The sequence below is a fragment of the Macaca nemestrina genome, chromosome 5, assembly GCF_043159975.1.
Source record: "Macaca nemestrina isolate mMacNem1 chromosome 5, mMacNem.hap1, whole genome shotgun sequence".
Taxonomy (NCBI): domain Eukaryota; kingdom Metazoa; phylum Chordata; class Mammalia; order Primates; family Cercopithecidae; genus Macaca; species Macaca nemestrina.
In genome coordinates this window covers 68,719,395-68,861,585 of record NC_092129.1, presented here as the reverse complement: position 1 = coordinate 68,861,585, position 142,191 = coordinate 68,719,395, and the positions used below count along the sequence as shown (strand labels likewise).

The 142,191-nt window shown below is 46.2% G+C and overlaps 5 protein-coding genes, 1 long non-coding RNA gene and 1 pseudogene across 9 annotated transcripts in view; 4 read left to right on the top strand and 3 right to left on the bottom strand.

Moving 5' to 3' along the window:
* The window catches only part of LOC105489019 (UL16-binding protein 1-like), an 11,805-nt gene extending 10,930 nt beyond the window's left edge, over nt 1-875 (bottom strand). The window contains exon 1 of the mRNA XM_011753583.3: nt 194-875. Coding sequence (XP_011751885.2) covers nt 194-278 — 85 coding nt within the window. The 5' untranslated portion in view covers nt 279-875. The remainder of the gene's footprint in view (nt 1-193) is intronic.
* Nucleotides 876-14,040: 13,165 nt separating this feature from the next.
* On the bottom strand, nt 14,041-21,387 carry LOC105489021 (UL16-binding protein 2). Its single transcript, XM_071096577.1, has 5 exons — nt 20,463-21,387; nt 17,074-17,337; nt 16,258-16,539; nt 15,461-15,592; nt 14,041-14,199 (listed from the first exon to the last, which is right to left on the bottom strand). Exons 1-4 carry the CDS (start codon nt 20,545-20,547, stop codon nt 15,483-15,485), a joined length of 741 nt encoding a protein of 246 aa, XP_070952678.1. The 5' UTR covers nt 20,548-21,387; the 3' UTR covers nt 14,041-14,199; nt 15,461-15,482.
* LOC105489020 (uncharacterized) lies at nt 14,519-19,572 on the top strand. 2 transcript variants are annotated; one of them, XR_011623443.1, is made up of 5 exons: nt 14,519-14,654; nt 15,458-15,582; nt 16,402-16,529; nt 17,195-17,289; nt 19,449-19,572. It is a non-coding gene; the product is annotated as an uncharacterized lncRNA (long non-coding RNA). The 2 variants fall into 2 exon arrangements; XR_011623444.1 differs by lacking the exon at nt 17,195-17,289.
* Nucleotides 21,388-34,228: 12,841 nt separating the features above from the next.
* On the top strand, nt 34,229-77,684 carry LOC105489022 (retinoic acid early transcript 1E). Of its 2 annotated transcripts, none has more exons than XM_071096598.1 (6): nt 34,229-34,416; nt 71,583-71,843; nt 72,104-72,379; nt 73,041-73,168; nt 73,281-73,419; nt 77,241-77,684. In XM_071096598.1, the coding sequence occupies exons 1-5, from the start codon at nt 34,332-34,334 to the stop codon at nt 73,416-73,418; spliced, it is 888 nt and encodes a 295-aa protein (XP_070952699.1). In that variant the 5' UTR covers nt 34,229-34,331; the 3' UTR covers nt 73,419; nt 77,241-77,684. The 2 variants fall into 2 exon arrangements, with proteins under 2 accessions (XP_070952699.1, XP_011751886.3); XM_011753584.3 differs by lacking the exon at nt 34,229-34,416 and adding an exon at nt 70,625-70,908 and having other exon boundaries at nt 77,241-77,683.
* LOC105489163 (UL16-binding protein 6-like) lies at nt 45,169-46,817 on the top strand. Its single transcript, XM_071096049.1, has 3 exons — nt 45,169-45,244; nt 45,560-46,213; nt 46,442-46,817. Exons 1-3 carry the CDS (start codon nt 45,169-45,171, stop codon nt 46,783-46,785), a joined length of 1,074 nt encoding a protein of 357 aa, XP_070952150.1. The 3' UTR covers nt 46,786-46,817.
* Nucleotides 77,685-81,368: 3,684 nt separating the features above from the next.
* On the bottom strand, nt 81,369-83,343 carry LOC105489162 (T-complex protein 1 subunit eta pseudogene; annotated as a pseudogene).
* A 17,177-nt stretch (nt 83,344-100,520) lies between these two features.
* On the top strand, nt 100,521-141,261 carry LOC105489010 (LDL receptor related protein 11). Of its 2 annotated transcripts, XM_011753576.3 has the most exons (7): nt 100,521-101,463; nt 106,174-106,331; nt 116,439-116,580; nt 122,147-122,272; nt 123,326-123,538; nt 133,678-133,773; nt 139,343-141,261. In XM_011753576.3, exons 1-7 carry the CDS (start codon nt 100,851-100,853, stop codon nt 139,495-139,497), a joined length of 1,503 nt encoding a protein of 500 aa, XP_011751878.2. In that variant the 5' UTR covers nt 100,521-100,850; the 3' UTR covers nt 139,498-141,261. The 2 variants fall into 2 exon arrangements, with proteins under 2 accessions (XP_011751878.2, XP_070952689.1); XM_071096588.1 differs by lacking the exon at nt 123,326-123,538 and having other exon boundaries at nt 100,836-101,463.
* The last annotated feature ends 930 nt before the right edge of the window (nt 141,262-142,191 follow it).

Here is a 142,191-nt window from a genome sequence, read left to right as displayed (position 1 = left end):
GGAGATGTTCCGGGAGACCGCGATATTCGGGGAGACCGCGATATTCGGGAAGACCACGATGTTCGGGGAGACCGCGATGTTCCGGGAGATCGCGCCAGTCCTTCCAGAAGCCTCCCCTCCTCTGAAACCCGCTGCAGTCCACAGCCCACCAGGTTTGGACCCCGCCCCGCTTAGGCTCCATCCCCGAACTCACCGGCCCGCCCTGCCCTGGACCAGCCGGACAGCAGGTGCAGAAAGGAGAGGCACAGAAGGAACGCAGGGCTGGCGGCCGCTGCCATTGCAGACCTGGAGCGGAGGGGCAGGAGGCGCGGTCCACGTGGAGTCTTGCTGATGAATCGCTTCCGGGCTCCCAGGCCTGCTAATTATAGAGGCTGCCTAGCCCCGCCCCTCTTCGCGGCACCCCGCCCCGGGGCGGGCTGGATCCACTGGGCGGGATCCTAGCCTGCCCTTGTTAGGAATGCTCCACCCCGTCACGCTGTCATCTGGCAGCGGCCTGGCTGATGAAACTTTCCCCTCCAACCCGCCCCCGCGGCTTGGTGGCGGCTTGCACAGGCCCCGAGCGGGCCAGGACGCGATTCATTCCATGGCCCCATCACCTAAGTTTTCAACACAGCATTTATCATTACCACAATGTAAACACGCACAGGAAGGTGAAGAAACTTGCACAGGCATACTCAGTGGCGGCGGTGTCTCCCCGTCACCGCCTGCGCCAGCGACACCCGCCCTCCCTCTGCCGATGTCGCGGAGTCCCCGCCCCTCTCCGTTCAGGGCGCAGCCGCTTCCCCAGTCCGGAGCGGACCTTCTTTGCCTCTCCACTAAAAGCATGAGGTCTTTGAGTATATTCTATATCCCTTCATGAATTCTGGAAAAAAAAAAAAGAAAAAAAAAAGAAAGCCCTGGAGGCCTACAGTGATCAATCATCATGTGATCAATTGTGTTTCCATGGAGAGCAGAAGCCGAGGGAGGGGTCTACGCATGCGTGGGGCTCACTTTGCCACACACCTTCTCGGTCCAACCACACCCAAATCCATGGCTGCATCGGCACCTCGGCTCAGTCTCTGGATGGTCACTGCAGCCATCCTCAAAGGGGCAACCCGAGTGCATCCTTGTCTCAGTCATCATGAAACCATCTAGATCTGTGGGCAGAAGCCAGAGGGAGGTGGGGAGCCCAGTGGCCCTTGGCCTCAAGGGAGGGCTTAGCCTGGGGTGAAGACTGGGCAGAGCCCCTGAGTCCCACTCTGTCCCCAGCCACTCAGCCGGTTCCACTATTGAATGAGAAGAATAGGCACAGACCTCCCACTCGCACAGTCTTCATGTGGGGAGACCTTCACCTGGTGACCATCAGTCCCCAGGGTCCTGAGGATGTGGGAAAGGGGAGGAGGCCTGGACCAAGTCCAGGACCTGTCTATGCTTCAGGACAGGGACATGGGATGGCAGTCATCTCTGTGATTGAGCAGGGACACAGGAGCCAAAAGGTTCTGGCCTGAAGCACTAGAGCCTCTGTCCGGGAGGGGCCATGTGAAGGATAGTCTAGAGGACAACAGACACAGGGGGGTGGGCAGTTCTCAGATTTGGGAGGGGCATAGCTTGGTGGGTCCAGGGATCTGTGTGTGAGAAGAGCCTCCCATGTACAGGGCTGAGGGCAGGAGCCCAGGTTACTCCTGGGAGGAGGCCACTGGGAAGGCCCTGGCAGCCCCACCCCTGAGGCTGGGTGACCTGGGTCAGTGACTGAGGGAACAGGAAGAAAGCAGGAGGAGGCTGGCAGGAGAGCCCCAAGCAGGACAGCCAGATGACAGGAGGAGGGGCCTCTCTGCACACCTGGGCCCTGGTGCCTCACCCCTGCTGCAGGCATCTGGCCACCAGACTCAGGTCTGCCCATGATGGGGATAGAAGTGGCTCAAAAGTGACTGTAATGGCTGTGATCTAGAGATCTTGCATTCAGACGTGGAAGTCAGCTGATACGGTGGCTGAATATTCCTGTGCAAGGTTCTTCAGCTTTCTGGGCATGAATGTCCACATGTGGAAAAATGACGAATGCTACAAACACAGATGAAATGAGCAGATTCTACAAGGAACCTTGTCCTTGCACATGCTAAGCACCCAGGGCAGGTCTCCTATTTCAGTTGTGAGCCCTGTTGCCCTCCCTAAAGTCAGCAAATGCCAGGCCCACCCTGAGGAGAGCTGGAGCTCTGAGCCCAGGCCGTGGCCTCTTCATGGCCCTGGGGGTGCTGTGAGGGGGTAGAAATGAAAGCAAGACCCACCATCAGGACTCAGGCGTGTTTTTCAGACCCACAGAGGATGATTTTTCTCTCCATCACCTGGTGAGCCTGACATGATTTAAGGGTGGTTGGAGGCTGAGTGAACCAGAGAATGAATGAGACATTTGTGGGAGTGAATGGGGCTCAGAGGAATAGCACAGGTGCAGAGGGGAGTTTGAGCCCCCCAGGGGCCTGAAGGTGGCAGCATCGAGGTTGGAGATCTCATGATTGACACAAGTTGGTAATACTTTTTTGCCTTTTTTTTTTTTTTTTTTTTTTTTTTGAGACAGTCTCGCTCTGTCGCCCAGGCTGGAGTGCAGTGGGATGATCTCAGTTCAGTGCAACTACTGCCTCCCAGGTTGAAGCGATTCTTTTGACTCAGCCTTCCGAGTAGCTGGGATTACAGGCATCTGCCATTGTGCCCAACTAATTTTTGCAATTTTAGTAGAGACAAGGTCTCACCATGTTGGCCAGGCTAGTCTCGAACTCCTGGCCTCAGGTGATCCACCTGCCTCGGCCTCCCAAAGTGCTGGGATTCTAGGCCCCTGCATTACAGCCACTGCAACTGGCCACAACGTGGAAATTTGAATGCCCACCTAGGTGTCCACAAAGATTTTCCAAGGAAGAGTAACTTTGGTTTTCAACCAGTCTGGGGGTGCTTCATCAGGATAGAATCTTCTAGAAAACATAGTGTGATGATGGACAGCAAACTGCTGTCTTCATCTGGTTTGATTGAGCCTAGAGTGCACCAGGGCCAAAAGAATCTTGCCTTTTTTTGTTTGTTTGTTTTGTTTTGTTTTTTTTTGAGATGGAGTCTCACACTGTTGCAGGGGCTGGTGTACAGTTGCACAATGTCAAGTTGCTATACTCTCCACTTCCCAGGTTCAAGTGATTCTCCTGCCTCAGCCTCCCAAGTAGCTAGGATTACAGGTGCCTGCCAACACACCTAGGTAATTTTTTTGTATTTTTAGTAGAGACAGGGTTTCACTATATTGGCCAGGCTGGTCTTGAACTCCTGACCTCGTGATCCACTCGCCTTGGACTTCCAAAGTGCTGGGATTACAGGCATGAGCCACAGTGCCCAGCCAAAAATCTGTGTTTTAAACAAAGAAGGAACGAGTCTGAAAGCGGAAATGGAAATGGGAAAAGATAAGGGGGCCAGGAGGAAAGAGAAGGAGAAAAGAAGGGTTGGGGTCTGAGAGGGAGCAAGAATCCAAGCATTTCCAGATCCATGGCCTGGAGTTGCAAGTGGGCAGGGCGGGGCCACTGGAGCTGTGACAGCCTTGAGGGCTGGGGTGACTCATGCAGGGGCCCTGTGCTTCCTCCAGGCATGTCACACCCTGGGCTCCAGGTCCCCAGTGGCACAGTTGCTGGTGCAGAGTTGGGTGTCTGCCTCCAGCTCTATTCCTGCTACCAGGCTGGTCCGGAGTGGGTCGGGTTGGCGAGTTCCAGGCTGGACCCTAAGCAGGGGTCCTGGGCCAACATAGGAAGTCTTGGACTGTAGGGGTGCGGGGGGTCAGGAGAAGGGGGGGCTTCTGGAAGTTTCTGAAGGTCTCCCTGGGATTTAATGCGGCATTGCCAGCTGGAGCCAGCTTGGCATGGGGAGAGAGATGTGAGACTGATGAAAAGTGTGCAGCCTGATTTAAACCAAATCCTGAGCCCTTTCCAAGAACAATAAAGCATATTGTAGTGGCTAAAACAAACAAACAAACAAAGTAGCCTTTCTTGAGAGATACAGCACCTATCATTTTTAAACTTTACATTTAACATTGTCTTTTGAAAATAGTGTATATTATTTGATATTTTAAAATCCAGCCTGGGAGTTTCAGTGATTTATGTGATGAGTTTAGTAATTCACCTTTATTGTAATTATTACTGTTTAGGATTTAGCTATGCCATCTTTTTTGTTTGTTTATTTTAAGATACGGGGTCTTCCTCTGTTGTCCAGGCTGGAGTGCAGCGGCGTGGTCATAGCTAGCTGCAGCCTCTAACTCCTGGGCTCAGGCCATCTTACTGCCTCAGCCTCCAAGTAGCCAGGACTACAAGCATGCGCCACCCACTGGGCTAGTTTTCTATATTTGTTTGTAGAGATGGGGTCTGCCTATATTGCTCAGGCTGGACTTGAACTCCCGAGCTCAAGCGATCCTCCCACCTCGGCCTCCCAAAGTGCAGGGATTACAGGCATGAGCCACTGTGCCCGGTCCACGTGTATTTATTGTGTTTTTTATTGCTGGTATTTCCCCCTCCATACCTGTGCTCCATTTAGTATACCGAGGTTTTCTTTGGTTGGTTAAAAGTTATATATTCTAGTTTTCTTCTCAGGGTGGCCACCCTTAACCTATGACTCATACCAATAGGTATCACATTTATTGGTATTAACGGTTTCATTTTATTCCTAATTTTAGAAGTATCAGCACATTTTCCTATTCCTTTCCCATGCCACCTCCAGCCCCATTTTCCTGATATCTTTCCTAGCTGTAATTCTCGGTTACTCTTAGCTACACTTCCTTGTTTCTGTGATCCTAACTTCACATTTCCCTTGTTGTGAGATAACAGTAATCTGGAACAGATTCTTTGGTCACTTGTCCTCCTCGGTTCTCTTTTGGCATCTCCTGTGTTTCTCTTGCTATTGAGGTACCTTCCTCTAGACTATTTCCAACTTGGATCTTCAGGAGGCAAATATTCTTCAGGTTTTCTGTTTTGAATAATTCTGATACATGATGGGCAGGATTCAGCAACTGCCCCCTCAAGTTTCCTGTACCTTTTCTAGAATGATATGTTCTAGAAAACACTGATAATAGGACAACTAGCTGCTGTCTTAGCCTGTTTGTTTGAGCCTGGAGCGTACCAGCAGCAGGAAAATCCAGTATTTTAAGCAAAGAAGGAATGTGTATGAAAGTGGGAATGGAAATGGGAAAGGAAAGGGGGCCAGGAAGAAGGGGATGGAGAGAATAAGGGCTGAGGACCTAGAGAAACCAGCTACTAGTCTAGGCACCGCTAGTCTAGGTACTGTGAGTCTAGGCACCGCTAGTCTAGGCTCTGCACAGTCATAAATAGAGAGATTTTCCTGGATTCTCTGAGTGGGCCCAGTGCCATCACATGAGCTCTAAAAAGCAGAGAATTTTCTCAGGCTGGAGCCAAGACAGATGCGTCCGATGTCAGAGAGATTCTAAGCATGAGAAGGATTCCATGCACTGTTGCTGGCTGTGAGCTGTGGGGGCCGTGAGCAAGACTGCAGAGGGGCCTCTAGGAGTTAGGGAAGGGCTGCAGCTGACAGCCAGCAGGGAAGCTGGGACCTCAGTCCCACAGGTCCAAGGACTGGATTCTGCCAGCAACCTGAATGCACTTGGAAGCAGATGTGTCCCAGAATCTCCCAATCAGAGCCCAGCAGGTGGATACCTTGATTTTGACCTTGAGGACTGGGAGGAGAGAAACCAATCAAGCCATCTCAGGCTTGTGACCTAGAGGATTGTGAAATAATAAAGATGTACTGATTTAAGCAGGTAAGTATGTGGCAATTTGTTATCACTGCAACAGAAAAGATGCCTTCCTATTTAAATGAGAATTTGACTGGATATAAAATTCTAGGCTCAAGTTCTTTTCCTTCATATTTTAGAAATAATACTCCGTTGTTATCTTGCAACCAGGGTTGCTGTTGTGTAGTCTGTTTGCCAAGTGTTTCCTTCTTCCTTCCATTGTTTCCCTGGGGTAATTTGGGAAAGGGAGCCAGAAGCCTGAGCTTATTTCCTGTCTTCATCCAGTGAATTTGTACCATTCCAGGCTGTTAATCACAGTCTCAAGGAGGTAGAGAATAGTTTCTACTTTAACCTACCCATTCACAGATGCACTTGTAGATCAGACAAGCTTACTGTTTTTCTCTTATTCGACTAGTGCTAGTCTTCTCTCCTCCTATTTTATAAATATTAAACTTATTGAGATGTAATTTACAGACAATACTTCTTTGTGAACATAGGAGCTTAAAGTCTCTTATATTTAGGAGTATATTGAAACATGTAGGCATTTGCTCATATTATAAGGCATGTTCCCAGGTTATAAACATTAAATAGATGAATGATATTACTTCAGTCATATATCATCTTACCAACCTGTCAATTCTGTAGAAAATCACGTTTCTAGCATTACTTGCTTCAGGTTTTCAGAAGAGAAAAACAACAATGTTTTCACCGAACATTGGCTTTTAAACAAAATGAATGCTAGAACTATGTTAAATTCATTTACTTCCTATCATTTCTATATTTCATAGATTTCATAAAATTGGCCCACAGTCTTAAATTTATTATAATTATAACAGAAATCTTAGTAAAATACTCCATCCCTTTCAGTTATTGGAAACACTAATGAATTCTAGACTTAAACAATAAATAGCACATTGTAGAACAGCAGTACTGTTTATAAACTGAATTCAGTTGAGTTAATCAGACATGACAAGATATTTTTATGATTTTAACAAGCTTAATGAACAATGTTGAATAGATTTAAACACTTTTTAAATAATATATCTAAATGGTGTGAATTATGGTAACACTGCCTTTGAGAAGAAATCATGAATTTTGGATTTAACATATAGGATGGCACCCTAGGAAAATGTTAAAAACTCAGGAGAATTGTACCTTTAAGAGTGGAATTGACTAATGAAAATATACATTACCACAGTCACCTCCTGGGATGCCTAGACATTTACTTATGATGCGAGCATTTTCCTGCCTAGAAACAGCAAAACTGACTGTTTAGCTCTAACTGGCAGGCCCCACAGGCCATAGCAACAACAGAGTAAGAAAACCAGGAAAATTTTTTGCTCAATGGTTTTTTTTTTTTTCGTTTTTTTAAAAGCCATTGAAACATAGTAAGCATAGTTATTTTTAAATCCCTCCCTGATAATTCTAATTTTTTGTTGTTTTTTCTTTCTTTCTTTCTTTCTTCCCCCCTTTTGTTTTTTTTTTTTTTTCTTTTTTCAAACAGAGTCTCACCCGATGGCCAGGACTGAAATGCAGTGGCATGATCTTGGCTCACTGCAACTTCCATTCCCTGGGTTCAATCGATTCTCGTGCCTCAGCCTCCTGAGTAACTGGGACTATAGGCGTGAACCACCAGACCCAGCTAATTTTCATATTTTTAGTACAGAAGGGGTTTCACCATGTTGGTTAGGACGGTCTCAAACTCCCGACCTCAGGCGATCCACCCACCTGGGGCTCCCAAAGTGCTGGGATTACAGGGGTGAGCCACCGCACCCGGCAAGATAATTCTAAAATCTAAAGCTGCAAAGTCTAACCCAGCAGTTACTAGCTACGTGAGGCTATTGAGAGCTAGCCTTAACAACTAGTTTAAACTGAGAAGTACTGTCAGTATACGGTGCACACCAGATTTCAAAGGTTTAGTATAAAAATGTCAAATGTCTCATTATTCATTTTTCCATTGATGACATGTTGAAATAATAATTTTGGTTAAAAAAATTTAGTTAAAGCATATTGAGAAAAATGTTGTAAAAACGTATTTTACCTGTTTCTTTTTATTTTTTCAATGTGTTCACTAGAATATTTAAAATTCCCTGTGTGGCTCACACTTGTGGCTTGCATTATATTTCTATCAGAGTGCTGATCTAGAGGTTCCATGTGTTTTCTGTCTCTGTTGCACATTTCAGCTGGTTCTTGTTGTTGCTATCTTACCTCCCTATGTGGTTAGTTATCTTCTTCTACCTTCTGGATACAGTGTTTTAAAAATTGCTGTTGACAGAATATAAAGTGTAGGATGGGCTGGGCATAGTGGCAACCGGGGCGAGTCATTCTGCCAGGCTTGGGAACTCTGCTACTCAGGAAACTTTTCTCATCACCGACCCAAATCCTGTCCCAGATGGGAGAAGCAGTGAGTGCTGTGCCTAGGCTCCCTGCCTTCCCAGTGCTCCCAGCATCACACCAGCTCCTCCCCAGTTGCTATGGGGTCCCGACTCTCCATGTTCACCATACTCCCAAAATTGACTTCCCATCTTCACTGCCCACCAAGCATCATCCCAGCCCCTCCAGGGTCACTGCCTGACCAGGTGGGGGTTGGGTGAAGAGGCAGAGATCAAGACAAGACACCTGGTCCAGTTTGACTTTAGGTTCCTCTCTGAAACGTGACTGCATTCCACATCCTCTTCCTCTGGCATCCTCAGCTGGGAGGATGTGTAGGACTGTGTAGAATCTTGGCGGGTGATGACCAGTTCCTGCAACCGTGGCTTTTCAGCTACATTGATTTTTCCTAAAACGGACAAACAGACTGGCAACAAGTTATGGAAATACTGTCTTCCTTACTAACAATAGAGATGTGTACATGTATCAATGATGGTTTTTAAAACAAATATAAGCCCATAGGCACTCTACTGAAAGCAGATTCTATCTCAAAATAACACACGTTCAAGATCTTCCAATACCCACACATATAGATTGTTTTCCTTTTTATCTCTGCACGACATTACACAGAATGACTGCAGCACAACAAATGTAACCAGTGTCTGTGTGTGAAGATCCAGATGGTCTCCAGTCAGTTACTTTTACAGAAACGAAATGCTGCAGAAACTGTGTTTCCATGAATCTCAATTTAATTGTGTAGAATAAATTTCCAGACACAGAATTTCTGTGCAAATTAATGCACTTTTAAAGCGTCTCATGTCACGGGATGGTAATGTTGGCAACACTCTTGTCTGTGATTGTGAAGACCCAGCTTGGGCAAAGGAGGGTGAAACAACCACTATAAAGGGAGGGGAAACTGAAGGACAGGGTGACAGGTTTCATCAAGAGTAAAAAATATCCAAGTCTGAATTAAGAATATCTATACATATGCATTTGAAATGGCATAAAGACTCCCTGGAAAGATTCAAAGAATCCAATATTGTCTTATTCCAGGCTGTGGCCAACGAGAGTGGACCCAAACAGGGGCGGGGGAGCCTTTCACACATGACTTTTCATGGTTTCGATCCTGAAACAGGTGAAAATATGTAGGTGAAGTAAGAAAGAGTGGGGCCAGGAGGCCCAGGGAGGGTCACCGGATGGGCTCGCCTGATCTGTTGTGGGCCCCGAGGGTCCTGGGACGGAGAACACGAGCAGAGGCGTGCGGGGCTGCCTCAGTGAGGAGGCACTGGTTCTAGATATCTACCAAACGGTGTTGTCACGGGGGGATATTATAGGCGATTGCTGATTTCAACCACAGATGACTTTGGGGGAAAGTTCCGCTCCTGGGAGTTTCAGTTTCCACCCCTCCGCGTCCTCTCTGGCTTCTGCGAGCTCCGCCCAGGGCGTCTGCTTCGCGGGAGCTCCGGACCCAGGTCCCGCCCTGTGGAGACCCCGGAGTGGGTGCCCCGCTGCCGGCCGATACCCCCGGGCCTCCGGGTCCACAGTGTCCGGAAAAAAACGGCCTTTCGAAGACCTGGGATGACTCGCTGATCGCGACAACGGACCCGCGGTTCCCGTGTCAGAAGAATCAAGGAAATGCGGGGCCTGGTGGGGAGAGGAGCACGAGGTTCCTGCTTCATCCTCGCCGGGACTTTATGTTTTTAAATAATATATCTAAATGGTGTGAATTATGGTAACACTGCCTTTGAGAAGAAATCATGAATTTTGGATTTAACATATAGGATGGCACCCTAGGAAAATGTTAAAAACTCAGGAGAATTGTACCCTTAAGAGTGGAATTGACTAATGAAAATATACATTACCGGCTCAGTGTGTAGACCTCACCGTCCCGCTCGAATCCATGGGGCTCCGACAGTGTGAGCCCCGCGAGGACCCCCATCCTCCTTGCCCTGGGGCCGCTACTAGGTCCTGAATGTCCAGGGTCCGGAAGGGGCGTCAAGTTGTCGCCTCCTGGATCCCGCCGCTCGCAGTCCAGGGCTCCTGGTTTATAAGCTGGGCTGGGGGCCCGGAGCATGGATGTCATGGGGCAGAGAAAACCTTGGGTTGGTTGGAAATGAAGGATGGGAGGGAGAACCAGAGAAAGGGAGAGGAAGGAAGCAGGTAGGGCCAGAGAATAAAGAGAAACCTCCGCCAGGAAAATGGGAAGACGATGACATAGGCATAGCCCCACACTCCACCAACTCTCCCTCTCCTGCTCTCTGCCTTGTAAGGAGCGCAGGCCCCACCCCCTCCAGCCTCACTGTGTTTGGGGTCACCCGTTCCAGCGGGGTGAGGCGTCCCCTTGTGGGTGCGGTTGGCATTTCCCTGAGGGCTGTGGATACTGAGCACCTTTTCCTGGGTTCACTGCCATTTGCATTCTTCTAATGCCAGTGGGCAAGGGAGGTCCCCAAACGCTGGTGGGACTGCGACCCCAGCCGGTGCGGGGCTCTTGGCAGCGCATGGGGAAGTGAATTCGAAGACCAGTAGGAAAATAGAGAAAGGATGGAGATTTATTGTAAAAGGAAAAGTAAATACTCAAGTAAAGGGAGTGCAGGGGAGCTCAAGAGAGAGGCAGGGGCAAGGGGGCTTGGGGCTGCCACCTTTCTGGGTTTCTTCAACCAAGGGGTGGAATATTCATGAAAATTCCTGGAAGGACAGGTTTTCTCAGAACTCTGGTGCCTCGAATTTTTATACCAAATATGAGTATTCTCAGAACTGCTAGGGAGCTGACTAGTATGTTAATCAGCATGTAATGAGGTCCTACGTGAAATCTGGGTCAAATCCAGGGGCATGTTGAGTCCACTCATTCTTAGCTTGGTCCACACGCTGTTTTTCAGCATCTTATCAGCCCACAGCCGCTGCAGATATTTCAACAGATTCCTTTTGCTCGTCACCTGAAACTGCTGCCTAAAATTTTCTGTTCTTTTGAGACCACCGTGTAGTTTACCTGTCTCACATTGGAGAAATGTCTATTCAAATTCCTTGCATATATTTAAATTGGCTTACTTCACTTTATAATATTGAGTTGCAAGAGTTCTTTATATATTCAGAATAACAATCCCTTACCAGATACATGATTTTCAATTATTTTCTCTCATTCTGGAAGGTTTTTTTTTTTAACCTTCTAAATGGAGTCCTTTTTGAAGCACAAAAGTTTTACATTTGCATGAAATGAAAGTAAACTACCTTTTATTGTGCTATTTGTGCTACTGGCTTCAGGGAAGGAGGGGTGGGCAGGAAGCCCCCTAGAGTCCCTGTCTCCCTCCACAGCAACTCAACCAGAAAACCCATTCACCATTCATACAGGCATGTTATCACACACACACACGCACACACACAGAGACATGCAGGGACAGTCTCTCACACACACTCACACCACGCAGGCACACACACTCACACAAACACACACACACACACACACACACACACAAATGCATGCAGAAATACAGACACAGCCATGCACATACATGGACACACACAAAGACACACAGAAACACACGGGAGAAACACGCGTATCATCTTGAGAGTTGTCATGTTGGGCCCATCCTGCCCACGCACCTTTCGCCTCGCCAGCTGTCTCCCAATTCATGAAGGAGTTCTGAAGCCCTCAAGCAGGCAGTCACTGTGTGATCTGAAACACTCAGACAGTTCTTCACTCTGACCTATCTTCCTGGTCCCCCCGGGATGAAGCAGCGTCCTGTTGGTTTTCACTGTAGCAGAAGAGAATTCTCCCCGGGGCAGAACTGCTGGGCCACCAGAGAGTACCCCTCTGCTCTTTGCCCTCAGGGCATCTTGATCTGCAGGGCAGAAGGAACTGCCCCAATCCTCAAAAATGAACTCTTTAGGGATTCCTCTTCCACCATGATGCCAATGTCTCTTTTGTCTTCTCTGTAGCCCTTGGCTGTGGATCCCAAGCTGTGTGCCAAGGAGCTCAGGGCACAAACTGGCTGTGAGCAAACCTTCTGGGCTTACTGAACTATTTGTAAGATGAGCACTGCCATCTGCTGGAAAACACTACAAAGTACCAGTCTAAGGTATTTTATAGTTTCAACATCAGACTATGCACCATTACAAGTTACAGGTGTGCGCCATCATGCCTGGCTAATTTTTGTATTTTTAGTAGAGATGGAGTTTCACCATGTTGGTCAGGCTGGTCTCAAACTCCTGACCTCATGATCTACCCACCGCGGCTTCCTAAAGAGCATTTGTTCATGTTTGCTGGCCACTTGCAAGTCTTCTTTTGAAAAGTGTCTGTTCACATTCTTTACTTGGGATTTTGTTCTTGCTAGTTAAGTTCCGTGTAGATTCTGGATATTAGAGCTTTGTCAGACACACAGATTTCAGATAGTTCTCCCATCCTATAGGCTGTTTACTGTGTTGCTAATTTTTTTTTTTTTTTACTGTGGAGAAACTCTTCAGTTTAATGAGGTCCCATTTGTGAATTTTTGTTGTTGTTGTTGTTGCAAATGCTTTTGGTGTCTTCTTCATGATATCTTTGTCAGGTACTATGTCCAAAGTGGCACTTCCTAGCTTATCTTCCAGGATTTTTATAGTTTTAGGACTTACATTTAAATCTTTAATGTCGAGTTATTTTGCATATATGGTGAAACGTAGAGGTTCAGTTTCATTCTTCTGCACACGGCTAGCCAGTTATCCCGGCACCATTTGTTGAATTAGGACTCTTTCCCCATTGCTTGTTTTTGCTGATTTTGTTGAAGGTTAGAAGGTGTGAAGGTTTCTTTCTGAGCTCTATTCTGTTCCACTGATCTAAGTGTTTATTTTTGTACCAGTACCATTCTGTTTTGATCACCGCAGCCTTATATTATAGTTTGAAGTCAGGCAATGTGATGCCTCTGGCTTTGCTCCTTTTGCTTTATCATTATTTTGGCTATTTGGGCTCTTTCTTAATTCCAAATAACTTTTAGATTAGATTTTTCTAATTCTGTGAAAAATGACATTGGTATTGATAGAGATAGTGTTGCATCTATAAATTGCTTTTGGAAGTATGGCCATTTTAACTATATTGATTCTCCAACCCATCAGCATGAAATATTTTCCCATGTATTTGTGTTGTATCTGATTTTTTTCACCCATGTTTTGTAGATTCTCTTTTTCCATACAAAATCTGGTAGAATCACTTATTTATTACTCCAGATCATGGAGGAAAAATGAAATAACATTAATTCTCTACTGAGTAATACAACAAAATTCTAAACTCAGTAGCTTTTAGGGAAATATAACTTTTTATTTAAATAACAGTACAGAGCAATAAATTACTAAAGGATACAATCATTAATATACATTTTTTGTTATTAAATAATTAAACAATTCTCTTTCAGGGTATGGAAAGAATCCCTGGAGGTCTGAAGTCTAACCTGATTGTTTTCTTGACAATATCATTTGCAAGAAAGAGATCGTCTTTCAAAGAAGTACTTGATTTTCCAAACAAAAACAGAAGAAAGAAAATGCTGACATATCTTGTTTAGTCAGCCAGAAGTTTAAGTGCAAAAATTCCATCAGGTAGCACCAAGAGAAAATTGCATAATATGTTAGGAATAACTCCTGGTAAATTTGTTGGCAAAAAGAATCAAGGCAGTGAATGAGCTGTTGGGTCCATGGTGTCATCACGATCTGCTAGAGGCCTCTGGACATACACAGTAGGTAGTGGGCAAGTCGCCAGCCAGAAGGATGAGTTTGATCGAGACCCTGCTCACAGGGGCTTTTTGGTATCATCTTTTTTTTCTTTTTTTTTTTTTTTGAGACGGAGTCTCGCTCTGTCACCCAGGCTGGAGTGCAATGGCGGGATCTCAGCTCACTGCAAGCTCTGCCTCCCGGGTTCAGGCCATTCTCCTGCCTCAGCCTCCCGAGTAGCTGGGACTACAGGCGCCTGCCACCTCGCCCGGCTAGTTTTTTTGTATTTTTTAGTAGAGACGGGGTTTCACCGTGTTGGCCAGGAGGGTCTTGATCTCCTGACCTCGTGATCCGCCCGTCTCGGCCTCCCAAAGTGCTGGGATTACAGGCTTGAGCCACCGCGCCCGGCTGGTATCATCTTTAACCTTCAGAAGGGACACAAATGTTGGTTTAATAGGCAGAGAACCCGGATCACTTTTCCAGGGTAATCTTTCCCTAGTCACTCCATGTCTCAGATCCCCCTGCACTAAGGGACCTATTTTTCCCTTGAGGCCCAACCCTGGCGACTGCAGCTTGGACCAACCTCTTTCCTCCTTTGTCACATCACAGAGTCAGTCCAGGCCCTGCACCTGACCAGGGCATGGAGTGGAGGGGCCCACAGGTCTGAAGCTGGTAGTGATGGGTCCGCGCCCTCACTCAAGGTCCTCTCTATGATCTGATGAGAGGGCCTAAAACATGGCAAGGAGTGGGGCAGACATCCAAAGACAGGGTTCTGTATTCCTGTGCCCTTGGCCTTGGGTCGGCCTGCAGGCAAACATCCTTCTTTCTCCTTCTTCTTGAGCCTTTCCTCACACTGGGAGCAGCACCCATAGCTCTGAAGGTATCTGTCCCTGTTCCACCTTATCCATTCCTGGTGCAGCCCAGTGGTGCCCGTGGAACCCCAGCAGCACCTCAGACCCCCCTTCCCCTGAATCCACTCTGCTCCTGGCAGGGCTATCAGCGGGCTCAAGATCTGGGGTGTGCAGGAGGGTGATGGCAGGGGAGCTGCCTCAGGGCCCAGACTCAAACCCCACGGGTCCATGTAACTGACTTTTTAAATATCCTTCTCTTGAGCAGCCTCTACTCTTTATCTTCCACCTTAATTCCTGGAACCCAAGCCACTTTCTGTAGGAAGGCAGCCCTGTACTCCCACTTTTTTCATTAGGTGTACCAAGGCTCTCCCAGCCCCCTCCTCCTGGGATTACACCCAGATCTCTCTCTTAGCCTCAGAGATGGAATCCCCCTTCCCTTTCACATCTCATGTAAAACTACCATGATGCACCTAACTCAATTAAGAGGACTGCCCATAACTGAATTCCTGCTGCCTGCAGGCCACACACCCTTCCTGAATAGGAATCTGCTCTGAATCATGCCCGAACTTGTTAAACCTCAAGCTCAACAGACTCTGAGCCTTGGTATGGGCCCCTCCTTTTCCCTCTGGACTCTGAAGGTGAGAATCCATCAGTAATCAGGAATGAGCTGCCCAGGTCATTGCCAACAGGTGACACAAGGTCTCATTCACCTGTCTCATGTCAGGATGAAAAGGTCCCAGCCACAGGGAGGGGTGGGACTCTGGGAATTCTCTTTTCCCGTCCTGCCTCCTCACCCACCTGCTCCTTGTTCAACTTGCAATTCTGCCCACAGTACCTGTCACTCTAAACGACTCTCCTCAGATGCCAGCTAGGATGAAGCAGCAGAGGATGATGAGGAGGCAGCAAAGGATGAGGGTGGTGGCCATGGCCCTGAGTTGGGTTGTGCCTGAGGACATGGTGAGTGATGCTGAAATGGAAACACAAAAGTGACAACCCTTGTCCAGGCCCCAAATCTGAGGAGACACCTCCTCAGTTCCAGCCACCCTAGGTCATCCTGGAAGGCAGAAGTTTTGTCCCCTCCCCGCTGGCGTGGGGCGGCCGGTGTGACAGGTCCTGGGTTGGGAAGGGAGAGGGGGTGTCCCCTGTCCTCAGGGAGCTCACACAGCTGCTGAGGGAAGCAAGGTGACAGCACAGCCCACCCTCCTGCTGTGGTGGAAAAGGAGGTGATGCTCCAGAGTTGGGGAGGGGAGGGTCTCTGGGCTGGCGTTGGAGGTGGTTTTGATGGATTTCCAGAACCAGACGAGGGAAAGGAAAGGAAAAGTGATTCTCAAAAGAGGAAACACTAAGGAGAAAAGTCTGAAAACACAGTGACACCTGCAGTTTCAAGGTTGGTGAAAATCCACAGTGCGGGGAATAGAAGCAAGTGCAATGAAGAATAGGAGTCAGGAGGGAGAAGGGAGAGGAGGATGGGAGAGCACAGGCACGCCAGCACCCCCAGGAGGAGCGCCCCATGAGGGGGTCATTTTAACATAAACGTGTACACTGGGATGACTGAAGCTGAACTCAAGAACTAGTTTCTCGAGATCACCATTTCTGATCTCATTCCAGATCCCCGTTTCTTTCTGCTGTTACCTCCTGCACTTGGCTCCAGGGTGCTGTCCATGCCCGTCAAGAAGTCCTTAAGCCATTTTGTGCAGTCTCCCATTGAGATGTAATGGAAGGACATGGTCACATCCTTGTCATTCTGCCACTTTTCTTTCATCTTTCTGGCTCCAGGATGAACCATTGTCCACATTCTGTTCTCTGAGTCAAAGAGGAGGAAGACCTGTCCATCGAAACTGAACTGCCAAGATCCACTGCTGTGTCCTTCGGCTTTCTGCTCACAAGACACTCGGGCCTGCAGGGTGAGGGGTTCTGCCCCCATCAGAGAGAGATCAGCTCTGGTCTTGACACATGTTGAGCCCCCATCCTGCTCTGCTTACAATTTCCCGGCCTTACTCTCTCTGCCACACCTTGCCTTGCCTCTAGACCTCTTAAGGGGTTAGATGACCTTCCATTTGTTTTTTGTTTTTTTTTTTTTGAGACAAAGTCTCACTCTGTTGCCCAGGCTGGAGTGCAGTGGCACAACCTCGGCTCACTGCAGCCTCTGCTTCCTGGGTTCAAACGATCCTCCTGCCTCAGCCTCCCAAGTGGCTGGGATTACAGGTGTGCACCACTATGCCCAGCTAACTTTTGCATTTTTAGTAGCGACAGGGTTTCACCATGTTTGTCAGGCTGGTCTCAAATTCCTGACCTTTTGATCAGCCCACCTCAGCCTCCCAAAGTGCTGGGATTGTAGTCATGAGCCACCGCGCCCAGCCCCCATTTGTATTTTTACGTGAAAACTATAAATGCCTCTAACCTACCACTGTATCTGCTCCCTCCTGTCCTGGGCCATCTGAAACTTACCTCTGGGTGTGTAATTCTCCAGCTGAATGTCAAGCAGTTGCTCTGTGAGCATGTCCACCACCTCTCTCAGTACTGGGTTCTGTGCTTTCCAGGCCTTTGTGACACTTAGTTTCTTCCCCAGGGTACTGACGGGTGTGACTGTCTTGTTGCCACAGTCATAGTGAAGAAAAGTCTTTTTATCCACCTGGCCTTGAACCGCACACCACCGTGGTCCAGGTCTGAACTTAGGGATGATGGTGATGTCATAGCAAAGAGAGTGAGGGTCTGTGGAGAAAGGCAGGTGAGGGGTGTGTGGGGAGAGAAAGACCCCTAGTTAGCCCCTCCTCCACACTGTGACAATAAGAGGACACCTCTGGCAGGCTGGGCTGGCCCAGGAAGGAGTGCCCCCTCCAGAACTGTGGTGTCCACAATACTAAGGCGAGTGCTCGCCCCTTGCATGAGGACAAGGAGGAGGTGGAGGAGGAACAGGAGGAGGTCTCTGCCTGCTGAGAAACCACATGTCCCCAGACATGTCCCACTGCCCCTCTGTCCACATCAGTCAACATACGACCTTGCTAGAGAGGTGCCAGGGCTGCTAGAGGAAGAAGGGCCTGGATGCCAGAGGATCTTCAGCAGCAGCCTGCGTTGACTGTGGGAGGTGGGAGAGGGTGTGAGGGATGCCCCTGAGGGTGCTGGTACATGGTGCAATAGAGTGAGGATGGGACCCCATTGGATAAAGAAGAATTGATTATCATGGTCACAGGATTTAACATGTTGGCAAAGTCCCCAGTGATGGTGCACATCTGCTATGAGGATGCCTTCCTGAAACCCTGGACAAAGGGATGGTCCACGCAGCAAGAAAGGGAAAATCTGAAAGTCTAAGGCAGGTAGTAGAGGGAGGGATCACAGGATCAGAGAAGCGCCCATGCCAGAGGGGTCTGAGTGTGAAAATCCAGAACAATGTCCATCCACTGTGCTCATGGGAAACCTGGAGGACTCCTGTTTACCCAGCATATAAAGAAGGTCCCATGAGAAGACACCAAAATGGAATGAAGCTTAGGGATGCCTATTGCTGAAGGCCAGGGTTGGGGGTAGGAGATGCTCTTCCTGAAATGGGCTCCCAGTAGTAATGGGATGAAAAATTCTGAAATTACAGATTCCAGCTGGAGGCTGTCAACTGTCAGGAGCAAGGAGGGTGCAATGATGGAAATGATTAGAGAAGTCACAATGCCAGCTGGGAACCTCAGTCATACAAAGCTATGCCCATGACTCATAGAACAAAGGGGTCCAAAATCTAAAAGAGCTAGAAACTCAACCTGGATACTGCTGGATTTAAATAATTACAGGAAACAGAGATAAAACAAATGATGGATGACCAGGAGGCTGAAAGTAGCCAGTCCTTCAAAAACAAGGATAGTTTGTCCAATTTGCAGAATAAAGCCACTTCTCAGACCATGAACCCATGACTAGAAGAAGACACCAGTTTCCACTGAGGAAGGACCCTTTAACCCCGCAGCAAGTACAATGGGTCCTTGTGGCCTTCTACAAAGATATTTTGGCCACTAAAGTTTTCTGTGAAAGGCAATTTTATAAATATGCAAAGGTGTGCAGGGAATATATTCTCCATTGTAACTACTCAACTCTGCTGTTGTAGTTCAAAAGCAGCCATAGACAATCCATGAATGATGAGCGAGGCTGGACGTGCCTTAAGTGCCCGATGACCCAAGGCCCCCTAAGATCCTAGAGGTACATGTGGTTGCAATATCTAATTGGAGAATCACAACAAAGATTCCATGTGAATGTTCAGAGGCAAGGCAATGCCACTCACAGCAAGGAAATCTCAACATTAAACAGTGGCTCCTGTAGAGTACTGTGCCTTGGCAAAGATGGGGCCTTCGGCAATGCGAGGGCAGTGACCATCCAGCCTCAGAGCTGCCCATTATGGATAGACTCCTCACCCTCTAGGTCATTAGGAAGATAGGCCTGGCAGTGAGAAGACACAGGTGGGTCTCCTGGGATGGGCAGGAGCAGGGCCACAGAGAACCAAAAAGCTGCACAAGCAGTTGGCCACGATCTGCAGGACACCACGTGGCTGTACCCCCTCACCCTCAGCTCATACCTGAGGCTTTAGGGAGGGTCCCTGATGGCCCCTGTAGACCATAGATGCCACTCAGCAGCAAAGGAGGGAAAAATAAGCCCCCAACCGTGGCACCCCCACTCCCATCACATCCACACCACCCAGAAGCCACAGACAAGGTAGGACCACCTTCTACTCTCCAACTGACACCCGAGACATTACTTGGAGATGACACCCTAAGGGATGGGACACTGTAATCCCCTCATCTGGGATCAGCAACCTAGGACAGGGTCTGAATCTCGTCCCCCCTCATTTGCAGGTTGCCGTTTCCTGCTGCTGCTCTACAAAGGGACAGGACTGGACACAGAGAGCAGAACCCAAGGACGGCAAAGATCACAGGGCATCCTTCCTCCCTTTCTAAAAAGGCTTTGCTGGCCCCTGTCTACACAGTGACTATTCTCTACCAGGCTGGCTCCCCAGTAGGAAGAACAGGCTTCATGAGGAAGAACAGGCGGGTCTGGGCCCCAAGGGCAGAATGGGGCGCCTCTAATCACCAGAGTTCCCAGGGTCATTATGGAGGGAATGGTGCTTCCCATGCCCTCTGCACAGGTTCCGAGGGGAGTTTGGGGTGTGTTTGCTGGGGTGTGTCCTCAGCCAAGAGGCAGAAGGTGCCACGTGGTGTAGGAGGTGGTGAGGGCCCCTTCATGGATGGGGAGACCAGCTGGGGTGACCAGCTGGGCTGAGGTGGGGAGTAAGAGGATGTGACCTGGGTGGTGGCAGTGGATGGTGAGGGGAGGGGTGGGGGGTGTCTGCTGAGCCCCTGGGTGCAGGTGAATGTCTGCAAGAAAAGTGCAGGGGAAAATTCAAGGGCAAGGAGCCCTGGGGGTGCTGGAGGGTTTGAGTGGGTGAGAGCAGAGCAGGTCTGTGGCTGGTGGGTGTGTCTGTGATCGCGTCCCTGTGGAACCGCCTTCACCCCTGTCCTGTCCCCAGCTCGGGTTCCAGGGGCTCTGATTTTTCCTTCCCGAGGGCGGGTGGGACTGCCAGGCTGCACCAGGGATCCCCACCCCACCTCGCTCTCTGCAGCCCTCTGGCCCCTCCACCCTCCTGTCAGCCTCCTTTCCTCCCCCTGCTCCTTTTTGCTTCTCCCCTGTCAAGAAGCAGCCTCGGGGAGTGGACCCGGCAGGGAGGAGCCGCCGACCGGAACTGAACGGGGGCGCAGTTCGGGGAGATCTCCTCCGTCCTTCCCGAAGCCTCCCCTCCTCTAAAAACCGCTGCAGTTCACAGCCCCTCAGGTTTGGCCCCCGCCTGGCTTAGGCTCCATCCACGAACTCACCAGCTCGCCCAGCCCGGGACCAGAGCGACGGCAGGAGCAAAAGCAGGAGGCACAGAAGGATCTTGGTAGTGGCGGCCGCTGCCATTGGGGACCCAGAGCGCTGGGGATGAGAGACTTGATGGAAGGGGAGCCTGGAAGATGAATCCTGTCAAGAGTGCAAAGCTGGCTTAAGGCGGCTTAAGGCGGCGCGTTCCATGTTTCCCGCCGTCGTCACAGCGGCTAGAAATATGGTTGGCTGCCCTGCCGGCGTCCCTCCCCTTTGCCCTAGCCTTCGGGTTGGAGTTTGGATGTTGCCCCGGCCCCTGCGAGGACACGGTTCCTTCCACAACAGACTCATTTAATCATCACAGCATTTTTTTGAAGGTGAAGAAACTTGCAGAGGAATACTCAGCGGCGGCGGCGTCTCCCTGTCCCCGACTGGGCCCGCGACACTCTCCCTTCCTCCGCTGGCGCCGCGGTGTCCCTGAGTCACCCCGCTCTGGGCGCAGCCATGGGCCTGATCGCGTTCCCTCCACTACTTCCTCAGTTCCCAGTGGACGTGGTTACAGTCTGGGCTAGGTTTTATTATTTATTTATTTAGAGACAGAGTTTCGCTCTTGTTGACCAGGCTGGAATGCAGTGGCGTGATCTTGGCTCATCGCAACCGCCGCCCCCAGGGTTCAAGGGATTCTCTGGCCTCAGCTTCCGGAGTAGCTGGGATTACAGGTGCCCTCCGCCACGCCCGCCGGGCGAATTGTTTGTATTTTTGGTAGACATGCGATTTCACCGTGTTGGCCAAGCTGGTCTCAAATTCCTGACTTCAGGTGATCCACCCGCCTGGGCCTCCTAAAGTGCTGGGATTACAGGCGTGAACCACCGCGCCTGGCCCGGGCTAGGTTTTATTACAGGAACAGCAGGCAAGGTTTCAGAGGTTTAAAACAACATATTGTACACTAAACAATTGGTCAAGATGGTAAATTTTATCTTCTATGTTTTCACCAAAATTAAACAGCTTAAAAAATTTCTTAAATATTTATGTCTTGCTCCTGCTCTGCCCAATGCAGATTGGTCAAAAGAGTCTACTCATTGAAATCGAGGACAGCATTGAGGACCTCGTCCCTAAAATCTCAACCTGTGACACACTTGCCGATTTAGAAAGCTCCTCAGAGAGATGGGCCCTGAGCTCCCAGTTCAGCAGCTTCCCTTGCCCAAGTCCAGGGATGGCGCAGGGGGCTCAGCAGAGCAGGTTGTAGAGAAAGTTCCTGGGGGTTCCCCACTGTCAGCGCATTCTGCTGGCCTGTTCCCCCCAGGCAAAGGGCCAGCCACCCTTCAAAGCTGGACACAAATACCCCTTCCCACGTGTGTCCCCCATCTCCCCACAATACAGAACACCCTCCTGCTCCCTGAGACCTGGATCCACAGTGAGCGCATCTGCATCTCCCTGTGTGACAATTGCTCACACAATTTATGTGTGTGAGCATGTGTGTGACAGAGTCATGATCTGTCACCAGTCTGGAGTGCAGTGGCACGATCATAATTCACTGAATCTTCAACCTCCTGGGCTCAAGGCTTTCTCCCCACTCAGTATCGGAGAGTGTGGGGCAAGGTAGTCTGAGCCACTAGCAGAGCCATCCTCTAGTTACTGTTTCCTATGCCCTGGCAGATGCTTCAGTAGTGTTCACTAGTGAATTTACCATGCCCTGTGTTAGATTGGTCTGGGGGCCAAGTGAGTCTTGGCTATAGTGCAACTGGGGCGAGTCATTCTGCCAGGATTAGGAACTGTGTTACTCGGGAAACTTTTCTCATCACCCACCCCAATCCTGTCCCAGATGGGAGGAGCAGTGAGTGCTGTGTCCAGGCTCCCTGCCTTTCCAGTGCCCCCAGCATCACACCCAGCTCCTCCCCAGATGGTGTGGGGTCTGAGCTCTGCATGTTCACCATGCTCCCACCATTAGCTCCCCATCTTCACTGCCCTCCCAGTATTTTCCCAGCCCCTTCAGGGTCACTGCCTGACCAGGTGGGGGTTGGGTGAAGAGGCAGAGGTCAGGACAAACCCCTGGTCCAGTCTGACTTTAGGTTCCTCTCTGAAATGCGACTGCACACCATCCTGCTCCTCTGGCAACCTCAGTTAGGATCATCTGTAGGACAGTGTAGAATCTGGGCCAGTGATTACTAATTCCTGGCACCATGGCTTTTCAAGTATATTGATTTTTCCTAAAACGGATAAACAGACTAGCAATAAGTTATGGAAACACTGTTTTCCTTACTAACAATAGAGATGTGATTATGTATCAATTCTGGTTTTTAAAACAAATATAAGCCCATAGGCACTCTATTGAACGCAGATTCTATCTCAACATAGCACACGTTGAAGATCTTCCAATACCCTCACATACAGATTCTTTTCCTTTTTATTTTTGCACAACATTACATAGAATGACTGCATCACAACAAAAGTAACCAGAGTCTGTGTCTGAAGATCCAGATGGTCTCCAGTCAGTTACTTTTACAGACACGAAATGCTGCAGAAACTGTGTTTGTATGAATTTCAATTCAATTGTGTAGAATAGATTTCCAGACACGGAATTGCTGTGCAAACTAATGCACCTTTAAAGCATCTCATGTCACGGGATGGCAATGCTGGTGACACTCTTGTCTGTGATTGTGAAGACCTAGCTTGGACAGAGGAGGGTGAAACATTCACTGTAGAAGGAGGGGAAGCTGTTACAGGCTTCCTGAGGGACAGGGTGACAGGGTTCATAGAGTCAAAACTATCCAAGTCTGCATTAAGAATATGTATGTATATGCGTTTGAAATGGTATAAACACTCCCTGGAAAGATGAGAAGAATCAAAAAAACTTTCCTCCCAGACATGTGGCCAATGAGAGTGGAGGCAGGCAGGGGCTGGGGAGCTTTTCACACATGACTTTTCATGGTTTCGATTCTGAAACACGTGAAAATGTGGAGGCGAAGTAGTACGGAAGAGTGGGGCCGGGAGTCCCAGCGACGGTCACAAGGTGGGCTCGCCTGATCTGTTTGGGGCCCCAAGGGTCCGGGGATGCAGAACCCGGGCAGCGGCGTGCGGGTCTGCTACAGAGATGAGACATTTTTTCTAGATATTTACGCAACGGTGTTGTCACAGGGGGGATATTATAGGGGATTTTTTATTTCAACCACAGATGACTTTCGGGGAAAGTTCGCACATAGGGTTTCAATTTCCATCCTTCTGCGTGCTCTCCGGGTTCTGCGCGCTCCTCCCAGGACGCTCGCTCCGCCCGAGCTCCGGACCCGGGTCCTGCCCGATGGAGACTGCGGAGTGGGTGCCACGCTGCCAGTCGATGCTCCCAGGCCTCCGAGTCCACAGCCTCCGAACAAAACGGCCTGGGAGGACTCGCCAGTCGCGGCAAGGAACCGTGGGAGGACTCGCGGTCGCGGCAAGGAACCGTGGCAGGAGGACACAGGAAATGCGAGCCCGGGTGGGGTGAAGAGCACGAGGTTCCTCCTATATCCTCGCGGGGACTTTGCCACCGGCTCAGTGTGGAGACGTCCCCGTCCCGCTCGGATCCCTGGGGATCCGACAGTGTGGCCGCCGCGAGGACCCGCATCCTCCTTGCCCTGGGGCTGCTGCGGGAGGGCGCCCGGGGCGCACTAGGTCCTGAGTGCCCAGGGTCCAACAGGGTCTTCCCGTTGACGCCTCCCCGACCCCGCCGCTCGCGGTCCAGGGCTCCTGGTTTCTCCACTGGGCTGGGGGCTCGGAGCAAGGACGTCGTGAAGCAGAAAAAACCTTGGGATGGTTGGAAATGAACGATGGGAGGGTAAACCAGAGAAAGGGAGAGGAAGGAAGCAGGTAGAGCCAGAAAACAAAGAGAAACCTACGCCAGGAAAATGGAAAGATGACACAAGCACAGCGCCTACACTCTATCTACTCTCCATCTCCTCCTCTCCACCTTGCAAGGAACGCAGGCCCCACCGCATCCACCCTCACTGTGTTTGGAGTCACCCACTCTAGCGGGGTAAGGCATCCCCTTGTAGATGCTGTTGGCATTGCCCTGAGGGCTGTGGACACTGAGCACCTCTTCCTGGGCTCACTGACATTTGCATTCTTCTTCTGATGTCAGTGGGCAATGGATGGTCCCCAAACTCTGATGATAACTCGACCCAGCCGGTGTCGGGCTCTTGACACTGCCTGGGGAAATGAATTCTAGGACCAGTGGGAAAATAGAGACACGACAGAGATGTTTTTGTAAAAGGAAAAGTACACACTCATGTAAAGGGAGTGCAGATGAACTCAAGAGAGAGGCAGGTGCAAGGGGGTTTGGGGTTGCCACCTTTCTGGATTTCTTTAACCAAGAGATAGAGTATTCATGAAAATTCCTGAAAGAAGGTGGAGATTTCTCAGAACTGTGGCGCCACCCATTTTTACGCCAAATATCGGTGTTCTCAGAATTGCCAGGACACTGGTGGGTGTGTGTTTAGTATGTTAATGAGTGTATAATAGGGTCCTAGGTGAAACCGAGGTCAAACCCAGGGCCACGCTGGGTCCACTCATTCTTAGCCAGCTTGGTCCATACTCTGTCTTTTTGGATTTTATCAGCCCACAGCCTCTGCAGATATTTCATCAGATTCCTTTTCCTAGTCACCTGAAACTGCTGCCTAAAATTTTCTCTTCTTTTGTGAGCACACTGATTTATACCTGTCTCACTTTGGAGAAACATCTTTTTGAATTCTTTGCATATATTTAATTGGGTTATTTTGCTTTATAATGTTGAATCTTTATATATTCAGGATACCAGTCCCTTCCTAGATACACGATTTTCAAATACTTTCTCTCATTCTAAGTTTTTTTTAACCTTATGAATGGAGTCCTTTTTGAAGCACAAAAGTTTTACATTTTCATGAAATGAAATTAAACTACCTTTTATTTTGCTATTTGTGCTATTGACATATACAGTACTTAAGAAGCATTTGCCAAATCCGAGATCACAACAATTTACTGCTCTGTTTTCTTCTGAGACTTTCATTGTTTCATGTCTTAGGTGGACATCTGCCATTCATCTAGAGCTAGTTTTTGTGTGTGCTGTAATTCTTCCGCCTCATTCTTCTGCATGCACCATCCAGTTGTCCCAGCACCATTCACTGTAGCGTAGGATGCATTTGCCCAACCTCCTGTCCCTCCCTCCTGCACTCGCGGTCAGAACTGCCTCCTGCTAATGGTTCTCCCAGGATTTCCACCAATGAAATCCCCTCATGTGAATCCCATGTAGGCACCTGCTTCTCAGAGGACCTGGTCTGGTCTAAGGAGTGGATTCACCAGAGGAAATGGTATTTCATGAGATGGAACATTCTGGGAATCCTGACACTCAGCAGACCCTTTAATTCATCAAAAGTGAAAAATCGCATTCTTTGGTCATTTTGGGTCCCATAATTCTTCCACCAATTTAGTTTATTGGGGTTAAATTTTGTTATTTCTGCTGCAGTTGTTGTTGTTTTCTTTGAGACGGGCTCTCACACTGTCGCCCAGGCTCAAGAGATCCTCCTACCTTAGCCTCCTGAGGAGCTGGTACTACAGTCACATGCTACTACACTTGGTTAATTTTTAAAATAATCTGTAGAGACAGGGTCTCACCATGTTGCTTGCTGTGGCTGATCTCCAACTCCTAGCCTCAAGCAATCCTCCAACATTGGCCTCCCAAAGTTCTGGGATTACAGGAATGAGCCACCACTCCTGGCCCAAAAAGTCATTGCTTTTTAGTTTTTACTTTTCACATGGTTGTATGACATTATGTAGATTAAAATTCCATATAAGTAATTCGGGGAATGCTATACAATAAAATGCTTTCTTCAGCCACAGCTTCCTAAAAATAGATGTGGCATTCAAATGTTGTGTATTTGTCAAATCTTGAAGAAGTTTCAAACCTTTAGAGTGATTCTGCACTCTTGTTTTGGTTGACACAATAATCCATAAAAACAAGTAAAGCGCACACTCTGTTCTGGAAGCTGTAAGGAAGTGAAAGTATTGATAAGCCAAAGTGACAGTCTCTTTTGTAGACATGATCCTGCCTAAATTTCTCATGCTTCACAAAAGAGGGCCCTGAACTCCCCGCTTCTCGAGAGCTCCATGCAGTCCTTGAAGCACTCTCTGGCAGTCTCCGCAAGTGGTTGAACAGCTTCTCCTGGTCTCTGTGGGGCTTCGGAGGCTCCAGGTCCCCTATGCCCAGGGGCTGTCATGCTCACCAGGTCCCACCAAGGGTGCACCCCACCGTGAGTGGTGGAGGAGACCGGGTGTAGCTGCTCCTGCCCCTACCCCTCTCCTGACCTGCCAATCTTAATAGGAGGAAGGAGTAGAGATGAGTAGAGCCATGGAGGTTGGTGCTGGAAAGAAGAGAAAGGAAGACCTGTGTTCAATTCCCCAAATTATGGGGATCCCTTTCTGAGTTCTAGCAGTCCTTTGGTAGTCTGATGATTGGATTCCTGCCATGTATCTTAAATCCTATCATATGGCAGGCACTATGCTAGGTGCTGGGTTTACACGTGGGTGATGGATGTGTCCAGTCCTCCAGGAACTTAGAATCCAGGGACAGAAACAAACATCCACGTGGGTGCTGCTACTGATGTGATGTCCTGGAGGTGGTTGGGGGTATGAGAGGACAGAAGAGGGGGTGACTCATTCTGCCTGGGGAGTTGCATGGAGGCTTCTTGGGAGGTGACATTTCAGATTGTTCTTGTAGGAATTGGAAGAATATAGCATAGCCAGATGGGAGAAGACAGGGCACCCGACAGAGGGACAAGCATGAGGAGGAGGCCTGGGGGTGCAAAATCATAGAACTTTGGGGAGCTATGAGAAGTCTGCAGTAATGAACCCTCAGTTACTGGGTAAACTGTTTCCACAGGGAAGAGGGAATGTCTGGAGGGACAATAGGGGAGAAAGGGTAGGCAGGAACCTGCCTTGGGGTCCCTGTCTCCCTTCACAGTAAATCAACCAGGAAATCAATTCACTATTCATACATATACATATAGCATATGCTTCCACACACACAGACACAGAGATATGCACATACAGTCTCACACATACAGAGACATGCATGCACAGTCTCACACACACACACTACACAGGCACACACACATATGCACACACAGACATACAAAAACACATGGGAGAAACTGGGTGTCATCTCGAGAGTTGTTGTGTCTGTCCCATCCTGCCCACTCACCTATCACCTCGGGGGCTGTCTCCCAGCTCATGGAGGATTTCTGAAGCCATCAAGCAGGATGTCACTGTGTGATGTCACTGTGTGATCTGAAAGACTCAGACACCTCCTCACTCTGACCTTCCTTCCTGGTATCCTTGGTTCTGGGATGAAGCAGAGTCCTGTGGGTTTTTGCTGTAGTAGAAGAGAAACCTCTCCCCTGGGGCAGAACTGCTGGGCCACCAGAGAGCACCCCTCTGCTCTTTGCCCTCAAGGCATCTTGATCTGCAGGATGGGAGGAACTGCCCCAACCCTCTAAAATAAACTCTGTATCGACCCATCATCCACCATGATGTCACAAGCTGTGTGCCAAGGAGCTCAGGGCACAAACTCACCATGAGCACACACTCTGGGCGTATTGAAATATTTGAGGCCGGGCGCGGTGGCTCAAGCCTGTAATCCCAGCACTTTGGGAGGCCGAGGCGGGCGGATCACAAGGTCAGGAGATCGAGACCACAGTGAAACCCCGTCTCTACTAAAAATACAAAAAATTAGCCGGGCGCGGTGGCGGGCGCCTGTAGTCCCAGCTACTCAGGAGGCTGAGGCAGGAGAATGGCGGGAACCCGGGAGGCGGAGCTTGCAGTGAGCCGAGATCGCGCCACTGCACTCCAGCCTGGGCGACAGAGCGAGACTCCGTCTCAAAAAAAAAAAAAAAAAAAAAAAAAAAAAAAATATATATTTGAAAGATTAGTGGTGCCATCTGCTGGACAACACAGGAAGCACTGGTCCAAAGTATTTTAGAGTTTCAACATTAGACTGACTATGCACCATTGCTTTAGATGACATTGTAGTTTTACAATCTGTGATTTCAACAGTTGATGTGATAAAAACAAAAACAGAAACAAGAATCCCTGAAAAAATAGATATGAAATAGGAAATGAGGGTGGCTGTGTCCAATCTGCTTCCAAGGTTTGAGAAGTTGTTCAGTGCCCAGTAGGTACTCATGTCCATTAGTAAACATTTGTGCTTATTTAAGAATAAAATAAGAGCCTGCATTGCCAGGACAATCCTAAGTCAAAAGAACAAAGCTGGAGGCATCACGCTACCTGACTTCAAACTATACTGCAAGGCTACAGTAACCAAAACAGCATGGTACTGGTACCAAAACAGAGATATAGACCAATGGAACAGAACAGAGGCCTCAGAAATAACACTACACAACTACAACCATCTGATCTTTGATCTGACAAAAACAAGCAATGGGGAAAGGATTCCCTATCTAATAAATGATGCTGGGAAAACTGGCTAGACATATGTAGAAAGTTGAAACTGGATCCCTTCCTTACACCATACACAAAAATTGACTCAAGATGGATGAAAGACTTAAATGTTAGACCTAACACCATAAAAACCCTAGAAGAAAGTCTAGGCAATACCATTCAGGACATAGGCATGGGCAAAGACTTCATGACTAAAACACTAAAAGCAATGGCAATAAAAGCCAAAATAGACAAACGTGATCTAACTAAACTAAAGAGCTTCTGCACAGCAAAAGAAACTATCAGCAGAGTGAACAGGCAACCTACAGAATGGGAGAAAATCTTTGCAATCTAACCATCTGACAAAGGGCTAATATCCAGAATCTACAAAGAACTTAAACAAATTTACAAGAAAAAAAAAAGAACCCCATCAAAAAGTGGGCAAAGGATATGAACAGACACTTCTCAAAAGAAGACATTTATGCAGCCAACAGACATACGAAAAAATGCTCATCATCACTGGTCATCAGAGAAATGCAAATGAAAACCATAATGAGATACCATCTCACACCAGTTAGAATGGCAATCATTAAAAGGTCAGGAAATAACAGATGCTGGAGAGGATATGGAGAAAGAGGAATGCTTTCACACTGTTGGTGGGAGTGTAAATTCGTTCAACCATTGTGAAAGACAGTGTGGCGATTCCTCAAGGATCTAGAACTAGAAATACCATTTGATCCAGCAATCCCATTACTGGGTATATACCCAAAGGATTATAACTCATGCTACTGTAAAGACACATGCACACGTATGTTTATTGTGACACTATTCACAATAGCAAAAAGTTGTCCATCAATGATAGACTGGATTAAGAAAACGTGGCACATATACAACACAGAATACTACACAGCCATAAAAAAAGGATGCACGGACATGGATGAAGCTGGAAATGATCATTCTAAGCAAACTGTCAAAGGACAGAAAACCAAACACTGCATGTTCTCACTCGTAGGTGGGAGTTGAACAACGAGGACACATGAACACAGGGCGGGGACCATCACACACTGGGGCCTGTTGTGGGGTGAGGGGCTGGGGGAGGGATAGCATTAGGAGAAATACCTAATGTAAATGATGAGTTGATGGGTGCAGCAAACAAACATGGCACATGTATACTTATGTAACAGACCTGCACGTTGTGCACATGTACCCTAGAACTTAAAGTATAATTTTAAAAAATTATTTAAAAATTAAAAATAAACAAATTTTTAAAAATAAAATAAAAATCATATATCGGTAAGGAACTGGTATTCTGAATATATAATATTGCAATGCAATATAATTGCAATTATATATATTATATATATAATATATAATGTTGCAACTCAACATTATAAAGTGAAATGACCCAATTTAAATATATGCAATGAATTTGAATAGACATTTCTCCAAAGTAAGACAGGTATACTACACGGTGGTCACAAAAGTAGAAAATTTTAGGGAGCAGTTTCAGGTGACTAGCACAAGAAATCTGTTGAAATATCTACAGAGGCTCTGGGCTGATAAGATGCTGAAAAACAGCGTGTGGATAAAGCTGGCTAAGAGTGAGTGGACCCAACGTGGCCCTGAATTTGACCCAGATTTCACCCAGGACCTCATTACATGCTGATTAAACACACACCAGCCAGCTCCCGAGCAGTTCTGAGAACACTTATATTTGGTGTAAAAATGCGGGCACCACAGTTCTGAGAAATCTCAACCTTCTTCCAGGAATTTTCATGAATATTCCATTCCTTGGTTAAAGAAACCGAGAAACGTGGCAGCCCCAAACCCCCTTGCACCTGCCTGTCTCTTGGGTCCTCCCGCACTCCCTTTACTTGAGTGTGTACTTTTCCTTTTACAATAAATCTCTGTCCTTTCTCTATTTCCTACTGGTTCTTGAATTCATTTCCCCGGCAGTGTCAACGGTCTGGACACTGGCTGGAGTGGAGGTCCCACTTGCGTTTGGGGACCTCCCCTTGCCCACTGGCATCAGAAGAAGAATGCAAATGGCAGTGAGCCCAGGAAAAGGTGTTCAGTGTTCACAGCCCTCAGGGAAATGCCAATCGCACCCACAAGGGGACGCCTCATCCGGTTGAAGTGGCTGACCCAAAATATGGTGAGGGTGGAGTGGTTGGGGCCTGTGTTCCTTACAGGACAGAGAGCAGGAGAAAGAGAGTCGGTGGAGTGTGGGGACTGTGCGCGTGTTACCCTCTCTCCATTTTCGTGGTGGAGGTTTCTCATTACTCTCCAGCCCTACCTGCTTCCTTCCTCTCCCTTTCTCCCGCCCTCCCTCCAATCCTTCTTTTCCACCCATCCTAAGGTTTTCTCCGCCTCACGACGTCATACTAGGGCCCCCCAGCCCAGTGGAGAAACCAGCAGCCCTGGACCGCGAGCAGCGAGGTCGGGGAGGCGACCACGGGAAGCCCCTGCCCGACCCTGGACACTCAGGACCTAGTGCGTCCCGGGCGCCCTCCTGCAGCAGCCCCAGGGCAAGGAGGATGGGGGAGTCCTCACAGGGGCCACACTGTCGGAGCCCCCACGGATCCGAGCGGGACGGTGACGTCTCCACACTGAGCCGGTGGCAAAGTCCCCGCGAGGATGAAGGAGGAATCTCATGCTCTTCACCCCACCAGGCCCCGCATTTCCTGGCTCCTCCTGCCTCAGGTACCGCCTGTCCCTTTTCCGCCACCGGCAAGTCCTTCTGGGTCTTCCTAAAACAGTTTCGTCCCGAGGCTCTGGACCTGGAAGCCGAGGGGCATCGTCCGGCAGCGGGGCACTGCGCGATCTCCGACAGCCAGGAGTCAGGCCCGGAGCTCGGGGACAGCGGGCGCCCTGAGAGGAGCGCACAGAACCTTACCAAGGCTGAGGTCCTGTCGAGTTCTAGAGGGTTCAGCAAATTCAGGTCTGTTTCAGACTGTGTCTCTGGTCATAAGGAAACCCCACGGTGCTTGGTGTGCTGACGGCAGGAGCTCAGACATGTGCGGTCCTGACATTTGAATGAGGCAGCAGATTGGTGGCTCCAGATGCTGTGTGTCAAGGAGAAGGAGATTCCATCTACTGGAGAAGAGCAAAGGAACTGGGTGTAGCCCAGGAAGGAGAGACTGCCAAGGACTGTGACTACTCAGGGGAAAATGCTGGAGTTAATTCCCAGGAACGGTGCCTGGGTCACAGCCTTTAAGGCAGAGGCTGACTGAAGAGACTCTCTACCAGTAGGAGGACAGGTCTTTGGGAACCCTCTGAGAATACAGCTTAATCCTAGGACAATGCCCCTGCCATCCGGCCTCCTCCACACTCCAGATCTTGGCCCTGCCTGGAGCAGAGCTGACTCAGAGACAGGGGTGCAGAGCTGCTCCTGCAGTTCCAAGGTCACTGCTGAACTGGACCAGGAGTGGATGGGGTGGGGCAGGGACAGGCCCATTCAGAACTGTGGGTGCAGCTCCCAGGGTGAGAAGAGGCTGAGAGAGAAGGGGAAAGGAGAATGTTGCCTGAGTGGCTGGGGGCAGAGTGGCACTCAGGGGCTCTGTCCAGTCGTCACCCTAAGCTAAGCCCTCTCCAGCTGCCAGGGGCCACTGGGCCCTCACCTCTCTCTGGCTTCTACCACCACTTCCAGATGCCCTCATGATGATTAAGACAAGGATACAATTGGGGTTTCTTTTTGAGGATGGCTGCAGGGACCAGCCAGGCACTGAGCAGAGGTGTGGGTGCAGCCATGGATTTGAGTGTGGTTGACCACAGATGGGTGTGCTGCATAGTGAGCCCCAGGCATGCACAGACCCTTCCTTCACCTCCTGCTTCCAAGGGAAACACAATTGATCACATTCCGATTGAGCAACAGTGGGCCACTAGGGCTTTTTTCCCTCAAAAGTTGTAAACGAATCTAGTATATTCTCAAAGACTTCATGCTTCTAGCAGAGATGCAAAGAAATGTGTGAGCAATTGTCACACGGGGAGATCCGGATACACTCCGTCACTGTGGATCCAGGCCTCAGGGAGCAGGAGGGTGTTCTTTCTTGTGAGAAGATGAGGGACACACCTCGGAGGGGGTATTTGTGCCCAGCTTTGAAGGATGGCTGGTCCTTGCCCAGGGGGAACAGGCCCAAAGCAAGCGCTGGCAGTTGGGAGCCATGGGGAGCTTTCACTTGAAGCTGCTCTGCTGAGTCTCCTGGGCCATCCCCACACCTGGTGGGGCGCTGTTCTAAGGGGGAGCTGAGGGCCCATCTCTCTGATGTGCTTTCTAAATCAGCAAGGTGTCTCACAGGTTGTGATTTTAGAGACAAGGTTTTCAATGCTGTCCTCGATTTTAATGAGCAGAGTCTTTTTGCCAACCCGCATTGGGCAGATCCCAGCAAGACATTCACTTTTAAGATAATTTTTAAAGCTGTTTAAGTTTGGTAAAAACGTAGAACATAAAATTTACTATCTTAACCAATTGTTTAGTGTACAATACGTCCTTTGAAGCCTCTGAAAACCTGGTGCTTCTGTAACATAATCTAGACCTGGGCCAGGCGCGGTGGCTGTAATCCCAGCACTTTGAGAGGCGGAGTCGGGCTGATCACATGAGCCCAGGAGTCCAAAACCAGCCTGGGCAACACAGTGAAACCCCGTCTCCACTAAAATACAAAACTTAACCGGGCTTGGTGGCGCGCGCCTGTGGTCCCAGCTACTTGCAAGGCTGAAGCAGGAGAATCGTTTGAATTCGCGAGGCGGAGGTTGCAGTGAACCGAGATCGCGCCGCTGCACTCCAGCTTGGGCGGCAGAGTGAGACTGTCACGAAGAAAAAAAAGAAAAGAAAAGAAAAGAAAAGAAAAGAAAAGAAAAGAAAGAAAAACCAACCAAACAAACCAACCTAGCCCAGGCTATAACGACGTCCACTCGGGATTTGGGATGGGGCCGCGGGGATGGGACTGAGCTTGGGTCTGCGCATAGGACGGGGAGGGGGGCATTCTGCAACGCAGGGAGAGGGAAAGCGGGTGTCGCAGGTCCAGGCGAGGACAGGGAGACCCTGTCGCGGCTGAACACTTCTGTGCGTTTTCTTCACCTTTCTGTGCATCGGTATCCACATTGGGTTAATACAAAATGAAGTGACGATTACATGAGGGTGTCATGGAAAGAAGCCTTTGACGGGACTGGTCCCGGACTGGCAGACCTGAGTCTGACTGGCCGGCGCAGGGGTAAGAGCGCAAGTGCTGCAGTAGGAAGTGGCGTAGGCTTAGTGGAGCGACTTGGCTGAGCGACACCTGATTGGCTAGACACGCGACGATGGGGCGTGTTTCCTCCGAGGGGCGGGTCAGAACGCTTATTAGACGGGCGAGTGTCTTTAACGCTGCCTTCAGACAGCCTGAGAGCCGCCAGGTGATCCAAGGGCTGGGCTCCGAGTCTGCAGTCCTCTGCGATCCAATTTCCCAATGGCAGCGGCCGCCAGCCCCGCGTTCCTTCTACGCCTCCCGCTTCTGTTCCTGCTGTCCGTCTGGTGCCGAACGGGGCGGGCCGGTGAGCTCCGGGATGGAGTCCAAGCGGGGCGGGGGCCAAATGTAGGGGGCTGTGGGCTGCGGGCTTCAGAGCAGGGGAGGTTTCTGGAAGGACCCGTGCGATCTCCCCGGACTGCGCCCCCACTCAGTTCCCCTTCGCGTTTCCTTCCCGCCGGATCCGCTCCCGGAGGCTACTTATCCTCGGAGGGGAGGAGCCGGTCAGAGAGGAGGCTGGAATCCTTTTCCCGCCCCGGAGAGTGGAGGGGCCAGAGGGCTGCAGAGGGCGAGGTGGGGCGGGGATCCCTAGTGCAGCCTGGCAGTCCCACCCGCCCTCGGGAAGGAGAAACCAGAGCCCCCGGAACTCGAGCTGGGGTCAGGACAGGGTTAATAGGTGTTCCACAGGGACACAATCACAGGCACCCCCACCGGCCACCAGCCCGCTCTGCTCTCACCCGCTCTCCACCACACAAAACCTCCAGCACCCCCAGGTATCCCGGCCCGCGGGATCGTGGAAGCAGGCCCTGGAGGAGGGAGTGGGAATTTGGGGGACAAGAGACAGGAGAAATGGAGACAAGATAGTGCTCTGATCAAGTCTCGTTTAATGGCGGTAATGCAGTGCCTTATATACACTTGGAGAGGAAGGGGTTGGGCCAGAGGCGGAGATGATCTCATGGCAGAGGGCGTGACCAAGTAGGTATTGGTTTCTCTGGTCCAATGTCATGTTGCACCTGCGCTATCAGTTGGTAATTTTCCCGGGCACGGGATGGTGCCTGTGCTACAAAGTAACAATTTTCGCGGCTGGGGGGGGGGGAACAAGTGAAGAAGAAGCAGGAAGAGCGCCATCTATTATGAGGTATTGATACAAAAGAGAAACAACAAATCTAGGGAGGAGGTAGAAGGTGGAAAGGAATAGAGCTCGGGCGTTTAATCATTAATTATTATTTGCTATGGCCGGGGCACGCAGCTCCGGACAGGTCCCCCTTTTTATTATTTTATGATAAGAAATGACCCCTCGGGAACTGCGCCTGTCTTAGGTTGGGTCAACTCATCCCCATCTTCTAGGCCCGTCATGGGATAAGGCAGCAGCAAGGGCGGCCCTCCTGTCTTAGGCTCCGATGGGGATAGTGTCCTCTTACCCGTCATTGACTGTCCAGTTCAGCACACAGGGGAGGTGGTCTTATTAAGGTAAATAAGACTCACCATTTTCAGTCATCTCAAGGCGATGATAATGGACCTGTATAGGTTTGGCCTGGAAGGCCTCGATTTGTTGTCTGACAAATGCCATAAGCTTATTAAGGATTATAGGCCCGAGAGTGAGGAAGAGTAGAAGAGTAAGTAAAGGACCAAGAAATGGCAGGAGATAGGGGAGAAGTCCATCGAGTCCAGTCCACAAGGGATTGGCGGCCAGGCCTTTTCTGCGCTTTTCTAGTTCTTCTTGTAACGTTTTTATCTTATCTCTGACGATTCCGGATTTGTTGGCGTAAATACAGCACTTTTCCTGTAAAGCCAAACAGATCCCTCCCTGTTCTGCCGTTAACAAATCTAGACCTCTTCTATTCTGGAGAACTACTTCTGCTAATGAATCTACTTGATCTTGTAAATCTTGTATAGTACTGGATAAGGTCTGTACATCTGAAATTAATTGATTGGATAATTTGGTATATTGGGTTAGTGAGACTCCTAGGCCTGTGGCTCCTGTAGTAAAAGCAGTGGTGATTCCTAGTCCAGCCAACAAGGGAATAAATTGTACGGCTCGTTTCGGTCTATAAATAAAATGTTCAATAGCGGGGATGGGGATAGGTTCATCTCCAGGGATGATATCAATGTCGGGGAGAAGAGTGGCCAGAACACAAAGCCCTGTCCAATGTGTAGGTAGATATGTATATGCCATGTTGTTTCCACAAACGAAAACTGAGCCATTTACAGCACACAAAGGGTTGGTGGCATTGATTATGGAGGTACAGTTGTCAAACACAACATAGCCTAAATCAATTTCTTTAGTGTTATTATATGATGGTGAAAAGAGGCAAGAGGAATTAGAAAACGTCATCGGTTGAACTAAGGGGGGGGGGGGTAATAGGACAGGAATTATTTACTAAGGATTCATTTGAGTAATTGACAAAGGACAGTGAAAGGTTAGGTATAGCTAGAGGAATAGGGGGGCCCATCTTAAGGCAAAGCCAACAATCATGGGCCAGACTTGTATTGGACATTTGAAGTAAATTGTAAGTAGCATTGAGGATATCGAAGGTTTGGGCATCGAGCCTAAAATTATCTCTAAGCTCAGGCAAGGCTAAGGGGTGATATTGAAGTTCCGGATATAGAGCTTTATGAATTTCTTCTAATTTTTTCTGGACGGTTTTAATTCTTGTAATATCTAATGGGCCTCCTCCATCAGAAATGTGAATGGGGGCGGTAGTGCTCCAACAAACAGGCTTTCCTTTTTGGCCGTTACAAGGCGATTGTACAAGTTTATTAGTGGATCCTAATACTTGTACACTATTGGTACCTCCAGTTTGTGTTTTTAGTAACGTGGCCGTATAATATGTTCTATTGCCTGATTTGCATTGTTGATAGGATGTATAACAGGAACTATGTACAGAAGATTGGAAAGAGCTACAAGGGCATTCTAGGAGCGGCCCGCTAGGTGAGGTATCTCTTGGGGTAGACTTACATTTCCATAACTGGTTTGGCATTAGGTAAGCTGTCTTGCCCGTGCAGGTCACCTGGGTGATTCTGTCTGACGGAGGTTCAGATATTTGTCCCCCTCTGCAGTCACAAGGCTGGCCGTATTGTTTTCGTAATAATTCTCTTGCCTTACGAGGGTCACCAAAACCTGCATAGACTGTCACTATGTTATATAGAGCGATTATTCCCCAAAGGAATCTCATGTTAGGCTTCATTTTCTGAAAAACAAGAAGGAAAGAACTTCTCAGGGAGATTTATCTTCCCTGGACTGACAATGGTTATGATTTATTTGTCTTACCAATCTTTCAGGCAGCCATCTGGCTGCATCATTTTTTTGTGAGAAGATGCATACTGAGCCTCTTCCCCAAATTAAAACTGGATCGGGGCCATGCCATGAACTATCAAGTGGATCTTTCCATTTTACCATTGCAAACTGTTTTTGAGATTCAGGATGCCAGAAATGGTCGGCAGCCGATTTTCCATGACTGTCCAAATTTTAAAAATTAAGGATAAACAGGGCATGATTGAGTATGTTTCTGGGGGTACCCTTCACGGGGTACCAGCTCCCCCCTTTTAATTTTGTGATAACAGTTTTTAATGACAGATGAGCTCTTTCTACTATACCTTGTCCTTGGGGATTATAGGGAATGCCTGTGGTATGTTTAATTTGTAGGGTATTACAAAATTGTAAGAAGGCTTTGGCTGTATAACCGGGGCCATTGTCTGTTTTGATTTGTTTGGGTATTCCTAAGATGGAAAAGCAGTGTAATAAATGAGCTATGACATGTTTGGTGGCCTCTCCTGTTTGGAGAGTTGCACTGATGAATCCACTATAGGTGTCTATGCATACATGGATATATTTTAGTTGACCGAATTCTAAGTGGTGAGTAACGTCCATTTGCCAAATTTCGTTGGGGATGAGTCCTCGGGGGTTAACTCCTAGATGGGGAACAGGTAAATATGTTATGCAGTTGGCGCATTGTTTAACTATTTGTCGAGCTTGTTCTCTGGTAAGTTTAAACATAAGTCTTAAGGTTTGGGCGTTTAAATGATGTAAGGCATGTGCTTTTTGCGCTTGTTGCAAATTGTCTGTAGTGACTGTGGCTATGGTTTTTGTTGCCGTGTCGGCTGTTGCGTTACCTTGAGTTAAAGGTCCCGGTAATCCTGAATGTGCTCTAATATGCCCAAGAAAAAAGGGAGTGGTCCTTTTTCGAATAAGTTGTTGACATTGTAAAAATAGGTTAGCTGTGTCTGAAATATGTTTAATTTGAGACACGGTCTCTAAGAGGGGTATTGAATGAGCCAGGTAGGCGCTGTCTGTATAAATGTTAAGTGGCTGACAAGGAAAAGCTGATAGTGCTGCAATTATAGCTTGCAATTCGACCAGCTGAGCTGATGTATAAGCGGTCTGGAATTTAACGATTATATTATTGTAGGTGTAAGCGGCAAGTCCTGTGGAAGATCCATCAGTGAAAATTAGTAATGCGTCATTGAGAGGTTCTTTACTGGTAATATGGGGAAATACAAACGCATGAAGTTTGCAAAATTGAATGAGTTTGTTAGGTGGGTAATGGTTGTCAATCACGCCAGTATAAGAAGCGCAAGCAATTGGCCAGGCTTCCGTATTTTGTAACAGCCAATGGATGCGTGATTGAGTGTAGGGCTGTATAATAGTAGAGGGTTCTATTCCAAAGTATTTTCTACTGTTTTCTCTTCCCAAGATAATTAGATCAGCTATTGCATCATAATAAGGCAACAAAACCTTTTTGGGGGAGGAGGGCAGGTACACCCACATAATGGGATTATTTTGCCAGAATAAGCCAGTAGGGGTTATTGTTGTGTTAAAAATAATGAATATTAATGGCTGAGAATAATCAATACTGGTAACAAATTGTGTTGCAATGGCATGTTCTACCTGTTGGAGTGTTATTAATGCTTCTTTAGTAATGGACGTGGGGGATTTTGGATTAGAGTCTCCTTTTAATATATCGAAAAGAGGTTTTAACTCTCCTGTGGTGAGCTTTAAGTACGGCCGAAGCCAATTTATGTCTCCCAGTAATTTTTGGAAATCATTTAAAGTTTTTAAATGATCACGACGTATAACGGCCTTTTGATTAATGATTTTGGGTCCATTAATTTGGAAACCAAGATAAGTGTATGGATCTTGTAATTGTACTTTTTCTGGGGCTATCTGTAGTCCGGCTGCTGTTAACTCTTGTTTGAGTTGGGCAAAACACTGTAAGACTTGTTTGCCAATTTCTCCTGCTATTAAAATATCATCCATATAATGTATAATATACATCTGTGCCCATGTTTTTCTGACTGGCTCTATAGCAGCAGCTACATATTTTTGACACAAGGTAGGACTATTAGCCATACCCTGAGGTAAGACTTTCCATTGATAGCGCTTCATTGGTTGTTTAAATTTTGTGGATGGAAGACTAAAGGCAAATCTTTTTTGGTCAGCAGGGTGAAGGGGAATTGTAAAAAAGCAATCTTTAAGGTCAATAACGATTTTAAAATATTTTTGAGGAATCGCAACTGGTGAAGGCAATCCTGGTTGTAAGGCACCCATAAGGATCATAGTGATATTTACTGCTCTTAAATCTTGTAAGAGTCTCCATTTACCAGACTTCTTTTTAATAACAAAAATAGGTGTATTCCAAGGGGAATTACTTTCCACAATATGCCCTGCTGCTAGTTGTTCCTGCACTAACTGTTGGGCAGCATTTAGTTTATCATTGAGTAAAGGCCACTGATCAACCCAAACGGGCTCATCTGACTTTCAAGTAATGGGGTCAGCGCACCTTTGGGGTGCAGGTATGTCAGTGGCCTGAGCTAAAAATTTCCAAACCCCTTTTTATCAAGTTGTCCTGAAACCTGTATAGGCTGTGGGATACCGTTGTCTCCTTTTCCAAGACCTTTACCAGGGGTGTATCCTTGAGTTAACATTTGTGCAGTAACTATATCATTTGGACTACACATTATAATTTTCATTTGAGAGAGCAGATCTCGCCCCCAAAGGTTAACAGGTAGGTGAGGAATGACAAATGGCTTAATGAGGCCTGAATTGTTTTCTTTATCTGTCCATGTTAGATATTTAGAACTTTGTTTAGGATTACTGCTTTGTCCAATTCCTCTCAAGTGAGTTAAAGTTTCTGTAGTAGGCCAATGAGAGGGCCAATCTTCCTGTTTAATGATCGTTACATCAGCCCCTGTGTCTATTAGTCCAGTGAATGCCTTCCCGTCTAACCATAAGGTTAGAGAGGGTTTTTGATTTGTAATTGGTTGCACCCAATATATATCTAATGATCCGAAACCTTTTATATTTCTATTAGAGTACTGGATATTATTATCTGTTTTAACCAAAGGTAGCAGGAGTAACTGAGCTATTCTAACTCCTTGAGGGACAGTAATAATACTATCAATAGCTCTGGCCATAATTTTAATTTCTCCTTCATAATCATTATCAATAACTCCAGGGAGGACTTGTAAGCCTCTCATGGTGACACTACTTCTTCCCAAAAGTAGCCCAAAAGTGTTAGGTGGTAAGGGTCCATATATTCCGGTATTTAAGGTTTGCGGTCCCATTTCAGGTGTTAGTATTGTGTGGGAGGTGGAACTGAGGTCCAATCCTGCACTTCCTGGGGTTGCTCTACTAAGTTTTGAAATGGATTGCTGTTGCTGGCTGGAACAAAGCTGACTGCCCCATATGCTTGTTTCGGGGCCTGGGGCTGGCCCCTCATCCCGTTTCCCTGCCTGGGGGGTAAAGGATTTCCTTGACTGTCAGTTTTAGATTTACATTCGTTTGCCCAGTGCCTTCCTCTTTTACACCTTGGGCAAAGGCCTGGGATTTTTGCTTCTGGACTCCTATTTTGGTTTTCACAGCAATCTTTTGCAAAGTGTCCCCTTTTACCGCATCTAAAACATCCCTCTTTATCTCTACCTTTGTTAATGAGGAAGTCTCTCACTGTTTGGCCGCTAAAAGTGGCGGCCATTGCTAGGCCTTGTTGATATGAGGGCCCAATATCTGAACAAAGGCGAATGTATCCTGTTAAATCTGTTTTCTTTCGATAAGGTCTGATTGCCGCTTGGCAGGCGGGGTTAGCATTTTCATAAGCTAACTGTTTAACATAATCTACACCCGTTTCTGCATTTCCAAAGATTCTACCTGCCGTGGTCATAAGTCTATGCACAAAGTCTGAAAATGGCTCATCGGGTCCTTGTTTAACCGCTGTGAGCGAGGCCCCTGGATCTCCTTTAACGGGAAGTTTTCTCCAGGCCTTTGTAGCAGCAGCCTGGATTTGTGAGAACAGTCCAGGGTCATATTGCATTTGGGCCCGAGTGTCTGCATAATTACCTGAACCAGTTAACATATCAAAATCCCAACCGTTTCCTGCCTGTTGATTTCTTTTAGCTGTATCTCTACAATTTTCAAAGAACTCTGACTTCCAAATTAAGTGGTCTCCCCCAGAAAGAACTGCCCTGACTAAGGTATTCCAGTCTGTAGGAGTGAGCCAATTCTCAGCTACAGATTCCACTATAGCAAGAGTATATGGAGCAGTAGCCCCATACTGAGAGGCAGCAGTCTTTAACTCTTTTATAATAGTAAAATCAAATCCAGTATGATGCCTCCAAGCCTGTCCCTGTTCATCTATGGTTTCCGTGACCGGAAAAACGTCTTTGGGGGAGGAGTCTTCTCTATGTCGGCTAGCAACTAACCCCCCTCTTGGAACATGTTGTCCAGGCCGCTGAAGTGGGCGCAGGGAACCCTCCATAGCGTCTGAGTTGGGTATTTTTTCATTTCCTGTTTTTAGCTTTTGGAGCCTAATTATCAATGATTGATGTAACTCTTCAAGTTTAATCTGTTCTTCTAGTTGAGCAATCTTTTGCTTTAATTCTTCTTTGGGATCTATTGCTGCCATAACAATGGGCGCAGAAGCCTCATTATGTGTCTTATTATATGGGGGTGGGTATGAAGTAAAGGGAGGCAAATCAGGGTTGTGATATTTAGCCGCCTCTTCCTCTAAATCATCCCAATTTATGTCCGATTGATTAGGCTTATTAATTTCCTCCTCCTTTTGAAGCATCTGTAAAATTGGGTATTTTTTTGGTTTGTTTTCGTGTGGTATTTCTTCATCTGTTACAGAAGGAGACTTAATTTCCTCATGATCACTTTCGAGGGAAATGAGATCCTCCTCCGTATCTTGCGGAGGCTTTGCGAGGTTAGAGCGGGAGCTAACCTTTAAAATATGCTCTGTCTGAGCGACCGCAGCCATGACTTGCGGATTGGCCTCCTTCTTATCTATTAAATCTCTAATGAGGTTCCAATAAGAGAAGGCGGTTACAGGAATTTTTTCTGGCCCAAAAGTATTATAATAGTCCTGCAAACAATCCCCTACTCTACGCCATCTTTTAATATCAGTTCCTTCCTGTGGGAACCAAGGGCAAGTATCTTTTACAAAATCAAAAAATTTAAACAAATCATTACCTTTAACCTTTACTCCTCGTATCTTTAAAGCCTCTTTTAATTGTCCTACATATATTTGATGTTGGCTTAATTCTTGTCCCATTTCGGACGCGTCACTTACCTTCGATCCTGACGCGGCAGGTTCCCGTGGCGATCGGAAGAGTTTGACTCCTTTTGTCTTTGTTAGCGGTCGACCGTCCTTTGGCGTCCTCTTCCTCATGGAGTCCCTCGTTTCCAGGTCCCTGTTCGGGCGCCACGTATCCCGGCCCACGGGATCGTCGAAGCAGGCCCTGGAGGAGGGAGTGGGAATTTGGGGGACAAGAGACACTAGAAATGGAGACAAGACAGTGCTCTGATCAAGTCTCGTTTAATGGCGGTAATGCAGTGCCTTATATACACTTGGAGAGGAAGGGGTTGGGCCAGAGGCGGAGATGATCTCTTGGCAGAGGGCGTGACCAAGTAGGTATTGGTTTCTCTGGTCGAACGTCATGTTGCACCTGCGCTGTCAGTTGGTAATTTTCCCGGGCACGGGATGGTGCCTGTGCTACAAAGTAACAATTTTTGTGGCCGCGGGGGGGTGGGGGGGGGGAGTGAAGAGGAAGCAGGAAGAGCGCCATCTATTATGAGGTATTGATACAAAAGAGAAACAACAAATCTAGGGAGGAGGTAGAAGGTGGAAAGGAATAGAGCTCGGGCGTTTAATCATTAATTATTATTTGCTATGGCCGGGGCGCGCAGCTCGGGACACCCAGGGATGCATGCCCTGGAATTTTTCCCTGCACTTTCCTGTAGACACTCATCTGCACCCAGGGGCTCAGCAGACACTTCCCACCCTCCCCTCACCATCCGCTGCCACCACCCAGGTCACATCCTCTTACTCCCCACCTCAACCCAGCTGGTCACCCCAGAGGTCTCCCCATCCATGAAGGGGCCCTCATTACCTCCTGCACCACGTGGCACCTTCTCCCTCTGGCCTGAGGACACACCCCAGCAAACACACCCCAAGCTCCCCACAGAACCTGTGCAGAGGGCATGTGAAGCACCATTCCCTCCAAGAGACCCTGGGAACTCTGGTGAATAGAGGCACCCACTTCTGCCCTTGGGGCCCAGACCTGCCTTTTCTTCCTAGTGGGGAGCCAGCGTCATAGAGAATAGTTACTGTGTAGACAGGGATCAGCAAAACCTTTCTAGAAAGGGAGGAAGGATGCCCTGTGATCTTTGCAGGACTTGGGTTCTGTTCTCTGTGTCCAGTCCAGTCCCTTTGTAGAACAACAGCAGGCAATGGCAACCTGCAAATGAAGGGGGACCAGATTCGGACCCTGTCCCAGTTTACTGACCCTAGATGAAGGGATTACAGTGTCCCAGTGAATAGTGTCCCATCCTCTAGGGTGTCATCTCCAAGTGGTGTCTCAGGTGTCAGTTGGAGAGTAGAAGGTGGTCCTACTCTGCCTGTGGCTTCTGGGTGGTGTGGATGTGATGGGAGTGAGGGTCCCATGGTTCAGGGTCTACTCTCCCCTCCTTTGCTGCTGAGTGGCATCTATGGTCCACCAGGGCCATCAGCGACCTTCCCTGAAACCTGAGGTGTGATCTGAGGGTGAGGGGTGCAGCCATGTTGTGTCCTGGGGATCGGGGCCAACTGCTTGTGCAACTTCTTAGTTCCCGGTGACCCTGCTTCTGCCCATCCCAGGAGAACCACCTGCGTCTTCTCTCTGCTGTGCCCACCTTCCTAATGACCTAGAGGGTGAGGAGCCCACCTGTAATGGGCAGCTCTGAGGCTGCATGGTCACGGCCCTTCCATGGCTAAAGGCCCCATCTCTGCCAAGGCCCAGAACTCTACAGGAGACACTTTTTAATGTTGAGATTTCCTTCCTGTGAGTGGCATTGCCTTGTCTCTGAACATTCACACGGAATCTATGTTGTGATTCTCCGATTAGACATTGTAACCACATGTACCTCTAGGACCTTAGGGGGTCTTGGGTCACTGGGCACCTAAGGCAGGTCCAGCCTCGCTCATCATTCATGGATTGTCTATGGCTGCTTTTGAGCTTCAACAGCAGAGTTGAGTAGTTGGAATGGAGAATATATTCACTGCACACCTTTATATATTTACAAAATTGCCCTTCACAGCAAACTCTAGTGGCCATAAATATGTTTGGAGAAGCCCACAAAAAATCATTGCACTTGCTGCAGAGTTAAAGGGTCCTTCCTCACTGGAAACTGGTGTCTTCTTCCAGTTATGAGTTCAGGCTCTGAGAAGTGGCTTAATTCTGTAAATTGGGCAAGGCAGCCTTGTTCTTGATGGACTGGCTGCTTTCAGCCTCCTGGTCGTCCATCATTTGTTTTATCGCTGTTTGTTGTGATTATTTAAATCCAGCAGTATTCAGATTGGGTTTCCATCTCTTCTGGATCTTGGACCCCTTTGTTCTATGAGCCATGGGCAAAGCTTTGTATGGCTGAGGTCACCAGCTGGCATTGCAACTTCTCTAATCATTTCCATCATTGAACCCTCCTTGCTCCTGACAGTTGACACCTCCACCTGGAATCTGTTATTTCAGGATTTTTCATCCTGTTACTACTGGGAGCCTATTTCAGGAACAGCATCTCCTACACCCATCCATGGCCTTCAGCAATAGGCATCCCTCTGCTTCATCCCATTCTGGTGTCTTCTTATGGGGCCTTCTTTATATATCAGGTAAGCAGGAGTCCTCCAGGCTTCCCATGAGCACAGCGGATGGAAATTGTTCTGGATTTTCACACTCAGAGCACTCCAGCATGGGCCCTTCTCTGAGCCTGTGATCCCTCCCTCTAATACCTGCCTTAGATTTTCAGATTTTCTATTTCTTGCTGCATGGACCATCTCTTTGTCCAAGGTTTCAGGAAGGTATCCTCATAGCAGATGAGCACCATCAGCAGGGGCTTTGCCAACATGTTAAATCCTGTGACCATGACAATTAACTCTTCTTTATCCAACTGGTTTCCATCCTCAGTCCATCCCACCATGCACCAGCACCCTCAGGGGCAGCCCCCACACCCTCTCCTACCTCCTGCAGTCCACATGGGCTGCTGCTGAAGATCCTCTGCCATCCAGGCCCCTCCTCCTCTAGCAGTCCTGGCACCTCTCATGTGTTGACCGATGTGGACAGAGGGGCAGTGGGACATGTCTGGGGACATGTGGTTTCTCAACAGGCAGAGACCTCCTCCTCCTCCTCCTCCTCCTTGTCATCATGGAAGTGGGGAGCACTTGGCTTAATCTTGTGGACACCACAGTTCTGGAGGGGGCACTCTTTGCTGGACCAGCCCAGCCCTCCAGAGGCATCCTCTTATTGTCACGGTGTGGAGGAGGGGTACCTAGGGGTATTTTTCTCCCCACCCACCCCTCACCTGCCTTTCTCTACAGACCCTCACTCTCTTTGCTATGACATCACTATCATCCCTAAGTTCAGACCTGGACCACGGTGGTGTGCGGTTGAAGGCCAGGTGGATAAAAAGACTTTTCTTCACTATGACTGTGGCAACAAGACAGTCACACCCGTCAGTCACCTGGGGAAGAAACTAAATGTCACAAAGTCCTGGAAAGCACAGACCCCAGTACTGAGAGAAGTGGTGGACACGCTCACCCAGCAGCTGCTTGACATTGAGCTGGAGAATTACACACCCAGGAGTAAGTTTCAGATGGCCCAGGACAGGAGGGAGCAGATACAGTGGTAGGTTAGAGGCATTTATAGTTTTCATGTAAAAATACAAATAGGAAGGTCCTATCACCCCTTAAGAGGTCTAGAGGCAAGGCCAGGATGTGGCAGAGAGAGTAAGACCAGGAAATTGTAAGGCAGACAGGATGGGGGCTCAACATGTGTCAAGACCAGAGCTGATCTCTCTCTGATGGAGGCAGAACCCCTCACCCTGCAGGCCCGAGTGTCTTGTGAGCAGAAAGCTGAAGGACACAGCAGTGGATCTTGGCAGTTCGGTTTCGACGGACAGGTCTTCCTCCTCTTTGACTCAGAGAACAGAATGTGGACAATGGTTCATCCTGGAGCCAGAAAGATGAAAGAAAAGTGGCAGAATGACAAGGATGTGACCATGTCCTTCCATTACATCTCAATGGGAGACTGCACAAAATGGCTTAAGGACTTCTTGACGGGCACGGACAGCACCCTGGAGCCAAGTGCAGGAGGTAACAGCAGAAAGAAACGGGGATCTGGAATGAGATCAGAAATGGTGATCTCGAGAAACTAGTTATTGAGTTCAGCTTCAGTCATCCCAGTGTACACGTTTATGTTAAAATGACCCCCTCATGGGGCGCTCCTCCTGGGGGTGCTGGTGTGCCTGTGCTCTCCCATCCTCCTCTCCCTTCTCCCTCCTGACTCCTCTTTCTCACTGCACTTGCTTCTGCTCCCCGCACTGTGGATTTCTCACCAACCTCGAAGCTGCGGGTGTCAGTTTTCAGACTTTTCTCCTTAGTGTTCCCTCTTGAGAATCACTTTTCCTTTCCTCTCTCTGGTCTATTTCTGGAAATCCATCAAAACCTCCTCCAAGGCCAGCCCAGAGACCCTCCCCTCCCTGACCTTCTCTTCCACCACAGCAGGAGGGTGGGCTGTGCTGTCACCTTGCTTCCCTCAGCAGCTGTGTGAGCTCCCTGAGGACAGGAACACCCCCTCCCTTCCTACCCCAGGAACTGTCCCAGGGGCTGCCCCATAGCAGGAGGGCACAAAACCTCTGCCTTCCAGGATGACCTGGGTCAGCAGGAGCTGAGGAGGCATCTCCTCAGATTTGAGGCCTGGACAAGTGTTGTCACTCTTGTGTTTCCATTTCAGCACCACCCACCGTGTCCTCAGGCGCAGCCCAACTCAGGGCCACGGCCACGACCCTCATCCTTTGCTGCCTCCTCCTCATGTGCCTCCTCATGTGCTCCAGGCACAGCCCAACCCACAGCCATGGCCACCACCCTCAGTCCCGGGAGCCTCCTCCTCATCCTCCCCTGCTTCATCCTCCCTGGCTGCTGAGTAGAGTGCTTTGGAGTGACAGGTATGGGGCAGAATTGGGAGTAGAGCAAGGGGCAGGTGGGTGAGGAGGGAGGACGGGGATGGAGAATTCCCCAAGTCCCGCCCCTCCGCATGGCTGGGACCTTCTCATCCTGACATGAGACAGGTGAATGAGACCCTGTGTTGCTTGTTGGAAATGACCTGGGCAGCTCTGCCCTGAGTTCTGATGGATTCTCACCATCAGAGGCCAGAGGGAAAGGCGGGGTGGTGCCATACCAAGGCTCAGGGTCTGTTGAGCTTGAGAGGGCTTAGCAAGTTCAGGCCTGATTCAGAGCAGGTGCCTACTTGGGAAGGGTGTGTGGCCTGCAGGCAGCAGGAATTCAGACATGGGCAGTCCTCTTAATTGGGTTAGGTGCATCGTGGTAGCTTTACATGAGGTGTGACAAGGGAAGGGGGATTTCATCTCTGAGGCTGAGAGAGAGATGTGTGGGCGGCAAGTGACCCAGGTGCCGAGGCAAGAGACTGAAGGCAGAAGCTGTTCCAGTATAATAAAGAAAATACTTAAAATAAGAATAGTTGTATTAGACATAGAATATAGACATGATTATATATGAATATTATAAATCATTAGTTTGTAGCATGACTCTTTTTTCCAATGTTATAATAATCTCTGTTCTACAATTATAACCTAGGAAAAACCAGGGCAAACAGAGATAGGAGCTGAAGGGACATGGTGAGAAGTGACCAGAAGACAAGAGTGTGAGCCCTCTGTCACGCCCGGACAGGGCCGGTAGACAGCTCCTTGGTCTAGCGGTAATGCCAGTGCCTGGGAAGGCACCTGTTACTTAGCAGACCTTGGTCTAGTGGTAACGCCAGTGCCTGGGAAGGCACCCGTTACTTAGCAGACCTTGGTCTAGTGGTAGCGCCAGTGCCTGGGAAGGCACCTGTTACTTAGCAGACCAGGAAAGGGAGTCTCCCTTTCCCTGGGGGAGTTAGAGAACACTCTGCTCCACCACCTCTTGTGGAAGGCCAAACATCAGTCAAGCTCGCCCGCAGCCATCCGGAGGCCTAAATGTCTCCCTGTGATGCTGCGCTTCAGGGTCATGCTCCTAGTCCGCTTTCATGGTCCACCCTGTACACCTGGCTCCGCCTTCTAGATAGCAGTAGCAGAATTAGTGAAAGTGTTAAAGTCCAAGAAATACATAGAAGAAATAATGATGTAAGCTGTCCTCTCTCTCTCTCCACCTCAGCTACCAAATAGGGAAGGGCCCCTTGTCTGGTGGACACGTGACTCGCGTGACCTTACCCATCATTGGAGACGACTCACACTCCTTACCCTGCCCTCTTGCCTTGTACACAATAAATAATGGCACGGCCAGGCATTCGGGGCCACTACTGGCCTCCGCATCTTGGTGGTAGTCGTCCCCTGGGCCCAGCTGTCTTCTTTTTCTCCTTGTCTTGTGTCTTTATTTCTACGATCTCTCATCTCCGCACACCAAGAGAAAAACCCACAGGCCCTGTAGGGCTGGTCCCTACAGATATGGGTGTAATCCCAGGAGGAGGGGGCTGGGAGAGCCTTGGTATACCTAACTGAAAAGGAGGGGGTGCAGAGCTGCCCTCCCACAGAAAGTGGCTTGGATTCCAGGAATTAAGGCGGAAGGCAAAGAGTAGAGGCTGCTCATGAAAAGGTTTTTTAAAAAGTCAGTCCCATGGGCCCATGGGGTTTGAGTCCAGACCTTAAGGCAGCTCCCCTGCCATCACTCTCCTGCAAACCCTAGATCCTGAGCCAACTGATGGCCCTGCCGGGAGCAGAGTGGACTCAGACACAGGGGGGCTGAGCTGCTACTGGGGTTCCATGGGCACCACTGGCCTAGACCAGGAATGAATAAGGTGGAACAGGGACTGTCACCTTCAGAGCTATGGGTGCTGCTCCCAGTGTGAGGAGAGGCTGAGGAAGAAGGGGAAGGAGGGATGCTTCCCTGCAGGCCCACCCAAGGCCAAGGACAGAGGAATACAGAGCCCTCTCTTTGGATGGGCTCCCCCCACGCCTTCCATGTTTTAGGCCCTGTCATCAGAGGGTAGAGAGGGCCTTGAGTGAGGGAGCAGGCCTATCACTACCAGCTTCGGTCCTGCAGGCCCCTGCACTCCATCCCCTGGTCAGGTGCAGGGCCTGGGCTGACTCTGTGATGTGACAAAGGAAGAAAGAGGATGGTCCAAGCTGCATGTGCCAGGGTTGGGGCTCAAGGGAAAAACAGGTCCCTTAGTGCAGGGGGCTCTGAGACGTGGAGTGCCTAGGGAAAGATTGCCCTGGAAAAGTGATCCAGGTTCTCATTCATCTCTTAAACCAACATTTGTGTCCTTTTTGAAAGTTAAAGATGACACCAAAAAGCCCCTGTGAGCAGGGTCTCAATCAAACTCGCTCTTTTGGTTGGCCACCTGCCCACGACCTACCGTGTATGTCCAGAGGCCTCCAGCAGATCATAATGACACCAGGGACCCAGTAGCTCGTTCACTGCCTTGATTCCTTTTGTCAACAATTTTATCAGCGGTTATTCCTAACATATTATGTTATTTTTTATTGGTGCTATCGGATGGAATTCTTGCAATTAAAGTTCTGGCTAACTAAACAAGATATGTCAACATTTTCTTTCTTCTGCTTTTGTTTGGAAAATTGAGTACTTTTTGAATGATGACCTCTTTCTTCCAAATGATATAGTCAGTAAAACAATCATGTTAGACTTCGGACCTCCAGGGTTTCTTTCCGTGTCCTGAAGGATAATTCTTTATTTAATAAGAAAAGATTATATTAATGATTATTTCCTCAGTAATTTATTGCTCTGTAGTAATATTTCAACAGAGAGTTCTATTTCCCAAAAACCTACTGAGTTTAGAATTTTCTTGTATTACCCAGTAGAGAATTAATGTTATTTCATTTTTCCTCCATGATGTGGAGTAATAAATGAGTGATTCTGCTTGAATTTTGTGTGGAAACAGAGAATCTACAAAACATGCCTGAAAAAAATCAGGGACAACACACATACATGGAAAAATAATTTATGCTCATGAGTTAGAAGATACAATAGAGCTAAAATGGCCATACTTCCAAAAGTAATTTATAGATGCAACACTATCCCTATCAATACCAACATCATTTTTCACAAAATTAGAAAAATCTAATCTAAAAGTTATTTGGAATTTAAAAAGAGCCCAAATAGCCAAAACTATCATAAGCAAAAAGAACAAAGCCAGAGGCATCACATTGCCAGACTTCAAACTATAATACAAGGCTATAGTGATCAAAACAGAATGGTACTGGTACAAAAATAGACACTTACATCAGTGGAACAGAACAGAGAAGTCAGAAAGAAAGCTTCACACCTACAACCATCTAACTTCAACAAAATCAACAAATGCTGCTGCGATAACTGCTAGCCATGTGCGGAAGAATGAAACTGAAGCCCCGCCTTTCACCATGTATGTAAAATAACTCGACATGGACTAAAGATTTAAATGTAAGTCCTAGAACTATAGAAATCCTGGAAGATAACTTAGGAAATACCACTCTAGACATACAGCCTGGAAAAGATTTCATGGTGAACACACCAAAGGCAATTGCAACCAAAACCAAAAATTGACAAAGGGGACCTCCTTAAACTAAACAGCTTCTGCAGAGCAAAAGAAACTAGCAAACAGTAAACAGCCTATAGAGTGGGAGAAATATCTGCAAACTATGCATCTGGAAAAGCTCTAATGTTCAGAATCTACAAGGAACTTAAACAACTCAACAAGCAAGAACAAAAAACCCAATTAAAAAATAAGAAAAGAATGTGAACAGACACTTCAAAAGAAGACCTGCAAGTGGCCAACAAACATGAAAAAATGTTCTTTCGGAGGCTGAGGCGGGCAGATCACGAGCTCAGGAGTTTGAGACCAGCCTGGCCAACATGGTGAAACCCTGTCTCTACCAAAAATACTAAAATTACCCTGTGTGGCAGCATGCACATATGACCTGTAACAGTGCATAGTCTAACGTTGAAACTAAAATATCTTGGACTAGTACTTCCTAGTTTTGTCCAGCAGATGGCAATGCTTATCTCGCAAATACTTCAATAAGCCCAGAGGGTTTGCTCAGTGAGTTTGTGCCGTGAGCTCCTTGACACACAGTTTGGGATCCACAGTCAAGGGCTACAGAGAAGAAAAAAGAGACGTTGACATCATGTCGAATGAGGAATCCATAAACAGTTCATTTCTGAGGATTGGGGCAGTTCCTCCCGCCCTGCAGATCAGGATGCCCTGAAGGCAAAGAGCAGAGGGGTGCGCTCTGGTGGCCCAGCAGTTCTGCCTCAGGGGAGAGGTTTTTCTTCTGCTGCAGTGAAAACTAGCAGGACACTGTTGCATCCCAGAACCAAGGAAACCAGGAAGGAAGGTCAGAGTGAAGAGCTGTCTGAGCGTTTCAGATTACACAGTGACATCCTACTTGATGACTTCAGAACTCCTTCATGAGCTGGGAGACAGCCCCTGAGGTGACAGGTGAGTGGGCAGCATGGGCCAGACATGAAAACTCTTGAGATGACACCCAGTTTCTCCCTTGTGTTTATGTGTGTCTTTGTGTGTGCATGTGCGTGTCTGTGTCTGTATTTCTACACGCATTTGTGTGTGTTTGTGTGAGTGTGTGTATGCCTGTGTGGTGTGTGTGTGAGAGAGACTGTGTGTGCCTGTCTCTGTGTGTCTGTGTGTGTGTGTCTGTATCTGTGTGTGTGATAACATGCATGTATGAATGGTGAACTGATTTCCTGGTTGATTCGCTGTCAGGGAGACAGGGACTCCAGGGGGCTTCCTGCCCACGCCTCCTTCCTTATCTTGTGTCCTGATATTCTCTCCTCCCTGTGGAAAGAGTCTACCCCAGTAACTGAGGGTTCATTACTGCAGACTTCTCACAGCTCCCCAAAGTTCTGTGATATTTGCACCCCCAGGCCTTCTCTTCGTGCTTGTCCCTCTTCTGGGTGCCCTGTCTTCTCCTCCCACCTGGCCACGCTGTATTCTTCCTATTCCTACAAGAGCAGTCTGAAATGCCACCTCCCGAGAAGCTTCCATGCAACTCCCCAGGGAGAATGAGTCACCCCCTCTTCTGCCCTCTGATAGTCCCAACCACTGCGGGGACATCACATCAGCAGCTGCAGCCACGTGGGTGTTTGTTTCTGTCCCTGGATTCCAAGTTCCTGGAGGACTGCACACATCCATCACCCACATGTAAACCCAGCACCTAGCACAGTGCCTGCCACATGATACGATTTAAGACACATCAGAGGAATCCAATCATCAGACTACCCCAGGGCTGCTAGAACTCAGAAAGGATCCCCATCATTTGGGGGATTGGACAAAGGTCTTCGTTTCCGTTCTTTCCAGCACCAACCTCCATGGCTCCACTCATCCCTACTCCTTCCTCCTGTTAAGACTGGCCGGTCAGGAGAGGGGTAAGGACAGGAGCAGCTACACCCGGTCTCCTCCACCACCCATGGTGGGGTGCACCCTTGGTGAGACCTGGTGAGCATGACAGCCCCTGGGCCTAGAGGACCTGGAGCCTCCGAAGCCCCACAGAGACCAGAAGGAGCTGTTCAGCCACTTGTGGAGACTGCCAGAGAGTGTTTCAAGGACTGCATGGAACTCTGGAGAAGCGGGGAGTTCATGACCCTCTTTTGTGGGGCATGAGAAATTTAGGCAGGATCATGTCTATAAAAGAGGCTGTCACTTTGGCTTATCAATGCTTTCACCTCCCTACCCCTTCCAGATCAGAGTGGGTGCTTTACTTGTTCTTATGGATTATTGTGTCAGCCAAAATGAGAGGTCAGAATCACCCTAAAGATTTGAAACTTCTTTAAGATTTGACAAATGCACAACATTTTAATACCACTTCTATTTTTAGGAAGCTGTGGCTGAAGAAAGCTTGCTATAGTACAGCATTGTCCAAATTATTTATACAGAATTTTAAAAGTCTACATAATGTCATACAACCATCTGAAAAGTAAAACCTAAAAAGCAATAACTTTTTGAGCCAGGAGTGGTGGCTCATGCCTGTAATCCCAGAACTTTGGGAGGCCAATGCCAGAGTATCACTTGAGGCTAGGAGCTGGAGATCAGCCGTGGCAACATGGTGAGACTCTGTCTCTACAGAAAGTTTTAAAAACTGACCAAGTGTAGTAGCACATGACTGTAGTCCCAGCTCCTCAGAAGGTTAAGGTGGGAGGATCACTTGAGCCTGGGAGTTTGCGGTTGCAGGGAGTTGAGGTGGTGCCACTGCACTCTAGACTGGGTGACAGAGTGAGAGCCTGCCTCAAAGAAAACAACAACAGAAATAAGAAAAATATTTAAACACCAATAAGCTAAATTGACATAAAGATTGTGGGACCCAAATGACCAAATCATGCAATTTCTTACTTTTTTTTTTTTTTTAAACGGAGTCTCACTCTGTCACCCAGGCTGGAGTGCAGTGGTACAATCTCGGCTCACTGCAATCTCTGCCTCCTGGATTCAAGCAATTCTCCTGCCTCAGCCTCCCCAGTAGCTGGGTCTACAGGTGCGTACCACCATGTCCAGCTAATTTTTTGTATTTTTAGCAGAGACGAGGTTTCACCGTGTTAACCAGGGTGGTCTCAATCTCCTGACCTGGTGATCTGCCACCTTGGCCTCCCAAAGTGCTGGGATTACAGGCATGAGCCACCGCGCCAGGCCAATTTCTTACTTTTGCTGTAGTAAGGGATATGTTGAGTATAAGTATACTCAGAAGCTTCCTTCTCATGAAATATAATTTCCTCTGGTAAATCCACTCCTTAGTCCAGGTCCTCTGAGAAGTAGGTGCCTACATGGGATTCACATGAGGGGATTTCATTGATGGAAACCTTAGGAGAACCATTCAGCAGGATGCAGTTCTGATGCCAAGTACAGAAGAGACGGACAGGAGGTTGGGCAGGTGCATCCTACACTACAGTGAATGGTCCTGGGACAACTGGATGGTACATGCAGAAGAATGAGGCAGACCCCATCCTTACAGCACACACAAAAACTAGCTCTAGGTGAATGGCAGATGTCCACCTAAGACATGAAACAATGAAAGTCTCAAAAGAAAATAAAGCAATAAATTTTTGTGACCCTGGATATGGCAAAGGCTTCTTGAGTACTGTATGCCAATAGCACAGATGGCAAAATAAAAGGTAATTTAATTTCATTTCATGCAAATGTAAAACTTTTGTGCTTCAAAAAGGATTCCATTTAGAAAGAAAGAGAAAAAAAAAAAAAACTTACAGACTGAGAGAAAATATTTGAAAATCATGTATCTGGTAAGGGACTGGTATCCTGAATATACAAAGAACTCTTGTGGTCGGCGGCGGGGCACCCGCTCATCGGTCTCCACCGGGCAGGACCCCGGTCCAGAGCTGGGGCGCAGCAGGCGCCCTGGGAGGTGCGTGCAGAACCCGGAGAGCGCACGGCGAGGTGGAAACTGAAACCCACAGGAGCAAACTTTCCCCGAAAGTCATCTGTGGTTGAAATCAGCCATCACCTGTAATATCCTCCTTATGACAGCACAGTTGGGTAAATATCTAGAACCAGTGCCTCCTCACTGCAGCAGCCCCGCGTGCCCCTGCCCGGGTTCGTGTTCCCGAACCCTCCGGGCCCCCAACAGATCAGGCAAGCCCACCCGGTGACCGTCCCCGGGGCTCCCGGCCCCACTCTTTCTTACTGCTTCACCTCCATATATTCACGTGTTTCAGAATCGAAACCGTGAAAAGTCATATGTGAAAGGCTGTCCCCATCCCTGCCTGCGTCCACTCTCATTTGCCACACGCCCGGGACGAAACTTGATTGGATTCTTCTCACCTTTCCAGGGAGTCTTTATGTCATTTCAAACGAATATGAATACATATTCCTCATTCAGACTTGGATATTTTTGACTCTTGATGAGCTCTGTCACCCCGTCCTTCAGGAAGCCTGTGCCAGTTTCCCCTCCCTCTACAGTGGACTCTCCTCAGATGCCAAGTAGAATGAAGCAGAGGACAACGAGGAGGCTTCAGGAACTGAGGCTGGTGGCCATGGCTTTGGGTTGATCTGTGCCTGGGGCCACAGTGGGTTGTGCTGAAATTGAAACACAAGAGTGACAGCCCTTGTCCAGGCCCCAAATCTGAGGAGATGCCTCCTCAGCTCCTGCCGACCCAGGTCATCCTGGAAGGCAGAGGTTTTTCCCCCCCTTCCCCACTATAGGGCAGCCCCTGGGACAGGTCCTAGGGTAGGAAGGGAGAGGGGGTGTCCCCTGTCCTCAGGAAGCTCACATAGCTGCTGAGGGTAGCCAGGGGACACCACAGCCCACACTCCTACTGTGGGGGAAGAGGAGGTGATGCCCCACAGTTGGGGAGGGGAGGGCCTCAGGGCTGGCACTGGAGGTGGTTTTGATGGATTTCCAGACACAGACCAAGAAATAGGAAAGGAAAAGTGGTCCTAGGAGGAGGTAACACTAAGGAGAAAGGTGGAAACACAGTGATGCCCACAGTTTCGAGGGTGGTGAGAAATCCACAGTGAGGGGAGCAGAATCAGGCGCAGTGAGGAAGAGGAGTCAGGAGGGAGAAGGGAGAGGAGGATGGGACAGCACAGGCATGCCCAGGAGGAGCCCTGCATGAGGGGGTCATGTTCACACTCACTCACTCACACACACACACACACACACTCTCCAGACACAAATCTATACACCCACACATACTCACACACACATTCACACATGGTAATCACACACACACACACTCTCACACTGACACACACTCACACTCACACATATTTTCACACAGACACACATTCACACACATTCACACACACTAGTGACTCTCACACTCGCACACACATTCACACACACTAATGACACACTCACACTGGGGTAACTAGATTTCAAGACAGTTCTCAGTTACCTGCCAGCTCCAGCCTTTTCTCCCTGTGCATCAAGAATTCCTCTAGCCAGCTCTTGCAGCCTCCCAGCGAAATATTCTGAAAGAACATGTTCACGTACTCACATCCCTATTCTTCTCCCAATTCTCTTTCATCTGCCTGGCTCCAGCATGAACCACTGTCCACTTTCTGTTGTTTGAGTCAAAGAGGAGGAACTTCTGTCAAGATCCGCTGCTGTGTCCATCAGTTTCTCACTCACAAGACATCCTGGCTTATAGAGTGAGGTGGTCTGACCCCATGAGAAAGAAATCAGCTCTGGTCTTGAATATCCCGAGCTGTGAGACCTCGTGTCTCCACAAGGCCATCCTGTGAAAGCAGCTGGGAGGGAGGCTGTACCTTCATGTCACTTGTTGTGTCACTTGTTGGCAATGACTTAGGCTGAGAGGAGAGCGCAGAACCCAGAGAGGACTCAGTGTGGTGGAAACTGAAACTCCCAAGTGAGCGCTTTCCCCGAAAGTCATCTGTGGTTGAAATCAGCAATCACCTGTAATATCCCCCCTATGACAACACAGTTGGGTAAATATCTAGAACAAGTGCCTCATCACTGCAGCAGCCCCATGCACCCCTGCTGGATTTTGGATTGGCATGGGGTCGTTAGCCCCTTTGTTTGGTCAATTTCTCCCATGTGGAATGGCTGTATTTATCCAATGCCTGTACCCACATTTTATCTAGGAAGTAACTAACTTGCCTTTGATTTTATAGGCTTATAGGTGGATGGGACTTGCCTTGTCTCGGATGAGACTTTGGATTGTGGACTTTTGAGTTAATGTTGAGATGAGTTAAGACTTTGGGGGACTGTTGAGAAGGCATGATTGATTTTGAAATGTGAGGACATGAGATTTGGGAGGAGCCGGGGCAGAATGATATGGTTTGGCTGTGTCCTTACCCAAATGTCATCTTGAATTGTAGCTCCCACAATTCCCACATGCTCTGGGTGGGAGATAATTGAATGATAATTGAATCATGGGAGCGGGTCTTTCCCATGTTATTCTTGTGATAGTGAGTAAGTCTCACAAAATCTGATGGTTTTGTAAAGGGGAGTTTACAAAAGTAAACAAGCTCTCTTGAACTGAACAAGCTCTCTTCTCTTGTCTGCCACCATGTGAGACGTGCCTTTCACCTTGCACCATGATTGTGAGGCCTCCCCAGCCACGTGGAACTGAGTCTATTAAACCTCTTTCTTTTGTAAATTGCCCAGTCCCTGGTATGTCTTTATCAGCAGTGTGAAAATTGACTAACACTGATGGGTTCCCCCAAGGTTCCCTAGACCTTCCCACGATGGGAAGAGCAGACCCTTCATTACCAGCTTTAGTCTTGAGTTCCCATGGGCTGTAGCAGGCCCTGACTGTGATGTGATAAAGGAGGAAGGAAGTTGGTCCAGGCTGCAGCACCCCAGGGTGGGTGGTGAAGGGAAATACACGACCCTTATGACCCTTAGTGAGGGCGGCTGTGAGATGGGGAGTGGCAGGAGAGAAGTTGCCCCAGGGAAAACTGACCCAGGATTCCCTCATTCACTTGGACAAACACTTGTTTCCTGTGTCAAGGCTGAGGATGCTCCTAGGAAGCCCGTGAGAGTGAGGCCCAGTTTAGCATCTCTCCTTCCAGTTGGCTGCCACTGTCACCTCTGCTTCTTTCTCTTGACCACCAGGAGTTTCTAACAGGAGAGCAAATCCAGAGGCCTGTAGCGGAACCTGATGGTCTCCTGCTTTGCTTCCATCTGGTGATCCTCCTTCAGGCTCTTGTTACTAACACTTTATGCTATGTGCTCTTGCCGCTCACTGATGGAATTCTGCACTTACTCTCCTAACTGCTTGAACAAGAAATCTCAATAGAGAACATTTTGATCTATCATTATTAAGCAATGGAGAAGAAATGGAATAATGGGGATTCTCTATCATTGCTGTCAGGAGGATAAACGGAATCACTCCTTTGACACACAATTGACAATTTCTAGTGGAGCTGACCACATACTCATCCTACTACACAGTACACAGGCACTGTCATGTGGGCTCCAGGCTTGTAGACAGGCTCCAAATAGCATGTGGGTAGATGGCTGTTTATTGTAGTGTTGTTGTCGTACCAAAAATTAACAATAACCCAAACATCCATCAAAAGGAAGACATAATAGAGGTAGCAGATGGTTGCTGTTTCTCACTACCTGGGGACTAGATCATCTAATCCATTGTCAGAAATAAAATGGAACAGCCAAAATACTAGATGGAAAAAAATTAATCCCTTAAACACAGGAATGAAGACTTTGGGTTGAGATACAATAACAGTAATAGCCCAAATACAAATCTCTCCATCCATCTTCAAAAATTATACAGATCAACAAAAGGGAGAATGAAACACCCTAACCCACACCTTCAGCATAACAGGGAGATGAGAAATCCCCAAACCCTCAGCCCCAGCTGCAGAGCCCATGCCTGTGGGAGAATCAGGCAGAGGCTGCAAGGATGGTGACATCATCAGCAGGTCCAATTGTCTAGAGAAACTATGTGGCAGGTTCTCCTACAGTGCTGTGTGTGTGGGGTCTACCGCTTACTGCTGTGTGACCAGAGGAAGCTCCCTAACCTCTCTGCAATTCAATGTATTTGTATGTAAAATGGGGTTAAAGTCATCCTTACTTGATAAGAGCACTGTCAGTTAACTGAGATAATAGCAGTAAATGTTTTTTACAGCTTCTGTGGCATAGAAAGCTTTAGTAAGTGTCTTTTGTAATTATTGTCTGATCTGCAGCCCCACCCACTGAATTCCCAGCCTCCTCCTGAGTGCTCTGCATTCTGGTAGCAAAGCCACACAGAGCAGCTGAACCTGCAAGCAGAGATTTTGCATCCTGTTAAAATTAAGTCGGTTTTAATATGATCTAGGTTGTGGTAAATTAAGATATTAATTGGAATCCCCAGAAATGACTAAGAAAATAACTTTTTTAAATAAAAAAGGAAAAAGACAATAAAGGAAGTAAAATGATGCAGTAGAAAGGATCTGTTTGGGCCGGATACGGTGGCTCACACCTGTAATCCCAGCACTTTGGGAGGCCGAGGTGGGTGGATCACGAGGCCAGGTGATCGAGACCATCCTGGCTAACACGGTGAAACTCCGTCTCTACTAAAAAACAAAAAATTAGCCAGGTGTGCTGGCGGGCGCCTGTAGTCCCAGCTACTCAAGAGGCTGAGGCAGGAGAGTGGTGTAAACCCGGGAGGCGGAGCTTGCGGTGAGCCGAGATCACACCACTGCACTCCAGCCTGGGCAACAGAGTGAGACTCCGTCTCAAAAAAAAAAAAACAAAGAAAGTATCTGTTTAACACAAAAGAAAGCAATAGTGGTGGAAAAGATGAACAAATGAACAAAACGACATAGGGCATATAGAAAACTACAAAAAAGGTAACAGACATAAATTCTGTTTTACCTTAGCAGTAATTCCTTTACATGTCAAAGTGATAAACATTCAAAAGAAGAAGCAAAGATTCTCAGAATGAATTTTAAACACGATTTAAAGATACAGTGTAGATCCAAAGATACAAGTAGTTTAAAAGTAAATATATGGAAAAGATAAAACACATCAATAGTAAACAAAGACAACTGAAATTGCTATTAGTAACATCAGGCAAAGTCATCTTTAAGACAAACAATTTTCTAAACACTCTAAAAACCAATCAATGAATGGGAAACTCACAAGGAAAATTGCAAAATACTTTGAGGTGAATGGAAACAAATACACAGCATATTATGACTTAGAAGAAGCAGATAAAGCAGTGCTTGAAGGAAAACTTACCGCTGTAAAGGCCAGTATACTGAGAAAGGAAAGGATAAAGAAAGAACTATCTCAAATTAATAACCTGACATTTCACTTTAAGAAACTCAAAGAGCAAAGCAACCTAAGCCCCAGATAAGCAAACAGAAGGAAATAAAAATTGGAGTGTAAATAAATGAAATAAAGAATAGAAAAACATTGGCGAACTCAATAAAACCAAAAGTTGGTTCTTTGAAAAGATCAACCAAATTGGAAAACGTTAACCTACAATGACTAAGTAAATGGTGGAGGGATAAAACTCCAATTACTAATACCAGGAAGGAAAGAAGAAACATCACTACCAACCTTACAGAAACAAAAAGGATTGTAAGGGAATACTATGTACGACTATATGTCAATGAATTCAAGAACCTGGATGAAATAAACATCTTTCTTTTCCATTTGTTTTCCATTTATTATTGAGCTACTTTTGATTGTATCCTCCCCTCTCTTCCAGAAAGGACAAATGTTGATAACTAAAGACAATTTCAGACTCTTATCAGCCTAGGGACAGCAGCAGAGGCACCACAAGCTTCTCTGATGCCGTAGATTGGCCTTCCCATGATCTGCCACTTCTCTAGACATTTATTGTTTTCTGTTGAAGATGCTGGAGTTCTAAGCCAGCACTTTAAGGATTACTCGTTTTCTCCTGGTGTTTCCTGTGTATATACAAGAGATGATAGATAGATAGATAGATAGATACATAGATACATAGATACATAGATACATAGATAGATACATAGATAGATACATAGATAGATACATAGATAGATATAGATAGATAGACAGACAGACAGACAGACAGATAGATAGATAGATAGATAGATAGATATTAATAAACTTCTGTTTGTTTTTCTCATGAAAATCATTTTTCCTCCCCTGCAGTACAAAGGCTTGTCAAGTGCACACTAAAGAGCAGCTGATCTGGCTCTTCCAGCCCATGAGCCCTGTGCTTGGCTCTGTTTGGGAACACACTGAGAAGCCTGGCCTCTTTGGCTGCCACAGGATGCATTTCCAGAAACACCTGTTAGGCCTCTGTAGGTGACTCACGACTTCCTACCTGAAGCCTTATTGGCTCCTGCAAGTGCTAAAGAAACCCCTGGGGGCCGGGCGCGGTGGCTCAAGCCTGTAATCCCAGCACTTTGGGAGGCCGAGACGGGCGGATCACGAGGTCAGGAGATCGAGACCATCCTGGCTAACACGGTGAAACCCCGTCTCTACTAAAAAATACAAAAAACTAGTCGGGCGAGGTGGCGGGCACCTGTAGTCCCAGCTACTCGGGAGGCTGAGGCAGGAGAATGGTGTAAACCCGGGAGGTGGAGCTTGCAGTGAGCTGAGATTCGGCCACTGCACTCCAGCCCGGTTGACAGAGCAAGACTCCGTCTCAAAAAAAAAAAAAAGAAAAGAAACCCCTGGGGACAGGCTAGGCTGTCTGTTCCTACTGGATTTTAGGCCTGGAGACTTCTGGTGGGGACAGTCCAGGCAGGGAAATCAAGAGCTGTGGACAGGAAGTGGAGGAGAGCAGGAGGGGATGGCAAGACCCCCAGCCTGACCCCAGTCCCCAGTGCCCTCTAGAAGCAGAAATAGGAAAAGGAGGTTGAGGGCAGGCAGTACTGCAACCTCCTGTGCTGAGCATACAGCTAGGTCCAGCCTGGTGACCCCACACCTGCAGATTCAAGGCAGCCCTGCCCTGCACTAACTCTGCACCTCCCAGGCCCACTACTCTCCCACTGTGACCCCACCCGGAGACTGGTCTATCCAAAGACCAGGGCATTGGCCAGCAGCCCAGTGCTCCGCTCCATGGCCTCTGTCGGGCAGGACGGAGCTGGAGCCCAGGCAGAGATGAGGACAGGGGAGAATGGCCCTTGTCAGCCAGGGATGTTCCGTCCTGCTGGGCCCAGGGCCTCTCTCACAGAGAACCTACGTGATCTTGCTTCCTCCACTTTCTTATCTCACAGGCCCTACATATTTGCCAGAAACCACCTGCATTCCTAACTCTTTGCCAGGTCTGCTTTCTTGGAATCAAAATGGCACAATCAACACAACATCCAAGGCATCATAAGCAACAAACAATAAGAAAATATTTGCTACCTTCTTCCTGGGCAGGGTCTTCCTGGAAAAGTAAAGCTCTCTGAGGTGCCAAGGGCCACCTCGGCCAGGGGGTAGCTGTGTGGCAGACCCCTGTGACAATGGCCAAAGAAACTCAGGAATTCTCAGAAAACAGAGGATGCTGGAAATCCAGGCGGGAGATCTTCTTGCGCCAAGATTTTCCTCAGAGGCTCCTTCTCCAGTAGCCTGAGCAGGGACGACCTGGTGAATGTTAGAATTTCTGCTGGGCTGAGAAAATAACCACAAAAGAAGCAGCAGTCTTAGGTGTGACTTGGAGATGGAAACTGGGTGCAACCAGAAAAGTGGGTGGAGTCTGGAGGCCAATGAGCACCCCACCCTGGCAAGTCAGAGGACAGAGCAGCGGACCAGACACAGAAGTGGGTCCCTTGTAACCTGCACAAAACCTGCAAAAGGAAAGTGCTCTGAGCCCTGATTGGAGTTTTGCCCACCTAAATTTGTATTTCATTTGTAAGGTGGCATACATCTCCAGCTTCCTTGAGGTGAGCTCGGTTTAGGAAGTTTCTTTCCTACTGAACTGTGTCAGGAATCTCACCAACGCCTGATGCTGCCCACCACATCTCTTTTGCTGCTGCTGCTGCTGCTGCTGGAACCTGCCTGGGAGGCCCCGGCTGTGAAGGCTGGAGACCCAAGGAAGCTGCCCTGACACCTCTCCTTGTTTTCTGAGCCAGGGGGCCCATCTGAGCCCCTTCACTCCAAGGTGTCTGTTTTCTATGCCTTGTATGAGGTTTGTGTCTTCATAGAAATGGCATTCTAGTAAGAGATAGAAATTTTAAACGGATAGACATGTAAATTATATGGTATGTGTGTTGGGCAGAATAATTCCCTCTCCAACCCCCAGGATGGCAGATCCAGTCCCTGGAACCTCTGTGTTGGGTACATGGAAAGGGCGGTGAAAGCTGCAGACGGAGTTAATGTGGCCGATCAGCTGCCCTGGGAGAACCAGCCAGGCAGGGGTGGAGTTCTCGTGTGAACCAGGACTCAGCCTGGTGGAGCTGCCTTTGAAGATGAGGAAATGGGGCCCTGAGCCATGGATGTGGGCAGCTGGAGCAGCTGGAAAAGGCGAGGAGGAGACAGGTTCTCACCAAGAGCGTCCCGAAGGAACACAGCCCTGACAGCACAGTGACGTTAGCCCCGTGAGACTGTTCAGACTTCTGAGCTCCAGAATAGTAAAGGAATGAATGTGTGCTGTTTTAAGCCACTAAGTTTGCAGTAATTTGTTGCAGCCACAATTAAAAGCTAATAAGGTTTGTTTGATTGTTTATTTATTGGGATAGAGTCTCATTCTGTTGCCCAGGCTGCAAAGGAGTAGCATGATCTCAGCTCACTGCAACCTCCGCCTCCTGGGTTCAAGTGATTCTCCTGCCTCAGTATCCCGAGTAGGTGGGAATATAGGCGCTGGCCACCACACCCGGCTAATGTTTGTATTTTTAGTAGAGATGGGTTTTCACCATGTTGGCCAGGCTGGTCTCAAACTCTCAACCTCAGGTGATCCAGTGGCCCTGGCCTCCCAAAGTGCTGGGATTACAGGCATGAGCCACCGGGCCTGGCTTACTAAAGTTATGTTTAAAGTGGTCATTGCTTTAGGGGAACAAGTTCAGGTGAAGAAGGTCCAGGATGGCCTGGGCAGGCAGAGGTCTCGCATTATGAAATAGGGGACTTTACATTTAACAATGGTTAAGATGAAAAATCGTGTTACATGAATTATACCACAATTTTTAAAAAGAAAGAAAGAAATGAACACAAGGATTCCAAATGGGAGGGGCAGGGAGAACCAGGCGTGGAAGCAGGAGTGGGAGTGAGCTGGGCAGATGCCTGAAAGGCAGTCTATGCTGAGGGGAGGGCAACGCAAAGTCCCAAGGCATGGGGACATCTGCAGGGCTCTGAAGACCAGCAAGGAGGCCGAGGGTGGAGGTCGGAACTGAGCAAGCGAGGGGGCATAGAGGACAGCTGACCAGACTGCGCAGGGTTCTCTAAGTGTCTATAGTGACTTTGGTTTTACTGAGAGAAAAGGGGCACTTTTGGAGGGTTTGGAGCAGAGGAGGGGTATGAGTGGTGAGGTTCTGAAGGATCACTCTGGCTGCTCTGTAGTCATTTGGGAGGTGGGGACAGGCATGGAGAACCAAGGAGGGCAGGACTGCAATCACCCTGGCCAGGAGGACAGTGGCCTAGAACCAGGGTCAAGTACTAGATGACAGTGTGGTCAAATCATAGATATTTTATTTCTAGTCCAAAGAAGAGATAAGAAAGAGGTCCTGCAAATAGGTGATTTTTTTTTTTTTAATTCTTCACAGCCTTACCACACAACCTCTAAACCTTCAGTAAAGTTGGCTACATTCACAAGTAGCTGGTGTTACTTTGGTGGGCGCTTTGTAAGGAAGCGGGCAGGGTGTCTTTTAAGGAAGACTCAGGAGAAGAGCTGGTCTTCCAGCTGCGGAGGGGAATGGAGTTGCAAGAAGAAAACAGTGAGGTTGAGCGACACACAGTGGGAACAGGAGCTCAGCGGGCAGGAGCTCCAGGCCTCCAGAGTGCAGGACGGTAGTGCCGTGTTCGCACAGAAACCAGGCAACAGAGGGCGCCAGCACCCACCGGACATGAGGTAGGGCCACTGTCACAGCCAGGCCAGGACCTGCAGAGGCCTAAACCCTGAAAAAAGGTGGGGTCCCCCACCTAGGCCTATTAAGGAAAACATATGTGTGCCATTACATGCTGGTCTCCAACAACTGCTAAAATTACATTAAGTCTTTCTAGAATTTCGTGGCTGGGACTTGAGCCTGGTCTTGGTCCATTTACTGATGACGAATCTAGTACTGAACTGGACCCAGTTCCTGACGAGGAGCCCTGTCCTAGAATCACTTACACGTGACAGTTGACAGATGGCCCCACCAGGTTTGCATGCTGGGCGGGTGTTCTGCTAGGCCGGCCTCTCCACGCCCAGGGAGACTGAACTGTTTTCTGCTCCTCAGAGAGTTTGCCCAGAGACTCTGAGGAAGAAAGCAGTCACCTCAGGCCTCTCCATCCTAGAGACGGCAGAAGGACAAACGTCTCCTGCTGGCACAAGGTAGTGGGGTGGAGGGTGGCCGGTGTTCCAAACACCAGTGCAGAGAGAACATGTGCATGTTTGGGAGTGAAGGAGGAAAGCAGGGGCTCGGGTGGTGAGAGAACCAGGGGCAATGAAGTAAAAGTGGGGTTGGGGGAGCTGCTGGGGGTGTGGGGGCGGGGACGCTGGATAAGGCAGGGAGGACAGGGGTGGCTCTGCTGATCCTCTGCCTCCACACCAAACACTCAGGGATCCGTGCCTCCCGCCAGTCTGGAGTCCCAATCGCCCCTCTCTCCAATTTGGGGGACAGGGATTTCTCCTTGCTCTCCTGCCCTAACTCCTTCCTTCCAACTTCTCTTGTCCCATTCTCCCTCAGATCGTCCCCTCCACTTATGCCAAGGCTTCCACAGCCTCGCTCTGCCGGGCCTTGGCATTCCCAGCCTGGGTGTTGAAACAATTGGCCGGGATCTCAAGGCAGCTGGGCAGGGAGAGGATGGTTAGAAGCCCAGGGCACACTGCCACAAAAAGGCTGTGACTCATTTTCAGGGATTGAAAAATGCAGTCCAATTCATTTTAAAATTTTCGTCTCTCTTGGGACTTCAGGCTGAAAGTTCTTTATAGCAACGGGCTTCCGGGGACTACATGTAATTATTGGTTCCTCTTTCCTTATCATCTGCTTCTTACTTCAATTAAAATTCCACTTCAGCCGGGTGTGGTGGCTCACTCCTGTACTCCCAACACTTTGGGAGGCTGAGTAGGGAGGATTGCTTGAGCCCAGAGTTTAAGATCAGCCAAGGCAATGTGATGAGACCTGTCTCTACACCAAAAATTTAAAAATTAGCTGGGTGTGGGGGCTCACACCTGTAGTCCCAGCTATTCTGGAGGCTGAAGTGGGAGGACTGATTGAGCCCGGAAGTTCAAGGATGCAATGAGCCGTGCTCATGCCACTGCACTCCATCTGGGCAACAGAGCAAGACCTGGTCTCAAAAAACAAAACAAACAAAAATCTACTTCATATGTAGCCATCATTTCGGTTTGGAAGCCACTGCCTGAAGCTGACATTTTGCAGTTGGAATATGGCTATTCCTTCCCATCCCCATGTTGGCTCATGCCAAGCTGGGATTCAGGACCACAGAGGGCAACAAAGGTGGAAGGGCCCCCTTCCCATTTCCTTATGTTTTTCCCAGCCTATCTGCAGCTCTTTCTTTTTCTTCAGTGTTAGGTCGGCATCCCAGATGTCAGGACCCAAGTACAGGCCTTCTGTGCTCCTTCCTGTGAGTCATCAGACTTGTAGAAAATATTGGTCCTGCTAAGGAGCTACTCAGTGGTCATATCACACATACGCATGCACATACACACACACATGCACCCATACGCGCGCAGGCACAAACACACACACACACTGTTCTTGGCCCACCCCCGCTGGTGTCCCCACAGCAGCAGCACTAGTAGGTTGGTAGCAGCGAGTCCCTCTCCCCGCACTCTCAGGGCCTGGGTGTGTACAGAACAGGCTCCACTCAGGACAGATTTGAGACCCCTTATCCAGACCAAGAGGCGGAAGTGCACCCTCAAAACTGGGGTGCTTTAACCTTAGCAGCCAGAGAACCAGGTAGGGGATGTGTAAAAAATGTGCATCCCTGGGCCCCTTCAAACCCTTGACCCACTATCCTCTGAGGAGACAACCCCTTATCCCTCCAGCCCCATGGAGAGAGCCCCGCCCAGAGTCCACGGTTACTTTCTTTGAAGTCTGTTCCATCTAGTTAAGAAAGGACAGTGGTTCAGACCCGCTTACCAGTGATCATGAGTCACAGGATGTCACCCTCTGGGTCTGACATGCACTTGAATTAACTGGCATACTGCCCGGCACACAGAGGGAACCCAGATGTGGAATGGATATGGGTGGTGTTACACGCCGCATGTTTGCCTGCCTTCCAAATTCATAAGCAGAAATCCTAATTCTCAAAGGTGATGCTATTTAGGAAGTCATAAGTCATGCGAATGGAGCCCTGTGGGATTAAGAAGTGACAGGAGAGCTTGCTGTCATTCTCTGCTCCCCACTGTGTGAGGATACAACAGGAAGACAGCCATCTGGTGAGGAAGAGAGGGCCCTCGCCAGACACCGGACCTGCCGACACCTTCATCTTGGACTTCCCAGCCTCCAGGACGGTGAGAAATAAATGCTTGGTGTTTTAGCCACGTATTCTGTTGCAGCAACCTGAACTGGCTAAGTCAGTGGGGTCCGATGATGAAATGGGACAGCTGTAAAAGTGAGGTGGAAAGGGGGGCTACAGATACTAAGTTTTATGAGGAAACCTTGTGCTTGAGAAATTTGAAAATGACACAAAATTTTGTTCTAAGACAAATTTTCAGAATTTGAAACTTAGAGCCCCAAGACTTTTCCCAATGATAGACTTGGCTTTCCTTGAGGTCTTGGCCACAGTAGGACTGCTGGAGTCTATTATAAGACCCATCTGGAAGGGCCTCCGCCATTGCTGAGGCCTCAGTAAATGGTTTTAAGGTCACAGTGTAAACAAAACTGCTGGGAAGTTGGAACCGGGTGGAGCCCACTGCAGCTCAGCAAGGCTGCCGTGGCCAGACTGCCAGATTTCTCCTCTCTGGTCAGGGTATCTCTGTAAACAAGGCAGCAGCCCCAATCAGGGGCTTATAGCAGACTTAAACATCCCTGCCTGATGGCCCTGAAGAGAGCAGCAGACCTCGAGCACAGCATTCGAGCTCTGTCTGCTAAGGGTCAGACTGTCTCCTCAAGTGGGTCCCTGACTCCCATATACACTGACTGGGAGACACCTCCCAGTAGGGGCCGACAGACACCTCATACAGGAGAGCTCTGGCTGACATCTGGCAGGTGCCTCTCTGGGTCGAATCTTCCAGAGGAAGGAACAGGCAGCAATCTTTGCTGCTCTGCTGCCTCCGCTGGTGATACCCAGGCAAACAGGGTCGGGAGTGGACCACCAGCAAACTCCAGCAGACTGGCAGCAGAGGGGCCTGCCTGTTAGAAGGAAAAGAAACAAATAGAAAGGATTAGCACATCCTCTGAAAGACTCCATCTGAAGGTCACCAACACCAAAGACCAAAGGTAGATAAATCCACAAAGATGGGGAAAAAACAGTACGAAAAGGCTGAAAATTTCAAAAACAAGAACACCTCTCCTCCTCCAAATGATCACAACTCCTCACCAGCAAGGGAACAAAACTGGACAGAGAATGAGTTTCATGAACTGACAGAAGTAGGCTTCAGAAGGTGAATAATAACAAACAACTCTGAGCTAAAGAAGCATGTTCTAACCCAATGCTAGGAAGATAAGAACCTTGAAAAAAGGTTAGTCGAATTGCTAACTAGAATAACCAGTATAGAGAGGAACATAAGTAACCTGATGGAGCTAAAAAAAAAAAAAAAAAAAAAAAAAAAAACAGCATGAAAATACCATTCAGGACATAGGCATGGGCAGACTTCATGTCTAAAACACCAAAAGCACTAGCAACAAAAGCCAAAATTGACAAATGGGATCTAATTAAACTAAAGAGCTTTTGCACAGCAAAAGAAACTACCATCAGAGTGAACAGACAACCTACAGAATGGGAGAAGATTTTTGCAATCTACCCATCTGACAAAGGGCTAATATCCAGAATCTACAAAGAACTTAACCAAATTTACAAGAAAAAAACAACCCCATCAAAAAATGGACAAAGTATATGAACAGACCCTTCTCAAAAGAAGACATTTATGCAGCCAACGGACATACGAAAAAATGCTCATCATTACTGGTCATTAGAGAAATGCAAATCAAAACCACAATGAGATACCATCTCGCTCCAGTTAGAATGGTGTTCATTAAAAAGTCAGGAAACAGCAGGTGGTGGAGAGGTTGTGGAAAAATAGAAACGCTTTTACACTGTTGGTGGGAGTGTAGATTAGTTCAACCATTGTGGAAGACAGTGTGGCAATTCCTCAAGGATCTAGAACTAGAAATACCATTTGACCCAGCGATCCCATTACTGGATATATACCCAAAGGATTATAAATCATGCTGCTATAAAGACACATGCACACATATGTTTATTGTGGCACTATTCACAATAGCAAAATTTGTCCATCAATGACAGACTGGATTAAGAAAATATGGCACGTATACACCATGGAATACTATGCAGCCATAAAAAGGGACGAGTTCATGTCCTTTGCAGGGACATGGATGAAACTGGAAACCATCATTCTCAGCAAGCTATCACAAAATCAGAAAACCAAACACCGCATGTTCTCACTCATAGGTGGGAGTTTACCAATGAGAACACATGGACACAGGGAGGGGAACATCACACACCAGGGCCTGTCGGGAGGTGGAGGACTAGGAGAGGGATAACATTAAGAGAAATACCTAATGTAGGTGATGGGTTGATGGGTGCAGCAAACCACCAGGGCACGTATATACCTATATAACAAAACTACACATTCTGCACATGTAACCTAAAACTTAAAGTATAATAAAAAAAAAAATTTTTTTTGTAGAGATGGAGTCTTACTATGTTGCCCAGGCTGGTCTTGAACTCCCGGCCTCAAGTGATCCTCCTGCCTCATCCTCCCAAAGTGCTGGAATTATAGGCATGAGCCGTTGCAAGGGCTTGGCCATTTCAGTTTTGTTAATTAGCATCTACAATAGTGCCTGATACATGTAGTAGACACTCCGTAAGTGTTTATTGAGTGACTCAATATGTTTTATTACAATTACACACACACACACACACACACACACACACAACCCATCTGTCACGGTAGACCGCTTGCTGCCTGTTCGCAGCTAGTTTAATGAATATTGGGGTGTGCTTGGTAAGAGAAAATCTCAACCATTTAAGAGAAAAGAGTTTGAATGGGTTAGGGATAGTGAGAGAGGGGAAAATGGAGATGGGAGAAAATACAGGAATGGGGAGGGGGTACCAGGAAGAAAGGGAAAAGCAAAAGAGGCAGGGAGGAGAAGGGAAGAGGAAATTGGAGGAAGGGAGAAGGAACTCACATAACCTCCAACCATCCTGCTCACACCTGAGGGGGTTTTTTTTGCAGGGGCCATGGGGACAGGAGAGGAGAGTTTATTCAAAGTTAATTTTGTTTTTAAATGTCTTCTTTTATTTTTCAATAAATAATTATATTCTGAATACTTGGAAAACACTCCCTTCACAAAATTGTTATTTAATGTGGTCTCTACAGGCCTGCCCTCAGTTGTTCTAGGGTAAAGAATTTGGGCAGTGCCCACACCCACGCTGTTGGACATTTCTTCACCATACCAGTGAGGGTGTATGTGTCCACGCCCAGCTTCCTGCCTGTTACTCTCCACAATGTGCCAAGAATGCCCCTGACTTGTAGCCCTGTGCGCCTTCTTTTGCTTCTACTGTTGCTACTAACAGCCTTGGAGATCATGGTTGGTGAGTGTCCTGAGATCTCAAGACCTGGCTGAGGACAAGAAGGAGGAGGGAGAAAGGTGGGGGATAGGCGACTGGGGTCTCCTGCAGGCTTCAGGCAAGCCAGTACCTGCTCTTAAGGATGATGTGAGGGAGAGGATCCCTAGGATGTTACCCCCAGTTCGTGCGAGACCCCAGCCTGAGGCCCTAGGCCAGGCACGGGCTCACATGTGGCAGTTCTATAATGCTACCCCCCACCTTCTACTCCAGGACTCTTTCCTGAACGCCCGGGACCCCGGAGGAATTCAGCCTGTGTCCCGTGATAAATACCTCTTTTTCCTTTCTATTGAATGTCCTGTGTATTCAGCTAGATTTTAAGTCTCAGGAGGTCACACAGAGGTTTGTCTGTTTTGTGCCTCAGAACTTGGTAGATGTTGCTAAAAGTATTTGTGACATGAATCCTCCTGTTAACACCATTAACACTAAGTACACCCCAAGGGTCCTCGGTACCATCAAGTATCTCACCCCAGACAGTCAGGGGGAGATGGGAGCAGGGATCCGGAAGGTTGAGGGAGTCTGGGATGGAACCGCCCCCTCTGCCAGCCTGGCCTGGTCCAGGGAGTCTTGGGTCACAGACGCGCAGGTTCTAATGGGCCTCTTCCCCTGTCCTGGACCTCACCTGCATCTTTCTCTCACAGGTGCTCACTCTCTTTGCTTCAACTTCACTATAAAATCATGGTCCAGACCTGGACAGCCCTGGTGTGAAGCACAGGTCTTCATGAATAAAAATCTTTTCCTTCAGTACGACAGTGACAGCAACATGGTCAAGCCTCTGGGCCTCCTGGGGAAGAAGGTAAATGCCACCAGCACATGGGGAGAATTGACCCAAACGCTGGGAGAAGTGGGCCAAGACCTCAGGATGCTCCTTCTTGACATCAAACCCCAGATAAAGACCAGTGGTAAGTGTGGAATGGGGTGGGGAAACGGAGGCAGGCAGCAAGAGAGGGGAGGGAAGAGCACAGGTGGGGAGGGGCTTTAGGTGTATTTGTGTATTGATCATTGGCCCAACCATAGAGACACAGGGGACCCAACGGGCGGGAAAGGGCAAGTCCGGGCAGAAAGAGTACAGGACCCTAAATATGCAGAGAAACACTTGACCTATTGGAAGACGATGGACCTCTCAAGAGTGGAGGATGACAGCTTTGTGTCTGGATTGCAGGTCCTTCCACTCTGCAGGTCGAGATGCTTTGTCAGCGTGAAGCAGAACGATGCACTGGTGCGTCCTGGCAGTTCACCATCAATGGAGAGAAATGCCTCCTCTTTGACGCAATGAACATGACCTGGACAGTAATTAATCATGAAGCCCGCAAGATCAAGGAGACATGGAAGAAAGACAGAGGGCTGGAAAAGTATTTCAGGAAGCTGTCAGTGGGAGACTGTGATCACCGGCTCAGGGAATTCTCAGAGCAGTGGGAGGCGATGCCAGAACCGACAGGTAACTGAGCCGGGCGGGAGAATGTGGCAGCTCCCTTTAAAGGTCAAAAGCCTTCCCTGTGTGAGTGTCAGCGTGTGTGCAATAGAAAATTTGATTGACTTCTCCATGGGCTTCCTGTCTGGAGAGTCAGTGATGGCCATAAGGATTTCCCACCATCCTCCCTTTCCCATCCCATTTTCCACTGTTTCTTCCTCAGTGTAGAAACCCCTTCCCATTAACCAATGATCCAGTCACCAATGACCCACCGCTAAATGGTCCCAAGCCTATCTGGGTCATTGCAAACATCCAGGCCTTCTCTTCCTCTATTATAATTACCCTTCCACCGGTTCTAATGCCACTTCTTAGTCATGAAGCCTTCTCCACCTTCCCCACACAGAATTAAGCACCACCCATTGTGTCATCCTCCAAACAGTTCTAACCACAGTAATCATGTGAAATTGTGTGGTAATCAGATGAATATTTGCTACCTCTCTCAGTAGAAATCTGAGCTCCATAAGGACAAGGCACAACCCCATTCATCTTCATGGCCCAGGGTCTGGTAGAGTGGCTGTCACATGAGCCAGTGATTATGTGGGGCACCATGTGTTCCTGGGGAAAGCAAGGGCTGTGGAAAGCATATTTTTAGGTGTGACAGGGCTTGTGCTTTTTTTTTCTTTTTTAGTGTCACCAGTAAATGTTTCGGATGTCCATGGGTCTTCTTCTAGCCTACTATATACATGGATCATCCTGGGGGCGTTCATCTTGTTTGTCTTAATGGGAATTTTCTCATCTATATCAGGTGGCAAAAAGGTGAGTGGCAGGTCTCTGGCCCTTGAAGATGTCTTAGTCTGGTAAGGACTCGAGAGAGGTGAGCCATGGGTCTCACCCAAGTCCCCACTCCCTGATCCATCTCTCTCCACAGAAATGGTGCATTGTCTTGGTCTTGAGTCCCCACACTACACAGCAGGGCTGGCAGCACAAACGTGCAGTGAGCGGAGGGACGAAGCACGCATCTCTTCCTGAGGAGGGGCAAGGTCTAAAATCTGGAATGCCTGCCTGAGGTGTGTCTCTTCGCCATCCGGCCCAGGGGTTCCCCCAGCATTTTGATGGAAAGTTTGTTTGCTGTCTGCGTTTAGCATGATTTATCTCAGCAAGGTTCCATCCCCTTTTCCCATTTGCCCTGAGAAGACTCACTGGTGGTGCTTGTGGCTGCAGCATTTACTTCCGGATAATACACAAGGTTGTGGTATAAGAAATCCTTTCACCACCCTCTAAACATTACATTGCCGAACTATATCCTACATTTTTAGTAGAGATGGGGTTTCTCCATGTTGGTCAGGTTGGTCTTGAACTCCCGACCTCAGGCGATCCGCCCACCTTGGCCTCCCAAAGTGCTGGGATTACAGGGGTGAGCCATCACACCTGGCTGAGAGAACTATTATATGCCAGGTACATTGCCAGACATCTTCTGCTCTTTGGTCCTGTTTCTCTGCCTTTGCTCTGACATGAAGAATTCATTTCTTTCTTCCATTGCTGTCTTTGTCCTCATAGTATCCCCTCCAAATTGACCCAGGCAGACCTCAACATTTTCAAGTATAGCAATTTGGAAAAGTTAAGTAGAGCTCTTTGGTTCAAGTCACAGTTCCTGGGGGATCTCTCTGTGGAGTTCAAAGTTAAGGTTCCCTCTAACGAGAAAAATAGGCTACTCCACCTATGACTCACTGAGAATCAATGTTTCTGATGTAAAACATGATTCTACCCTTGTCATTGCTTAAACGAATACTATGACTCAGATCTGTGTCTGCTTTGCAGGGTCCCTGACATGAAAAGTGAGTTTGCCAAGATCAGTGTCACAACAGGCTTGGCAAGATATGGCTTGAGTCAGTTAAGGGCCACTGGTCCAGAAGGGACTCATGTGGTGGGTGGTGTGATGGCAGCAGGAACCCAGGGAGTGAATATGCTCAAATGGGAAGGGGTCCCACCCACAGAGCTGCAGGCAAAGGGGTCCCACCTTAACCCCTGGTGGAAGGTGACTGAGAAGGACTTAACTGCCCCAACCAAGCAGGCTGGGACTTCAGTGCCATTGACAGTAGTGAAGGGGATTGGTGAGTAGGCAGGGAGGCAGAAGAACAGTTTTAGAAGCTGCGTCTGAACAGTAGGGATTTAAAGGAGGTGGGACCTCCATGGACACCTAGGGGTTCCTGACTCCCAGCCTCATCCTGGCAACTGAGTCTGCTGCTGAAGGGCTTCCTGTCTGGGCAGGAGCAGGTAGAGCTCAAGCACCAGCAGCGGTCAGTGCCACAGCTGAGCTGAACAAAAGTGGGAGGCAGAGCAGGCCCGGGGAAGGGTGTGTTGGAATTCAAGGGGAAAAAAGTATATCTGCCACCCTTTGGGGACAGCCTCCCCCTTGTGTTGCATGGATTTCTCTGTCACAGGGAGAAGCAGCACCCAGGGAAAAAGAGCTCTGTGTGCCCATGACACATTCCTATTTTGTTGTCTCTGGCATTTCTTGGCATTGTTTCTGCTGATGTGACAAAAGAGAGAAAAAGCTGATCAAAGCTAAATGTCAGAGCAAAGGGGTTGACAGGGAGTGTCTTTTCAGATACACAGGGACATTCACCAAGAAGGGCCATTTTTGGATCATAAAATAAATCTTAGCTGGGCACGATAGATCACACCTGTAACCCCAGCACTTTGGGAGGCCAAGACAGGCCGATCATTTGAAGTCAGGAGTTCAAGACCAGCCTGGCCAATATGGCGAAACCCTGTCTCTACTAAAAATACAAAAATTAGCCGGGCATGGGGGCATGGGCCTATAATCCCAGCTACTAGGGAGGCTGAGAGAGGAGAATCACTTGAACTCGGGAGGCGGATTTTGCAGTGAGCTGATATTGCACCATTGCACTCCAGCCTAGGTGACAAAGTGAGATTCCATCTAAACAAACAAACAAACAAACAAACAAATAAATAAATCTCAGCATATGTAAAGGGTTGAAATCATGCAAAGCATCTTGTCTGAGCGCAATGGAAATAAACTAGAAATCAATAGCAGGAAGATATCTGGAAAAATCCTCAAATGTTTGGATATCAAATAATATGCTTCCAAATACTATATATCAAATAAAAAAGTACAAGGAAAACTAGAAAGTATTTTGAAATGAATGAAAATGATAACACAAAATATCAAAATCCATCAGACACAGACAAGAGAACGTTTAGAGGCATCCACACTGAACTTCTGATCTCTAAATCGCCGTGCATCATTACGGCCAAATTTTTTGTTCATGCATCATTACGGCCAAATTTTTTGTTCATGCTCATCTCTCTGCCTGGAATTTTCTTTCCTATCTGACCAAATTCCAGACAGCTATCCAAGTCCAGTTTAACTGTCACCTCCTCTAAGAAGTCACCAATCTTCCTGGATAGAATTAACTACCCCCGCTCATAGCTCAGAAATTCTGACCACAGAAAAATTATCACATTGTTTTATGATTGGGTGTATGTCAGTAAATTGATGAACTCACTTGAGGACATTACTTTTGTAACCTGAGAATCTATTGTGGCTGCTATATAGTAAAAGCTCAGGACATGTAAGGACTTGAGTGGCAGCTGAAGTAAGGGTCATCTCCTGGGTATGGAGCTTGGACAAGAACCTGCACTCTTCTGTTCCATTTTACCTCAACCATCCGTGTCCCCAACCACATCTCCACTATCCTACCTGTACCAAGTGCTAATCCCTTGAATCACCTCAGTGACTATCTTCAGCTCAATCCCAATCACAGGTCAGGAGGGAGGGCATCAGGTATACTGTGAACAAAGCAAAGGATGAGATGGGGCCAACTGGCCTCTGGATTAGGGGCAGGGCTTTTCCTGGTATGAGGACAGGGAGAAACCAGATTGCTAAGTCTCCCCAAGACCCCTGCCAAATCTCACCGTAGAAATAAGATGAGGTGAATTTCACTTCTCGCCTGGGCATTGACGACCTGAGAGGCTTAGCTCTGGGTCAAGTTGAGCCCTCTCTGTCCCTGGCCAACAGGAGAAAGGCAAAGGCTGAACGAGTCTCGGGGACTGTCTCTGCTTTGCAAGTGGGCCCTGAGATTAACAGGGACCTTTCCAAATTAATGCATCCACAGTGGTTTGGCAAAGTCAGGCTTGATTTAAACCAGGGTCACTCTCCAGGGGGTGCCTATGTGGTGGGTGGTCTGATGGACAGAAACACAGAGGGTGGGCAAGACACATGTTGGGTGGGGCAGCAGCTTGATGATCTGACCATGGGAAAGTATATCATATGCCAAAGGATGAGGGGTCTCTAGGTTTAACTCCTAAGAGGAAATAGTTAAGAAGGCTGCCTGGGCTCCAGCAAAGCAGGCTGAAGGCAGGGCCACACAGACAGTGGGAGAGGGGATTGTGAGCAGAAGGGAAGGCCGAAGGTGAAGCCTAGACACTCCGTGAGGACAGCAAGAACTAGAAGATGGGATTCCTTGGACACGTGGGTTTCTGGTTCACCCTGACACAGAAATCCTGGCAAATGGCTTCGTGCCAAGCCCCACCGTCAGTGCTCTGGCCCTGCCGCAGGGATACCCTTGCCCACAGCTGGAAGACTCTTGCCCCCACTGTGGGCTTTCCCACTGTGTTCCCGCTGATACTTTATCTTCCTCGGTTCTGAAGCCCTAAAATCTCTGCTGAGGTCTGGGTCTAACTAATGATGAAGTAAAGGGAAAGCGAACAATCATAAACTAGATGACAGAGAGGCAGGATGGGAACAATAGCAGCTGATCGCTCCCTGAGAGAGAGGTGGGATCTGAGTCCTGACAGATCATGGAGGGCTCAGTCCTGAGCTGATCTGACCAGGGTTCTGCATTCTTTTGTCTCCTTCCTGAAGGCGGAAGATCCACCTGGAGGTGATACCACAGCGGCAGCGCAGAATTGTTCACCCCGGGTCCTCAATCGCTGACAGCCTTGGCTCCCACTGCTCTGTGTTCCCTGAGTCAAGTGGAGTTACAAACCCCCTTCCAAGACCAGATGGCACTGACAGACACGGCTTACTCCTTTGCTGAACCAATTTAATGCATGACCTTCGTAAGTTGCACCCTGTCTCGGCCTCGGTGTTCCATCTCTGGAGTTCCATAACCTCTGAAGTTATGAAGATAATCTGTGCAATAAAGATTCAAGCACTGTCAATTTTGCTGTAATGTGACATATATGTTCCAAAACATTCCCAGCACTGTACAAAACAGTACCATAAAAATCACAAAGTTTGTGGGAAAACAAGGTTAGAGGCACAACACTCAAAAAATTTTTCAAACCAGGCACGGTGGCTCACGCCTGTAATCCCAGCACTTTGGGAGGCTGAGGCGGGCGGATCACGAGACCATCCTGGCTAACATGGTGAAACCCCATCTCTACTAAAAAGTAGAAAAACTTAGCCGGGCATGGTGGTGGGCGCCTGTAGTCCCAGCTACTCGGGAGGCTGAGGCAGGAGGATGGCGTGAACCTGGGAGGTGGAGCTTGCAGTGAGCGAAGATCGCGCCACTGCACTCCAGCCTGGGTGATGAAGCGAGACTCCGTCTCAAAAAAAAAAAACAAAAAAAACATAGGGCTGGGCACAGTGGCTCACATCTATAATCCCAAAACTTTGGGAGGCCTAAGAAGGAAGATCACTTGAGCCCAGGAATCTGAAGCTGCAGTGAGCCATTGCTCGTGAGATTGTGGACCTGTGATCCTACCACCAGCCCACCTGGTTCCAACACCGCCTCCTCTATGTGTGAGAGGGAGAGAAGAAAAGTGAGGGAGAAAAGAAAGGTAAGCAAAGAACAGAGAGGAAAAACTGGAATTAAGAGGAAATTGGGGGAATTAAACAGAGGAGAGGGCATGGATCCAAGGGAGTTGGAAGAGTTGCAGCTTGTGGATTAGTATGCAGTGGAGGAAGAAGGGTTGTTGGAAATCATTTGGGAGGTAGTATAACCAGACATGGATGAGAGTGACACACACGATGAACTAAGGCATCTGGAAGCTGGCTGGGGTGCCTGCCAGCAGGTATTGTGTATTCCTACATAGCTTGGGTCAGCTGGGTGAATGCAGTTTTCTGCATTCACCATTTCTCACAGACTAAGTCACGCATAAGCAAACGTGCATTCACATTACACTGACATTCTTCCCTAATATATCATTTGCATTGGAATAAAGTATGGTTTTCAAACAAGCTGGTATAGCAAAACTGACTGCATAAATTATGTGAACACAATGCAAGTAATTCTTTATTTTATTTTATTTTTTGCAGAGTTTCACTCAACTTCCAGGCTGGAGTGTAGTGGCGCAATCTCTGCTCACTGCAACCTCGATTTCCCAGACTCAAGCGATTCCCCTGCCTCAGCCTCCTGAGTAGCTGGGATTACAGGCATGTGCCACAATGCCCAGCTAATTTTTGTATTTTTAGTCGAGACAGGGTTTCACCATCTTGGCCAGGCTGGTCTCGAACTACAGAACTCAGGTGATCTGCCCTCCTTGGCCTCTCAAAGTGCTGGGATTATAGCATGAGCCACTGAGCCCAGCCACAAGTAGTTCTTTTCTGATAAACACTTTAACACTGAATGCAAAAAAAAAAATTGTGTGTTATTTTTTTTTCTATTTTACTTTAAACTAGACACACCAAACATGTTTCTAAATAAACGTAATATGGAAATCTTTCTTTTTCTCCTCCATTCTCAGTGAGGATATGGTTGTAAATTCTTATTATCTGATAATTTTTATCAGATCTTTACAAATTATAAGCTTACTTGCAACTCTGTTTTCAGACTATCCCTTCTATTATAATCATGAAACTGAATTAAATAGGCAGCTTTTTTTGAGTTTTGTTCTTTTGTTTTTATTTTCATAGTTTTACAAGAATATAATGTACGTAGTCTGTCTTCCATTTTAAACCTAATGTCTTCCTAATTTCTCCTTCATAGTTTCAACAAACATAAAGGTAACAATTCAAAGCACCTGTCGCTTCAACAAGAAGATATTTTATATATTTTAAAAAACAGATAACAATTTTGAAATACTTGCTATAAGAATAAAATTGTATCTAATAAGTAGAACTAAAATTTTGACTGATGTTGCAATAGATTTGGTGGGGGCTTTTTTGTGGGTTTTTCTTTCTTTCTTTCTTTCTTTTTTTTTTGAGACAGTCTTTCTCTGTTGTCCAGGCTGGAGTACAGAGGTGTGAACGCAGCTCACTGCAGCCTTGAACACCTGGGCCAAAACAATCCTCCTGCCTCAGCCTCTCATACTGCTGGGACCACAGGTGTGAGCCATCCCACCCAGCTAATTTTTAGATTTTTTTATAGAGGTGGGCATTTTACTATGTTGCCCAAGCTGGTCTCAAACACCTGGGCTCAAGTGAGCCCCTGCCTCAGCCTCCCAAATTGCTAGGATTGCAGGCATGAGCCTCTGTGCCTGGCCTCTTTTATTATTATTATTATTATTATTATTATTTTGAGACAGAGTTTTACTCTGTCACCCAGGCTGAAGTGCAGTGGCGCAATCTCGCTCAGCTCACTGCAAGCTCCGCCTCCCAGGTTCACGCCATTCTCCTGCCACAGCCTCCTGAGTAGCTGGGACTACAGGCGCCCGCCACTGCGCCCGGCGAGTTTTTGTTTTTTTTTTTTTTTTTAGTAGAAATGGGGTTTCACCCTGTTAGCCAGGATGGTCTCTATCTCCTGACCTCGTGATCCACCCGCCTCGGCCTCCCAAAGTGCTGGGATTACAAGCGTGAGCCACTGCGCCTGGCCTGTTATTGTTATTATTATTTTATTTTTCAAACTAGGAAAAAAGCTATGCAGTAACAGAAAATTCTAGTTATATTTAAAATAGGATTACAAGAGAAACATATGAATGCAATTGTGGTTTTCTCTTTTTTATAATTTTAACATTTTAGATTCCGGGAGTATATGTGCAGTTTGTTACATGGATATATTGTGTGACACTGAGGTTTGCGATGTGAATGATCCCAAGTAGTGAGCAGCAGCGCAGTACTCAATGGCAGTTTTTCAGTCCTCCCCTGTCTCCCCCTCTAATAGTCCCCAGTGTACCCAAAGCTCAGCTCCCACTTAAGAATGAGAACATGTGGTACTTGGTTTTCTGTTCCTATATTAATTCACTTAGGATAATGGCCTCCAGCTGCATCCATGTTGATACAAAGGACACAATTTTGTTCTTTTCTATGGCTGCATAGTATTCCATGGTGTATATGTGCCACATTTCCTTTACCCAATCCACAACTGATGGGCACCTAAGTTGATTCTACATCTGCTATTGTGAATAGTGCCGCAATGAACACCTAAGCATGTGTCTTTTCGCTAGAATGATTTCTTTTCCTTTCGGTATATGCCCAGTAGTGAAATTGCTGGGTCAAATGGCAGTTCTGTTTTAAGCTCTTTGAGAAACCCCTGAACTGCTTTCTGCAGTGGCTAAACTATTTTACATTTTCACCAGCAGCGTAAAGCGTTCCCTTTTCTCTATAGCCTCATCACCCATATGCTATTTTTTGACTTTTCCCCCGCAAAGTCCCAAATTTTATTTAAATAGCCTCCAGTAAGAACAGAGTGGGCCAGTGACTACCCCTTCCTTGTAAAGTCAACTAACCAAACCATGGCCGGGCGCGGTGGCTCAAGCCTGTAATCCCAGCACTTTGGGAGGCCAAGACGGGCGGATCACGAGGTCAGGAGATCGAGACCATCCTGGCTAACATGGTGAAATCCCGTCTCTACTAAAAAAATACAAAAAACCAGCCGGGTGAGTTGGCGGGCGCCTGTAGACCCAGCTACTCGGGAGGCTGAGGCAGGAGAATGGCCTAAACCCGGGAGGCGGAGCTTGCAGTGAGCTGAGATCCGGCTACTGCACTCCAGCCCGGGCGACAGAGCGAGACTCCGTCTCAAAAAAAAAAAAAAAAAACAACCAAACCAAGGAGAGTAAGTGCACCCTGCAGCCAGCCTGCCAGCCAGTCATGTGATAGGCGGGGTGCCTCTCAATGGGAGCAGCCGCGACCACGGCCCCAGCTAGCTGCTGGGGGAGCATCCACAGTCGATCGGGGTTCTTGATGGTTTCATCCACAGACACGATCAGGCACACAGCCTCAGAGGCCACTGCCAGGGCATTGATCCATACCAAAGCTGGCTCCCATGCGAAGGCCTCAAAGTTGTCAGCAATGTCCTCATTGTTGATGTCCACCTCATATCACATGCCCCTGGGTATAGCATGCTTGCAGCTTGTTGAGAATCTTTGTGGCCCCAAGGCCAGCATTGTTGTACAGCTGGAATGAGACAGTCTCCATGGCCTTGGCATATGCACCAATCAACAGCTGTTGCTTTCGTGGAATAGTCCTTGAGGAATCCTGAAGGTACTTGGAGAGCGCCCTCTCAATAGCCCTGCCACCAGCCACCACTGACTCATTCCTGATGGCCCTCCTGATGATCATGATGACATCACGCAGGGACCACTCTGTCTCCTCCATAAACTGCTCACTACCGCCACGGAGGATGAAGGTGGATGTTGTGGCTTTGAGGCAGCCAGTAAAGAAGCTGTACCTCTCACCTTTAATCTGGGTCTCTTCAAACACCTGGCATCGATGCAGCACATCTGCTGAGAGAGCATTCGGACTGATCTGGATTGAGACTTCACAGGCCATCACCATCCTCTTCAGATTATCCTCAGGTACTCGGCCAGCACAGAACATGTCCCTGTCAGCAAAGTACTGGGTGGCCACGTCCCCAGTGGGGAGGTTGGACAAGACAACTTTGGCTCCAGAATGATGGATCCTCTCTAACTTGTCATAAAGAATGTTCTACTCAGCATCAACAATCACCTGATAATCCTCAACTGTGTGGACTTTTATCTCAGCATTATCTTTCTCAGCTTTCAACTCCAGCTCAACATTCAAAAGGGCAATCTAGGGATTTTGGTATTTTTTGGGGGGTTGCATTTCAAACCCAGCATAAGAGAAAGTCTTCTTAAATGCAACACCAGCTGGGCTCCACCCTGTACCTTCTTGATTCCAATCATTTAAATCTGCAGCAAATCATCACACATCATCACTGCATCCACCACCATCTTAGCAAAGAAAGCTTTCTGCTGCGAGATCAGTTGGAGCTCAGAGCGGTCCTGGCACACTACTCCAGCGGCCTCCTCTGCTCCACTTTATCTGCCTTCTTCACAGTCACAGCAATCTCTTTGATCATGTTAACTCCAACTGGGTGACTGTGCAGACAAGCTCGAATGTGAGCTGAGGGTGTAAACCTTCCTTCACCTACAGTTTCACCTGCTTCAGAAACTCTGCAGCCAGCAAGGTCACTGAGGTGGTGTCATCACCGACCTCAGTGTCTTGGGATTTGGCAATGTCCACTAAAGTCTTTGCTGCAGGATGGACAACATGAAGTTTCAGAATTCTGGCCACATCGTTAGAAATTGTTGCTTTGCCTCCGCCATCCACAATAAACTTGTCCATGCCACAGGCACCCAGGGTGGCTCTTACAGCCTTGGCAATCACCTGGCAGGGACTGATACTATTCGCAAGCTGGGAGATGCCTTGGGAGCTATCAGTTCCCTCTTTCAACAGGATAATTAGTGTGGGCATCATTTTGGAAGCTTATTCAGTGGTCCACTACTCTCCTCTCTTCTCTGTGACAGGTCCGCCCAGCAACCCACCAGATTTTTGAATTTTTAATAATCACCATTCTGGCTGCTGTGACATGGTATCTCACTACAGTTTTGATTTGCATTTCTCTGATGATTAGTGATGCTGAGAATTTTTTCACGTTTTTTGGCCACTTTGTATGTCTTCTTTTGAGAAGTGTCTGTTCCTGTTCTTTGCCCACTTTTTCTTTTTTTTCTTTTAATTTTTTTATTATTACACTTTAAGCTCTAGGGTACATGTGCACAATGTGCAGGTTTGTTACATATGTATACATGTGCTATGTTGGTGTGCTGCACCCATCAACTCGTCATTTACATTAGGTATATCTCCTAATGCTATCCCTCCCCTCTCCCCGCTCCCCACAATAGGCCCCGGTGTGCGATGTTCCCCCTGGTGGGTCCAAGTGAGCTCATTGTTCAATTCCCACCTATGAGTGAGAACATGTGTTGTTTGTTTTTCTGTTCTTGCGATAGTTTGCTGAGAATGATGGTTTCCAGCTGCATCCATGTCCCTACAAAGGACACGAACTCATCGTTTTTTATGGCTACATAGTATTCCATGGTGTATATGTGCCACATTTTCTTAATCCAGTCTGTCACTGATGGACATTTGGGTTGGTTTCAAGTCTTTGCTATTGTGAATAGTGCTGCAATAAACATACATGTGCATGTGTCTTTATAGCAGCATGATTTATAATCCTTTGGGTATATACCCAGTAATGGGATAGCTGGGTCAAATGGTATTTCTAGTTCTAGATCCTTGAGGAATCACCACACTGTTTTCCACAATAGTTGAACTAGTTTATAGTCCCACCAACAGTGTAAAAGTGTTCCTATTTCTCCATATTCTCTCCAGCATCTGTTGTTTCCTGATTTTTTAATGATTGCCATTCTAACTGGTGTGAGATGGTATCTCATTGTGATTTTGGTTTGCATTTCTCTGATGCTTTGCCCACTTTTTCATGGGGGTTATTTGGTTTTTGCTTGTTGAATTGTTTAAGTTTCTTACAGATTCTGGATATTAGACCTTTGTTGACTATATAGTTTGCAAATATGTTCTCCCATTCTGTAGGTTGTCTGTTTACTCTGTTGATAGTTTTTTTTTTTTTTTTTTGCCCTGCAGAAGCTCTTTAGTTTAATTAGGTCTCACATTTCAACTTTTGGTTTTGTCGCAATTGCTTTTGAGGACTTGTTATAAATTATTTCCAAAGGTCAATGTCCAGAATGGTATTTCTGAAAATTTCTTCTAGGATTCTTATAGTTTGAGGTCATATATTTAAATCTTCAATCTGGCTGGGTGTGGTGACCCTCGCCTGTAATCCCAGCACTTTGGGAGGCTGAGGCACGTGGATAACCTGAGATCAGGTGTTTGAGATCAGCCTGGGCAACATAGTGAAACCCAGTTTCTATTAAAAATACAAAAATTAGTTGGGTGTGGTGGCAGGCACCTGCATCCCAGCTACTCGAGAGACTGAGGCAGGGGAACCACTTGAACCCAGGAGGCGGAGGTTGCAGTGAGCTGAGATCGTGCCACTGCACTCCAGCCTGGGTGACAAGAGCGAGACTCCTTCTCAAACAATAAAAAATAAGTAAATCTTCAATCCATCTTGAGTTGATTTTTGTATATGGTGAAAGTTAAGGGTCCAGTTTCATTTTCTGCATATAAATAGCCAACTATCCCAGCACCATTTATTGAATAGGGAGTACATTTAAATAGCCAACTATCCCAGCACCATTTATTGAATGGGGAGTACATTTTCCCATTGCTTATTTGTGTCAATTTTATCAAAGATCAGATGGTTGCAGATGCGCAGCTTTATTTCTGGGTTCTCTATTCTGTTCCAGCCATTATCCTAAGTGAATTATGCAGGAGGAGAAAACCAAATACTGCATATTCTCACTATGTACCAGTACCATGCTGTTTTGGTTACTGTAGCCTTATAGGATAGCTTGAAGTCAGGGGATGCTTCTCTTTTTTTTTTGGCTTAGGATTGCTTTGGCTAATGGGGCTGTTTTTCAGTTCCATATGAATTTTAGAATAGTTTTTTTCTAATTATGTGAAAAATAACATTGGAAGTTTGATAGGAATAGCATTGAATCTGTAGATTGCTTCGGGCAGTATGGCCGTTTTAACGGTACTGATTCTTCCAACCTATGAGCATGGAATGTTCTTCCATTTGCTTGTGTCACCTATGATTTCTTTCAGCAGGATTTTGTAGTTATCCCTGTAGAGATCTTTTATCTCCTTCGTTAGATGTACTTCTAGGGGTGTGTGTGTGTGTCTGTGTGTGTCTGTGTGTGTGTGTGTGTTGTAAATGGGATTGCATTCTTGATTTGGCTCTCAGCTTGAACATTATTGGTGTATGGAATAACTATTTTCATACATTGATTTTGTATCCTGAAGCTTTACTGAAATCATTTATCAGTTCTAGGAGCCTTGTGGCAGAGTCTTTAAGGTTTTCTAGTTATTATCATATCGACAGTGAAGAGAGACAGCTTGACTTCTTTTCCTATTTGGATGTCTTTTCTTTGTTTCTCTTGCCTGATTACTCTGGCTAGGACTGCCAGTGCTATGCTCAATAGAAGTGGTGAGAGTGGGCATCCTTGTCTTGTTGCTGTTCTTAAGGGGAATGTTTCCAGCTCTTGCCCATTCAGTATGATGTTGGCTGTGGGCTTGTCATAGACAGCTCTTACTATTTTGAGGTATGCTCCTTCAGTGACTAGTTTGTTGAGAGTTTTTGCCATGAAGGTATTGTAAGCTTTTTGTTTTGGAAGCTTACAATACAAATTGTATTATTGTATTGGAAGCTTTTTCTGCATCTATTGAGATGATCATGTGGTTTTTACTTTTAATTCTGCTTATGTGGTGAATCATATTTATTACTATGCATATGTTAAACCACCTTGCATCCCAGGAATAAAGAAAATAGGCAGCTGTTGTCAGGCAGTGGACAACAGAGAGTGCAAGACTGCTATCCTTGAGAGAAGGGAAATTCCCATGGTGAACCCTACAACTGTCTGCCTGGGGACAGTTCCCCATGGTGCAATGAGCTGAAGTCCAAGCAGAGCACAGGACTCTCACTAGGTGTAGAAGGGAGAGATCAGAGCTTGGGGCAGCTAAAGTGGCTGGAATTTGCAGGACAGGTCACCAAAGAGGGAATTGCCAAGTGGAGAGGAGGAGCAGAAATCTGCGGGGAGAATCCTTAGCCAAGTAGTGCTTGCTCAGAGTGAGACCTCCTAAAGCCTACCAGAGAACCACTGCTATGGGGTTGAAACAGAGATAGTAGAGGCAGAGCAGTGTTGCAGGACACTGGGGGAGGAGAGAGGAGAGATGTTGTTAATACTTTATTAACACCACGAACATCCTAAGGCCATAGCTTAGAAATAAGGGTCACGTCCCAGAGTGAGATCTACCCAACAAAGTTTAAAATCAATCCCTGTCAAGATGAGCAGGGGAGACAGAGTTTTGAGGTTGTATTTAGAAAGTCACAGGAACAGATCTAGCCACAGATCTACCTGACAGAGCATAAAACTAGGCCTTCTAAAGTTCAAGATGGTTAACAGATCATTGAATTGCCTACTGGAACAAAAATCAACACAGTTCAGAGGAAAATAACAGAATCCAGAGTTTCTACAATGTGTCATCAATAATAGCCAAGATAAAATAATGAAAAATCTCTGGATGGTATGGTGGTTTTGAAAAATGGCTGCCAATTCTTTGACACACTTCCCATCAAGAGGCAGAGTCTCTGTCTTTTCCCCTTGACTCTCGATGGGTGCTATAGTCTGGATGTGTCCCCCAAAATTCACATGTCAGAAACTTAATCCCCAGTGCAACAGTGTTGGGATGTGAGGCATTTTGGGAGATGTTTAGTCAGACCACTCAGGCCAATGGTGTGAGAAAGCCAAGCCACATGTTGGTAGTAAAGCCAGTGGGCCTAGATATCAAATCATCCTAACCCCGGCATCAGACACGCTAGTAAAGGAATGTCCATGTAATTCCACCAAGAATCGAGTCACCACTTTTGGGTCTTCCCAGCCACGGAACAGAGACAAATAATACTTATTGTGCCCTCTCCAAATTTCCTGACCCACAGAATCTATGAGAACCCACAAAACGGTTGTTGTTTTAAACCATTAAGCTTTGGAGTAGTTGTTTAGTTTTGTTTTCTTTTACAAAGCAAAAATAATCAGTGCAACCTACAAAGTAGCAGGAAAATGTTACTCAAGAAAAAAGGCAGTCAATAAAAACAAACTGAATGAATCCAGATGTTGAATTTAGCAGACAAAGCTTTACTATGTACACAGTCATTCATGTCATCTGAAAAGAGAAACAGTTTTATGTCTTTGTCTCTAGTCCTCTCCAGTGTCTGGTCCCTACCCCTTTCCTATCACCTATTCAATCAGAAATACTGTCAGCTTCCAGTATTTTATAGGTGCCATGGAAACTTAGGTGCTTGGGCATTGAGTATTTCTTTTTTGGCAAAGGGAATGATCTTCAGACTAACCAGAGAGAACAAACACTAGTTAGGGGAGGAATGACCGTCAGGGAGTCCTAACTGCTCTCGGTGAGCCCAGGTTTCCTAATCTACATGAATGACAGCCCCAGATACCAATTTGCAAATGAGAGGACTGGACCATTGTTTGTGACCTTTGAGAGATGATGGACATTATCAAAGGTGTTTAGACTATAGAAATGGGCAAAAGTTATTCCAAACGTCAAGAGGGGAGTATAGTTTATTTTGCAAAGACTATACCAGTCCGCTATCAATCCTGTACAAAATTCTAGCAACAGTTTTTGAGGGCCTATTTGGAAAATTCTGACAAAAAAAAAAAAAAAAAAAAACCCTCATCAGAACCTTAAATTGCTTACTAAATTCCCCAGTATATTTTTATTTTTTAATTGCTGTTATAAATTGGCAAGTATGAGAACACAATAGCCTCAACTCCAAGATTTTTGACAATTTTGCACATGTTTATGGAGAAGATGGAAATATATGGGCTGGATAAGGGCAACTGGGTGGATAAATAAACTAATAATCGCCAGGCACGGTGGCTCATGCCTGTAATCCCAGCACTTTGGGAGGTCAAAACGGGTGGATCACCTGAGGTTGGGAGTTTGAGACTAGCCTGACCAACATGGAGTAGCCTGTCTCTACTAAAAATACAAAATTAGCCAGGCATGGTGGCACATGCCTGTAATCCCAGCTACTTGGGGGAGGCTAAGGCAGGAGAATCGCTTGAACCCGGGAGGCAGAGGTTGCTGTGAGATGAGATTACGCCATTGCACTCCAGCCTAGGTAACAAGAGCGAAACTCCATCTCAAAAAAAAAAAAATTAAATTAAAAATAAAATAACCTAATAATCATAGTCAGAGGATTCAAATTAACGAATTGATATCAATGTTGGCATAAGTTTTTAATGAAGTGTCTCAAGGCTCTCCCCTTGGCCTTCTCATAGTCCATATTTTACATAGATTTCTTGGATGAAGACATAGAAGGCAGGATCATCAGTTTATAGAGGATACAAAGCCAGGTGAGCAAAAAGTATCTTGAGACAAACAAAATGGAACCACAACATGCGAACACTTATGTGATGCAGTAAAAGATGGATGTTGCTATTGTCTGGATGTGTTCTCTCTAAAATTCAGGTGTTACCAATGTGACAGTGTTAAGAGGTGGGCCTTTAAGAGTTGATTAGGTCATGAGGGTTCCTCCTTCCTTGATAGGATTACTACTCTTATAAAAGAGGTTTCACGTACCATTTGGCTAGCTTGCCCTTCTGCCTTCCACCATGTGGGCGTGCAGCAAGAAGGCGGTCACTAGACACCAAATGCCAGTGCCTTGATCTTAAACTTCTCAGTTTCCAGAACTGTGAGAAAATAAATTTATGGTATTTATAAATGACCCAATCTCAGGTATTTGTTATAGCAGCACAAAACAGACTAAGACAGGCGTTTATGGCAATAAATGCCTAGATTAAAAAAGATTCAGCAGAATATTAAGTCTAATAATTAAATACTAAAAAAAGAAAAAAAGGAAGATCTCAAATAATGTAACTTTAAACCCCAAGGAACTAGAAAAAAAAAAAGCAAACTAAGCCCAAAGTCAGCAAAAGGAAGGAAATAATAAAAATTAAAGCAGAAATCAATGAATTTGAGACTAGAAAAACAATAGAAGAGATAAACAAAACAAAGAGTTGGTTTTTTGAAAGATAAAATTGACAAACCTAGACTAGATTAATGAAAAAAAAACAGGCCGGGTGCGGTGGCTCAAGCCTGTAATCCCAGCACTTTGGGAGGCCGAGACGGGTGGATCACGAGGTCGGGAGATCGAGACCATCCTGGCTAACATGGTGAAACCCCGTCTCTACTAAAAAATACAAAAAACTAGCCGGGCGAGGTGGCGGGCGCCTGTAGTCCCAGCTACTCCGGAGGCTGAGGCAGGAGAATGGCGTAAACCCGGGAGGCGGAGCTTGCAGTGAGCTGAGATCCGGCCACTGCACTCCAGCCTGGGCGGCAGAGCGAGACTCCGTCTCAAAAAAAAAAAAACAAAAAAAAAAAAACAGAGAAGACTCAAATGATTAAAGTTATAAATGAAATAAAATTATGAATGAAAGAAAGACATTACAATTGATATCACAGAAGGACAAGATCATAAAAGACTACTATAAACAATTGTGTACCCACAAATTGGATAACCTAGAATAAATGGATAAATTGCTAGAAACATAACCTATCAAGACTGCATCATAAAGATAGAAAATCAGAATAGAACATTAGTAAGTAAGGAGATTGCATCAACAATCAAAAATCTCCTCATGAAGAAAAGGCCATGCTCAGATAGCTTCATGAGTAAATTCTACATGACATTTAAAGAAGAAATAACATCTATTTTTCTCAAACTCTTCCAAAAAAATTGAAGGGCAGACAGCACTTCCAAACTCCTTTTACAAGGCCAGCATTACCCTCACACCAAAGCCAGATAAGAAGAATATAGGAAAAGAAAATTACAGGCCAATATCCCCAGTAATCACAGATGCAAACATTCTCAACAAAATACCAACAAACTGAATTCAACAGCACATTAAAAAGATCATACACCATGATCAAGTGGGATTTATCCCTGGGATGCAAGGATGGTTCAACATGCAAAGCAATAAATGTGACATACCATATAAACATAATGAAGGATAAAAATTATACGATCATCTCAACAGACACAGAAAAAGCATTTGACAAAATTTAGCATCCTTTTATAATAAAAACTCTCAAAAAATTAGATATAGAAGGAATGTATCTCAACATAATAAAGACTGTATACAACAAGCCCACAGCTAACATCATACTCAAAAAGCTGAAAGCTTTCCCCCCAAAATCAGGAAAAAGACAAGAATGCCCACTCTTAGTACTTCTATTCAAGGAAGTATTACAAGTCCTAGCCAGAGCAATTAGGCAAGAGAAGAAAATATTCAGATGAGAAAGGAAGAAGTTAAATTGTCTCTTTGTATATGACATGATCTTATATATAGAAAACTCTAAAAACTACTCCCCCAAATCATTAGAACTAATAAATAAATTCAGTAGGCCAGGCATGGTGGCTCACAACTGTAATCCCAGTACTTTGGAGGGCTGAGGCAGGAGGATTGCTTCAGGCTAGAAGTTTGAGATCAGCCTGGGCAACAAGTGAGACCCTCATTCTCAGGAGGCTAAAAATGGGAGGATCACTTGAGCCCAGAAAGTCAAGGCTGCAGTGAGCCATGATTGTACCACCGCACTCCAGCCTGGGTGACAGAGTGACCCTGTCTCAAAAATAAATAAGTTAAGTTAATTAATACAGCAAAGTTGTAGAATACAAAATCAACATACAAAAATCAGTTGGATTTCAATACACTAACAATATATTATCTAGGCCGGGCGCGGTGGCTCAAGCCTGTAATCCCAGCACTTTGGGAGGCCGAGACGGGCGGATCACGAGGTCAGGAGATCGAGACCATCCTGGCTAACACAATGAAACCCCGTCTCCACTAAAAATACAAAAAAATTAGCCGGGCGTAGTGTCGGCGCCTGTAGTCCCAGCTACTCGGGAGGCTGAGGCAGGAGAATGGCGGGAACCCGGGAGGCGGAGCTTGCAGTGAGCTGAGATCGCACCACTGCACTCCAGCCTGGGCGACAGAGCGAGACTCCGCCTCAAAAAAAAAAACAAAAAACAATATATTATCTAAAAAATAAATTAAGACACATTTGTAATTGCATCAAAAAGCAAACAATACTTAGGAATAAATTTAACCAAGGAAGTAAAAGGTCTGTACACTGAAAAATACAGACATTGATGAAAGAAATTAAAGTAGACACAAATAAAAGGAAAGATATCCTGTGTTCATGGATTGGAAGAATTAATATTTTTACAATGTCCATACTACACAAAATGTTTTACAGGTTCAATACAATCCCTCTCAAAATTCCAATGATATTTTTCACAGAAATAGAAAATACAATCGTAAAATTCAAATGGAACCACAAGGCTGGGCACAGTAGCTCATCCCAGCACTTTGGGAGGCCGAGGTGGGCTGGTCACCTGAGGTCAGGAGTTCAAGACCAGCCTGGCCAACATGGTGAAACCCTGTCTTTACTAAAATACAAAAATTAGCCAGGTGTGGTGGTGCACGCCTGTAGTCCCAGATACTCAGGAGGCTGAGGGAGGAGGATCACTTGAACCCAGGAGGCAGAGGTTGCAATGACCTGAGATTACACCATGAACTCCAGCCTAGGTGATACAGTGCGAGTCCATCTCAAAAAAAAAAAAAAAAAAAAAAAAAGGAACCACAAAAGAACTCAAATAGCCAAAGCAATTTGAGAAAGAAGAATAAAACTGGAGACATCACAATTCTTGATTTCAAATTATATTACAAAACTATAGTAATCAAAACAGTATGGTAGTGGCATCAAAGCAAACATATAGACCAATATGGGAACAGAACAGAGAGCCCAGAAATAACCCCACACATATATGGTCAACTAATCTTTGACAAGGGTGTCAGGAATATGCAATAGGGAAAGGATAGTCTCTTCGATCAATGGTATTGGGAATACTTGGTAACCATATTCAAAGAATGAAGTTGGACCTTTTTCTTACAACCTATACAAAAGTTAACCCAAAATGTATTAAGATTTAAATGTAAGACCTGAAACTGAAACTACTAGAAGAAAACATAGGGGAAAAGCTTCTTAACATTGGTCTTGGTAATAATTTTCTTGATATGACACCAAAAGCACACAAAAGCAAAAACAAGCAACTGGGACTGTAAAAACCTTCTGCACAACAAAGGAAACAATCAACAGAGTGAAAAGGCAACCCATAGAATGAGAGAAAATACTTGCAAACCATATATCTGATAAAGAATTAATATCCAATGTTGGTCTTTAACACAGAAAGAACTCATACAACTCAATACCAAAAACAAAAACAAAACCTGATTTTTAAAAACTGTCAAAGGACATGAATAGACATTTTATTCAAAGAAAACACGAGTGGGCAACAAATACATTAAACGGTACTCCACATTATTAATAATCAGGGAAATGCAAATCAAAATCACAATGAGACATCACCTTGCATCTGTTAAAGTGGTGTTATCATGTAAAAAAAAAAAAAACGCAAGAAATAACAAGTGTTGGTGAGTGTGTGGAGAAAAGAGAACCCTTGCACACTGTTAGTGGGAATGTAAATTGGTATAGCCATTATGGAAAACAGCACAAAAAAAAGTTCTATTAGAAACAGAGCTAACATATGACCCAGCAATCCCACGTCTAAGTATGTATCCAAAGGAAATGAAAGCAGTATCTCCAAGAGATATCTGTACACCCATGTTCATTGCAGCAATGTTCACAATAGCCAAGATATGGAAACAACCTAAGTGTTCATTGACAGGTCAATTAAGAAAATGTGATATAGATACATAGATAGATATAGATATAGATAGATATGCAATGGAGTATTATTCAGTCACCAAAAGGAGGAAATCCTGCCATTTGTCACAAGATGGGTGAATCAGGAGAACATTAGGACATTATGCTACTTAAGTAAGCTAGACATCAAAATAAAACATTATATGAGTTTTCTTGCATGTGGAATCTAAAAAGTCAAACTTAAAGAAGCAGAGAATAGGCCAGGCGCGGTGGCTCAAGCCTGTAATCCCAGCACTTTGGGAGGCCGAGACGGGCGGATCACGAGGTCAGGAGATCGAGACCATCCTGGTTAACACGGTGAAACCCCGTCCCTACCAAAAATACAAAAAATTAGCTGGGCGTGGTGGCGGGCACCTATAGTCCCAGCTGCTTGGGAGGCTGAGGCAGGAGAATGGCGTGAACCCGGGAGGCTGAGCTTGCAGTGAGCCGAGATCGTGCCACTGTACTCCAGCCTGGGTGACAGAGTGAAACTCCATCTCAAAAAAAAAAAAAAGCAGAGAATAGAACAGTCATTGTAAGGGGCTGGGAGAGACGTTGCTCAAAGGGTCAAACTTTCAATTATAAGATGTGTAAGTTGGATCTAATGTACAGAATGGTGACTATAGTTAATAGTACTGTATTGTTTACTTGAAATTTGCTAAAAGAGTAGACCTTAAGTACCCTCACCACACATACAACACACACAATGGTAACTGTGTATGGTGATGGATATGCTCATTAATGTGATCATGGTAATCATATACAATGTATATGTACGTAAAATGATCATGTCATATACATCGAATACATACCATTTTTTATTTTTTTTTGAGATGGAGTCTCACTCTGTTGCCCAGCTTGAGTGCAGTGGCACCATCTCGGCTCACTGCAACCTGGGCCTCCCGGGTTCAAGCGATTCTCCTGCCTCAGCCTCCCAAGTAGCTGGGATTACAGGTGCCAGCCATTATGCCCAGCTAATTTTTTTTTTTTTTGTATTTTTAGTAGAGATGGGGTTTCACCACGTTGGCCAGGCTGGTCTTGAACTCCTGACCTTGTGATTTGCCCGCCTCAGCCTCCCAAAGTGCTGGAATTACAGGCGTGAGCCACCGCTCCAGCCTACAATTTTTATGTGTCAGTTATACCTCAGTAATGCTGAAAAATGCAAAAATAACAAAGCCAGGTGGGATAGAAAGCAGGTGAGATGACAGAATGGAGATCTGCAAGCCTCATGATGTGATGAATAGATGAGCTGAGAGAGGACGATCCCAGCCAACACTTAACGAGCCTTTAGCGCACACTCGCCATTGTGCCAAGTGCTTTATGTGCTGTGTTTCACTTAATCCTCACCACACTTGTGGGAAGCAAGGTGAGGCAATTATTCCTATATTACAGAGGGGTGATCTGGTGCTTGAAGAGGGTAGGTGACTTGCCCAAAGTCACACAGCCAGCACGTGTTGGACACTGCTGTTATAAGCCACCCTCAACACTGGGCCGTACTAAGCAGGCTGAGTTGCCTGAGCTTCAACGGCATTTTAAAATTATTTAAAGGACCATCACTTGGGAGTAGGTATAGGTTGCTCTGAGTGGTCCCAAGAGAAGGAACTGGGACAGATACTTGGTAGCTACAAAACAGATTGTAACTGAATATAAGGAAAACATTCTAATGAATAGTAAGAGTTGCCCAAAGATGGAAGGAGTTTTGGTGTGTGAAGGCGAAACTAGCTCAATTTCCCCAGAGAACTGATGTTTGCCATTTTTTTCCTATTAAGCCTAGAAATGGACCCTGCTTTTCTTAATGCTTAAAACTTACATTTGTCTTATCTGAATTCCTTTTTCAGGAAAACTTTCGACTTCCAGATAATATGGAGGAAGTGAAACTCACATCACCATACCCAAATAATGAGACACCAGACTCTTCTCCTTACTCCTCCATAATTCCTGTTTTCCTAACCAACCATCTGCTTCCTGTTGACCAATTGTTCTTCCTTACCCCTCCTTATTTCCTGTTTTCCTGTGGGTAGCTACAGCCCTTCCCCACTATATACACACCCAATTTAAGTTGGTCGAAGATTTGAGACTTATCTCCACTTATCTTTATTTGGCAGCGCCAAAAAAAGCCTTCTTCCCCAAAAATACTTGATCCAGTGATTGGCTTTCTGTGTTGCAAGCGACGGGACCTAAACTGAACCCCTGGTGTTTCAGTAACAAAATATTGCATTCCCTACCTGTGAACTGGGGGTAATAGTAGCACGTGCTGTGTAATTGTTGTTTTAAGTAAGTAAGTGACTTGCAGAACTCAGAACGATTCCTGGTAGTCATAGCACAGTACTTTTTATAAGTGTTTCTTAAATTTAAAATGAAAATTAATGAACATGTCAAGCAGACATGGGGCACTGCCTTAGTCAATGCAGACGACAACTTTTCAGGATTTTCCCCAGTTACTACCACGTCCTTCCTCTAAGAATGGCCTCTTGTTCCATCCTCAATGAGGAGAGGGAAGGCCGTGTTTATAGCCCTGTTTGTGCCTCATGGTCTCTGTACACTAACCTCAGTTTAGGGTGGACACAGGACCAAGCTGGACTCATCAGAGTCTCTCTCTTGGTACTGATGGTCACTGTTCTGAGTTTCTGTTCATTGCTGCAGGTGAGGTGAGATAAACTTAGGCTCTGTACATGGAGGGCAAAAAACGTCAGACTCAGAGAAGCGTGAATCAGATGTGCAGAGAGAAGTGGAGACCTCAGACTACTTGGTCCCAGAAGAGAGAAGCAACAACTGGAAGACCAGCTGCCTGATTGCTGAGGGTTCTGCCGTGTCTGGTCCAGGCTCTCCTAAGGCCCAGCCTCATTTCCTCTCTGCCTGTGAGTGCATGTGTGCAGCCTTTATAAAAAGTACTGTGCTACGACTACCAGGAACCGTTCTGAGTTCTGCAAGTCACTTACTTACTTAAAACGACAATTATGCAGCACGTGCTACTATTTACCCCCAGTTAACACGGTAGCTATTTTTTCTTTGAACCAATCTAAAATGAGTTTCTGTTGTTTGCAATCCACAGAGATTTAACTGGGACGAACCTAGAACACTGGGCTGCAAGGCAAGAACTCCATGAGAGGAATTCCAGGTAGAAGGACAAGTAGGTGCTCAGCGGAGAGATTTGAGATCAGAAAGTGTCAGGCAACTCCTGTCTTCACTCCCTCCCTTTCTCAGGGCTATGTTTGCACTGTTCTCTACTTCCTCTTTTCACTGTTCCATTTGTCCCCTTCTGCTGAACAGTTTCTCTCTGCTATGGTCCCCTTCCATGTCCCCTGGAGCTCACCTCGCTTCCCAGCTACACTTCCCTCCCTGACTCAGTTTGTTGAGTCAGTTTGTTGAGTCAATTTGCTGAGTCAGTTTGTTTCTCAATTCTGTTTTTACGTTCCTTAGGTAGAATATCTGATTGGCTCTGCTTGGGCCAGGTGTTCATTATAGATTCCATTCCTAGTGAACAGGGGGTGTGGTCACCTGGGGGTTGCGGCTGCCCCTTCCAGGGATGTGAGCAGAGCAGATCCCATGAAAGGGGTACTCCATGAAAGGGATATGGAGAAGGAAGAATCTTAGTGCAATGGCCACTCAGTTGGGATGCTGTAGAGGAGATTCAGGCTTCAAGTGGTTTCATGACTTCTAATCTTGGGAAAGGTCCTTCATTTCTGTTGCAATAACAACAACAACTAGCATTTATTGAGCTTCTACCATGTGTCAGATGCCCTTCTAAGCACTTCACATGCACTGATTTAACTTATTCGATGCCTGTAAAAGTATTTAAGATGGGCAGTAGTGGGGAGGGGAGGGCAACAAAAAACGATGGTCACTAGGGTGTTGCTATAGATTGGATGTTTGTAACTCCCCAAAATTCCTATGTTGAAATCTAATGTGATGACATTTGGAGGTGGAGACTTTGGGAGATGATTAGGATATGAAGGTGGAGCCCTCACAAATGGGATTAGTGTTCTTATAATAAAGATCCCAGGCCAGGTGTGGTGCCTCACGCCTGAAGTCCTAGCACTTTGGGAGGCTGAGGCAGCCAGATCATAAGGTCACAAGTTCAAGACCAGCCTGACCAACATGGTGAAACCCCATCTCTACTAAAAATACAAAAATTAGCTGGGCGTGGTGGCACACATGCCTGTAATCCCAGCCACTAAGGAGGGTGAGGCAGGAGAATCACTTGAACCCAGGAGGCGGAGGTTGCAGCGAGCAGAGATTGTGCCTCTGAACTCCAGCCAGGGTGACAGAGAAAGACTCTGTCTCAAAAAAAAAAAAAAAATCCCAGAGAGCTCCCTAACCCCTCCCACCAGGTGAGGACTCAGTGAGAAGATTGCTGTCTATGATCCAGGAAGTGGGCCCTCACCGTCTGGTGATGGTGTCTGCCAGTGTGGTCATCAGTGTCTGCCAGCACCATGATCTTGAACTTCTCAGCCTCTAGAATTGTGAGGAATAAATTTCTGTTGTTTATAAGCCTCCCAGTCTGTGGTATTCTGTTACAGCAGCCCAGCTAATATACCTGTCATCTCATTCCAACATTCAACAAACTGACCTACAAAGTCCAAATCTCAATTTGATCCACTCTTACTCTTAATGATCTGTCTTATAAAAGAGAAACATATCTTCCTGCCATTTTCATCCTCACATAAAAATTCTTCTATCCATTGATAAGGTTTTGATGTTTAGGCTTTTAAAACAAAGATAGTTTATTTCTGAAAAAAACAGAAAGGAGAACAAGAAGAAGAAGATAAATCATAATGCACAATGCAATGAAACTTGGTTTCTAAAAATAGCCTTATTAACATATAAGTGACTATACCCACTTAAAATATACAATTTGATTAACTTTCATCTATGTATTCACCAGTGAAACTATCACCACAATCAAGATAATGAACACACCTATCACTGCAGAAGTTTTCATGTGCTTCTCTGTAATCCCTTCCCTTCCTACTCAAACTCATGCCTCTTCTATCACAAGCTTTCTCCACTCTGGCTGTTGAGAACATGAATATATTGCCTGGCCAGTGCAAGCTCAGAAGTTTTTCTGCCGGCTTTTTTCTAGCGGTTGCCTCTGTGTCTTGGGAAGTTTTCTCACATGCATGTACCTGGTCGAACTTCTGCTGAAGACTCAGAGGAACCCTGCGCAGATCTCCAGAACTCCCTCCTTCCGTTGCACTCTCTCTTCTCCAGTACTCTAGCCACCCTGGCCTCCCTGAATTCTCAGCTCTATTTTCCAACTCAGATGCTATTTCGGTTCCCCTGTCTGCATTGCAGCTTGGAAACCCTCGCCAGGCAGCAAGCTGGAGCAAGCAGCATGTTCACTTCCTTTGTCTCCCTTCTCTTGGGCCCTGCATTGCCTGTTGCTCAATGTCTGAAACCATTGTCTCATACATTTTTTCCCATATTTTTCATTTCAGGCTACAGAGTAAGTTCAGTCCCTGTTGCTCCCTCTTGGCTGAAGCAGATGTCAACACTTATTTTTAAAAAATAGAAAATAATTTACAACAAGCTCATTGTACAAAAAATTCAACAGCTATACAGTCTTATAAATTATAAAAGTCAATATTTCCCCTTCAGTACTCCCAACTTACAGCCCAGAAATAACCACTGCTCACAGTAAACACAACATTAAATAATGTTCACTTCTCCCAAAAAGGCCTACTGTGAAGTTGCAGATGCAGGAAAATCTTTGGTGGTGCTGGAGAGATTTAGAAATGAATGCACCTGAGAAAGGCTGTCCTCTCCCCTGTCCACTTCCCTACCACGGAGTATGTGAGCTAGGGCTCACTCTGTACTGACTTCTCTTTCACTGTCCCAGAGGCAGGAGTGAGGTGGTCAAAGTCTGTGAAGTCCACATAAAATCATGTATGTGAAAGTGTTTGGCCAACTTTGAAATCATATCCAATTCTTAGTTAATATTACATATTATCATATGTTATTTTTAATATTAATAATTTATATAACAACTAGTCCTTGGAGGGTTTGATGATACCCTCAGTCAGCATTTTCATCACTGGTGAAAGTTTCTCCTCATAACAATCCTGCTCAAGCTCTCCAGCTCAAGCTCTCCAAACGTTATGGCAAAAAATAAAAATAATAAATAAAAAGCATTATGTTGTTTCAAGGTCATCTTACAGTGACTGCAGTTGTATGGGATGAGTATCCCCTATGCGGAAGAATCTCCAGGTCAAAGTGGTACAGTCCAGACACAGCCTTTAGAGCTAAGAGGCCATTTCTTTCAGCCTCAGAAATCACTCAAATATAGCCCTGCAAAAACTTTATAATTTCTCCCTTTCATGGAATGGCGAGTAACATTGAGCTTTTTTCTTTCTTTTCTATTTCTGCCTTTTAATTTCACCTCCCACTCTGGTCTGGACCTGCAAGCAATGGGTTCCTAAATCAGCTCTGGAGATAATAAAAACATAGCAGAGACTGATATTTTCCCATCCAATTATTTATTCTTTCCCTCCTACAATATAGACACTTAACAATGTTCTACTTACAAAGTGCGCATCCACGCAAAAATTTCCGGACAGGCTAAAAACCATAAAGATGTGATCCATAATCAGGAGAAAAATGAATCAACAGAAACTGATTCAGAAATAAACAAGAGGCAGACGCTGCTCACAGAAGTCTAGAACTCCAAGGTGAAGCCCCCACTGGGTTGGACATTTTCTTATTCCTTATGTCATTTAAAGCACAACTCCCGAGATTTTACGTGATCTAACAGCTAGACGCCTCTCCGTCACAGGTTGTAGAGATTACTCCCAGGTCCCCACGTTGGCTCTGTTCAGATTTTTAGTTATATTTGTGGAAATCTGAGTGCATGTTGTCACACACAACGACTGCTTTTTATGGGTTTTGTTTTTATTTTTAAAGACAGGGTCTTGTTCTGGCCCCCAGGCTGGAATGCAGTGGTGTGATCATATAGTTCATGGCAGTCTCGAACTCCTGGGCCCAAGCGATCCTCCCAGCTCAGCCTCAGGACTTACAGGCGAGCACCAGCTCACCAGGCTTGACTTTTGTGTTTTTAAATAGACTGAATATCTTTCAGTACTTCCCACCCCCACCCCACCAGGCCCCGACTCCGCCACCCCTAACCCCGCCCCACTTTGTACTACCCAAGCACATCTTGGGAACCTGATGCGGAAAGTCAGGGACGCTGGAGGTGAAGGGCTCAGGAGCCTGTACGGTGGTCCTAGGTGCGCGTGCCCCCTCTCTGGAGTAGTCCCTGGGGTCACGAGGATTTGAAGAGACGCCCTCCCTTCCCACTGCCCCTGTTCTCCCGAGTGCCAGGCCCCTGTGGACAGGCGCCCTGGGCAGGTCTAGCTGGTTGCTAAAGCCTGCTGGGCCCAGACATGAACCCCGCCCTGGCTGGGAAGCGGCGCGGGAGTACAGCAGTTCTCAGGCTGCCCTCCCCCGAGCCGGCTCCCCCAGCCCTGGAGGAGCCGGCGCAAGACGCGCGGGGGCGGGGCCGCGCGGAGGGGCGGGGGCTCACCAAGGCTCCACCTCGCCGCGGCCACTGTTCGCACACCTGGTGCTGATCAGCTCCGCAGCCGACTCGCCGCCACCCAGAGCGCCGCGGACCGGGGCGGAGAGGCGCAGAGCGCCGCGCAGCCTCCGGCGAAGGCAAGGAGCGGTGCCCGGCTGGGCCGGCTATGCCTCCCGCTACTGCGGTTCACGCCGGCGCCCGCGCGCCCGCGGCCTCGGGGAAGCAGCCAGGTTCCGGGGGTGCCGCGCTGTGAGGCCGGGGCCTAGAGTCAGCCGCGGCCGCGCAGGAGGGGCACAGGGCCCGCGCTCGCGGGCGCCCGCGTCCCCGCCTCGGCTCGCTGCCCTCGGCTGCCGGCCGCCATGGCCTCCACCGCCCGGGAGAGCGCGGGCTCGCGGCGCCGGCGACCGCTGCGTCACGGGGCGCTGCGCGGGCTGCTGCTGCTCTGCCTGTGGCTGCCGAGCGGCCGCGCGGCCTTGCCGCCTGCGGCGCCGCTGTCCGAACTGCACGCGCAGCTGTCGGGCGTGGGGCAGCTGCTGGAGGAGTTCCGCCGGCAGCTGCAGCAGGAGCGGCCGCAGGAGGAGTTGGAGCTGGAGCTGCGCTCGGGCGGCGGCCCCCAAGAGGACTGCCCGGGTCCGGGCGGCGGCGGCTACAGCGCCATGCCGGACGCCATCATCCGCACCAAGGACTCCCTGGCGGCGGGTGCCAGCTTCCTGCGGGCGCCGGCGGCCGTGCGGGGCTGGCGGCAATGCGTGGCGGCCTGTTGCTCCGAGCCGCGCTGCTCCGTGGCCGTGGTGGAGCTCCCCCGGCGGCCCTCGCCCCCGGCCGCCGTGCTCGGCTGCTACCTCTTCAACTGCACGGCGCGCGGCCGCAACGTCTGCAAGTTCGCGCTGCACCGCGGCTACAGCAGCTACAGCCTCAGCCGCGACCCGGACGGCGCCGCCCTGGCCACAGCGCGAGCCTCACCCCGGCTGGGTAAGCGCACGACTGAGGGGCTGGCCTTGGCCAGAGCGCTCGGGTCCCGCAGCGCCCTCGCCAAGTTGGAACGAAACACACTGGTGTCAAGTTATTTTAGCCGCGGGCACCCAGAGGAGTTTCCGGCATGGGTTTTTCTGTCTTAAGAGGAAGCCCAGTAGATTGGCAGAAGCGGGCGGGCGCGTTGAGGTGCTACTGGAATTTTTCTAGGCTTGAAGAGGAAGGCTGATCTGAGAGGATTCGTGGAAATATGATTTAAAAGAGGAGAAAAACTCAGAGAAAAAAGTTTGTTTTAGTCTCATGGGTTGTATAAGGCATGGTTTCTGTTACGTAATTGCAAGAGCAAAATCTAATTAGATGCCGGGCTTCTTATAACACCCACTGCTGTTTCTTAACGTGGCTCTCCTGACTGCTTGCGGTGGCTTTCATCATACAAAAATGGGAGGAAAACTACTGCTCCCTTTTATAAAAAGTGAAAAGAAGGGACTTGATTTTCATTGAAAATAGGAAACTTTAAGGCCGGGCGTGGTGGCTCCTGCCAATAATCCCAGCACTTTGGGAGGCCGAGGCGGGCGGATCACCTGAGGTCAGGAGTTTGAGACCAGCCTGACCAATGTGATGAAACCCCATCTCTACTAAAAATACAAAAATTAGCCAGACCTGGTGGCATGCGCCTGTAATCCCAGCTATTTGGGAGGCTGAGACGGGAGAATCGCATGAACCCAGGAGGCGGAGGTTGCAGTGAGCCAAGATCGGGCTATTGCACTCCAGCCTGGGCCACAAGAGCGAAACTCCGTCTTAAAAAAAAAAGAAAAAAGAAAAAGAAAATAGGAAACTTTAAAGCATGTTTCTTAAGGACTAAAAATGATGCTGACTCGACGGTTTGACTTTTTGTAGATGCTCTGAAGGAGAGAATCAGGACACATACAGAAGGCACAAAAATGGTTGTGGTTGGACATGAATGTCATGGAGGGAATAAGAGACCTTGATTGTGCCAACGTGTGGTCATGCTCTGTGTGTTTAATCTTGCCCTGTTGCTGTTTGATTCGTAATAGCACGAATGATATCAGCAAGATGGGGGCAGAACTCAGCCCCTTTGGAAGTGTGCATTCTCCAAAACCTGTGGATCCATTAAAACAGTCGGGAAATCTGTGTCCATCAAGTCTATCACATCCTGCCTCCCTCCCCACCTCTAGGTTAGATGAGGCTCAGAACCCTTGTCAGGGGAGCAGGTATTAAAGGGTCACCCTGTGACTGCTTGGCCTTGAGGCAAACACTGGGAAGGACTCCGTAGCTTTCCCGCTGAAGTGGGGGCAGGTGGCACTTTCAGTTGGACCCCCATCAGCATCGCTGAGGCCCACGACGGCTGTTCCACACACATCCTCTCTGCCCAAACACAGACCAAAATATCCCGGCAGCAAAGAAACAAAGTCTCTTCTCTGTGTTCTCACTACTTACCTGGAAGAAACTGACACTGCCTACGTGAGCTTTCCTATAAACCCAGAGGAAACCTTTTAGAAGGAAAACAAACAAGGAAAGAATATGCCATAGAAAAAAAATTTAAAGTTTAGATTAAGAGGCTGGGCACGGTGGCTCATAACTAACCCCAGCACTTTGGGAGGCCAAGGCGGGTGAATCACTTGAGGCCAAGAGTTAGACACCAGCCTGGGCAACATGCAAAACCCCGTGTCTCCTCAGAGGTGGAAAAAGGCAGAAGAACAATTTTCTTCCTAGGTAGGGGGTTGTTTACTTGGCTTATTTAAATCACAGTTACTAGTCCTCACTCTTAAGTGACTGGAAAAATGGGACATGCCTTCTCCATAGTTAGCAATAGCATGTAAAAAGAAACTGTGCTTAATTCCTTGTAATATGCTTTAAAAAAAGAAAAAAAAAGGCATCTTCCCTTTGTGACTGGCAGCAGCATTCTCATTCAGAAAAGCCCCATCTCTAAGAGCCCCAGGCCCCTCACATAAATCTCCTTGTTCCTGGATGGACAAGATCTGGCTGCTTTTTCTCACGGTCTGATAATGAAATGCAGACAGACTGGGAAAGAAGGGAGTTTATTTCTGCAACTGGTGGCAGGAAGATGGTTGGAGTGACTCACCAGACCAACTCAAAGTTACAAGTTTTTCTTCAGTGTTTATTTACATTTGATTCCATCTCTGTGCCTGCGTGAGAGTGCGCACCTACAAGCAGGAGTGTTGCATTCACTCTAATCTTTAGGGTCTGGGGTCTGGAAAGTTTCCCTAGAGCCTTGGAAAGATTTCTTTAATTGTAAGTGGCCCTGATACAAGGTGTATGTGTAAGAATGCCTTCAATCAGACATTAGGGTCTGAGAAAGCCCAGGTGAGGTCTTAATGTATTTGTTTTCACATTCCAGGCCTTGTACTCAGGCACCAGTTTCTCCAGCTTGAGTGTTTAACTTATGCATTCATCAGAATTATGGGAAAGGATTAGTGGAAACTGGCTGCTCTGGCTGCTAATGGCGTTGGTGCTGGGCATTGAGGGAACCACTAGAAGAGAAGAGAATCCTGGAGGGTTAGGTCCTAAACATCTGAAAGGCAATGGTAACTTGCTGAAGGGTTTTTCCTGCTCACAGAATGACCCAGTCAGATGAGCATTCCAGAAGAGTCATTTCAGTTGCAATGTATCAAGAGTCGTCACCCTTTGTTCTGTAATGAGAAACTGAGGTGGGATTCCAGTAAGCCCTGAAACTCAAGCACTGGGATGCCTGGCTTGGCCCTTTAGAAGTTTGTTTAGGTAGCAACATTGGCCCCTGTGGAGGAAAGTGATGGGCTCAAAAGCAGGAGGAGAGGCGGTGCTTTGCAGCACTGTGCAGGGTGAGCCAAAGAGGGGCAAGCCCAGCCAGCACTCGAACCAGAGCTTTGGCACTGAAGGAATGGGGAAGTGGATGCCAAAGAGGGTGTATTACACAAACCTGTAGAGTTTTTCCAGTTCTGTTGCTGCTGCTTTAAAATATGTGTGCATTTGGGTGAATTTACTAAGAAGCTTACATCAATTAAAATTTTGGTAACTATGCTCTTAGAAATGTTTTCTTTGTGTAGCTTATCCTTTCAGTCATCTCTGTAGCAGCTGTCAGTCAAGCATTAATATTGAAATAAACGTAATTAACCTTATATTATTTAGTACCATTCTAGGTTAAAGGTAAATATAGGCTGGGTGCAGTGGCTCACACTTGTAATTCCAGCACTTTGGGAGGCTGAGGCGGGAGGATCACTTGAGGTCAGGAGTTCAAGACCAGCCTGGGCAACTCTCACTACAAAAGAGTGAAAATAGCTGGGTGTGGTGGCGCATACCTGTAGTCCTAAGTACTCCGGAGGCTGAGGCAGGAGGATCACTTGAGCCCAGGAGTTGGAGGCTACAATGAGTAAGTTATGATTGTGTACCAGCCTGGGTGATAGAGACCCCATCTCAAAAGCAAAACAAAACAAAAACAAAGGTAAATACAGATTTGTTTTGCTGTTGTAGTCATCTGAGCATGCTGACTTCTGTTATAAAAATTAGTTATTAGAGGCCAGGCGTGGTGGCTCATGCCTGTAATCCCAGCACTTTGGGAGGCCGAGGCAGGTGGATCACGAGGTCAGGAGATCAAGACCATCCTGGCTAAAAAAAAAAAAAAAAATTAGCCGGGCATGGTGGCAGGTGCCTGTAATCCCAGCTACTTGGGAGGCTGAGGCAGGAGAATGGTGTGAACCCAGGAGGCAGAGCTTGCAATGAGCAGAGATAACGTCACTGCACTCCAACCTGGGCGACAGAGTGAGACTCTGTCTCAAAAATAAATAAATAAATAAAAAATAAATTAGGTATTAGAAGCGGTGGACTTCTTCAATTTTCCTAGATGAAAAATTGGATTCCAGAGAATTTCGATGCAGGCTTTATTTTGTATGGCTCTAAGAATCTGGCTTAACTTTTCAAACTTAATATATTTTCCATTCATTGAATACTTTATATCACTCCTATTTTTAAAACTTAAGGATAAGAAAAAAAGAAAATCCATATTAGAGGTGAATTTGGTGTTTTTCAGGTTTGTTTTAATAAACTTTTCAAGGCCAGGCGCAGTAGCTCATGCCGGTAATCCCAGCACTTTGAGAGGCCGAGGCAGTTGGATCACCTGAGGCCAGGAGTTCGAGACCAGCCTGGTCAACATGGCAAAACCCTGTCTGTACTAAAAATACAAAAAATAATTAGCAGGATGTGGCGGCACACACTTGTAATCCCAGCTACTTGAGGCAGGAGAACCGCTTGGACCCGGGAGGCAGAGGCTGCAGTGAGCCGAGGTCGCGCCATTGTGCTCCAGCCTGGGGGATAAGAGCAAAACTCCATCTCAAAATAATAATCTTTTAAAATAAATTTTTTTAATAGTACTTTGAACTTAAGTGATTTTAAAATTAAGTGAAAAATCCACTCTAGAAAATAAAACTGCTTCTCCATATTTACACATTGGTGGGACCTAGTATGCTGCCTTGTCCCCAAAATTGCTACCAGCCAGCACTCCACACAGCCTCTCCTGCGCATATTATAGCGAAATTCCACAGTCTTAAAATAAATAGAAAAACAATTTCCATTTAATATGCATTCTCTTAGCAGTTCTTTGCTGCATCATATCTATTCAGCAAACAAGATACCTCTCTTCATAAATTAGAAAAAATAAGAAATCATCTTTTATGAATTATTTATTTTCTTTCTTAGAAAAGGATGCGCCTCCACTTAGCAAGGCTGGGCAGGATGTGGTTCTGCATCTGCCCACAGACGGGGTGGTCCTAGACGGCCGCGAGAGCACAGATGACCACGCCATCGTCCAGTATGAGTGGGCGCTGCTGCAGGGGGACCCGTCAGTGGACATGAAGGTAACGCATGTTGTCACTGCTAACAAAAACGGGTATTTCAGTGAAGTGGTCTTTCGTAATGTCCTGCCACTTCATGCTCCCTAAATGTCTGTGTACGCTAGCAGAAGGCATAAAATGGAGAATGTGTAAAACGGATTGTGCCAAAATGGTTTATTATCTCAGTGTGCTTTTCTGCTGAGTGAGCAGCAGTCTCGATCATTTGTCTTGGAGCCTACCCTCCTTCTTGCTGCTGTTTGTGACTTGTCTAGAGGACAAAGACACTTCAAGGAAAAAGACTCATACTTTGTTTTAATGACTCAGATTACTTTTTTAAAGTTCTATTTCTTTTTCTTAGCTCAAGATCCAGGTAGAAAATTTGAAAACTACAAAAGAGTCTAAAGAGGACAATAACAATAGGATGAACTTATCCTTCACACGAGCCAGAAAGTAAACAGCTTACCTGGCAGCGAGGTCTGCTGGGGTGCACCAGGCCTGTGAGGGAGGGAGGCCAGCATGCGGTGCTCCTGCCCGGGGCTCCTGGGATCGCCGCCGATGGAAATCAGCCATGTGCCCGGTGGCTGCCTATCCTCAGGAAGTCTTGAGTGGTGAGACAAGCGGCTTTTTATTCACCCTGTCAGGGTGAATTCCTGGCTTAGGCAAATAAGCACTTCCTGACTTAGGCAGATAAGCGGCATCCAAACCACTTCAGTTAGGGAAAGTGGAAAAAGAGGGTGAGGTAAGGAGGCACTGATTTATATTCTACTGGAACCAAAACAAAAACAAATCAGGAAGTCCCTCACCACTGATTGAAGTAAGAGTGATTTTACTCCCCGATTATATTGTGTTAGAATTGGACTCACCCTTGTCCAGTATGGTTTGCCTTTGTCCCCACCCAAAAATCTCACCTTGCATTGTAATCCCCATAATCTCCATCTGTCAAGGGAGAGACCAGGTGGAGGTTATCGAATCATGGGGGTAGTCTCCCCCATGCTGTTCTCATGATAGTGAGTGAGTTCTCACGAGATCTGCTGGTTTTATAAGTGTTTGGTAATTTCTCCTGCCATCTTGTGAAGAAGGTGCCTTGCTTCCCCTTCGCCTTCTGCCACGATTGTTCTAGTAAGTTTCCTGAGGCTGGCCGGGCGCGGTGGCTCAAGCCTGTAATCCCAGCACTTTGGGAGGCCGAGACGGGCGGATCACGAGGTCACAAGATCAAGACCATCCTAGCTAACATGGTGAAACCCCGTCTCTACTAAAAAAATACAAAAAAAAACTAGCCGGGCGAGGTGGCGGGCGCCTGTAGTCCCAGCTACTCCGGAGGCTGAGGCAGGAGAATGGCGTGAACCCGGGAGGCAGAGCTTGCAGTGAGCTGAGATCCGGCCACTGCACTCCAGCCTAGGTGCCAGAGCGAGACTCCGTCTCAAAAAAAAAAAAAAAAAAAAAAGTTTCCTGAGGCCTCCCCAGCCATGCGGAACTGTGAGTCAATTAAACCTCTTTCCTTTGTAAATTACCCAGTCTTGGGCAGTTCTTTATAGGAGTGTGAGAATGGACTAATACATCCAGCATCCTTCCCAGCCTCTCCTCCAAACAAGAGCGACTTCCACAACACCTATTCCAAGGCTCATCTACCGTCTGCCTGACTTTTCCAAGGGCAGAAGCTCACTACTTCACATCATGTCCATGACATTGCTCATCACTGTATTGGGCAAGCAGGCTGCGCCTCCCCCTTCCTTCTGTGCATTGGTGCTGGGTCTTCCCTTTGGAGAAACACTGAACTCATCTTTTTATCCTGCGTAAAAGTTTTGGAGGTCTTTGGAAAAAAAAAAAAAGAACATCACCACTTGGTATGCTGTTCTCAGAACTCAGCACCCCATGATTTGTCAGATGTTCCTCATATGAATTGATTTTCAGGCCCACCACTATCCTGCCTTGTCTGGATTTTCTCATATTAATCCATACCCTTCTTAACATCTAATACCCCTAATTGAACCCCATATTTAAACTTTGGTTTTCTGACTCATCCATTACCTCCTGTGATCCAGATATTGCCTCTGCTTCTATTAATGAGCTTCATTACATGAACCATGTTAGTAGCTACATCACACAATAGGTTCGTGCTGCATTTTTCCAAGCATGTGTATAACAGCGACGCAGGTAGACCTCAAGTTATGAAGCCATCATCTAAATGACAGAGCCTACACTAGGGGAAGCATCTGTTACCAATTTGTGACTGTCTTAGAATGATATACATTCATGAATGTCCCCCAAAGGTAACACTCATCCTGCTGAGACTTCATCACAATCAAAACCCCCATGGGTTGAGCACCCACTGAGTGCCAGGAAGCTTAGAGAGCTCTGTAGTCCACTGGGACACCCTCACTTGTAGGCACATCCCCATTTGGTGGATGAAGACTGTCAGGAAACACTGTGGAAGACTTTGAGGTGGGCAAAAGATTACCAAGTACCTTTCAATGGAATGCTGGGGTTGGTTAGTGGATCCTTCAGGGTTAACATCTATAAGTTGCAGAAAACTGATAGTAACCAAATGATTCTTGTCCATAGAAATGCAAAAAAAAAAAAATTGGTATATAGGGGTAATTGGTATATAGGAGAAAATAATTGGTATATAGGAGAAAATAAGATTTCAAACATGACATTTTAGTACATGTAGATACTAACCAATCTATTAATAGATTCATTTCAGTACTGATTAGCAAACCCGTTTCAGTTTTGCATCTCCTAGCAACTTCTTTTTCGCATTCATGATTGACTGTATATATGTAGTCTTCAGATTCTTTAAATCAGTTGAACACCTTATTGATTCCCTCTTTAACTAATGTCTTTGAAAAATATTCATGCTATATTTGTGTGAGAGTCATAGCTTTACCATTTTGAGAATTTTCCTTTAACAGTAATTAACCTTCAGGAGCTATACCTCTGACCCCTTTAACTTGAGCAGCCTGATTTCACACCCCAACATTTCTGCCAGGAGAATTGGGCCTCTCAAATCAAATTCCTTTTTCTCTGAGAATGACTTCCTGCTGACTGGAACACTGATGCACTCTGCCCTCAAGCTGCAAAATGGGGCTAAGTTTGAAAGTTGTTGGGAATGGAGGGAGGGCAGTCACACAGCAGAACAGTTAAGTTAAAACCTGATGTTGGATGCCTTTGTTCCTAAGTCCCTTGACTGTCCCTAGCACCCAGGAGCATCCATTCATTGGGCTTTCCCCTGAGCGCCCACCTCCTCCTCTTCTTGAGCCATTCATCCCTCCTCTCATCTCCCCTGCTCTCCACCATCTGCATGGGCTCCTCATCCTTGTTCTCTCTTCTCAGGCAGAGTAGTGATCGCTCCCTTTGTCTCGCAATACTTTAAGATCAGGCTCTAGGGCCCATCTTTGCATGTCCAAGTGACCCAGACAGGTATTCAACCTGCAAGGAATTATGCTGTCAGATTAGTTATGAAACAATTAATAGCGAATTTTTAAGCATCTGGTATGTGTCCAGTACTGTACTAGACACTAAGCATACAGGAAAGCTCATGTTCCTGACTTATCTCATTCATTCGTTATTCATTCATTCATTCATTGACAGAGTCTCACTCTGTTGCCCAGGCTGGAGTGCAGTGGCACGATCAGAGCTCACTGTAGCCTCAAGCAGTCCTCTCACCTCAGCCTCCTGAATAGCTGGGACTATAGTCATGGCTAATTTTTTTTTTAAACTTTTTGTAGAGATGAGGTCTCACTATGCTGCCCCGGCTGATCTCAAACTCCTGGGCTCAAGCAGTCCTCCCTCCTTGGCCTCCCCAAGTGCTGAAATTACAAGCATGAGCCACAGCACCTGATCTGTGCTTTTCATTTGTGAAGACAGACTAGATGATTGGTCAGAACCAAGAGGCTATCCACTGGATTTAAAGTTATATATTTTCTGCCCTTACATCCACTTAACTGAATATTTACAAAACATCAAAATGCAAGATGACACATATTTTTCAGGCAGCCCATTAAATGACACTGACTTTCATGAGTATTATACATAATACATTTAAATCTGAAGTCAGAATGTAAAATATGACATTTGGGAACATGATACAAAGTAGGACATTCAAGGAGATTTGGAATTCATAAATCAGTACGTTGACTTACATTCATCAGTTGCTTAAAAGTTTCTAACTAAATGATTATCTTAGTCCATTTGGTCTGCTGTAATAAAACACTGTAACTCAGTGGCTTCTAAAGAGCAGAAATGAATTCCTTTCAGTTCTGGATGCTGGGAAGTCCAAAATCAAGATACAATCAGATTTGGTGTCTAGTGAGGACCCATTTCCTAGTTTATGACCAGCCATCTTCTCACTGTGTCCTCATAAGGCAGAAGAGGCAAGGCAGCCCTCTGGGGTCTCTTTTATTTTATATTTAAATGTATTTTAACTTTTATTTTAGGTTAAGGGGTACATATGCAGGTTTGTTATATAGATAAACTTATGACTTAACAGCTTGGTGTACAGATTATATCCTTACCTGGGTATTAAGCATATTACCCAGCGGTTTTCTTTTTCTCTAAACCTCTACCTCCTTCCATTCTCCACCCTCAAGTAGGTCCCAGCGTTCTGCTGTCCTGCTTTCTCTGTCTGTGTGTTCTCATTTAGCTCCCACTTATAAGTGAGAACATGTGGTATTTGGTTTTCTGTTCTTGCGTTAGTTTGCTGAGAATGAGGACCTCCAGTTCCATCCATGTTCCTGCAAAGGACATGATCTTGTTGTTTTTTATGGCTGCATAGTATTCCATGATGTATATGTACCACATATTCCTTATCCAGTCTACCATTGATGGGCATTTAGGTTGATTCCATATCTTTGCTATTGTGAATAGCACTGCAGTGAACATATGCGTGCATGTGTCTTTACAGTAGAACAGTTTGTATTTTTGGGGGTATATACCTAGTAATGGGATTGCTGGGTCAAATGATAGTTCTGTTTTAGTTCTTTGAGGAATTGTCACACCACTTTCCACAGTACACCACTTTCCACAATGGGTGAACTAATTTGCACTCCCACCAGCACTGTGTAAGCATTCCACCAGCATCTAGTGGTTTTTGTTTTGTTTTTTACTTTTTAATAATATGGGGCCTCTTTTATAAGGGCACTAACATGCCCTTCATTCATGAGCATGTATCTCCAAATGCCATCACACTGGGCATTAGGTTTGAACATGTGACCTTGGGAGGGCACTCAGCCATTCAGTCTACAGCAGTGACTTCAGAAAACCACACGTAAGGAAGCTTGCTAAAGGATGGACATTATTATTTAAACCAACAACTTCATTATTAAATTAAAACTTACTGCATCCTGGCCTACCTGCTGTACATAATTTTTTTAAATAGGTACTACTAAGTTTTTGTAACCAAGTATATACAATGTGTGTGTGTGTGTGCATGCGTGTGTGTGTATTTAGTCTATACATATATGAGAAGCCCAAACGTGTATTCCTAGCCACTAAATTCCTAGCTAGGAAGATGGGGTTGAGTCAGAAAACAGGCCGAGTCATTCATTGATTTGGCCAGAAGCCAACCACCAAAGGCTGTTACTGTTGAACAGGGATCTTGAGCAGAGATTAGAAGCTCCTGGTTTTATGATCATGTCTGTTTCCAAGTTACAATTGGATATGTTGTGTGTACATATGTAGATAGTTTTTTATCCTGAAACTTGGAACATATCTGTGAAACACTTTAAACCCTCTCTCCAATGTCATCTTAATGGGAGAAAATGTATAGAAGGGTCACCTGGGCCCTTAAAGGGAAAGCATCCATGTGACAGTTCTACATCTTCTAAATAACCAAATGCAAAGAGAGACAGCTCTCGTTAGCTAAAGGAATGAAAGGAGCCAGAGAAGGGACACTTAATCTGGATATATCTAAATTGGAGTGTGCTCAGGAGGCTGAGGTGATTATCATAATCTGCATCTGGACCCAGTGTCGCTGCATCAGACAGGCAGTGCCTGGGCAGGCAGTGGGGAAGCATGCCAAGGCCAGGTGTGGGGATGGCCCCTGACCCAGGGATGCTCTGTCCTTTCAGCCCCAGTGTTGACAAGAGGTTTCCTAGTGAACTGCAGGCCTGCAGAGTTTTAGTCTGACATTGGCACTCTGAGTTTTGGTGCCCAGAAGCTCAGTGACTCACTGACTTTTGCAGGGAGCTCTGGCACAGGGTGATGCCAGCAGCCTCATGGATGGCACATCCAGCTCCCTGGCCTCAGTGCTTCCTTGGTTTATTTTATTTTATATTTTATTTTATTTTATTTTGAGATAGGGTCTCGCTCTGTTGCCCAGGCTGGAGTGCAGTGGTGCAATCTCGGCTCACTGCAACCTCCACCTCCTGGGTTCAAGAGTTTCTCATGCCTCAGCCTCCCAAGTAGCTGGGATTACAGGCACGCACCATTTGGCTAATTTTTGTATTGTTAGTAAAGATGGGGTTTCACTATGTTGGCCAGGCCGGTCTCGAACTCCTGGCCTCAACTGATCCACCTCAGCCTCCCAAAGTGGTGGGATTACAGACGTGAGCCACTGTACCCGGCCCCTTGGTGTTTTTTAAAATCTCTGTTAACTTTGTCTCCACTCCGATGGCCATGCTCAGAATCTGGTCGTGACTCGGCGTCCCCCTGTCACACCCACCTTCTAAATCTCTGCTCTGAATCAATCCTGCAGCCCACTCCACCACTCACATACCATGGCGGGGGGGCCAGCACTTGCTGGTTCCTGGCAGTCTCAGGGCTTCCTGTCTGCTTTCAGGTTGAGCAGCTGGGACAGAGCAGCTTTCTTGTATCACCTTACTTGACTGAAGGCTGCAGGGCCTCACCTAGACATTCTCCAGCATGCCTGTCATTTGCAGCCATGCTCCCTTGTGTTCCTCAGTCCCAAGAGACAGTAAATGAGGGCGTAAGCTATTGTACTGCTGCCCGCCAGCAAGGTCTGCCTGGTTCTGAGCCAGGCTTAAAGAGAGCCAGAGCCTGCCACATACCCGCCCACCCCTCCACTTAGGCAGCTCTGAGCTTCACCACCTGCACCTTACCCTGTCTTTGTCTCACCTTGGTTCAGCCTGGTGCCCATAGGAAGAGGCCATAACTGACCCTCCTCTCACTGCAGTTGGAGGTGGGAGGGAAAGTTTCCAGAAAAAAGGAGACACCAGGCCCTGGTCCTACCAGAGCTCAGGCCTCCTGGCCACTGCAGTGACCCAGGCAAGAGACAGGGTGGGGTCAGAGCAAGGTGGTACCCGTGGACAGGGTGATACATGGTCAAATTCTGGATGTGTTTTTAAGGCAGACCCCGTGGGATTTCCCGAGGGACTGGAGGTGAGATATGAAAGAGGGATCATTAAATGCAATCTTGAGGTCTCAAACCAGAGTTCTAGTCTTGTTTTCAGTCTTATTTATCTGATTCTCTGATCTTATCTGACCGGATAAGATCTGGTCTTATCCGACAGATAAGACCTGAGCCCCAAGTCTTATCCGATCAGAATAAGATCTTATCTGGTCTTGTCCTGAGTCTCAGACTGACTTCCACTTTTATTTCAGTGGGTTCTGATTCCTAGCATCAGTGACCCACTCCAGGCTCTTTGAAAATTCTCTTATTGTCATTAGAGTGCTCTCTGCTGCCCTTAGTATTTTAGCACTCACATAAATGACCCGTTTGGCATTCTCTCAGTGTAGTTGGGTCTGAAGGTAATGTAACAGCATGGCAGTGAGCACTGCTTAACATCTCTTTGAAATAAACAACAAAGGGCAGGTGGCCATCGTTGCCAGCCCTCCAGAGTAAGGCTTTTGCAGGGAAAGTGATGGACAGCTTGTAGGCCGGTGTAGACTGTTTTACAACTCGAGGTCTCAATTCTGTCACTGTCTCAGTGAATGAAAATCACTTCATGGGAATCATTTCTTTATCTGTAAAGAGTCATTGTGTAATGTTGTTCAGTTAGAGATAAGAATCAACCAGTGGAAACAATGGATATATTTAAGCGTTTACTATGGGCCAGGCCCAGCTCTTTTACATGAGTTACCTTATTTGATCCTCATCAGGTAGGTACTGTTATTATTTCCATTTTACAAATGAAAAAAAAACTGAGGTTTAGAGACGTTAAGTGACTTGTACATCATCACCCAGCTGGTACAGGGTAGGGCTGGCATTCAAACCCATGTCTATTGGACACCGGCTTCTGTGCTCTTAACCACGCACTAGTGTTTCTTTCAGTGTGGATCATGGGTCACCTGGGTGGGCTGGGTAAGTGTAGAATCCTGGGTCCCGCTCTCCTGACCAACCCACTGACTCTGACTCTCTGAGGCTGGGACCTGGAAATCCATACCTTAGCTAAAGTGGCATAAAATACGACAACCACGGTGTCTCATTATATCACCTCTAAATGATTGTGAAGCATCCTGTGGGTGTGTATATGTAGTGTTGACAAATCCTCTAAGCCTAAGTCAGTCCAAATTCTAGGATTCCCTAATTAAAAACAAGCAGATGGTTCTTATAATAGTGCAATCCTCTGTAATTTCAAAAGTCCATTATTAATGCATCCATGTAATAGAATGTTGAATGGTCAGCATTCGGCAGAGGACACTATCCAGACTAGTTCATTTAAGCAGAAATGAATTTTTTTAAGTAGAATATTAAATGGGCAATAGAATCATTAGGAAAGCTGAAGAAACAGTCTTTTGGCTGAATGTCCAGCAAAATCCTACCACAGAGCTGAGCCTTAGAAGCTGTTGCTCCAGCGTGCTCAGCAAGCTGCCTGTGAATGTTGGGAGAGCAGAGGGCAAGCATGGAGCCCTGGGTTAGGGAGTGATCAGAACTGAAGCCCAGGAGGGCCTCTGCAAGGAATGAGTGGGGGAGCTTGGATAGAAAAGGAGGCCAAGGAAGCAGGGGTTTTCAAATAGCCAAAGTGGCCAGCGTGGCCAGATACAGTAAAAGGGCTAGCTAAACATGAATTTTTTTTTTTTTTTTGGGAGATGGAGTCTCACTCTGTCACCAGGCTGGAGTGCAGTGGGTGATCTTGGCGCACTACAACCTCCATCTCCCAGGTTTTCAAGTGATTCTCCTGCCTCAGCCTCCCGAGTACCTGGGACTGCAGGCACACGCCACCATGCCCAGCTGATTTTTGTATTTTTAGTAGAGATGGGGTTTCACCATGTTGGCCAGGATTGTCTCCATCTCCTGACCTCATCGTCCGCCCGCCTCGGCCTCCCAAAGTGCTGGGATTACAGGCGTGAGCCACTGCGCCCAACCATACATGAATTTTTAAAAACTAGTATTGCTGATCTTGACACCTAGATGGCTTTTGCTAGGTCAGTGAGTGACTTTTGCCAGCACTGTTTCAGGGGGACGGTGAGGAAAGCAGCTCCACCAGGTGGGCGAAGACTAAATGGGAAGTGAACCAACAGAAACGGCAAGCGCGGCACAGCGAGGCCTTTCAGTGAGCCCTTTCAGTGAGCCAAGTGGAGATGGGAAGGAAGCGGGGCTGTGATTGGCGAGCCCTTGGAGCTCAGGGAATTTTTTTATTTGTTGTTTTGTTTGTTTGTTTCTTAAGATGAGAGACACTTGGGCATTGTAATAGCAGAGCCATTTGAAAGAGAAGTGAGTCTATGTGTCAGTGTTCTAAAAGTCCTAGCAAGAAAGAGGGCAAGGACTAGAAGGAGGGGTTGGCCTGGAACACAGGAGGGATAGCTACTCCCTGCCGGCTCTCAGAAGGAGATGACAGTGGGTACAGGTAGGGCCCCAGGAGGAGGTGGGTGGTGGAGCCCTAGTCATGGTCCTGATTTTCTCCCTGAAGCTGATGAGGCCCCCTGCTGAGATGGAAGGGCCTGGATCCTGAGCGTGAGGCTGGGGATGAGGTGCAGGTTTGGAGCAGCAACTGCTGCAGACAAGAGAAGGGATTGTGTCAGTCAAGGTCTTGGCCACCTAAATAAACTAGAACTGATGAGTTCAAGGTGGGCCAGCTGCCAGCAGCATGTGATGTAGTTCAGCAGCCTCAGGCTGGAGTGCAGAGGCAGGTCCCGGGGCTGCTCTGAGGACATGGACTTTCGGTAGAGGATGGTGTTGGACTCGGAGCTCAGGACTGCTGCTCAATGTCATGTGTCGCATCTGTGTGGCAGGTGCCTCAATCAGGAACCCTGAAGCTGTCCCACCTACAGGAGGGAACCTACACCTTCCAGCTGACAGTGATGGATACGGCCGGGCAGAGAAGCTCTGACAACGTGTCAGTGACGGTGCTTCGTGCGGCCTACTCCACAGGAGGTGAGAAGAAGGCCCTTCCCTCGCTTCCCACTGCTTATGGAAGGCGGCGTCGTTGGCATCGTTGGTGCTTTGTCTTCTGGCTCTGCACTCCATGGGCTCTTCCACTTTATTTTTGGTTATTGCTGAATGAGAGAGTCTTTGCTAAAAATACAATAACAAAAGCAGGCTCTCTTCTGTTTTGGGCTTAGTTGATGCTACTGGGTTGGGGTGGAGGGAGCACTCCAGGGGATGAGAAGAGATGCTCCCGCTTTTCTTGACTTCATCAAAGACAATTGCCCGGCTATTCTGGGAGAGGACTTTGTTTACAGATGGATGCTCCATTTGATGCATCTGTTCCAAGAGGGAAGCTAAGGAGTTTAGTGAAACCAGCTGAACTCGTGGAAGCAGAGAGTGGAATGGTGGTTACTGGAGGCTGTGCGGGGGACCGACTGGGAAAGGAGAGACACTGGTCAAAGGGTACAAAGTGTCAGTGAGACCGGAGGAACAGGTTCTGGTGATCTGTTGCACACCATGGTGACTATAGTTAATGATAATGTATTATCTGTTTCAAAATTGCTAAAAGAGTAGGTTTTAAATGTTGTCATCACAAAAAGATTACAAGTAGGGGAGATGATAGATATGTCAGTTAGCTTGATTTAATCATTCCACAATGCAAACATATATCAAAACATCACATTGTGCCTCATAAATATATACTCTCCTTTTTTGTCAATTAAAAATACATATAAAAAGGAAAAGGCATACCACAGGATTGAAGAAAGACTTGGCTCTTGGGTGTAATCAATTGCTGATATAATAAATCACTTCAAAAATATTAGAAAGAGAAAGAGTGCAGCTAAGGAGTATGGTTAAAATTAATTGAAATATGCAAAGGACACGTCAATTTGAAAGTACTGCCTACACATTTTCATAGACTACACAGATGCATAGCTATATTAATATTACTTTAAATACATTTGATGGTTGTCACATTCTTTTGTACAATGTAACAATGTAAAATTTATTTCATTCATCTATGTTTCTTTTCTAAAGATCTACTTTTTTTTTTTTGACATGGAGTTTTGCTCTTGTTGCCCAGGCTGGAGTGCGATGGTGTAATCTCAACTCACTGCAACCTCCGCCTCCTGGATTCAAGCAATTCTTCCGCCTCAGCCTCCCAAGTATCTGGGACTACAGGCGTGTACCACCATGCCCTGCTAATTTTGTATTTTTAGTAGAGACAGGGTTTCACCATGTTGGCCAAACTGGCCTCAAATTCCTGACCTCAGGTGATCTGCCTGCCTCAGCCTCCCAAAGTGCTTAGACTACAGGCATGAGCCACCGCGCCCAGCCCCATCTACATTTCTAAGAAAGATTAGGTCATCAAATTTTAAAAAATATCCATTGCATGGAACTTAGCGACACTAAAGATATTGTAGTATTGTAGAGGGAACCCCTCACCACATACACGATTCACTTCTGGAGAGGTGCTAGGATCTTGTACATTTAAATATCCTGTTGCTCGGTCATTATGTATTTTCTTAGTGTATGCAGCATGCAGGAACCTTGCCAGGCACTGGGGATAGAGTGGTGCACTGGTGGTCCCTGACTTCCTGTCACCAGCCATCACTCTGGTAAACTTGCAGTAAGTCTCTGACATTGTTGAATTCTCAGTATTCACTACTCAGGATCTAGATGGTAATTAAGCCAGCAGTGTGCAGAATGAGGATAAAAGAGTTGGAACAGGACTGTAATTTACTTGTACTATATTGGATCTAGACCTCTATCAAAAACAGAGGTTAGTATGCATACTGGAAATGAAATTTTCCGAGGAGTTAGAGATTTTAGAATCCTAAGGACTTGTCAACTTTGGTAATTTTCATAGATGACATTAAAAATTTGTTTGGCTGATCACTCCCTGCCCAGCCAGGGGTTAAGCTTACAGAAGGAGGGTAACCACAGAAGGAGGGTAAGCCACAGAAGGAGGGTAAGTTACAGAAGGAGGGTAACCATTCACAGACAGGACAGGCACCAAACTCCAGCCCATACCAGCACTGTGAGGTCACCAGTGATAGCAAGTAAACAGAGTCTGTCCAGCCCAGCCTGGATTCCATCAGCCCTGCCGATTCATTGCAGCTGGACAGCAGAGCCAGCCAGCTACTCAAAACATCGTTGATCCCTTGGCCACCAGGACCAGTGGAGACATGACACTGGCTCCAGCAGGGATGGCTCACTTCTGTAGAACTGGGCGCCCTCTAGAGGGCTTTCCCCCTGGGTACGAGGACTCACCTGGACAGGGTCTGAGTCAAGTGCTGACTCTGGGAGGAAAGGACTCTTGGGAAGAAGACACAGAAACCCTGTCATCCCCACAGAAATCAGAAAAGGATAGCTCTTGTACAACTGAGGTGCCTGGGAGGGAGGAAGGGCCTGCACTGATAGGAGCAGATGGCCAGCACCTCACCAGCCACTTGTTTGCCCTGGTTTATTTACTCAGGCAGCTTTCCGGGCTCCAGAGGTAAATTGCCAGCTGTAAATTTCTGGCCCTTCTCCAAGATAGTAATAAACTGTATTTGAAGTGGCAGAGAGTGATGCATGAGTCATTTTTGTTTACTCAATGGCTGCTTGAGTATATGTCCTGTGTGGGTAACTTTATATGGAAAATAAAAAGGAATTGGTGTAGTACTAACTGCTGTCTAGAATCACTTACTGGTTATATTGGAATAACATGCTATGAATTAAAGTTAATAAAACACCACAGAGAGACATTGGAAAATAGAGGTAGAAGAGACAAGTGTTTCCCACCCGTCCACTGTATGTATTGGTCTTGCAATGAATGACCCAGATGTTATGGTAACCAAGGGTGACACCAGCTGAGGTAGACAGATGAGCAGGTACCCTGCTTATATGATAATAACTTAGTTCAATTTTTAGTAAGTTGACATTTTGAACATTTTTCATGTTTAGAAAAATGATCTATTCAAACAGCAAGCCAGCAAGCTCTTCCAACATGATCTAGCTCAGCAGTCTGAGCTGAGTTGTTCGAGACATTTTTAGGGTGAGAAAGAAGATAGCAGAGTTTATATTTTTGTTGATTTTTAATTTTTTTCCTTAAAATTTCAGTATATTTCATAAGATACACCCATGTTAGTACAGTAGTATGCACATATTATTTATAAATAAACTGGACTAGCCAGATGTTGTGAAACACGCCTGTAATCCCAGCTACTCAGTAGGCTGAGATGTGAGAATTGCTTGAGAATGGGAGGTGGAGGCTGCAGTGAGCTGAGATTGTGCCACCGTACTCCAGCCCGGGGCGACACAGCGAGACTCCGTCTCAAATAAATAGATAAATAAATAAACTGGAGATGCCTGTTCAACAATATATATATTGATCAGGATGCATGATCAAAAAAGTTTGGAGGCTGCTAATCCAAAAATAGAAAATTTACAAATATGGATCCATCTCTAAAACCACCAAGGAATAAATAAAACCTTGAGATATTTGGGATTTTCATGCCATGAATTTAAGAAACCTGACGAGGAACTGTATCCCGCTTGATACCCAGCGTGTCCCCTACCTCCGCTCCCTGCTTCTTCCCAGTGGCCAGAGCTGACTCTCCTTCCGGCCCATATTCTCAGTCATGACTGCAGGCTCTTTGCTTCCTCTTCTTCCACAGGAGCTTCTATCAGCATTTATTTTCTTTAACCTCTCTTCCTCCTGGATCAGTATATCTTCAAATTGCCTTACACCAAGATAGACTCCTTTCCCAACCTCTTGATTTAACCACTTTTCAATAAAAGATGTGTCCAAGGCTGGGCGTGGTGGTTTACATCTGTAATCTCAGCACTTTGGGAGGCCGAGGCAGGAGGATTGCTTGAGTCCGGTAGTTCAAGACCAGCCTGGGTAACATAGTGACACCCCATATCTAAAAAAAAAACAAGTGTGTGTCCAAGATTTCACTTGGGTTTGTGAACTCTGCTCAGCCATTTGGTTTTGAAGGAATGTCATGTAATCTGCCACTCCCCCATGTTCCTGAGAGAATTGTCTAGTCCATTCTGTCCCTGTAAAACTGTGGAGCGCCTATGACCTGCTTCTAGCCTTATGCCTTAGTCCATGTTGCCAGTACCAGATAGTCACCTGGTTCTCATCTAGCTAAGTCATAAAGTTGGCTTAATCAAGAGAGAGGGAAAATGCATTTCAGGAAAATATTTGTAACTCCTATAAATTGCACTGCAAATTAAAAGCTCCTAAGAACTCCAGAAGGGAGAAAATGTCTTTTTTTCTTTTTTCTTTTTTTTTTTTTTTTTTGAGACAGAGTCTTCTGTCGCCCGAGCTGAAGTGCAGTGGCGCAATCTTGGCTCACTGCAACCTCTGCCTCCTGGACTCAAGTGATCCTTCTGCCTCAGCCTCCCGAGTAGCTGGGACTACAGGTGCATGCCACCTCGCCTGGCTAATTTTTTGTATTTTTAGTAGAGATGGAGTTTCACTGTGTTAGCCAGGATGGTCTCGATCTCCTGACCTCATGATCCGCCCGCCTTAGCTTCCCAAAGTGCTGGGATTACAGGTGTGAGCCACCACGCCCAGCCAATGTCATTATTTCATGAAACTAAATTCATGCCAGCCCATAACTAAATATTTTGTTTATTCTCTACAGTATCAGGGATGTTATGATAATCAACAAATAGGATTCAATAGTAAAAAGTTAATCTCAATGAAAAGTATTACTTAGGAAACAAGAATGTAAGACATAGCATATGTAAAATAGTACCTCTGGGCCAGGGACGGTGGCTCACACCTGTAGTCCCAGCACTTTGGGAGACCGAGGCAGGTGGATCAGTTGAGGTCAGGAGTTCGAGACCAGCCTGGCCAATAAGGTGAAACCCCATCTCTACCAAAAAATACAAAAATTAACCAGGTGTGGCCGGTGCATGTCTGTAGTCCCAGCTACTCCAGAAGCTGAGGCAGGAGAATCTCTTGAACCCGGGAGGTGGAGGTTGCAGTGAGCCGAGATTGCGCCACTGCAACTTCAGCCTGGGCAACAGGGTGAGACCTCATCTTAAGTACGTACGTAAGTAAATAAATAAATAAATAAAATGGTACCTCTGTTAAAACATAGCCAACTGCCATCCATTGAGTGGGACGGTGTTAGGTGGCCTCCTGCAGAACAATCAACAGCCAGAAGAAGAGGTTCCAACAATGGCGTGTAGGAATGAATGCAGAGGGAGACAGCTGAGGCGGGGAAGCAAAGGTGGAGTGAGACCTGGGCTGCTGCTTCTCTGTGCCACCTCCTGAGCAAGGCAAGCATGGAGAACAGCCCTCAGACCAAGAGCCCCTGAGGCGTCCAAAGAATTAAGTTGGGAGGCTCAAAAAGAGCCTTCCTGCCTCTTCAGAACCTGTTGCTCAAACTGTTAGGTTTGCCTGATTATTTGCGTCTCTTCCCCCAAATGCATTTTATCATCCCCACAGACTCCCGTTTGTCATCCCCATCTTGATTTTATCATCCCCACGGACTCCCCTTTGTCATCCACATCTTGAGAATCTGAACTTCTCCTGCACTCCTGTGACTTGAGATTTGTTTACAAACAGGATGTTTGCACACTTGCTCGCGCTACCACTTCTTCTGTGACGATGGCTGCTGCATTGACATCACGCTCGCCTGCGATGGAGTGCAGCAGTGTCCTGACGGGTCTGATGAAGACTTCTGCCAGAATCGTGAGTTGGCTGTGTCACATTGCCAGGCAGTGGCTGGAAGGGATGGAGTTGGGAGGTCTGTGTTCTGAGAATAAAACGCAAATGCAGTGTCCTTCCCCTGCTTGATTTTGGTTATAACTTTACATGTAAAAGCTATGCCTTAAATGAGAATTCAGTATGTCTCCAGTCTAAGTCGCAAATGTCAAATTTTCAATATTGCTTATGTTTTTAATTTTTTTCAATTTTCCAGGATTTTTCTATCCTAAAAATGCTGCATATCATGTGGTTTCTTAAAAACTGACGTGATTTGATGTTTTGTTTTGATAATTTTTTAAAGAAAATTTACAATACACCAGGGTATGGCTAAGTCAGAGCCAGAGCTGTAAATCAGTCTTATAATGTCATACACATAGAAATGCCCTGTAAGAAAGAAGAAAAACTGACAAAAGTCTAATGAAGTATGGATTTGAGGAAGGACAAAGAGTGGCAAAACCTTAAGTTTACATTTAGTATTTGTCCATTTCTTTTTCTTTCTTTTTCTTTTTTTTTTTTTTTTTGACACCAGTTCTCACTGTCACCCAGGCTGGAGTGCAGTGGCACGATCATGGCTCACTGCAGCCTCAACCTCCCCAGGCTTAGGCGTTTCTCCCACCTCAGCCTCCCCAGTAGCCAGGACTGCAGGCATGTGCCACCATGCCCAGCTAATTTTTGTTAATTTATTGTAGAGATGGGGTTTTGCCTTGTTGCCCAGGCTGGTCACGAACTCCTGGGCTCAAGTGATCTCCTACCTCTGCCTCCCAAAGTGCTAGGATTATAGGCATGAGCCACCATGCTGGGCCCTGTCCATTTCTTTATGTGTAACATTTGGAAAGCTGACTATTGGAAGAAGAAAGAACAGATTACCCATTTGAAAACAAGAGAGAATAGATTTTTATGGTCCTCTGACATGTCTTAGATGAGTGGGCTGTTATATCCAAATATCCGTGATTCTAAATGAGCTGCAGATGTAGTGCTTTTAGTATTAAAGCTCAGAAAAGAAATCCAGCAACTAACAGTAGCTCTTCCACACTTCAGTGGGCCTGGACCGCAAGATGGTAACCCACGTGGTAGCTAGTCCTGCCCTGCCAGGAACCACAGGGCCGAGTGAAGATGCAGGGGTTGACTCCTTGGTGGAAAAGTCTCAGAAAGCCACTGCCCCAAACAAGCCACCTGCATTATCAAACACAGAGAAGAGGAATCATTCCGCCTTTTGGGGACCAGAGAGTCAAATCATTCCTGTGATGCCAGGTAAGGATTCAGGGCAGGTTCTCAACGAAGAACCTTGTTTTCTGTAGTCAAACTTGGCTCACAATTAAGTTTATGTTTGAAGAGTGTTAAGCAAGTATCTTGAAATAAGAGTTGAAATTAAGAAGTTAGCCAGAAAGGGGGGGAAAAACCTTGACATTTGCACTAATGTATAGTAAGGGACACTTAACTAAATACACTCATGCATATATACCTACTCCAGAGATACCAATGCATTTATTTGTAAATACATTAACATTTAGCTTACAGAAACCAATACCCTAAAGTGTTAAATTTTAGGTTGCTTTGAAATGAAACAGCATAATCATTATGTATTTGTGTAAATCCTCTTCACCCAAGCAAGGGAACATTTAAAAAAGTCATCTTGAAAGAGATGCATGTGCTAGTAATTCAATGTTATGCCTCCAATTTAACTAAATCTATCACTAAAAAAAGTAAGGCTAATAAGATTTATTTTATTTTATTTTATTTTTGAGACAGGGTCTCACTCTGTTGCCCAGGCTGGAGTACAGTGACGCGATCACAGCTCACTGCAGCCTCAACTTCCCAAACTCACATGATCCTCCCACCTCAGCCTCCTGAGTAGCTGGGACTATAGGTGTAGTAGCTGGGACCATCATGCCTGGCTAGTTTTTGTATTTTTTATAGAGACAAGGTTTTGTCATGTCGCGCAGGCTGGTCTTGAACTCCTGGGCTCAAGCGATCTGCCCACCTCGGCTGGCCTCCCAAAGTGCTAGGATTATAGGTGTGAGTCACTGCACCTGGCCTAAAATACATTCGCATGACTAAAGCATTACAGAATTTAGCCAGATGAAGTGACTCACCTATAATCCCAGCTACTCTGGAGGCTGAGGCAGAAGAATTGCTTGAGGTCAAGAGTTTGAGACCAGCCTGGGCAACATAGTGAGACCTTGTCTCAATCAATCAATCAGTAAGTATTACAGGATTCCATCATTTTTTTCACACTTATTATTTGCATGATTATGTGACATGAGACAGAAATAGAGATTATCACATTTCCAAAAGCTTTTGTAATGTCTTTTCAGACTCCGCATAAATTGTATTGAAATAACCTGACATGATTTTAGTAGGTTTATTAAGAAAAATTTTTGTTCATTGTACAAGATATGGAAGATGCAAAATAATTTAAGGACAGTGAACTTAAAATGCCACCTCTTTTGAAAACTGCTTTTAATATTTGTTATATTTCCTTCTACTCCTTTGTTTACGTGCCTTGTAGATTTTAAGTGCCTCCATAAAAATTTGTCTGCAAAACATTGCATTCTAAGGGGCTTTTCTTTCTGAGTTTTGGTTAAGTATATTGCAAGTGTCTGCTTTTTTGGTCCATTCCTTGTTGGTACTGCCACCTACTGGTAAAATCAGTAAAATCGGCAAGCCTTTGGATGTGGTTTTAGTGGGTTTTCTCTGCTTAAGACAGTTTGTATGGAGAAGAGCGTCACAACCTAAGAAACAGAGTCAGGGGAGACCAGGCGTCTTTGGCAGGACTGCCAAAGGGGTGAAGAGTTTATGGAGAGATCTGTGTTATCAGAGGCCAGGATGGATGAATTCCTACCATCTCACTGTGGTGGAGAGAACCGCGTGAGCATGAACAAATTAGCTGAAAGTAGAGTCGAGACCAAAGCCCGTCTTGGCTCTACCTTTAGAACCTTGAATAAGTCCCTTCATATCTCTAGACCTCAGTTGCCTCATCTGTTAATAAGGGACTTCAACCAGATGTCCTCCAAGGTGTTGTCCAGCACTGAGGAATGATAAATAGGCTGACATTCATACTTTACCCCATCAGCCCTTACCCATGCTAGGTGTTGCTCATTTATCCCAGCACTGTCCCATGGGGAATGTGGACTTAGCTCAGAATCCTTTTGAAAATAGTGCTGCAGGCTAGAAGCCATTATTCTCAGCAAACTAACGCAGGAACAGAAAACCAAATACTGCATGTCCTCACTTAGAAGTGGAAGCCGAATGATGAGAACACATGAACATATGGAGGGAAACAACACACACTGGGGCCTGTCAGAGGGTGGGAGGTGGGGTGAGGGCAGCATCAGGACGAGTAACTAGTGGATGCCGGGCTTCATACCTAGGGATGGGATGATCTGTGCAGCAAACCACCATGACACATGTTTACCTGTTTAACAAACCTGCACATCCTGCACATGTACCCCAGAACTTAAAAGCTGAAGGAAAAAAAAGAAAATAATGCTCCAGGCTGCCACCTGCGGCTGATGGGAGTCAGCACCCAATTTCCAATCTATTTATGATCTCCCCTTTTGCTTTTTGATAACCAACCTTTGGATTTGGTTATGAAGATGTGAAGAACGGCCTTTCACAGATGCAGAGAGATTAGATGTCCAGTTATTATAACATATTAGGGTTTTTTCAAATTATTAAAATAATACAGATTTACTGTAGAAAATACAGAAAAATACAAAGAAAGTTAAAAACATCTAGCAAAACTCACCATTAAAATTTTGTTACATTTTCTTCTGGTTACTTTTATTCATACACATATACATATTTATTCCATTTTTAACAAAAGCAGGATAATGCTTTTATAAAACTTTTTTCTTACTCATGAGCGTTTTCATGTATTATTTCATCAAAAACACACTTGTTGAAAGTCCTGTGGTGAAGAAAGTGGGAAGAAAATAGCAAAACTTTGAAAATGTTAGAGAGAGCCCTCACATCCTGTAGTTTCTGTTCAGACAGCAGCTGTCCCTGCCCTCCCCCTCTGCTATCCCTAAGACCACCAGACTAGAGTCCCCAGCCTCTGATTTCATGTAAGTTAAAGACCCATAAGTAGATTTAAAAGTGCATTATTGGCCAGGTGCGGTGGCTTACACCTGTAATCCCAGCACTTTGGGAGGCCAAGGCGGGCGGATCATGAGGTCAGGAGATGGAGACCATCCTGGCTAACACAGTGAAACCCCATCTCTACTAAAAATACAAAAACTTAGCCGGGCATGGTGGTGGACACCTGTAGTCCCAGCTACTCCGGAGGCTAAGGCAGGAGAATAGTGTGAACCCAGGAGGTGGAGCTTGCAGTGAGCCGAGATTACGCCATTGTACTCCAGCCTGGGCGACAGAGCGCGACTCCGTCTAAAAAAAAAAAGTGCATTATTGTTCATGGCACATGCCTGGAGGACCATCAGCTAGTATAATAAATATGGATGAGTTAAATTCACTGCTGCCTCCTTCCTGCACAGACATGTGGTGAGGACAAATAAGACTTAGCTCGGCTGGGCACCGTGGCTCACGCCTGTAATCCCAGCACTTTGGGAGGCCGAGGCAGGCGAATCATGCGGTCAGGAGTTCGAGACCAGCCTGGCCAACATGGTGAAACCCCATCTCTACTAAAAATACGAAAAATTACCTGGGCATAGTGGCAGGCACCTGTAATCCCAGCTACTCGGGAGGCTGAGGCAGGAGAATTGCTTGAACCCAGGAGGCGGAGGTTGCAGTGATCCAAGATTGTACCACCGCACTCCAGCCCAGGTGACAGAGTGAGACTCCGTCTCAAAAAAAAAAGAAAAAAAAATACTTAGCTCATGGAAGACTTGTTAACAAGATGCTAAAATTAATACTAACAGTGTAGCATGCAAAGTAGTGAGATGTAGTTTTTCACCTATGACATTGACAATGATGAAGAATTATAATAATGTTTCTAAGAGTAGAGAGAAACAACTCTCACACTGCTGGTAGCAAGGCAGTTAGTATGTCCTTCTAGAGGCCAGTTTCTGAAGTCTTAAAACTATGTATATGGTCAGGCGCAGCGGCTCACACATATAATCCCAGCACTTTGGAAGGCCAAGGCAGGTGGATCACTTGAGGCCAGGAGTTCTAGACCAGCCTGGCAACATGGCAAAACCCCGTCTCTACAAAAACTAGAAATTAGCTGGTCGTGTTTACCTGTAATCCCAGCTACTTGGAAGGCTGAGGTGGGAGAATCACTTGAGCCTGGGAGGTCGAGGCTGCAGTGAGCTGTAATCGCACCACTGCACTCCAGCCTAGGTGACAGAGTAAGACCTCATCTCTAAAACAAAACTATGTGTGCTTTGACCCAATTATCCCACTTTGGGGGATTTATTCCACACAGGTTACTGAGGATAAAATGAAGGTTTGTGCAGACATTCGGTTACACCAGAGAATGCATGCTCAGTACACTCTGAGCCCCCGGGCAGGAGGAGCACAGAGCTCCAGTGTGGCCTGTGTTTGCTCAGCATGTAAAGGCACAATGGCTGGATTGTTAGCCATGGTCACAGCCTTAGGGCCTGTTCTCTGTGTGGTCCAAGTCATTCATTAACAATTCCATCCTCTTGTATGCAAGCTACCCCAAGGAAACACATCTGGTTTCCAGCCCTACAAAGGGCTAGAAAAGTGGTGCTATATCCGCATTCACGTGGAATCTGATTTTTTGAAACTTGAGAGTTCGTGGGCATGTTAAAGTATTTCTTCTGGATCATCCTGCATGCTCTGTGGCAGCTGGAAATGAAATGGAAACAGCTTCCATCCAGCTGCCAACTCCCTCTGTAAATGTGTCGCCATGCATAGTAAACATAATACATTCAGAAGAGAGGACAAATCGTTTCCTAAGACATTAACTCTTCCAGAAGGATCATTACCAAAAGTAACTATTTCCAGAAGCAAGTGATGTAATTGTTTTGTTTTGTTCTGATTCGCCACACTGGCTAGAGCCTGTGATTGGATGTGTGAAAGTGAAGCATTTCTCTATGGCGTTCCTTATGCTGAAATTTAGGAAGGCAGTCTGGGAAATCATAGTGAATTCCTTCATGGAATGTAAAGCGCAGAAATTCACATTTCAAATACCCAGAAGGCAGGGCAAGGTCCCTGGGTAATCCCAGAGTCCATGGCAACTGCGCCTTCTGAAGTCTCCGGTGCACACTGCCTGCTGACTGATACCTGATCCTCCCACTACCTACACCACCATCTTCCTCTCCCCAGGGAATAAGGGCATTTAAGAAAATGTTCTTTAAAAAAAAAAAAAGAAAGAAAAAAAAATTTAAAAATAAAGAGCTCTTGGCCGGGCGCGGTGGCTCAAGCCTGTAATCCCAGCACTTTGAGAGGCCAAGACGGGCGGATCACGAGGTCAGGAGATCGAGACCATCCTGGCTAACATGGTGAAACCCCGTCTCTACTAAAAAAAATACAAAAAACTAGCTGGGCGAGGTGGTGGGCGCCTGTAGTCCCAGCTACACGGGAGGCTGAGGCAGGAGAATGGTGTAAACCTGGGAGGCGGAGCTTGCAGTGAGCTGAGATCCGGCCACTGCCCTCCAGCCCAGGCGACAGAGCAAGATTCCGTCTCAAAAAAATAAATAAATAAAATAAAGAGCTCTTTAATTTTGACAACTGAAGATTCAGAAAGAACTTGCATAGTTTTTTAAATGAACCCACCTCGAGGTTAGGTCCCTTTTGCAAGTACAGTTAGCCAGTTTCTCTACTGCATCTTTAATAAAGCTTTGTCCAAGACTTTCCTAAAAATAATTTAAAAGTGTGTGATTTTGCCTGAGTATGAGTAAATAAATATAGTATCAACTTGGCTCTTGGAGTAAAAAACTCATATTTGCTAGCTGTGACCTTGAGAGCAGTATGGTTCAATGGAAAACTCCTGCTTTGGGTCAGTCCTGGGTTCTAATTCGCACCACCAATTACTAGCTAGTAGGTAATCAGTTTCTCTAAACTTCATTTCCTTACCTGTAAGAGAATAATAATCTCAGCTGGGCGTGGTGGCTCACGCCTGTAATTCCAGCACTTTGGGAGGCCAAGGCAGGTGGATCACCTGAGGTAGGGAGTTTGAGACCAGCCTGACCAACATGGAGAAACCCCATCTCTACTAATAATACAAAAATTAGCCAGGTGTAGTGGTGCATGCCTGTAATCCCAGCTTCTCAGGAGGCTGGGGCAGGAGAATCACTTGAACCCAGGAGGCGGAGATTTCAGTGAGCCCAGATCGCGCCATTGCACTCCAGCCTGGGCAACAAGAGCAAAATTCCATCTCAAAAAAAAAAAAAAAAAGAGGATAATAATCTCTCATAATATGACTACAAAGAATGCATGAGATATTATATGTAAATATAATTTATGTCTCTCAGTAAATGTTAATGCGATATGAATTTTTGCTAGAACATTCAAGTCCAGTGGTATTCACTAGGAAACCAGGGTAAGAGAGCACCAAGTGTATAAGGCAGTTAATTCAAATAAAAATTAGAAATAGTGGGTTGGGCACGGTGTCTCACGCCTATAATCCCAGCACTTTGGGAGGCCAAGACGGGCGGATCACGAGGTCAGGAGATCAAGACCATCCTGGCTAACACGGTGAAACCCCGTCTCTACTAAAAAATAGAAAAAAATTAGCCGGGTGTGGTGGCAGATGCCTGTAGTCCCAGCTACTCCAGAGGCTGAGGCAGGAGAATGGTGTGAACCCAAGAGGCGGAGTTTGCAGTGAGCCAAGATTGTGCCACTGTACTCCAGCCTGGGTGACAGAGTGAGACTCCGTCTCAAAAAAAAAAAAAAAAAAAAATAGAAATAGTGCAGTGGTGTTTCCAGTACTGAGTTCCTTTAAGAATTAAGATGAGCAAGCTTTCATCTTCATTGAGAAGAAACAGAGTGGGGTGAACACTGTAAATGCAGTTATTTTATGTTTTTTTGTTGGGTGAAAGACAAGCCAGTTAATCCTCTGAAAAAAATCGAGAGTTAGTGAATTTTGGCGCTTTGTTTTTATTCCTGACTCATTTTTATTTTTATTTTTATTTATTTATTTATTTATTTTTTTGAGATGGAGTCTCATTCTGTCACCCAGGCTGGAGTGCAATGGTACTGTCTAGGCTAACTGCAACCTCCACCTCCCAAGTTCAAGCGATTCACTTGCCTCAGCCTCCCAAGTAGCTGAGATCACAAGCGTGTGCCACCATGCCCAGCTAATTTTTGTATTTTTAGTAGAGATGGGGTTTCACCGTGTTGGTCAGGTTGGTCTCGAACTCCTGACCTCAAGTGATCCACCCGCCTGGCCTCCTAAAGCACTGGGATTACAGGCATGAGCCACCATGCCCAGACCCTGGCTCATTATTTTTAAAAAGTAGGACTTGAGTTTCCAACCATGTGATCTTACCACTTCCAAATTTATTATTGGAGAGAGAGATAAAGCAGAATGCATAGAAGTCACTTTGCAAGCTAACCTGGCATTATGGCATGGGGAGGAAGGAAAGGATGAAGGGAGAAGTGCCACAAGTGGTTTTTAGGTAATTTAGCAGTTTCATTTCCAAGCTGTTTCAGGGCTGCTAGTTTTGTGTGTGTGGCTGCTGGATGGACTGTTTTGCATATCAGTGATTTATATTTCTACAGAACAAATCTTGTGTTTCTTTTGGAGATCCACGAACAACTGGCATTTGAAAAAATCAGGCATTATTAACTTTAAAACAGTAATGTTTTCTATATCTCTACCAAGCAAAAACTCAGAAACATTCACTGAAGTTGAGTGTCTGCAGTAATCTAAACAAGGCTTACATTGAACCTTCAAAATATTATTGAAAATATTCATATTTTTAGGTCAGGTGCTCACACCTGTAATTCCAGCACTTTGGGAGGCCAAGGCGAGAGGATCGCTTGAGCTCAGCAGTTCAAGACCAGCCTGGGCAACATGGCAAAACCCCGTCTCTACAAAAAAATAGAAAAATTACTCAGGTGTGGTGATGCTTACCTGTAGTCCCAGTTACTTGGGAGGCTGAAGTAGGAGGATCACTTGAGCCTGGGAAGTTGAGGCTGCAGTGAGCTGAGATTACACCACTGCACTCCAGCCTGGGCAACAAAGGGAGACCCTGTCTGAAAAGAAAAAAAAAATACTCGTATTTTCAATATGGATATCAACACCATGAGATTTGCACCATAAAAGCAGTGGTTAAATATGTACCTTTTAACTACCTCACCTTGAGAAAAAGTGTAAAAAATTACTGGCCAAAAAAATTGCACTCTGTCTACTAGCAGTAAAAGTATAATAAAATAAATAAGCTTCATGGTCTTATTTTTCTGTATTAAATAGTGTTTTCCAATGTCAGCAGCTGTTTGCAATACTCGTAGTATAACTTCCTAGGCCAGAATCATATATAATAAAATCTTTTTGCTTTTCTTTTTTTTTTTTTTTTTGAAAAGGAGTCTCACTCTGTTGCCCAGGTGGGAGTGCGGTGGCACGATCTTGGCTCACTGCAACTTCTGCCTCCCAAGTTCAAGTGATTCTCCTGCCTCAGCTTCCCAAGTAGCTGGGATTACAGGCATGCACCCCGATGCCTGGCTAATTGTTTTGTATTTTTAGTAGAAATGGGGTTTTGCCATGTTGGCTAGGCATGGGACACTGCATGCTGCCCTTATATAATAATGTCTTATAGAACTACCTGACCTGGGATCAGGTATGGTATGAGAGAATCCAAGTAGCTGGAGAGGCCCTTGGTGACCACTGTCCTGGCTATTGCAGTGAGTTGGACAGTAACAGAACTCTATTTGCAGGGAAATCTGATCCTGCAGCCTATGAGCAATGGCTGTGTTTTCCTCATCTCTCTCCTGTCTGAGCTCAGAGTTTATGGAGAAAGCCCAAATTATTGGCTGTATGTAGGACCAACATACATGGATCTTTCTAGAGTAACAAGACACAGTAGACTGTCCCCAAAGTGCCAGGATTATAGGCGTGAGCCACTGCACCTGGTGCCACTGCACACTACAACTTTGTGACTTAGTAAATTTGCAAAATGCAAGTTACCAAAGAATTTTATATATGAACTTTAAATAGTCTTATTTCAGTTGCAGGAATTGGGAACATTTATGTTGATGCCATAAGAGTAAAGAAGCTTTAAAAATTTTTTTGTTTCTCAATAAAATTTGTCATTAGATTATTTCTAATTCATTGCCATTAAGCATTGTAATATTCAAAAATCCCACTTGAGGCTGGGCGTGGTGGCTCACACCTGTCATCGCAGCACTTTGGCAGGCTGAGGTGAGCAGATCACTTGAGCCCACCTAGAGAACATGGCAAAACCCCATCTCTACTAAGAATACAAAAATTAGCCAGGCATGGTGGCATGTATCTGTGGTCCCAGCTACTTGGGAGAATCGCTTGAGCCCAGGAGGTCAAGGCTGCAGTGAGCCATGATCGTGCCATTGCATGCAGGCCTGGACAACAGAGACCTTGTCTCAAAAGTAAATAGGCCAGGTGTGGTGGCTCACGCCTGTAATCCTAGCACTTTGGGAGGCGAAGGCAGGTGGATCACTTGAGGTCAGGAGCTCAAGACCAGCCTGGCCAACATGGTGAAACCCCATCTCTACTAAAAATACAAAAATTAACCAGGCGTGGTGTGCACCTGTAATCCCAGCTACTCAGGAGGCTGAGGCAGGAGAATTGCATGAACCCAGGAGGTGGACGTTGCAGTCAGCCAAGATCATGCCACTGCACTCCAACCTGGGCAACAGAGAGAGACTCTGTCTGAAAAAAAAAAAATAAGTAAAATAATAATAATAATTTCCCCCTCAGTATTATAACGCAGTAGTTAAGTAATACATCATTAAATTAGAAGTACTAGTTTCTACCAAGAAACCAGTTTGCATCCCAGCCCTGTGTGAACCTGGGTAAGAACCTGATCCTGAGCATAACCAGAAAAAAATTGAGCTATTTATACCTGCTATCCAGAGTTGTGGTGAGAAAGAGAAAGAGCATGTCTAAATGCCTTATATATACCTTTGTTTGTTCTTCAAAGAAAAACCTTTCTGGTTTCTGCTTTTCACGGCATGATATCCAGAGACTCCCTGTGACTCTTCTAGCCTGAGATCTCCCTTCTCCAAGAGGCGTGGTGGTAGTTCTGGTGCAGGGTGTGTCTTCCGCTCTCTCTGTCAGTGGTTTCGTATTAGCTGCGTACTCTGCTTTATTCAGTGGGTCACCTTAGTTATTTGCTGCTTAACTATCAACATAGGCCTTTGTTTAGTAGAGAAATAAACAAATCTTCTCTAAGGCCACCTTAAAAAAAAAAAAAAGGCTGTGTTTTCACATGTGTTTCCTGAAGTTTCTGATGCGTACACCTTCAATATATATTCTTTCTTTTCTGCAGATAGTAGTTCCTCAAGGAAGGACAGAAAAGAGGAAAATTACATTTTTGAGTCAAAGGGCGATGGAGGAGGCGGGGAACACCCAGCCCCAGAAACAGGTAAATGTCCACCTTGGAAACCCTTTGCAGACTGTAGTCTTCTCAGAACTGCATGCCCTCTGGCTGAGGATATTCCCTGAAGCCATGAGAGCTCCTGACAGGAGCAGTCCATCAGTGGACCGGAAGAACTGGCTCCTTGTTGCTTGTATTGCACTGCATCTTTGGGCTCCTGATAGTAACCTACCATCTTTGGACTTCAGCTGCCTTTTCTATACACCCTTCCAGGTGTGACACCTGTGGAAAATGTCATACTTGTGGCATGGTGGGAAATCACAAGCTTTAGAGTCAGATGCCACAATTCAAATCCTTGCTCAAAGCTAGGCACAGTCGCTCATGCCTGTAATCCCAGCACTTTGGGAGGCCAAGGCAGGAGGATCGTTTGAGCTCAGGAGTTCAAGACCAGCCTGGGCAATATGGCAAAATCCCGTCTCTACAAAAAAGTACAAAAATTAGCCAAGTGTGGTGACACTCGCCTGTAGTCCCAGGGAGGCTGAGGTGGGAGGATCACTTGAGCCTGGGAGGTCGAGGCTGCAGTGAGATAAGATTATGCCACTGCACTCCAGCCTGGGTGACAGAGTAAGGCCGTCTCAGAAAAAAAAAAAAAAAAAATTCTCGCTTACCCACTAAACTGTGTGACCTTGAGCAGGCTGTCTTATCTCCCTGGATCTCAAGTTTTCTCATTCTTAAGGTGAGGATAGTAACAATACCTGCCTCACAGGGTTGCTAAGAAGAATATATGGGATAATTAATCTAAAGCATTTAATGCACTGTGTGGCTCATATGATGAGCCAAATATAGAAATGATGGCAGTTATTACAGAGTTATTTACGATGAAAGAAGAGTAAAGGTCTTAGAGTACCTAGTTCTCTTTCCAAGTGCCCTAGTGACAAAGACAGAAGACAATAGGAATGAGGGAAGGTATAGGAAGTAGAATATTTACTAAGTGGAAGAAGAATACAATAATGTCATTAATTTTGGTTGATTTTAACTAGCAAGAAAAGACTTTGGACACCATCCTGTAGAAAGGCAGGCTTTAGTCTTAAATCCCACAGACTGGTAAAAGAAGCTTTAGGAGAATAAAATACAAACTTAAGTTATAAACATTGAGAAAACTTTATTTTTACCCTATTTATAATATCAGGACAATATTAAAATATAATGTTTAAACAAAAGATAGCTAAGAATAATCCAGATGTCAAGTATGTGGGTGACCCCCTTGGTCTGCTGGCCTCCTAGACTTAGCCTGTCCCAAGATATTTGAATAAAAGTGGCCCTGTGCCCTATCAAGGGAAAAGGAAAACCAGCCCCCCTCTTGCCTCCCCACCCATATGTATCCAGAGAGTCTCAGCTGTAGTTGGCTGTTGCCTATTCTGGTTGTTACATATATATATTTTTTAATTTTGTTGTTGAGACAGAGTTTCACTCTGTTGTCCAGGTTGGAGCGCAGTGGCACGATCTCAGCTCACTGCAGCCTCTGCTTCCCAGGTTCAAACGTTTCCCCTGCCTCAGCCTCCATAGTAGCTGGGATTACAGGCGCATGCTACCACACCCAGCTAATTTTTGTATTTTTAGTAGAGATGGGGTTTCGCCATGTTGGCCAGGCGGGTCTCAAAACTCCTGACCTCAAGTGATCCACCTGCCTGAGCCTCCCACAGTGCTGGGATTACAGGTGTGAACCACCATGCCCGGCCTGTTACATATTTTAAATGTCACCCCCATTCATATGAACGGAATACATAATTCATCACCCTAGCTGGTTACTGAGAATACCGTCATGGTGTGTTTTAGAAGGAGCTAGAAAGTTGTAAATCTCAAATTATCCAAACTAAGCCAACTAAATATTACAAGTCAAGAATAGTTTTCAATATTCTGGCAAGTACTTTTGGGAGATTCCATTTTCCTTGTCATAAAAGCATTAAACAGGAATCAGATCAGACAGTTCAGCAGCCTCATATCTGACTTAGCAAATAGAACATTTTCCCAGATCTTGTCTGTTTCATTGTTACCATAGCTAAACCTGAGCCCCCCGGCATTGGGATTGGCCTCTTCAACCACAGCTTCCTAACCCTTTAGCCTAAATGCTTGTGCTCATCTTTAAGCAAGTCCCCTGGACTGGGGCTGGGTGTTGCAGTCCAATTGGTGAGAAATGATTTGGGGTTCCTGGGGTTTTTGTGGGTATTGACCAAAGTCTTTTTTTGTCCCGTTCCTTTGTAACATGTGCACCTTATAGGAAGGCGGAGGGAGAATGACACCTTGGGGCCACTTAGCCTTGTCAGAACTTCTTTCATCAGGTGGAGACTAGGAGGCAGTAGTAGCTACTGAGGCCCCAAACTGCTGACATGGAGAGACCAGGCAGCCATCTTGACACCTCCAGGGCTGCTGTGTGTGGAATGAACAGCTGTAGAATCCAATGCCAGTCCATAGGTTTATCGCCGATTTGTGTCTCACAATTCTCTGGAGGAATGCTGGCCTCTTCCAGAACTTCGTTTGATTCCTAACAGTCTCTAAAGCAGCTTTCCCATCCCCTCCTCCGGCACCCAGACACTTTCAAACTGTTCTTAAGAATCTTGTTCAGGAGTTTTACCTGGGATTCTAAAAATACACCAGAGTTGAAGTGCAGTGAGTGTGTCATCAGCTCCAGGTCCTTTTGTCTTCAAGAGGCTGCCACCTATACCTGGGACCAGATTTAAGCCCAGTAAATCAAGACTGTCTGGAGTGAACTTCCTCAGCTACCTGCCCCCCAAATGTAAAAACTCATTTGGTTGCATTCGCCCCTCTTCCTCTCCTCCAGTACTAAAGGAAGAGGGGTCCCCTCTTTCCAAGGTCTCTCTCCCTGATCTGGATATAGCCCCTGATTTCCTCAGGTGCATTGCTCATCATCTCCTAGCTCTCCCACGTTTTTCATCTGTTTCTCTACTGGCTCATTCCCCTGACTGGGATCACCTTCAGATTTCTTAATATGTAAAGAAACAAAGTAACATCCTCCCTCTTCTGTCCTCCCATAAATGAATTACTAATTGCCAAATCCAGTGGGCTCTCCAGGCTTTCCCTCACTTGACCTCTCCTTAGCATTTGATTCAGCTGAGGACTTTCTTCTTGGACTAGTCTCTTTCCTCAGCTTCCAAAAGCCCACTCCCTACTACAGTGGTCGTCGTCCTGTTTCTCTGACTGGTCTTTTTCTGTTCTTTTTGGTCCTCTTCTTTTGTCTGCCCTCTAAATGCTGGTGTTTCCCAGGACCTTGTTCCTGGCTCACCTTTCTTCCTTTCTCTCTGGCTGTCCCACCCACTATCGTGACTGCAGCTACCAGCTTTATGCAGAAAGGCTCCCACATATTTAGGCCCAGATAATCCAAAAGCCTAAGAGAAAATTCCACCTGATCGCCTGTAGGCATCTCAATCTGAAAATGTCAAAAAATAAACTTATCTCCTTCAACCACCCAACAGTCTCTATCATACATCAAAATCACTCAAGCAAAAATCCTACAGACCAGATAGATGAACCACCGATTTTTATTAATACATCTATGCTTCATACATAATTTTATCATAGTAACTATAACATTTTGTTGCATTTTTTCCCATTTAAATGTCTGTCTACCCAGACTTAGTCGTTCAAAAACTGTCTCATTTACATTTTGCAGAAGTAGAGTACCATAGTGGTTAGAACCACAGGCTCTGGGGCTGTCCTGTCTGGGGTTATTTATTAGCTCTACCACTTAACAATCTTAGACCTAAGTCACTTCAGTCTTTCTCTTTTTTTTTTTTTTTAAGACGGGATCTTACTCTGTCACCCAGGCTGGAGTGTAATTTAAGAGCTCACTGAAGCCTCTACCTCCCAGACTCAAGTGATCCTCCTGCTTTAGCCTCCCAAAGCATTGGCGTTATAGACGTGAGCCACTGTGCCCAGCTTCACTTCTCTTTTTTTTTTTTTTTTTTTTTTGAGATAGGCTCTCACTCTGTCACCCAGGCTGGAGTGCAGTAGCCTGATCATGGCTCATAACAGCCTCAACTTTCTGGGCTCAGGTGATTGTCCTCCTTCAGCCTCTCGAGTAGCTGGGACTGCAGGTGCATGCCACAACTGGCTAATAATTTTTTGTAGAGACGAGGTCTCGCCACGTTTCCCAGGCTGATCTCGAACTCCTGGGATCAAGCAATTTGCCCACCTTTGCCTTCCAAAGTGCTGGTATCACAGGCCTGAGCCACCGTGCCTGACCCTCACTTCATTCTTGATACCTTACCTCCCTCATTTGTAAAATGGGGATAATAATGGCACCAATTTATGCGGTGGTTGTGAGAAATCAATGATTTAAGCTATAAAGCTGTTATTCTTGGCATTAGCTTATCTTGTGGGGGGTGGTATTTATTTACAAATAAAAGGATTACCAGCATTTAGCTCAGTGTCTGGCACATGGAAGAAGGCTTTTAATGAATGCAGAATGAATGAATAAATGAGAGCAAATGTTATAGAATGAGCTACACAAGGGAGATGTTTCTCCTCTAGTTCCGCCAGTCGGCAAGATCCCTACAGCTAAAAACAGTTCCACCATGTCATCTCCAGACCTGGCCTGGCCACAGAGTAGATCAGGCTAAAAATAGAGCCTGCTAAGCTAGATAAAAAAGACTGATCTTGGCACACCCTGTCCTTCCAGACTCCTGGAAGCCTTGCTACTTCTAGTCTGGTGTCAAGGATCTGCCTCACAGGAAAAACTAAACAGATGTTTTCCTTTAACGTCCAAAATCACACCAGCATATTTGGAAGTTAGTTTTCAACAAAGGTTCTACTGACTCAGTCGGTTCCCTGGATTTAGAAAGGAAATAAATTTCTTAAGCCCTAACCAGAACAAGAAATCAGGAGTTAGTTCATATTTAGTTGAAGAATGATCATGTATGAATCCATAAATATAGTCGATGACTACACACAAAAAAATTCGTGATGAGAATGCCTATTTCAGTTGGATGTAAGAGTGATGGTAATATGTGTACCCATTGATGCCATACAAATTTTGTAGGAAGCTGGTACAGAATTTGGTTTTAAAGAGGTCTGTGTTGGCCAGGCGCGGTGCTCACACCTGTACTCCTAGCACTTTGGGAGGCCAAGGCTGGTGGATCATGAGGTGAGGAGTTCGAGACCAGCCTGGCCAAGATGGTGAAACCCCATCTCTACTAAAAATACAAAAATTAGCTGGGTAGAGTGGCAGATACCTGTAATCCCAGCTACTTGGGAGGCTGAGGCAGGAGAATCACTTGAACCTAGGAGGTGGAGGTTGCAGTGAGCCGAGATTGAGCCACTTCACTCCAGCCTGAGCAGCAGAGCAAGACTTCGTCTCAAAAAAAAAAAAAAAAAAGTCTAGGTTTGGGACCTGAACCTGTAACTTACAGCCTCCTAGGCAAATAAGCAAATTATGGAACCTCGGTACACTTTAGTTAACCTGCAAAACAGTGGTAATGCTAATACCAATTTGTTTGGATGAAAATAAAATAGTGCATGAAAAGTGCTTATCATATAGTGACCAGTAGCTGTCACTGTGACTAATCACTGGCTTGCCCTCTTCATGTCTAACCTCCTCAAGGTGCGGTGCTACCTCTGGCGCTGGGTTTGGCTATCACTGCCCTGCTGCTTCTCATGGTTGCGTGCCGACTACGACTGGTGAAACAGAAACTGAAAAAAGCTCGTCCCATTACATCTGAGGAATCGGACTACCTCATAAATGGGATGTATCTATAAGAATGTAATTTAAATAGCTTGGGGCAAGGACATGTTTTGTTTATAATTTATACGTCTATTAAGTTCTGGATATTTACAGCTTCTTTCGTTTTTAATTGGGCCAAAAGATTCTGCAAATCCCAAATCTTTGTCTTTATTGTAAAAAAAAGTTCCTTAGGAAGTTGTAACATATTTTGCAATTTAGAGAGGAATTCATGATTAAAGATTTCTAAAAATATAATTCTGATTTATGTAAGCTGTCCCTGAAAATAGAAATTTGTACTTAGCTGAGAGAAAATTCAGTATTTCAGGAGGTGGTATTAGGATGACTGTGTTAACCCCTTACTTTTTAGAAGCCAACTCTTGGCCCCTTACCATGCTGGACTGCTATAGGCCCAGCTTCCTCTTGTTCTGTGGCCCTTTTCTTCCTCTTTGAAGCTCCCGATGTTCTTTTTCTTTTCCCCTCTAAACCTGTTTCTGAGAGTGGATCTCAAGTGAGTTCATGCCTTCAATCAGATGTTACTTATGGTGGGTATACCTAAATTATAAACCTTATGTACAGGTCAGTGAGCCTCAGGAAGATGAGTGTGGGTCCTTCCCAGTCCTCTGACATCATGTCATATAGGTGGCTGCCTCCTTAGACTGACCTTTGGGAGAAAAAAACCCAGACTTTGAATTAGAAAAGCTCTAAGATGGTCATGCAGTGAGATAGGAAATCAAGATGAAAGCAGAGAATCTGGCATGCCAAAAATGAACAGAAACTTAGTTGAGGGCAAAGAGAGCAAGGAGAACGTTTAATACTTCGCTACATCAAGTCAACACTGCTCCATGGTGAGATCACAGCAACTCATTTATATACATATAGCCTTTGTTGATGAAAGAGAAAAATGCCAATTGAAGAGAGGACATTGAGTGGATTCCTGGGTACAGCTTTTGTAAAAATATCATCATGGCTTTCATCCAGTGGAGTGAGTCGATTTTTTTTAATGTTATAAAACGTTAGAATGTGCCATCAGCTGATGCCAGGCTTATGTATTTCTAGGGCATAAAACAGTTTTTCAGAAATTCATCTTTATAGAAAACCAGCATCTAGCTTAGCATCTTTCCCCTTTTAATTTGTAGGCTTTTAAAGGCAAATTATTCCCACCATCACTTAACGCCGGGATTATACACATTCTAGAAATGATTCTGAGAGGAATGTATAGTATGGTATACTATACATATAGTATACTATCTACACTCACATGATATTCTTATTTACATATTTTTAACCATAAGTGGCAAATATTTAAAAATATTTGAAAAACACTCCAGGATCTAGTACACTTTATTTTTAGACTGACCCTGAAGTAGGTTGTTCTTTTAACAAAGGGTTTAATTTGGGTGGGGAATATAACATATCAAAATACATGAACAAATGGAAAGTTAATTCTAGAAAAGCAAAGAAATTGGGTATCATTTTTGTTTCTTGGGAAGCTAGTTTTGTTGAATGTTTAGAATTGAGCAAAGATTTAAATTTTTCAAGGGCAGTTTAGAAAAATTAACTTTGTGAATGAACTTAAGATGTCTGTACTCTATATGTGATGCTGTGCAGTTTTTGTATGGAAAGATGTCACCTATAGCCATAACCAATAAAATAAAAACTGATGAGGCATGCAGCTTTCAGCACATCTTTTATACCTGAAGAAATTAATTTTGTGTTGCTATGGTGTTGAAACATCTGAGAAAAGATGTTCTGTATCTATGTAAACATGATTCCTTTAATAAATTGTATTTTATTATTAAGTCTTTTTTCCTTTTAATATAATCATAAGTTGCTATTACTGACTGAGCTGTTACTGCATTATTTGGATTCAATCATACCAATCCTATTTTACAACAGGGGAAATTGAGTATTACAGAAAGTGACTTGCCCACAGCCACATAAAGCATACTCGAGGGAAGGAGAATCAAGGTCTACAAAATATTTATATTACCAGGTAGACTGAATGTGACTTTTAAAAGTGATCTTACCTGTAGATTATCTGATTGAAGGAGTTCTGCATCTAAGACAATTGAAAAATAATTTTAAAGGGAAAGGTGTCCACAATTTCTCTCTCAAACATGTTCTTGTGTTTTACTTGTCTTTTCTTAAAGCTCACTTAAACTTCCTCCTGAACACTTAAAACTTACTTTTTCCTTTCATTCTTACTAGACAGCAGCTACTCCTCCAGCCTTCCACAGCATTTTACTATTTCAAATCAGCTGAGTACTCAATACATTCTCTTCCATAGGAAAATAACAGGATTTTTTTCATCTTGCTCCCAATGACTTCAAAACCTGTGGTCCGGCCCCATAACTGAGTCCCACTCAGCAATACCTCCCTTCAGTCACTGATGGCTGTTCACATTGCTCTTTACTAGATTTTCCTTTGGCCCACACATAGAGATGCTTTTTCTCTTTTTTTGAGATCAAGTCTCACTCTGTTGCCCAGGCTGGAGTGCAGTGGTGTGATCTCAGCTAACTGCAACCTCTGCCTCCCAGGTTCAAGTGATACTGGTGCCTCAGCCTCCCGATTAGCTGGGACCACAGGTGTGTGCCACCATGCTCAGCTAATTTTTGTATTTTTTTAGTAGAGATGGGATTTCGCCATGTTGGCCAAGCTGGTCTCCCTCAGATGATCCACCTGCCTCGGCCTCCCAAAATGCTGGGATTACAGGTGTGAACCACCACGCC

Coding starts and splice junctions, on each gene's coding strand:
- LOC105489021 (XM_071096577.1), bottom strand. CDS start 20,547: ATGGCAGCGGCCGCCACTACCAAGATCCTTCTGTGCCTCCTGCTTTTG. Junction 17,338..20,462: donor GTCCCGGGCTGGGCGAGCTG/GTGAGTTCGTGG, acceptor CTTTCTCCACAG/ACCCTCACTCTCTTTGCTAT. Junction 15,593..16,257: donor CCTGGAGCCAAGTGCAGGAG/GTAACAGCAGAA, acceptor TTTCCATTTCAG/CATCACTCACCATGTCCTCA.
- LOC105489022 (XM_071096598.1), top strand. CDS start 34,332: ATGGCAGCGGCCGCCAGCCCCGCGTTCCTTCTACGCCTCCCGCTTCTG. Junction 71,844..72,103: donor ACCCCAGATAAAGACCAGTG/GTAAGTGTGGAA, acceptor TCTGGATTGCAG/GTCCTTCCACTCTGCAGGTC. Junction 72,380..73,040: donor GGCGATGCCAGAACCGACAG/GTAACTGAGCCG, acceptor TTTCTTTTTTAG/TGTCACCAGTAAATGTTTCG.
- LOC105489163 (XM_071096049.1), top strand. CDS start 45,169: ATGGCCTTCAGCAATAGGCATCCCTCTGCTTCATCCCATTCTGGTGTC. Junction 45,245..45,559: donor GGGCCTTCTTTATATATCAG/GTAAGCAGGAGT, acceptor ACCATGCACCAG/CACCCTCAGGGGCAGCCCCC. Junction 46,214..46,441: donor GGAGAATTACACACCCAGGA/GTAAGTTTCAGA, acceptor TGATGGAGGCAG/AACCCCTCACCCTGCAGGCC.
- LOC105489010 (XM_011753576.3), top strand. CDS start 100,851: ATGGCCTCCACCGCCCGGGAGAGCGCGGGCTCGCGGCGCCGGCGACCG. Junction 101,464..106,173: donor GCGAGCCTCACCCCGGCTGG/GTAAGCGCACGA, acceptor TTTCTTTCTTAG/AAAAGGATGCGCCTCCACTT. Junction 106,332..116,438: donor ACCCGTCAGTGGACATGAAG/GTAACGCATGTT, acceptor TCTGTGTGGCAG/GTGCCTCAATCAGGAACCCT.